Below are 144,179 nucleotides of genomic sequence, written 5' to 3' on the forward strand. Positions count from 1 at the left end.
TTGCTGCCTCCCTGGGGCCAGGGTCAGGGATGTTGCCAGAAAGCTTCCCAACCTGGTTCGCCCCTCTGACTACTACCCTCTTTTGATAGTCCAGGCTGGCAGTGATGATATTGAAGAAAGAAGCCTGAAGGCTATCAAACGGGACTTTAGGGGACTGGGACAGTTAGTGGATGGAGCGGGAGTACAAGGTGGTGTTTTCATCTATCCCTGCAGTGGCAGGGAGGGGTACAGAGAGGACACGGAAAGCCCACCTGATTAACACGTGGCTCAGAGGCTGGTGCCAACACAGAAATTTTGGTTTTTTTGACCATGGGGCGCATGAGGCAATGGCCCGACTGAAGTGCATCTACACTAATGCACGCAGCATGGGTAACAAACAAGAGGAGCTGGAAGCCATCGTGCAGCAGGAAGGCTATGACCTGGTTGCCATCACGGAAACGTGGTGGGACCACTCATGACTGGAGTGCTGCAATGTCTGGTTATAGGCTCTTCAGAAGGGACAGGCAGCACAGAAGGGGTGGTGGTGTGGCTCTCTATATTAGAGAGTGTTTTGATGTTGAGGAACTTGAGGCTGGGAATGATAAGGTTGAGTCTCTTTGGGTTAGGATCAGCGGGAAGGCCAACAAGGCAAGCATCCTGGTGGGGGGGGTCTGTTATAGACCGCTGAACCAGGATGAGGAGACGGATGAGGAGTTCTACAGGCAGCTGGCAGAAGTTGCGAAATTGTCAGCACTCGTTCTTGTGGGGACTTCAACTTCCCAGACATATCCTGGAAGCACAACACAGCCCAGAGGAAGCAGTCTAGGAGGTTTCTGGAGAGCGTGGAAGGTAGCTTCCTGATGCAGCTGGTTAGTGAGCCTACCAGGGGAGGTGCCCCAGTAGACCTTCTGTTCACAAACAGAGAAGGACTGGTGGGAGATGTGGTGGTCGGGAGCTGTCTTTGGCAGAGTGACCACGAAATGGTAGAGTTCTCTACTCTTGGTGAAGTCAGGAGGGGGACCAGTAAAACCACTGTATTGGACTTCTGGAGGGCTGACTTTGAGCTGTTCAGGACACTGGTTGGCAGAGTCCCTTGGGAGGCGGTTCTGAAGGGCAGAGGAGTCCAGGAGGGCTGGGCACTCTTCAAGAAGGAAATCTTAATGGCTCAGGAGTGGTCTGTCCCCACGTGCCCAAAGACAAGCCAGGGCGGAACTAGACCAGCCTGGCTGAACAGAGAGTTGTAGCTCAAGCTTAGGAGAAAAAAAGAGGGTTTATAATCTTTGGAGAAGAGGGCGGGCCACTCAGGAGGACTATAAGGATGTTGCGAGGCTGTGCAGGGACAAAATTAGAAAGGCCAAAGCTCATCTGGAGCTCAATCTGGCTACTGCTGTTAAAGACAACAGAAAATGTTTTTAGAAATACATCAACACAAAAAGGACTAAGGAGAATCTCCATCCTTTACTGGATGCGGGGGGAAACTTAGTGATGAGAGATGAGGAAAAGGCTGAGGTGCTTAATGCCTTCTTTGCCTCAGTCTTTAGCAGCAAGACCAGTTGTTCTCTGGATACCCAGTGCCCTGAGCTGGTGGAAGGGGATGGGGAGCAAGATGTGGCCCTCACTATCCAGGAAGAAATGGTTGGAGACCTGCTACAGCACTTGGATGTGCGCAAGTCGATGGGGCCGGATGGGATCCACCTGAGGGTACTGAGAGAACTGGTGGAAGAGCTGGCCAAGCCACTTTCCATCATTTATCAGCAGTCCTGGCTATCAGGGGAGGTCCCAATCGACTGGCAGCTAGCAAATGTGATGCCCATCTACAAGAAGGGCTGGAGGGTAGACCCGGGGAACTATAGGCCTGTTAGTTTGACCTCAGTGCCAGGGAAGCTCATGGAGCAGATTATATTGAGTGTCATCACGCAGCACTTGCAGGGCAAGCAGGCGATCAGGCCCAGTCAGCATGGGTTTATGAAAGGCAGGTCTTGCTTGACGAACCTGATCTCCTTCTATGACAAAGTGACACGCTTAGTGGATGAGGGAAAAGCTGTGGATGTGGTCTACCTTGACTTCAGTAAGGCTTTGGACACCGTTTCCCACAACATTCTCCTCAAGAAACTGGCTGCTCATGGCTTGGACTGGCGTACGCTTCGTTGGGTTAAAAACTGGCTGGATAGCCAGGCCCGAAGAGTTGTGAATGGAGTTAAATCCAGTTGGAGGCCGGTCGCTAGTGGAGTCCCCCAGGGCTCAGTGCTGGGGCCGGTCCTCTTTAATATCTTTATCGATGATCTGGATGAGGGGATTGAGTGTACCCTCAGTAAGTTTGCAGACGACACCAAGTTAGGTGCGTGTGTCGATCTGCTCGAGGGTAGGAAGGCTCTGCAGGAGGATCTGGATAGGCTGGACTGATGGGCTGAGGCCAACTGTATGAAGTTCAACAAGGCCAAGTGCCAGGTCCTGCACCTGGGGCACAACAACCCCAAGCAGCACTACAGGCTGGGAGATGAGTGGTTGGAAAGCTGCCTGGCAGAGAAGGACCTGGGAGTACTGGTTGATAGGCAGCTGAATATGAGCCAGCAGTGTGCTCAGGTGGCCAAGAAGGCCAACAGCATCCTGGCTTGTATAAGAAACAGTGTGGCCAGCAGGTCTAGGGAAGTGATTGTCCCCCTGTACTTGGCTCTGGTGAGGCCGCACCTCAAGTACTGTGTTCAGTTTTGGGCCCCTTGCTACAAGAAGAACATGGAGGTGCTCGAGAGAGTCCAGAGAAGGGCAACAAAGCTGGTGTGGGGTCTGGAGAACAAGTCTTATGAGGAGCGGCTGAGGGAGCTGGGGTTGTTCAGCCTGGAGAAGAGGAGGCTCAGGGGAGACCTCATCGCTCTCTATAGGTACCTTAAAGGAGGCTGTAGAGAGGTGGGGGTTGGTCTATTCTCCCACGTGCCTGGTGACAGGACGAGGGGGAATGGGCTCAAGTTGCACCAGGGGAGGTTTAGGTTGGATATTAGGAGGAACTTCTTTACTGAAAGGGTTGTTAGGCATTGGAATGCCCAGGGAAGTGGTTGAGTCACCATCCCTGGAGGTCTTTAAGAGACGTTTAGATGTTGAACTTAGTAATATGGTTTAGTGGAGGACTTGTGTTAGGTCAGAGGTTGGACTAGGTGATCTTGGAATTCTCTTCCAACCTAGACGATTCTGTGATTCTATGCCAAGCCTATTCTCCCAGCCAATGTCCTGATATCCCAAGAATGCAACTGACGGCCAGCCCACCTTGCAGTGCACCTGCAAGCCTGGGCTTTTCTTCAGGAAGCTTTTCATCCACACTAGTACTGCCTGGTTTGCTGGAGATGCAGCATACCCAACCACCACCACTCTTCAGTGAGGGAGTGGATGACAAAAGCAGTTAAAAATAATTTTAAAAGACAGTTTTGCCAAAGATTGGGAACACTTGCATGACAAATCAGGATTTAAATAAAAGCTAGTGAAACTGAAAATATTTTCCACGCTTACCCTGACAAATTCCTCCTGTCACAAGCCATACAACATTCTCCTCTCAGTTCTGTAAAAATTTTTCTTTTGGAATAATTTCTGTTCACCCTTTTCCCCCAGAGAGATTTGAACAAGTTTTAATAATAGGGAAGTTACAAAGCTGTTAGCACAGATGTGGGGTGAGATCTTCAGCTGCATTTGAAGTCAGGTTTTACCGTTAAATGGTTCACATCTTTTTCCTGCTCCTATACCCAAATGCCATTCTGCTTCCATTTTTGGGGATGCAATATTTCCACTTCTACTTTTACTACGCTACCTTGACATGTAAGGGTACTGTGGACACCTCAGAAGGTGACTAACTTCTTCAGCTTCCTGTAGTATGTTACTATCCCAGGTGACTGCATCCCTTTGAGATTTATGAATGAAGTGGCTTAATAATTCACAGCAAATGGAGTCTTATGATAGACAGCCATCGTTCTGGAGAACATGAGTACCATACCTGTGTTTTAACATAGGCCGGAGGTTATGAACCAAGCACTTACAAACTAGCAAGTTTCACATCTGTATCTGGCAAAAAATTGTTAGAGTGATCATAAAGAATAGAATATTATGATCTCAATTTTCCACAAAACTGCTGGAAGTGAGAAGATAAATTTTCCTCTTCAGAAATCAAGCCTAATGCCGTCCTTTTTTTTTTTTTTTTTTTGACTGGAAGAGATGGATAAAGTATGAAGCAGAGATATTTGCTCCTGGGAGTTTCTGAGTATATTCAGGACAGGGTAAGAGGTATTTCAGAGGGATCTAAACTATTTAGAGGAATGGGCAATAAGAAGCTTGATTCTGATAACAAAGTAACATGCATTGAAAGAAGAAAAAAACAAGACATGAAGATAGATAGTGGATGGATTATAAATAAGAATTATTTAGCATATATAGACCTGAATCAGTGGTGCAGCTACATTAAAAAAATATGATGGTAACAATTACAGAAAAAAATAGGGATGCCCTGTTGATTTACACTCATTCTCTAAGAGGTTGCTTCCTCTTCTCTCATTGTGCATGCTTTACCATACAACCTTTAAGCAACTGACAATCCACTCAACAATTTAAAGACTGGTAAGAACAACTATCCCCACATTCTGAACAGGTAACTGATACACAGAACAATTAAGTGAATTAAGCTATGCAAAAATCCTGCTGAGGACATGGAATTAAACCATCCTAGTCTCCCAGTTCCAGTCCAGCAATTTGATCTCAAGACTAACTGTGAAGATGGTAACAGCACCCTAAGAATTCCCTGCAAATCCCGATTTCCAAACCCAAAGTTCAGAGATCTAGGCTTTATAAATGGAGTACATTTTGAAATCTAGCTAAACCTTCCCAAGACTAACTCTTTACTTTTGCAAAGAAAAAAAATTACCTCATACCAAAATAAAACTAACATGGAAGAGCTAGCAATCTTAGGGGTGAAAGCACTCATGCAGACCCTCTGTAACAGAAGTATAAACTCAGCCTGAGACACCCCATCTTACAAATGAGACAGCTAACAAACAAAGTCCTGGCAGTTTCATTCCCCCGCAGTCCTGAGGCTGTTCATGCACCCAGTTTTCCCTTCTCTCTCCTCTGGCTCTGGCAGAGCTTGCTGGCAGCTCGTCTCTAAGGTCCGCAATCCTGCTACAGGCAGGCGAGCAGCCAGTTTGCTAATCCAATTACGCAATACAAGACCTGAGGGGTGCACCTTTTGTGAAGGAATAGGCTATTCTCATTATGTAATTACTAGTCAAGTTACCTGCCTGAAGAATATTAAAAAATGCCAACATAATTATGACACTGAGATAGTAGGTCAAGACTAAATCCTTTCTGCAGATCTCCCTGATCTCCCTTTCAAGTGTGATGGAAAGGAATAAGCAGCAGGTTTAAGCCAGGTGGGGACTTTTGGAAAAAAGTGTTGCATCAGCCTAACTCTGAGTCTGCTAAAACCAGTTGAGTTTAGCTGTTGGTTTGATGAAGCCAGCACAGAGCACCTGGGGGAGTTTGCTGTCATCTGGGACAACCCAAAATGACACGTGAACCACTGTTTGGCACTTCTCTCAATATCTCAGGGAGCTCAGCCACTTCATCTAACCTCAGTCCCTCAGAGATTCCTAGCACCCAGCTTGAGATGCAGGCCTGCTCTTCCAGCCCCAAACATCATCTCCATTTGCAGAGAAATTGGGATCTAGGAACTGTAAGAAGCACAACAACCCACCCCTCTCTCTGCAGGGCACAGGGGAGTGGGGGAAGGCTGCCATGCTGGTGGGCCATGAGCCAGATCTAGCTCCCAGGCATTTCCACCAGATATTGCTTTTTCCTCAGAGAAGACAGAAATTGCTGCTTGCAAGGCAAGTACAACCATAGCAGCCAAACACCATGTCTTGTGCTTACAAATGTCTAAGCGCAGCAATCTGCTGCTGTAGCTACCATGACAAGTAGAAAGAAAGCAATGTGAGAATGCTCTTCCAGGCAAAATGTGTTCCCATTTTAGAAATTGTGGATTCCCCCCTCACACCCCACCCCTTCTATCCTTTTGTGGAAAGGTGCAAGTAAGACTCCAATTGTAAACCAAGTGGTTTATTCTCCTGGAGGGCTTGGTGGCAAGGATTTATGTATTATTAAAATTACTGCATATGTTGTCTGCAGCGCTGCTGGCTCAAGCAGTATCTATTTCTCTTTTTTCCCCTCAAACTTTTGCTGCTTTGAGAAAAATTCTCAAATGAAAGTCTTATCTCTGCATATTCGAGCTCGAGAACACAGAGTGAATGAATGCCTAAACGCCAGGTAAAGAAAACACACAAAACCCAACCTACAACAACAAAAAAGAGGGACAAGTTTGAGTTTGCAATATCACCTCATTCCACAAAGGGCCGGGCTCTGTGCCTTTTCCAAGTGGCAGTGCAAAGAGATATTTCCAGGGCAGCATGCCTGTGAATTGACACTTTTCAGTCTCTTGCCATGGCATCATGTGAAGCAAGAAATTTTTCACTTCCACAGTTTGTTTAGGAAACCAACCCACAAGCAAAGCCTCTTGTTCCTCACCAGGGCAGAGTGCTGACCTGTGGCTTTGTGGCAGCTGGGAATTGCAGCCCAACAGAGCACCTTTCTGCAGACAGCTGCACTCTTTACCTAACACGCAACTGACACTGCTGAAGAAGTGTTTGTGTTTTGGAGTAGGCGAGTGGACCTGAGCTGGGAGAAGTTCCAGCATCCAGGACTGGACGGAGTACTCATGTGCAGGAGACATCCTCCCTCTTGCTGGCTGGAAAGCAGCACATTTAATGGGCAGGCTAAGTTAGAGGAAACAAGGATTTCTATCTGCCTTTAGATGCCGCTGGAAGTGCTGCAATAGGACACATACAAGCCTGCCAGTTAGAGAGAGGAATAAGGAGAATTTTTGGTGTTGGTTCATGCTGCAAGACATCAGGAAGGTCATTAAAACAATTGCTGCCAGAAAATAACTTAAAGGACTTTCTGACATCTTTATTTCAGAGATGCTCTTGCAGGTTGCTATCCTAATAGAAGGTGCAATCCACACATCTCTAACTAGAGCTTCAGAGACAGAAGATGTGTAGATGTATTTGTACGCCTATACATTATTGGGGGCAAGTCTAGAAGATGGGGGAGGCTCCAAGCTCTTCTGTCACTGAAGCTTACCAGGTCAGATGGTATCAGCAAGCACATTTGTTTTAGTCAAAAGTGCTAATCAAAAACAGCTTGCCAGGAGCTAATTGAATAAAGGAAAGTCATTTTGCCCATTTCTAAGAAAAAAAGGCCTCCATTTGGGCAGCATTATTTGCAGTCAATTATTCTGCTATTTCCAATTGTGCTCCAGGGAGCTATATTACTTCTCCACAGTGCTTAGCAGCTGTTCAGTAGGTTAGCCTCCCAGTTGTTTCTGCTTGCACAATGTTCACCCTGCAGTACCAGATGAAAGGAATTAAGTGCTATCTGTTGCTTTGTATGGCCCACACAAGATTTTGGAAGCAATCCCAACCAGAGAAAGAGCAGGGAGTTCTTGATTTTTGGATGAGAAGGTAAGATGCCATGGTTTATTTTAACAAAGGAAGGATAGAGAGGAATAACTGGTGTACTGAGAGTGCCACTTCAGGACAAAGTCTGAGTGTGACTGGCACACAAGGACACTATCAAGCAGCAGCATTTAAAACCTGGAAGCTATCACTTCATAGGTAATATTTTGGTATGACCCTGCACCACTCTTTGACATATATTTTTCCTTCATAACGACTCCATGATTTGGTTCCAAGAAAACCACGTCCCTGATTTGAGTGCATTTGGTTTACTAGTAGAAGCATCACAGGTCAATACAGTCTCACATCTGTGCATCTAAACTCACAGAACACTGGCACACTGGGCTTTGACTACCTTCATGTGCTGGGCTCAGCGCCACTCACACAATTTGCCACATCTGACTCCATACCCATCTGCACCTTGCACATATACAAACAGAGCAGATTCACACATGTGAACTTGCAAATACAAAACGCACCAGTATAAACACTCAAAGCACTAAGCTAGAGCACATCTGCACCCCATCTGGCCACCAGTAATGCCACTTCTTGGGAAATTAGTTGATAATAAACTTCATCTCTGAGATCAGTAGAGACAGTGGCTTTCACAGGAATTATCTGGACCACCATACCCATTTTTTTCAGTTTACAGTCATACCTACCTGCATGTTTTAATATGAACTTGAAGGAGAGGCAAAAAGTCACCCTATCACCATCACAGTAAGGAACTTCACTCCAGCTTCAGATTTTCAGGCTCTTCACAGCAAGCCTGCTGAATCTAATGCTCATTTAATCAAACAAATAGTCCTGAAAATGCAGCTTGAACCCTTAAGAGTCAGACGGAGTTTGCTCCCTCTTTAGTCATTACCCCCAGAAGAAGCTTTTACAAAGCAGACAAAACAGACTTCTTTAAGTACCTCATGTGCTAGCAGAGATGCAAATTTAATTCAGCTAGCTCTAAACCACAGCAGAACTCAGCCTGATCCATTACAGCATCATCTGGTTAACTTACTTTAATGCAAGCCAATTAGGATCCTCTTTATCCTAAAGAGGATAATCTTTTACTTTCAGCTCAACAGAGCTTACAGAACATCTCACCATCTAAGAACAATTAACAGGCCTGCACTCAACTTCCTTAAATACTCGTTCAACCCTATCACAGCTGATAATCACAGGTGTGGGGGTTGGGCTGGGATTTAGCTTTGTTTTTCTGCTGTTCTTTCCACCGCAACGCCAGTGTGGTCCTGGTGAACACACTTTGGTCTGTATCTGCTGAAGAGTCTATGTGCTGTTAAAGAAAGCCTATAGAAGATCCTTCTGCTGATAGTTTTGTCTCAAAAGAGTCCACGTTAAGTGTAAGAATTAGAAATGTAAAAGCTAGATTCAAAGTGCTGGGTTGTAACGATACAGTGCTCTGTGATAGCTGTAGTAGTCTTGAATTCTATCCCTAAATAACTTTTTAAAACAGCTTGTGGAGGATTTTCATTCAGTAGCTCCGTACATGCATGGTGGGAGAGGTTACTTCATTCCCAGCATGCTAGGGGATTCAACATTTCCAACCAAGGAGGAGGACACTAACTATGCAGAAGTTCAGGTGGGAAGGGTCCTAGCAGTCCCTTTCTCCTCTGAGTTGAAACTATGCTTAATTATTCTCTAGTGATCAAATAAGTTTATGACTCTCATTTCATTTAATGTTCCCTAAAAGAAAAAGGTGTGCACAGGCCTTGATCCACTGTTTTACAACTTTTCTTGTAGGGACTTGAATCTGTTTTGTCCTCCCCTGCATTGTGTCCTTAGAACAAAGCAGTGGCTACTCTCTTTCTCGAACCTAAACAGTAATTCAGGAAACAGAACTGTGCCTGAAGGAATGAGGGCATGGGCTGAGGACAGTAACAAATCAGGAGAAAAAAAAAAAAAAAAAAGAAAAAGAAAAAGAAAAAAAAAAAGAGAACAGAATGGGAGCTCTCCATTTTTGGGAGTCACTGATCCTTGATATATTGGATCCAAGTACAGCTCGACCTCCTCTCTCTCTCCTGTGGTTTATACAAGGCCAAATGTGGCCCCAAACATGCCTTGAGACTACAGACCCCCTCTGCTCCCTATCTAAAGAGAGTGCAGGCAAACTCCTATTGGCAACACCAATGCCAGTTGGTAGGATTCTGGGAAGCCTCGGCTGTGAGGTTGCTGCCAGGTTGCTCAGCCCCACCAGGACTGAAGTGCTCTTGGGCATGCCACGGGGCAGAACTGTGGGATGAGAGGCTTCACCAAGGCCCAGAAAGCAGTCAAATGGGTGGGCTAATCATCTGTGGTTTTAAGTTGTACATCCAGGGGGCTAGAGCGCCTGACTCCTAAGCCATTCTGTTCACTGAGCATCAAAGTTTCCTTCAGTCACTGGAGTTGCTCTCGCAACCTGCTTGGGTCTGAATGCTCATATTCCCCACAAGGATGTGTTCCTTGGTTGTTAGATTTGGGACTACTGGGACTTGAAAGAAATTGTTTATCACTGTGTAAAAGAAAAGAAGTCTGATGTAAGTGCCTAAAGTAGGGGAAGCTGCACAGCTGAAGACGCCAAACACAAATTAGACACTGAACTCCCTACCGGATTTCTGGGGTTCCTTCCTCAGCTGGCTTCTGAGGTTATCAGATCCCTGTGTTATGGGGAGCCTGGATATCCCCCTGGAGGCTGAAAACTCCAGCAGGGAAGCAGGAAGGTAGCAAGAGAGTGAGCTGTTTTCAGAAAGATTGAGTAGCAAAGCCAAAGGAAATTAAGTATCAGAAGTAGGGCCTCGAGCCTAGGCCCCACTACAGGCCTAGTAATCAAAATCTGGGGATGAGTTTGGTGAATTTTGGGGTCAGCAGCACAAGTGCAGAGCAAAGCTGGAGAGTCCTTGAATGTCTGAGCTAAGCACCAGGCCCTGCCACACCAAATGGATGTCCATCTTTGCTGAGCAGCTCTGTAGGGGTCTACTGCCTCTCAGTCCTAGAAGAGATGCCTGGAACAGAGAGACCTCAAGCAGCACTGCATAGACTGCAAAGCCATCTGGTCGAAATCTGTCAGGCATCAGGATTTCTGGTTAACATTGGTATCATATGTACCAATCTGCTGTAAAACCACTGACACATCTCTCATACCCTATTACTGCTAGCGACAAACAGTGGAGAGCGGTCAGGATTAGCAGAGCTGCAAGGCTTGCAATCCCTGAATATCAATACCTAATTTACAGTATAGGTATTATGGTGTTCCTTTAAGAATATAAATATATAATGAGGATTTCTACTGAGAGGCCATATTTTTATTTATTTAGGAAACAATTAAGTTGAATTCTGCTGGAATCTCTCCATACAATGGATGCTCCGTGAGTCAGTAGTATGCAGACTTCTTGAAAATGCCATATTCAGAGCAAATTAACACGGTCTTAAAAACCAGTTTCATGACAACTCTCTTACAGACAAAAGGCATTGGCTGTGAAACAGAACATCAGGCATTGCATGACATCAGGTAGCACATTTCTGTTTATTTGCCTTTCTTCAAGAACTCTAACTCACTGTTGGGCAAAGGAGTGCATACAAGATGTACAAGAAAAGGTTAAAAGAGACTTCTTTATCACCATATTCTATGGCATGAAGGACCACAGCCTCTTTTTTTTCTTTTCTTTTTAAAAGGATATGGTTCTGTGTTCTGGCTGATGTTTTACAGTTCAGAGAACAACTTGCCCTTCTACAGGAATCTCTTGAGAAAATTAATAGTGAACACAGTAATTTACTAGGCTGTATTACTGAATAAACACTGCCAGTTGCACTAACAGCATTTTAGCAGACACTTGTCAGTTTGTGAATCCGTAAGTTTAGTAAGACAGTAAGAAATCAGACTGCAGTGGTGGGGACATGGAGAAGTGGTTGGGGTTTCTTCCCTGCAGCAGATTCCTGCTTGTTGTAAACTGTTGTGTTTATATACTTCAATACACCTGTGATAACCTACAACAGAGGTTCTGCCCTAGACATATATAGTTTGTCCACAGTCTGGCTCAACGTGTTAGTAGTTTTCATACATAATATTAAAACCCAGGGTCTGTATCCTGATGTCCTTCACATGATGCTCTGTCTGTTCACGTCCACATTGTATGCTGATGAATTGGAACAGCCTCGGCCAAAATCAATAAAAATGCCTTCTGAATCAGAGTCAATTGACTCTAAAATCTGATCCACTATGTTCTCAGGGCTAGAAGAAGGAACTGGAATCAAGGATGGGTCCCTGTCCAACTCAAAAGACCTGTGTGGGTCATCCATCGAGTGGAAGAGTCCTTTCTGTTGCTCAGCTGTGCCGAGCTTGCCAGAGCATTCCACTGACCTGGCACTTGACCTTTCCTGATCTCCTGACAGTGAGTTTTTTGTGGTTGTCATGGAGTTCTTGGAACCATTGTCCATTATGGTGGTGAGGTTGGAGTACCCCTGGAGCTCCAGGCAGGAGGTCATTTCTGAAACGGAGTGCCTTCGGATGCCAGTTCCATTGGCAGCCATGCCCTCAGTTTCATACTCAGCTACCGGTGTCAACAGTGGATTATTGTAACTTTTTGATCGCACCACGGGGTTCTTGGCGAGGATGTCACCCGACTTGGAGCGCCTGAAGAACCTCTTCTCTATAAACAGAGAAAGATACAGAGTAATATCAATAAAGCCTCCTATGTATAATTACAAGTGTTCAAAAGAAAAGTCAAGGCCCGAATATTCATAAGCTTTTCTTCTATGAAAGGACATTTTTAAAAGAATACATTTTGATGGTCTTATAGATCCATATGTTTCAGATTTCCTAGACTTCCTTATCATATTGAAAACTCCAAAGCTATTAAAAAAAAAAAGAAGGGGAAATTCCCTTATATTCACAGAATCACGGAATTGTAGGGGTTGGAAGGGACCTCGGGTCCAATCCCCCTGCCAAAGCAGGTTCCCTAGAGCAGGTTGCCCACGTAGGTGTCCAGACAGGTCTTGAATATCTCCAGAGAAGGAGACTCCACAACTTCCCTGGAAAATTCATACAATTTCAACTGCTGGAGTAAAAACAGTAAATATTGTAGAAGACTTGATGTACATTTGCAAATACTTTCTTAAAGCAATGACAGAAAGTCAAATTTTGTTCTGTCTTTAAAGGTCATAACTAATTTCTAGTAGAAAGCTGACTTTGGCCTTAGGACTGGTGGCACTGATTTCTATTTAACTTTACTTCCACTTGTGCTTTCAAAACCTCATTTCTTCACATGAAACCAAAAGTGCACTGCAGACACAGTGCCACCAATCTGCCTAAGAAAGCAGGGAACCTGCCACCTACCCTGGGAAAATCAGGTCTCCAAATTTGGGGTGCATGGATTACAACATACAGTTGTACTAAATCATTACAGAAAAACTTTGATTCAAAGTGTTGTTTGGAGACCACATAAGGAGAGAGCACCAAGAGAATTTGGAAATGGTAACTGGAGGGCAGTGCCCACAGAAACCTTGCTGGCAAACAAACCCGCACTCGGTCCAGCAGTAATTTTATTAATGCTGTTGTTAACCAAGTGGGTTCTTTCCGAAGAATGAGCAGTAGGTGGCAGCAAATCAGCACGGAGAACCTCCACCAGTGGTTTAGGTCTGGAGCGCTCTCCTGTAGCTAGATCAAAATGATCATCATGTAAATGCTTTGCAGATTTCATTACTCTGCCTCACTTATGCTGAAAATATCAGTGGTGTGACTACTGGGTCTCACTTCTGAAACTCTCTCCCTGCCACTCTCACTTTCCCATCCCCATGGAAGGGCCAGGGCCAGGAAAAGGAATTTAATTATAACCTGGAAGTCAACCACAGCCACTGCAAATAAAAAAAACAAAACACCTCTGAGTTAGGATGAAAGCCCACTTTCCCCTATAAACCATTTGATTCCCTTTTACAAATGCCTTTCTCTTCTCAGATTACTTTTAGGTGCTAACCTGGACACAAATTCTAATCATATGCTGTACTACTACTGCTACTAATAAAAAAAGTTTCTGTACTTAAGATTGCATTTTGAAGATGTTTTTGCCTCAGCAATAAAATCAACTGAACCACGATCACTTCAGGACTTTTTCTATTAGGAATTGGACCTGGCAAACAGATAAGGGGCAGCCCTGCTACAGGAACTCTGGCTTTTTGGTCACACCAAGGTTTGGCTGAAGGGGAAGGCTGTGCAGGCCAGATGGGGAAAAAAAGGGATCAAGGGCTTCATCAGTCCCACAGAAAATGTATCGGAACTTTAAATCATACTGTCAAAATAGCTGGACAGGATTAGACACATTAGTTCAAAAGCAGCAGAGAGACCTCTCAGCTCCCTTGGATCCAGGTTCACTGACTAGAGTAAGAACTATGCAGGGGTATTCCTACAGATCTACACCACAGACCACAGCAAGGCGAAGTGCCCAGTCCAACTAAACCTTCCTATTTTCTGCACTCATGCAACATAACATTTATTTTCTAATAACCCATTTCAATGAAGTTTTATTCTCCTTGAGTGCATTTTTTTCTGTCCTGACATACAAGCTTTTATTCAGAGAACAATTTGGAGCTCCTCTTAAATTCTCGTGGCTTTTAATGGCAAGCACAGAATACAAAGTAGTAATCCTAAACCATTTTCCATAAATAACCGGCCTCTGTTCATTCACATAAAACTGATTTGTTTCTTAAACACCTATGCAATATAACCATTTTTCTATTCAGCTTCAGGGGAAAATTAGCTACCTTATTGACCATTTCTGACAAACAAATAGATGAAATTGGCTGCATAGAAAACACACAAACTTATTTTCTCCTCTGTTTTCTCTATTCAAGCAGCCCATCACAGTATTTACATTAAAATATTTGGGTACTACCATATTTCCTTGTTGACTTACAGTAGCATCCCCCTTGCATTTTCAACAGATTGAATTATTCAGGGAAATTTTCAAAAGACTTTCATCTTGGCCTAATCTTGCCTTCACAGAAGTCACCAAATGCTTCTGAACACAAGGAATCCTAGACAATAATCTGGAAGGGACTTGAGAAAGTCATCCAGTCGACCTCTGCCATCAGGCAGCACCACGTCTAGACACCTTGTTTCTTATGGATGCTGTGTATGTGGCATGTAAATAGCACCTATCATAGTGAAGAATCAACAGCCTCCATAGGCATTTATTCCAGCACCTAACCAATGCAACATTAGAGATTTTCCCTTCCAGGTAATCTATATTTCCCTTGCTATGTGTGCTCCACTCTTCTTATCTCCAGTGGAATGGAGAACAGCTTATTACCTTCCACTTTGCAGGGACATTTGACATATTCAATGGCTTATCGTTTAGTCTTTTCTAAGACAAATTCCTACTCTTTCCTGCTTTAAACAACCTAGTGATCTTTGAGCACTAATTAACAGACACTATTCAGCACTCTTGAAATGGCTTCTTCCTCCCTCCTTTTGCTGTCCATAAAGCATCCTGTGTTAAAACTCCCTCCTTAAAAGGTAGAATGGAAAAGCTAAACCCACTCCAGATTCATAGATTTAAAGCAGTTAAGTGCTGTTATGATGATCTGCTTTCAACTTCTGTCACTGGCAAGTCACTGTGACTTTGTAAATTGCACAACCTTAGGAAAAGAGCACAGCCATGCTGCGCTAGTACTGGCAGTTTCCTCTCACATGGGCCCTGGCCCACTGTGGACCAAGGTTTTGGTGATGCACTCTGTGCTATGTCAAATTGAGCCACTGTTATTCTTACCCAAAATACAGGAAGAGTGTGTGAAGGGTCCATCACTGGAATACAGGCCATATGTGCCTAAATAAGGTGAAACCACTTTCTGGATCAGGGATTCCAGTTTCAAATAATCTTCAGTCACACCTTTTGACTCATGAACCCCCTGAAAGAGAAGAAAAACACCAAACAAGATCAGCGCTGTCTCCTCCAACTTCAAGCTTTCCTTGCTCACAAGAGGAAGCAGGCAGGCAGCAAGCATTTTCATTACATTACATAGCCAAGGTACACTGAGATGTGATACTGGTTTGTTTCTACACCTGATTTGTCTTACTGTAAAGCCAAGAGATGTGAGTCGAACCAGAGACTCACTACACAGCACTATACAGATGCACAGAAGGAGACAGTATCTATTTCCAGGAGTTTAAAAACCAGGCTTTCAGAAAGATATAGAATCATAGAATATCCTGAGTTGGAAGGGACCCACAAGGATCATGGAGTCCAACTCCTGGCTCCACGCAGGACCACACAAAACCCAGACCCTATGTCTGAGAGCATTGTCCAAATGCTTCTTGAACTCTGTCAGGCTCAGTGCCGTGACCACTGCTCTGGGGAACCTGTTCCAGTGCCTGACCATGCTCTCGGTGCAGAACCTTTTCCTAACACCCAGACTGACTGTCCCTGTCCCAGCTCCAGGCTGTTCCTTCAGGTCCCGGTATAACCTGCTTAGTGCAAAGGCACTCCAGGAGGACAAAGGATGAGGTCTGCAAAGATCGATTAAAACCATCCCTAGACTTTTTGTTATTTGCAATTCTGTACTGGCTTCCTGAACAGAAGATGAGCAGCTTCCGCCAAGCACTGCACCAGTGGCTGGTACCACACGGTGTCACTGCCATCTAAGCTATAAAACAAGATTAAGGAAAAGGTGAAACTGACTCAGGATTATTTCTTCCAGGATATTTTAAACAAAAAAGAATTTAGAGCGAAGAGGTTTGCATCTCTCTCCTTGCCCCAGCGCAAGGGAGGCAAAAATCAAAAAATCCAGGCAAAAGTCACATTAAAACTAAGAATGGCAAGATTTACCCAAAGGCAAAAACCTTTTGCCCTTAGCTCCTAACTCTGCACTTCCACCCACAAATGGACTTATACGGCTGTGGAAGTGACAGACAAACCCTGTAGAGCTGTAGGTTCCTTTCCACTTACAGCTGCAGCATATATGCTCCTGTGCTGTCTGAGCAGAGCCCTGTATACTCATAACCAGGATTCCTCTTGCTACCTGAAGTGTATTCACATATGATATAGGTTTGTCATATCTTGTTGCAAAATTAAAATCCTAAACGTCATACTCAATGAGAATTTTGCTTGAATTTAGTTGAATTCCAGATTTTGTAATATAGCCCAGAATTATTGTAAAAAGACCAAGAAACAACATTTTGGGATGAAAGCCTCTAGAGAGCAACACAAAGATCAAATGAGTAAAATTGCAACACTTCCTTCAGTAAATAAAAAGATCCTGATGTTCTGGATACATTTACTGCTCAGTGTGATTCACCAAACAGTGTCTACAATGAGAATCGGCCTGCAATGTGCTTGTGAAAGGCTTGCTTCACCCCTTGGCTGCTGTGCTGCCTGAATCCCAGCTGGCATTCCCCAACAGAAGTTTATGAATAGAAAACAAATCCAACAGAAAACATACAGAATCTAAATTCTGATTCAGCAGGCTTTAAATAATGAGTAACAATTTTTGGAGACATGCGATGTCCTGTAAGACTTTTGGAGATTCACAAATACAAATATGAATACAAGGGCACATGTAGTGAATCTGAAAGCTTGCAAACACTGAAATATCAGCAGAATGAACCAACAACTATCCCAACAATTAAAACTAGATAAAAATAACACAGGAGTAATTCAGAAGGCTGAGTGAAGGTGCATATATTATTTCAAAGTTACTGAGGCCTGCATCAGAGAAAGGGTTTCAAAAAACAGGAGGAAGGCTACTTTTCTCGTGCTGAGATTTGCTCCAGAATTCCCCCTCCCATCTTGCTGGTATTTAGCCAAGATCTTTCCAGACCTCAGAAGAGCAACATGCCTACTGCTCTACTACACATTCATCACCCCATCAAGTTCATAACCCACTGACAAAGATCAGGACATGAGGCCACCCGCTCCAGATGGCCACTCCAATTACCTCAGGAACCAGTTTCCCAAATGTGAAATATAATACTGGTGGCAAAGACAAGTGATATTTAGCATTGCTCATACCCTAAATTTGTAGTAAGGCTTTATTTACTTTTCTACCACTTAAGTAGTTTTGGTACTTGTGAAAGAGGGTAGCTAAACACCAACTGTGGAGAATGAAACCCAGTAGTCCTCTCATACCATGCTGCCCATGAAATAACCATGACAGCTTGAAGAACTGTGATACAAGTGATAAAACTGTCCTTGCTCAGTGGCATCTTAACAGTCTGATTTCCTATCCATCTCACATTGACTGAGAAGGTTTTTTTGTTGTTGTTTTTTCCCCCCTCCTTGCTACCTGGCACAGAAAATGCCCCCTTCTCTTAAAATCCCACCTCCCTAACCACTCGCAGCAGCTTCTTCAGTCCTGCACCCAACTCCACTCCTTATCTTTATGAGCAGTGCATGTCTCCAGCCCCTTTTTCAGTTCATCTTCTTTTAGTTACCACCTGCCGAGTAAAGAGGCCACAAAATATCACTTTTACAATGTAAAATCACCCACTATGAACACAGCCAGGCATTAGTCTTATTCCTCCATTCTGCCATCATCCACAGGATACTTTCTAAAGCATACTGAAAAGTCATAAAACATCTGGTGTCCACTGGAGCTGTGATGACTGCCCTTCAGCTCTGCATCTTGGCACAACCGTGCTATATCCACTTGTAACATCCTTCCTGTGTCAGTTATTGTTACCGGCCTTCCTGAAGGTGCTAGACAGGGCAGTTCCCTTAATCCATTTTTTCTAATGGTTTAGATGCAGTACTGCGGCTGCAGCCCCTGTTAGAGCAGGAGAGTAACAGGCTGCACACCACATACTGATGATGTAAAAACGGCGTTTCTCCTGCATTTCTTTCTGCTGTGTTATTCAATGACAAACTTATTCCTCCAGCCTCTGTTTAACCAAATACAAGTACAAATGGATATTGATTCAGCAAGGACTTCCAAACCCAACCTTTCCACATGACCCGAATGACAGCATCACTTATTTACAAGTTAGAGCGGCCCAGAAGAGCACCTCTAGGCTCAGAGCAAGCTGGGGCCACCTCCACCTGTCCACAGCCTCTGCTCAGAGACAGGGTGGCAAGTGGTGACTTGGTTGGTCACCAGCCTGCCCTTCAGCCAGTTGGTCCCTGCTGTACCATGGACGAGGAGCTTCTCAGGGAAGGGGTGGACACCTCCTCAAGCAGATCTGTTTTAGTACATCAGAGGAAGCTTCTGTTTTGCTTTAGCTGCCAGCCCCAAGAGTTCATTTAAATTCTTCTCCCCACTAGAGTGAGAGAATGAACCCAAGAATTAATTCAAACTCTTTTCTCCAGCGTCCACTGTGCCACATGTGAAATCACTCATTTGTGTCACACCTTCTCATTCAGTGGAAGGACCTTCTGGTGGAAGTTTTAGCATGGAGCAAAGTATGGCTACAAATGCTTCATATAAATATATGCCAATATACCTATATAGGTATCTATATATAGATGTATAGATACCTCTACATATTTCTACATAGATATCTATATATACATGAAGATTTGTGAATTCTTTTATAGGCCTTTTACCAAATGTGTATGCGATTGTGCTTATACAGATAAAATTAGCTTTAGATTAAAGCCAACTTGGGATTGTTATCCAAATCACAATAGTTTCTGAGAAATGGATGGCATGGCTTACAAGTCACCAATTAAAAAAAAAAAAAAAAAGTGTTTTCCTGTTATTTTGGCAACTCATGATTCTTACACTTACTGTATGATGTCCTAGTAGTCTGGTATGTCACTAAGTAGCAATTAAGCAAAAGTCAGATCTAGCAGGCTGGCTGCTTAGCTTGCAGGTAACTACACTGTAATTTGGAGAAAAAAAATTTAGATCATTATCAGTAAAACAGAGGTTCTACCCTTATCTTTAATGCAATATTTGCTCTGCTGACATGCAAAAACTTATTTTAAAAGATAAGTCTGCCCTTTCATGAACTCAATTTCATTTTAGCAGGAGAGTTTCATGCTTCTCTAAAAGTGTTAGATGTATCTATTAAACTTGTTTCAAGGCCTTGCCTGACCTATTTATTTCTCAACTGAAAAATAAAAAAAGGGCCAAAATAGCTCAATATCAAACAGCTGCAGGTACCTTAGTACTTGTGGAAGAGTGTAGCTGCTGGATCACATCCTGATCTTGGTTACACTGTTTTGAAATGCAAGAGACATCTCATTATCTTTGGAAGGACTGTAGTGCAGTGTTATGTCTGCCTTACTCTAAAGGCATGGATAATGGGGATTTGAGTCCTGAATATGTGAATATCATTGCAAACAGAAAAGGTTTGTACTCAGCATCAAGACAGTAGACATGAATTTCTGCATGTAAAACAGTATCCAAATCCCTGACTTCATTAACTTCTAATTAAATCATTTGGTAACAGAGAATGGTATATAGAAGTTTGAAAGCATTAAAGGGACCCTATACATTACTGTTTTTGATACATAGATCTGTGAGCTCTCCCAGAAGGGTCATACACATGGAAGACCACAAGTTATTAAGGCAGCTCTTTTACGAATTTCCTGCCTTCTCATCTGGAACTTGTCCCCTGTCTGCCAGACCACAGTCATCCCTTGTGTTTGGGAATAAACCCCACGAGTCAAAAACATAGTCATTCCAGCAAGGATGGAGGCACTGAACTACTCAGGTTTCCATCCCTATTAATGCAGTAAGCTAACCACAAACTCCTATTGACTTTTTAAAGGACACAAGGGCTTCATTTGATAGCACAGGGGAAAGAATAGGTGATTAATTCATCTTTTGGTATGGCTAATAAATAGACACAGTCAGAAGAATAGTGGGGGTTTTAATAAGCCCACATAAAGCCACAACCTCCTTCTTAAATGCACAGGGCTTCTCTAAGCCTCAAGGTCAAGCTGAAGTGGACTGCAGTCCAGATAGGCATTTAAGAACTTGAGAAGCCTCCTCAAATGCAACCTTAAAACCTGCCTGAGGTTAAAATTTATTGATTTAACCTTTTGCACATGTATTAACAACAATATTATTAAGCCTATTATTAAGCCATTACAAACATTTTATCTAAGTGTAGACTATACAACTTGCAAAGCTGCCAGAAAGATAATCTCTGTTTCAGTAACATTTGCCACTACTTTTCTTACAAAAAAAAAAAAAAGTATCAAATGTCTTCACTTTTTTTTACCATGGCAATGAAACAACCACAATCACAATGAGAATAGAATAGAATTCATTATTTCTGTATCCTATGATATGTATTTTTAATGTCTTGCTCTTTTATTCATAGGCAGCCAAGACTGACACTGGCACAAAGGCTGGTAGATCAGCCCTCCACCTAAGTCACCACGAGTCAGATGCAAGTGTGCTTACAGCCTCTGCCCCCGTGCACTGAGGCAGTTATTGCCGCGTACTCCCTAAGACTGCATCTCTGTCTTTTCGTTCATCATAATAACTGAAATTCTTTCAGTTTCAGTAACAAGGACACTTAAAATATAACCTGATAGCACCAGCACTTCCAAATTTCTCTGAAGAAACATGTAGGGAGGTGACACAGTGATTCAAGCCACGTTACTAGTCCAACGACCATGTGCCCTGTTGCACCATGCTCGGCCCTTTGGGGAGGCACTCAGGCTGTGAGTCACAAAGGATCCCAGAAATTAATCACTTCTCATCTCGATTGGCTACTGGGCTTCCTCAGGCTCTTCTAAAGAACCCAGACGTGAAACAATCTGCAAAGAGTCGCAGCCATGAGAAACTGCAGGCTGCTGATAGTCTGGTACATCTCGTTGGACAGCCTGGCTAAACTTGGACAGAGTTTTAGGCTCCCCATATTCCTGTAAGCAGATGCAAAACATCCTATGGAAAAGACTTGGTTTGTGAAACCCTGACATGCATCTGAAAGGGAGTTGGTTTTGTGTATTGCCTGCTGCTTATGCCTCTCACTTCTCACCCCAAAAACTGGACGCAAAGCTACACAACTCCTTTCCACCTGCATTTAGGGGCAAAGAGGTAGCAAAACTACTGTTTGGTGGCAGAAAATGGTAGCAAATACTTACCGTTGATAACCTGCCCAGGGAGACTAATAAAACAGCTCTATGTGCAGAGACTACTCCTGGGCCATGGAGCAGGCAGCATGAGTTTCTCCACTGCTGATGCATGAATTGCAGCCTGCTTGCACATGCTTGTTAGCACAGCACTAAGTGGAACAGACGAAATCTTCCTCTCAAGTACTTCTGGTGGGCACAGCAACCACAAGCAGAAGAATGTTTTTTTCATCACATCATCCAACTTTCTTGAAATCTTGGGGATTGCTGGGTTACACTGGCTGAAAAATGGCTTACCCTAAAAATCCTTCAGTGCCTCACCCTCTTGATGGCAGGCAAGGGACCAGACCAGAGAACTGAGCACATAAATCACAATAGTAGGAGTCAAAAAGGCTACAGTGAAAGCTGTCACATCCTCTGTGTACCAGGCACACCTGAAGGGGATGTCTCATGCATGCCAAGAGGCTAGGAATAAACCTAGCTGCTGGCTGTTTTTCTTGCCTCCAGCTTCTCCTGGCTGCATTGGTGATGCTTGGCTCATATTGTTCTACGTCAGTGTCTTAGCTGGATTTCCACATGGCCAGCACTCTCTCATACCTGACTCCTCTTGTTTCAACCCTTCACTTCATCCCCTTGCCACCTGCTCTGTCCTAATACCCCACATCCATCCTTAGCTCTGCACAAGCTCCCTGTCATCTGCTGGGCTCTTGTGCTAAGCCCCCCTGCATGCACCTCTACCGCATGCTGCTCAGTTCTGGTCAACTGCAACTTGCCCCACATGACTCCTCACTCTTCTGTGCATGAAAATAATCATAAACAACTATTAAATGCCAAACTGCTTCTAAGTGGCCAACAGTAACAGAGTTTTGCTCAGTATTTATGAAAGGTGCTTCAGTTTCCAGTTCTAATAGCTTCCCCCACTAGTAACAGCCAGAAATGGTGGTCTCAGTCAGTTGCTTTTCATTTCCCTCTTTAGCATAGAGTATTATAGGACCATTTACCTAATAAATTATACGTGAAAAGATATTTCCAGTGTTAAGTGCACCCCAACAACCAGGCATAATGGTGACATAATGGGCTGACTACTACAGCCCAGCCTGCGAGTGCAGACATGCTGAAGTATATGCTGGTCATTGATTAAATGACTGCAGCACTCAGCTTCAGCTTTAATGTTTTAGCTGATCAGCATGTTTACATGAGTAAGTACTGGTATACAAGGCTACCTTCTGCTTCAGCTGTGACAAACTGCTGGGCAGCTTTTAAATAAAATATATATATATATATATATATATATATATACATATGTATCTGTCTTCCCCTGGGTCAGATCAGGCAGAGCAAAGCAAGGAGGCCTCCTGAAGCCCAGCCAGGTGCCCTGCTGGGACAGCAGTGACACAGCACATGAGGGTGGCACAACAGTGTCCATGGTTGATGTGGGTGCAGTTCTACCACAGGTGATGCCAAGCAGGAATGGCCAACCGCCAAATCCTGATTTACCAGTTTCTGGACTCTGAAAATAAAGGAATAGAAGCCAGACTTCTGGATTAAGGCATCATGGCAATCAGTACTCTTGGTGATTTGATGGCCCGGAAGAGTGAAGTCCTCTGCCCATGCAGGATGCAGCTGTACATGGCTCAGCTCAAGCCCAGAAGCACACCCTGAGCCTTAGGCTGCTGAGGCGTCCTCAGCCTGGGTCTGCTGGGGCACCCTTAACCACTGGCCTCTACCCTGGCCTACCAACAAAAAGCAGTCCTGACCTGCTACGTGAAAGGAAACATGCTGCAGGAAGTGTTCACAGGGTCAAGCCCAAATACAAAATGAGGTCCTGTCCTCAGAAACTGCCCTGGCTTAACCACACAGGAAAACAGCTAAGAAACGTAGCTATTCTCTGCCTAAAAGCAGCAGATTCCTTGGAAGAAAGAAAAATACATTGAGAAATGCATTTTTCTCTTTAACTGGCAATGGACTAAATCAGTATGACTGACACACATGCAGTGGTAATAATCTGACAAATATTGGATAATAATAGTTGCCCAACTACTCCCAGGGAAAACTGAAATTAAAAGTCACAAGACATACCACAAGGCAGACAGAATAATATTTATAGTGAAAATACACATTACTCAGCCAGCCCTGCTGGTGGAGAATTGATAAAGGTGTACAGACTGCAGCATACACCCTGGTGACCAGGGCAGCAAGATCTGCTTGTTATTTTAGTCAGAGAGATAGCAGCAGCTTTGCTTGCAAGAGGTGAGGAAAACACTGCCCTCACAAGCCATGACTGCCTCTTCACCCACTTTGGGGTGTGTAACGCTCTTCATGGCTTCCTACCTAGCCTTTTCAAATTTGAGCGATGTAGCAGCAACCCCAACTCAGGGCAGGCATGAAGTCACTGCAGGAGGACACGATGACTGGTGGGCCCCCGGTTCTGGCCACGTGCACCACCAGCAGTGTAGCTCTGTGCTCCCAGTTACATTATGGGTCATACTCTAGGTTTGAGGTCTGCATCCTTCCACCCTCCTTTGAACACACACATAATTAAAACTGTTCCTTTTTTACTTCAGATGTTTCACAGCATCATCTAATTTTTACTGACCTTGCAGTGATCACAGTCAAACCGTTGGCAGTGAAGTTACGCTAAGGTTTACTTGTTTAAAAAGAGGCTTCAGGAGTGGTCCCCATCTGTACAGTTCTCGTTTTCTCTAAAACACTGTAGCATTTTCATTGACCAAGCTCACCCAGTCTCATGCTTTGGAGGATACCACAGTAGCTTCAGGAGCACTGACTGTTGTCCGAAGAGCAAAGGCTGTCCTCCTGTGCACAGTCTGCAAGAGCTGCTGCTCTTACTGCACTACTCAGCACCACCGTGTTTGAGTCTCCTCCTCACATCTTCTCCATCTTCAGCTAACTTGCACAATACTCTGCTGAAAAACTCACAGATCTTGTTCTGATAACCCCTGCAGCAACCGTCTGGGCTCCATAATCAGAATGAGGATGCCCTAAGTATGTGGATACACCATGCCCCCCCACCGTCCACCTTCTTCCCTGGGAATCAGCCCTGCAGAGTGGATCCCTCAGTGTTATACAAGTGGAATTGCATCTGTGGAGCAGCATCTGGCCTCCATTTACACATGGACTAAAGGCAAATTCATGAGTAAACGCATGGGGTATCAACTGTGAAAACTGATTTTTCTCAGCCCTCCCAATCTTGACACCAAGGGCAACACAGTAGATTGAATCAGCCACTCAGTGTTAGACCAGAAGTTCACTAAATTCAACATTTTTTTGCTAACAGTGAGAGCAGGTGAAGTGTGTGGAAGAACAAAAAAGGAAATAGGGTATGCACAATATGGGCTTTCTCATAGAAAATGTTGGCATTTCTGGCAAGTGGTGACATAAAAACCTACTGCATGGCAATTTGCAGTAGCCCTTAAGTGTAAAGAATCTGTGCTAGAAATTATTTAACCACTGAGATGAAGATGGTGAATAACTGATAGGATTACGAGGTCCCAGAAGTAGAGAACTAGCTGATCTAGTGAATCCTCTGAACAAGGACGAGGGTGGGTTTCTTCAGTACTTTTGCTATGTGCTTTGCTTGTGTAGCTGCATCTTTCCTATTGCGAGTGCAATGCTGAATTCTTCTACTGTCCTATGAAGGAAGATTCGACTGTTGGCAACAATTATTCAGCCCAACTCTGAACATTAGTCGCAGTTAGTGAAGCTGGGCTAAATGACATCAGCAGGCAGGGTGACTCAAGCCAACAAAGGGTAGAAACAGGGTGAGAATAGATATGAAATGGAAAGAGGGATAACTTTTTCCATTTATGTTGATGAAATCCTGATGTTCTTCCACCAGCTTAAATGAGGCTCAGCATTTCTGGAGGACTTCCCATTTGAGAGCTTCAAGTCCCATACAGACATTGAGTTCAACTCTGAAGCTCACTTAGAGGGACTATGTGATCAATAGATGTCTTTTGAAAAGACATCTGGGTAAAAAGAAACCCCCTGGTTGAGGACTGGGAGTTTAAACTACCAGGTCCTGCTTGTAGCCCATTCATCCGTGCTGCCAGCCTGAACAGAAAATTTCAGTTATTTTCTCCTGGTTTTCCCCAGTGATTCATGCCACTTTCATCCCAGTCAGCCAACTCACACATTTTAGCCCTTAGGAAGCAGACTCAAAACAGAATGAAAACTGCTTCAAGCATGGACTACATTTTGCTTTGCACAAGTCTGTTTTGACAAAGCTGAACCTGATCCACTTGAACTATGCATGCCCTTTACCCATGGGGGTTTCTCTGTAGCAACCCAAAGACAGAGTGAGAAAACACACCTAGGCTGGGGAAAGTGGAGGGCCCACCTTTGCAGACCAGGACAAGCTGAAAGAAAACTGCTTCCCCTCTCTGAGAAAGCCCTCAGCCCTTGGGAGGGGGCCAATAGTTCACGATGGGCCCACTTTCAGTGAAACTCTAAAACTATGCTAGCATGTGTTCGCAACTAGGTATATTTACCGGTGGAAACATGAAAAGCAGGACTTAGGCATCAAATACTCAGTTGCTTTGAATCAGAATAACCCCAGTTATGTTAATGATTTTATACTGTTTTATAACCACTAAAGGTCATGCCCTATGCATTACAAGTCCAATTCTAGAAACCAGTAACTTTTTTGCATGTGTTGGAGAGATGTAGCCACATAAGTCATGGTTGTTTTGTTATGAGCCCCTAGCAGCATTTCCTCACATCATTTTTTCCTCGTTTTGTTTTATCCTATACCACTGGCACACTGGTAAAGTCTTAAATATTTGAAGGGTTAAACCATGTCTAGTCTCATTTCTGCCATGAGCAACAGTGCTCATGGGAGGGAGAGGCAGAGAGGTTTGCCAATGCAGTATTGACAGAAGTCAGCACTTCAGATCCCTGTGACTGCCTCAGAAATAAAAATCTTGTCATATTCACTTTAATCTCCAGCAAGTGCCAAGTTCTGTCAATGTCAGCGTGAGAAGCAGTGCTGTCTCTTTCTTTCATTGGTGGCACCAAGACACAGTCAAAAGGCTGGTGAGGCTCAGCTGCACGGATAGCAATAGGATTCTTCTTACCAGAAAGGATCAAGCACAAAGAAGAAGCTACTCTTCCTCTGACCCACAGAAATCCAATGTATTATTTTTCCTGAAACTGCTATTAAACACTTTATATGAGGTTGCAAAAGACAAAGCAGAAGATGAAGACTGAAGGTAAGTAAATGATACAAAATGACTAGAAGTAAGGAGGTTACTTTGAGACTTTAAATACAGTAGTTAGGATCTTGCAGAAGCTGAGCAGCCAGTTTGCTAACAAAGACCCACCACCAATAATGATATGTATTTCTACTTTCATAGTTTTAGGGCCAGAGGTTGTCAGATTCGCAGCTAAGAGACTCCCCTGGGCACAGATGAGAACTGCAATCACTCCAGTCAAATAAGCTAATGTGACTTTGAAACAACCCACCAAATGAATCTATGCATAGGTGAGTGTCTCTGAAGAGCTGTTTAAGGAATAAACTTGAGCTGGAGTTAGTTTGTCTGCATTTCCAGATGCTGTGGCACTGCCACATTACACTCACAGGCAAACGTGTGCACAGAAAAGCGAGTGCAGCCCCTTGCAGAGATTACCCTGTCAGTCACCGAATATTTAGATGTGATGTTTAATGTCTAAGGGCATAAAGCCTCTCATTTCTTTCAGGCTCCCTCCTGAAGTTCTGGCTGATCTATACACATTAAGCTTATCTAACCTTGCCGGGGAAATTATGACTTTTAACTCTGAGCATTTAAGTCTTTTCCGTAGTCTTGGCTCTGATTTTTTTCTCATTGAGCAATTATTAAAAGAAAATCCATTGTGCATTTATTTTCAGGTGAGGACTCAAAACAGAAAAAAGGATGGCAGAGCCCTCCCTCAGTGCATCTAGGCTTTTCTGAAGAGACATCCAAGAAATGCTTTTGAAGATCTGCAAACATTAACTTGACTGCTGTTAGCTACTTGTGAGAGTTTCCGATACTGCCTTTCATAGCCACGCACCCCTTTTAAATCATTAACGAACATTCATCCCTCAGCATCCTCCTTGCTGCTTCAACTTTTTTCTTCTTTTCTGAAGCACTTGAATAGACTGAGCAGACACAGCAGCTATGTGTTCTGGATTTTTTTATTTTTTATTTTTAACAATTTCACTGACACAATTTCCATCCCCAACAACTCATCCATGTGAGCCACGAAGAAGCATCTTCCAGATCACCTACCAGTCCTGGCTGAAGAAGTTTTCTGCCAGTGCAAAATACCTGGAAAGTAACTGCCTGGATCTAGGGCAGGCACCCTCTCTCAGCAATCCAGTATGTGGAGGCTAAAAAGGAAACAAAGAAACACAAGCACACAACACCTGAATTTAGAGCCAGAGCAGTGAGCTGCGTACTCCTTGGGCAAAAACAGTACAAGGGTTAAGGATGTGACCACCAGAAGTGGTTCTAAAAGGATGGCCATCCCTTCTTCACCTTGGTCACCTGTCACACTGACAACTCCACGCTGCAGCAAGAGCCAGCCACGCAGCAGCTCTTGCAAGAGCTGTGGTAGATCAGTGTGGAGTACAAAACCGCACAGTTGAAATCAACAGATGCTCTGACGTACAGCTTGAAGATACGACCCTGCTACTGAAATGAAAGTTACTTGTTTTCAAAGCTCACTGATGCTTTCTGTTAATTTGCTTAACAGCACACAGCTACCTCCCGAAGGAAACCTTCTACTTGCTTTGCTTTTAAATGTTAAAACCACTGCAAAATACATAACCATATTCTGTAACTTTTCAGACCAAACTACTGCCCAGTCCCTCCTCTGGTACACAGGGGCTTTAGCGGAGCTGCATTAGCATCACACTGTGTAAACACCTGTCTTCAGATGATTCAGACATTTTGAGAAACTGTGGAAATACCCCGCTGCCTCTTCAAAGGTTTTGTACTCTTCAGCTAAACAATGAAACCACAAGAAAGGCTCATGAGTGATACAGGAGGAATGAGGGATTTATCTTTTTATTATCTTTCTATTGTCATAAAATTAGTTCTAGTATGTTTATCTTCTTGTTTTGTTGTGTTGCCCATTTGCCCATCCATTTATATCTACTGTCTCTTATCAGGCTGCACAATCTTTATGGCAGAGACCATATTTTGATTGTGTTTACGCAGTGCCCAGCACAAGAAGGCTCTTATCTATCCGTGCTGGCAAGAAGGGAGGCTTGGAGATACACAGAGGCCAGTAACAGAAGCAGCTGACAGCTCTGAGCTGCTCAAATAGAAATTATATTTGCTTTATGTGAGAGCCACTCCCAGTGCAACATCTGTACTTTGCAAAATACCTTTCTGACAGGTCTTATCCATGGCAAGCTACGGCTCTCCTCTTGCCAGCATCTGCGTAATTGCAGTATACTTGCTTTTTCCAAAACTGCATTTGGACTAAGGAGCACTAAAGAACAAACCCTTGCCTAATAACTTCAAAACAGACGATGCATTTTTAAAAGCACCAGATCCGGGCGCTTTGGGCTCTGGCAGCACTCACACAGCAGTGCTGGAGGGAGAGGCAGGCAAGGCAGCATCCCCTCCCCACAGCTCCCATTCTGTTTCTGATCAATGGTCGGTTCTCAGCAAAACCACACTGCGCTGGCTGGCCACCTCGCTCGCAGCATGGCTGTCGGGTACAGGGGATGCTCTGCAATGCCCAGGTGCCTGCCCCCAGGCAGGACAGGACAATCCCACGGGTGCCACCTCGCACCACGGGGTTCGCTGCAAGGAGCTGGTAACTTACTGGAAACAACAGCAGGCTGGTAAGAGAGAATGATTTTAATCAAAGAACATAATCTGAAGCCTGCAGAGTCACCTGATTAACTGTTTATCTTTTAATTGCCTGTAATTACTGGGTAGTGGCAAGTTAATGAATTTCACAGTACGCAAATTGCTGTGCCATACAGTTGTTACTTCCACAGCCACAACAGAGCTAAGGGTAAGGCTGTGAAATTACTGAGAGAAGACATTTCACCCTCTCCACTCACCACGGGAGAAGGGACGACTCCAAGAGCCTCACTCAACCACTCCCCTGTCTTCTGCAGTTTGCAAGCACAGCCTTTTATTTTGGAAGAAGTGCACCACAAAGCAATTAGTCTTCGCGTAAGCCTTCATGCCACCAGCCTGCTACACACTGTCCCCATGGGCTGCCCACTCTAGCAGCCACAGAAAGGGCAAGGAAAGGCTTGGGGACAGAGCTTGGGTGGCATTTCAGAGCAGGACCTTCCGTATCTTTCACAACTCTTTGCCTTCCCAATGCACCTTCTAAGGAGATGTCAGAGGCTAGGAAATTCTAAACAATTTGATTTAATCACCCTGGTGGCTTAAATGGAAACACAGCTTCCCATAATAATAAAATTCTATAGCATAGTTTGAGAAACGGGCAAACAACAAAACCCCAGGAGAAACTACTCCTGAAGGAAAGCAAACAGCTGTCAGAGTTGCTTCCAAATAATTCATGCAGGAAACAATTTGTTTCGCTCCTCTGTAACTATGTGGGACTTCTCCACAACGTTGCCAATCACATCAGTGCAGGCAAACTGCTCCCATCCCACAGCAGCGCTGGCCACGCCTGCCTGTCCCCACACCATTTGGCTGCCTGCTTCACAGTGCCTGCATTCCCACTGGCTGCAGCCTGGCTCCGTATGATTTCCCCGGTCTCTGCAGCCTCCAGGAGGACCCAGTGGTCTGGGCATCACCAAGAGATGCTCATCCACTGTGACTGCCTAATGGGCCCTGCTGTGTGTCCTGCCACGCTGCAACAGGCTGCTGGGGCTGTGATTCCCAGGTGGGGGACACTCAGGAGGATGAAATAATATTCACTAAATTAAGAACTGGAAGCAGTTTGGGTAAGTTGTGCGTAGGCCTCTAAAGTAGAATTAAAGTGTCATTAATTTAACTTGCCCCTCTTCCTAGACTTTTAATTCTCAGAATGCGTGTCTATACAGAGTTCTAATGAGGTTTAATTAATCTTCTTGAAAAGGTAGCTTAGATTAACTTTCTTATGTTCCCCCTGTAGACAAGCTGTGAATTACAGTATTAAAGCACCCTGCCTCAAAGGATTCTTGAACTGTGGGAACAGTCCCTGCTCAGAGTTTTTCAATGGTCAAAATTTCTATACCATCTTTTATGCCAGTTTTAGTCTGCTGGCCAAAATGGGTCCACAAAAGACATTTGTAGGAACTAATGCAATTAGTTAAAACCTCCTCCTTCCTACCCAATATAGAGTCTGCAGGGACATTCTAATTCAAGTTAAAAATGAGTTTTACCAATTTAGCTCTATTTTATCAGATCGGGATTAGCCTACCAATGAACCTGAACTGATTTTAATAGGCCAGCTCCACTAATGGAGGCAAACTCCAGGGCAGATACATATTTTAGTAAGGACTACTCGGTTTAGCTCAGGTTAAACACGTACCTAACTGGCTTGAGCTGAAACAACGCACTCCTAGGATAAGGTTGCACAAGTAAATCATCATGGCCTACGGTAGTCTCAGGTGCTGTATGCAGCAGCTACACTGTAACTCCATGCACATCCCAAAGGCAAACATTGGGCAACACAAAGGGGGACAGGTCCGTGCTTCTCCCTTACCACAGAGCGGGACGGCACATGGGGCAGTTACGGCAGAGCACCCGATGGATGGGAACAGCCTAGCTCGGGGCAGCCCAGAAAGGTGCCGCAGCGTTCGGCCAGCTCCGTCAGAAGCCATGCCTTTCATTAACCGGCTACTGTTCTTCACCCAAGGGACATTTTATGGAAAGCAAGGTACTCTCAACACCTGAAGGGAGTTTGAACAAAGCAATATGCCTTGTAAAACAATTGTGTTTAATTAGTACAGACAAGGCTGTGGTCATGCTCCTTTGAACTAGCATACAGTGACTTTCTATTCAGAGGACGGACAAGACGCACATCCGAGTACTATGCCATGGTGTTCATGAGACAGGTTCATATATAGCAAAACCAAAACAAACAGAACATTTTATATTGCTCTCCAGTTTTTCCAGTGCTTAAGGTTAGAGAAGTGGCAACACATAGTGCTGTCAAACATGTTGAGAGCTAGTTTTAGCAAATACTCAAGTTCAAAACGCAATCTGTTCCTTTCATTATGGCCACGGACTTCTGCTGGCCATGGTCATAAAGAGGATCCACATGAACACACATTTTTCAAAGTCTGCTGTGTGGAAGCAGCGGCTGAGTTGCAGTTACTACTGTAAAAGCCTACTGTCAGTCAAGCTCACAGTGCTTAATAGCATCCACACTCACCCCTCTGCCTCTGCACCTAGAGAAAACACTGTGGCAAGCTTTGAAATAAGTGCCAGGTGGAAATCGAACTAAAAACATTACAGGGGAAAAATGGTTCTGTTGTGGTTTTCCTCCTTAACTTCAAACCTACAGCTTGCAAATGGAAAATGGACAGCCACCAACTGTCGCTGACTCACATCCTTACCACTTACACCACTGTCCCCATCTGTGGCAGGGGAATCGCTCAAGACTGACATGCAAGCAAGCAAAAGCTGTACTTTGGCTTATTTAGCATTCCTGCCTGGCACCACTGGGCCAACAGAAGTGTCAGCACGGCTTTAATATACATTTAGACCTTCCTGGTTCCCCTGTGTCACACTCAGGCTGCTGCTGCTGACACTTTTCTGAATTCTCCCATCAATTCCCAGCTTCTTGTCTACATCAGTAACATAGCACATCCCAACCTGCATTAACTGCTTGATGTAATACCCCAAGATGTGGATGAAATAATTCCAGCATTTTCACTGCTTCTGTACAGAAATGATTCCCAGTACCAGCAAACTAGCACAATAATAAAAAGTCATAAAAAGAAAAGCAATACCAAATATGAAAAGTACTCCTCATTAGTGAAAACTTCAAGATTTCCTTTCAAAAGGATTTTTTTCCTAAAAAAAAAAGAGTAGGTATGCCTTGTTAAAAATCATGGCCATACAAATTCATTCCAGGATAACAAACTCCAGTCAATTGAATTACTGCAAGCTGCAATTACACATAGAGACAATAAGCATGACAGAATAAGACAGAGGACATTGCTGAGAAGCAAACATTACTTCTACAAAATACTCTGAAGTGTAAAACTTCAGGGCCAAATTCATAGTTTCCTTTATATCAATATAAAACAAAGGAGTAATTTTCACTGTGTGTCAGGCACTGTCCTGGCAGTAAGATTTCTTACCTGGCCCCTTACTTGCCCATGGGGCTGATGCATACAACACAGACAAGGCATTACAACACAGATAAGGCATTTTTTGCACCACCCAGGGGAAGTACAGGTTTTCTATATGGTGATTTATATTTACACAGGGTCTGCAATATATTTATCTATACATTTCCTTTTTTTTTCTTTTTGTATTAGAAAACAGGAATTACAAAAAAAAAAAAAAGAAAAAAGTAGAGAAGAGAGAAGAGTAGAGTTGGGAGAAATTAAAAGTATGCTGAAACCTCACGCCCACACCACTTTGTTCAACCTATGCTTCAGGTCTAAGAGACTTAGTAAGACAAATTCTCAAAAGCAGCCACCAAATTCAAAATCCTATGGCCAGACATTGCAGTGTTCTGTTTTTCCACAGAAAGACCCCTGCAGTTTTCCGATAGCAAAGGGTATTTTGTTTTTAACCACTCTGCTGTTTAGTTTGCTATGTGGCTGCTGAGATGGAAAAACAGCACTCTCTGTACCTACTTTCAGCTCTTGCAATGTGCTTTTCCACCCCTTTTAAGTGTGAGGAGTTGCACATACATTTAGGAACATTCTAGAGATAACAAACACGTCCCACTGGGTAATTTTAGGTATCTATTTCGTCTCCCTTTACTGTGAGATGCAATATGCAAAGGATTTCAAATGAAGCTCAGAGAAGCCAAAAAGGAAACCACAGGTTTTATTTTTTTGTTCAGAGTTTATGTTTAGTGAGGCCTCATATCTCTCAGCATGAGTTTTTTTGTTGTGCTTTTCTATCGTTTTATCGTTCTACCTTGGGTCACCTGGAGACATTCCGTGAACTCAGATAATCCTGATGTCAACCACAAGATGCAGATAAACACTCTAATTTTCCATTTCCAACTTTCTCAGACCCCAAGAGAGATACCTGGAGATAAGATGTTCCAGTTTCAGTGGCAAAGGTCTTCTTTGACAATACATGTTTTGGGAAATAAGGCAGATTGTTTACCCTCTAGTGGTAGTTTTACTCTCTTTGATTCACACAATATAAGGGAGAAAATTCCTTTCTAATATCTTGTTCTGTTTATGCCTCTTCCTCTGGCTTCCTAATTCCACCTGACGAGAAAGGTCATCAAGGTGAGATTGACAACACGCTGTATTGATGTGAACTTCTGTGCATCTCTCTGTGCTCAAAAGCAGGTTTTAGTTCTTTTCCTTTCCTCAGTTACAACTCTGCTCTTGAAGGCTCTGCAAGATAAACAGGAGCATCCTGGAGGCACCTTAGCTTACGCTGCCTGTAAGTGGCCACAAAGGATTGATATCTCAGTTTGTGCTCTGTAACTGGGTCAGGCTATGCTGGCAACAGAAAGTTTGAGTGGTACGAGGCCCTTCTTCCAAGCAGCAGTAAAACTCCCACCAACCTCAACAGCACTGGAATTTCACTCCTTCCGTCTGTTTTGGGGCAGGGCTTCTTTCCTGATAGATTACTTACTGGTAATTAAACCAGGCTGTAGCACTGATGAGATGCAGATGTGGCTCCACTGGACTGGAGATCACAAGTCTAAGAATTAATCTGAGGATTAATTTTTGATCCTAAAAATCCTTACAACAAAGCTTCAGATATGATCTGCTATTACAATAGTTGTAACAGCTTTATTCCAGAAATGGAGGTAGTTCTTTTCTTCAAAGAGGGATTGCATACAGAAATAATATTTTTCTGCCATTTTTTTAATCTTTGGTGTCTGAAAGACAAGGAAATAGAGGTATCTGTCTCTGCGGGCAAATTGTGAGGTTCTGGTCCAAGCGTACAACCTCCATCACATCACTGTATGCCAGAGAACTGGTGTGGGTGCTATAGCACATACAAGCATATTGCATGCATAGTAGGTAGGCGTACTTCCAGCAAATATTTTACTCTGACAGGACAAAAGATTCGATGTAAAGAATGCAAAACAATCATACAACCAATGAAGTAAGGGAACCAACTTCTGCTCAGGCCCTTTCACCCAGGAGATCTTTGGCCAGGGCTCCCTTTATTCTCCTTGCTAGAGCATGGCCAGCTGAGCAAGCAAGGAATGTGTGTAACTTGCAATAGGTCAGTAACCACACAGAGGTCAATGAAACTGCTCACATGCTGAAGTCAATGAAGCTAACCCATGCTCAGGTAAAATGTGTGCTTACTGTGCTTTGCTGGGTCAGCACCTGTCTCGTGACTAAAGTCCAAGAATTGCTGCAGCTTCCATTTCCTCTTTAAAAAGCTTCCCTTCCCCTCCATGAAGAGCGTGTCTTCTCCTGATGGACTGGCAGAGCTCTGCCTTTACACTATGACAAGCTAATGCATGAGCAATATCAGATGCACCCTGTACGAGTTACCAAATCTTTGCTTCTTTAATCCAGTCTAGCAGGACAGACTGGTACATGTCAGCATGTGCCTTTGTCAAACTGTGACCTTCAGTTGACATTACAGCTGCTGTCTTGAAGAGTATGACCTATTCTTTAATTACATGAGGTAGCTGCAGAAAGCTATCAAGCACAGAATAGGGACAGTTCATGCCCGGTTCAACACTGTCTAGAGTCGACACCACTAGACTCAGCCTCCAAACATGGAATTCTGCTGCAGTGTCACTGAGTTTCTTATGGAAGTGATATCCACAGTAGACAGAAATAGGGATTAAACAATGTCCACACCAACACATCTTCTCTCAGACTGTGAAATCCACACATAATATTACCATGTGCCTTTTGGGCAGCTGAACTGTTATTTCTCTTCCAGCCCTATTTACATATTGAGTTAACCTATCTCAAGTAAATGCCATTATTATGCCACAAACGTATAAAATTGCTTTTGTTTAATATGACATTTGAGTTTGGGAAAAAGTCTTTGCTCTGAAATCCAATTATTGATTAACACTGCTAAGCATGTAAATAGCTCATTCCCAGATCCTCTTCTGACCTTTTCCTGTAATTGCCATTAGATTTTAAACCACAAGTTTGGCAGAGCTGTTGCTGAGAAAGGACTTTTACCATCCCCACCACACAACTGTATGTAACATATGCAAAAATAAACACCCAAGGGTAAATTCTCTCTCACTTCATTATTGACTTTCATCAACAGCTTTGCAATGAGAATGTATTTGTCCTTTTACCCTAAACACACATCCACCTTGTTAACACTTCTGGTTGTTGAAGAAAGCAGGTTCGTCAACAATCTGTTTCTTGTACCACTGATCCTGGCAAACGACTTCACATCACCTCCTATGAACTTTCTGAATTAGGATGTTGTTCAGTTTCCAGCTCACTATGAAATTCATTTGAAGTTCATACCTAAGATCCTCTGAAGAAGAAACCACAACAAAGCTAGCAGATCTGTCAGCAATGACACTTCTGAAGCCTGGCTTCCAATGGGCAGTTTACCTCACATCTAAGGAAGGAAGCCTGATAGAAAACTTTCCTGTGATTAAGATTTTCATAATGGTAATCTCTCATGTGGAGTCTCTGGTGTCTATTAACACAGTTGGGTTCACAGTTCAATTACGTGAATTCTTTGATGTCTCATTATGCAGTTAAGCCCATGGTCCCTGAGGCTCTCCTCCTCTCTCCAGACACTAATTTCCATGGAACTCATAGGAATCTTAATATCTCTGATAGTGCTGTTATTATGCCACCATCAGCCAGTAGTTTCAAGAAGCATTTGGCAAGAGGGAGGCTAGGGAGATAGGTAGTAAGGGACAAGCAGTCAGTTCTATTGCCTAAGTATCTTTTTCTGAGAATACAAGGTTAAACACACTATTATACACCCCAACAAATGGGCACTGCGATAGTCTGGGTGAAACTCCATTTCTTGGCTAAGCAGACGTCATCTTACTTCTTCCTCCATTTTCACCACCGGCCTTCAGATTACCCAGCCCTTTAAAACAACTCCAGACTCAGTACTAATTCATATGGTCGTGAAAATCAAAGAATAACTTTAAGTGTGAGAAACTATATCCTTTGCCTGCCATAAATCTTTTTTTAAAAAAACAAACATACATACATACAAAAAAGACAAACAACAACAACAAAAAAAAACACCACTAGCCAAGAAAATCTCAACTTCCCCAGCCCCCTAGGAAATCCACTCCTGACTCTCTCCCTCTCTCTGCCTCATTCCCTTTCTCCCCAACACAAGCTCATGCATTTCTTTAATTAAAAAAACAATTTCTTAAACTTGCCCTTTGCCTGGAATTCCTCTTTTTGTTTCTCTTCACTACTAATAAAAAAATTTAATACTGAAGGCAAATATCAGCGGCCAGTCTTAATGTTTTTGTATCAACAGTTTTGACAGAATTTGGTTCCAGTGACCAAATATGACTATGATTCAACCATAAATTACATATTCACTTTGTTGCCTACTCCAGATGTGAATCTTCATGTCCAGAGCTGCTAATGAAGCAACATTCAGCATTTCATGGAAGTCATGTCATTACCACATACATTGGCCTGCCTGCAAAAATTCTTACTTTAATCCTCACTGTTTCAAAACCAGCCTTTATTCTTGGACCCCCTAGATCTTAAGGCATGCAATCAGAGCCTCTACATCCCTGTTTCTAGATATGATCAGGACCACGTTTAATTGCACAGAAGCTCTAGCAGTCTGCAGCACTTTTCAGTGAAGGATTAAAATCAGAGGCCGCTAAAGCAGACTTGAGCAATACAGTAGAAAAAGAGAGATAAAGAAAACAATCTGAGAAAAGTAACCAGTGTACCTGGAGTATTAATAGCATCTGAATAATAGACGGTGGAATTCTTGCTCTGGAACGTGATAATGCATCTTCCAATTTAATATTGAGGGTAATTATATTCCTAAAGTGTAGAAGAGCCAGCTGCCGAACCGAGGGCTCCTTCCCCTTAGAACAGAAACAAAGCAAAATGTATTACAAGCAGTGTGAAAATAAGCTTCCAAATCCTCAGTGAAAATTCTTTCCTTCACTTCTGAGGGATTACAACAATGGTAAACCTGAGTGAAAAGCTGAGAAAATATAACAAAGGACACAGAATAGCCCACAGTTCCGCAGAGTGAATTTGGTTTAGCAGTTCTGTATGCTGCAGACTATGACTGAGTACAACTGTGCATGAAGATGATGAGAGATGGGGGGGTGGGGGGGGGTGGGGGGAGGGCAGGCAGAAATCTTACCTGAGTGCAAGATATATAACAAAATTTTTTATTCTTACAGCAAGGAAATATATAATATGTTTAAAAAGTTGAAAAAGAAGGGTTGAATTTTCATTATTTCCCAAGATTTTGAGCACTGGCTGGGTACTCTCCTCAAATTATGGTGTGAAACCTGACTCAGCCTACCTGTGGATCCCATTGTTCTGTACAGCTTGAGAGACTTCTATATAAGAGAAGAGCAGAGCTGAAGTTTCATGCTGCATTTTCACAAACAACTTTTTGCTGTACAAGAATCACACCTCATATAAAAAAAAAATCTTTTCTGAAGAATGTGATGCTAGCTCTGCCTGCAGAGATTAACAGCACTTTCCTTATGCCTGATAAGGAGTTGTAAAACTCCTCCAAATGCTGGGATCAGGGCTTTTTTGTCAGATATATGTGGCTGTACATACATATCCTTTCCTACAGTTCTGAGTGCTGCCAGCCAAACAACCCTTCTGAAAAGTCTAGTATTCAACTAATACTGACTTATCTTAGTTTGGAAATAAAGACACCTGACCTCTCCCCATGCTTATTCCTTTTCACTTTGTATAATTATTTATACCAAAGTAAAGGCATCCCCCAGATCTGCTTAATTTGCTAACGAATAGATTTTCCAAGAGCACATAAGCACCAGCCGTGTTTTTGGAAGTAACCTTAGAACATCAGACACTTAGATCTACTAGAAACTACCTGAGACTTGGGGCTCTTACCCCCTTCAGGCTCCTTTGAAAATTCAAACAATTATTTCCACTTGAAAAATGAGGAGACTCGAATTGCTATATTACTTTGAAATGTCTCATGAATACAACAGTGGAAAGAGGTACTTGGTGCAATTTTCAAAAACATCTAAACGAGTTCTAATTTAGTTAAGCACTTTTGAAAATCATGTTGAAAGCTTACCTATATCCCTAGGTTCCTAAACACTTTGGATTTAGATTATGTGGCACTTCGAAAAATCTCACATGGTGTTACAATAGGTTTTTAATACAGTCTTCTTTTTACCATTTTAAACTTTCTACTGGCCAGACATAAGTCAATGGGTGATCTAGCCCTGCATGTTTTCAGAGCTCTTCTCTTTCAGAATCAAAATCTGGGGGAAGTTAGAGCTTTTCCACTGAATTCAGATTTGATGCCTGCAATTAACTATAGATAACAATGGTAGTATCAATAATATCTGGACAATCATTTTACGCATAAAGTCCACTTGGATAAATGAGAGAAAGTTTTCGACACTTCTCCAAATACGTTCAGGCAACAAAATCCCACTGAAATCTGTAGGCATCTAGGAGCAACTCCTGGAGGTCACTTATACCTATCTGGGACAGATTTCCTTGTGACTTCGGTGATAACACTTTTGTGACCATCAAGTTAGAAGTTTGAGCCTTCATCCAAATCGGATCAAGTGCCTATCTGTTGTGGATTTAAAACTACTGGAGTCAAATTCTGTGCTCATGTCAACTGGTCTAATTCTACTGACTACTGGTGTCTACTCTGAGTAGTACGGAACTTGACCTCAGAAATACAACTCCACAAAAATGAAGATACTTCACAGACATTCATATGGCTGAGGAGGAAATACGTACATAGAAGTCAACACAGCTCCACTTACTTCACTGTGCGCATATTTCAGTTTATTTTTCATAACCTTTGTGGACTTCTAGTGTGAGCTGACATAAGGACCAACCATCTTTCCTGCACTCTGCTCTTGTCTTCAAAGTTCCCCTTCATCTTTTTCACTCAAACACTTCAAACCCTTGTTTGCCTAAGTAACTTATTTGCATGACTATACAGAACAGCTGTAATGGGAGGTTGTCCCAAGGAGACAGAGAGTTAAGGATTGCATCAATCTGGTGATGAACCAGTAAGGTTGCTTTTTCTAGTTTTTCAAGATTCTACAGTAACAGAGTAATTTTTCACCTGCACAGGATAGAAAATAGCCTGGAGCATTGGCAGGACATCACTGAAGAAAAAATCCCAGGTTTCAGCTAAGGTATCCAGTAGTTTCTGCCCTGCAAAAACACGAAACAAACTAGTGAACTGTTTTGGTTGTAATCATCTAACTGCAAAGACTTAAAAAGCACAGGAAATGATATGAATCTGCTAGCTCTACACAAAGATGAATCATTTACCAGATACTTTTAGTAGCATGGAATTAGTATTCCTTTCAGCGTATCAAATCATTCAGTATTCGTGTCTTTTCAGATGACACATCTAATGTTCTCAGTAAACTCAGAGACTGATGTTAAAGCTTACTCAGAAAAACCCTGTGAGGAACAAAGGATATCCCAGGTTACCATCTCCTCTTCTTGCAGTAGTATCTACTGGACAAGACTGCAGGGAACAGCAGTAGAAGGAGGACACAGCAGATTCAGTGTGAAAGCATTCTTGTAGAAAAATCTCCCCCACCATGTTCCCCTCTGCCCTCCAAGCCACAAGGCAGCAAAGCAAGCCTCCCTCTGTGGAGATACCTCTACAAAGCACCACCTCAGATTAATCCCTTGGCTTCCCTGGATCTCCACTTACATAAACAATCGCATCCAAGACCTATGGAAAACAGAAAGTGGTACTGGCAGGCTCTCCTTTTTCCTATAGCTTTCAAAGGATGTAGTCAAAACCTGCCATGACGTGAGCTCCCTGCAGCCTTCTCCAATCCCTTTGCAGCTGCAGCTATGTGGAAGACTCCACAGCAGAGATCAGAGAAGCTCCGGATAGTTTGCACAACCAGGCTGGACACTGAGTTCCTCACAGAAAATTTTACAAAACACGGAGGCAAAAGCAGGAGCTGAGAGCTATGGGAGAGGAAGTCTGGCTCAACAGTTGAATGCTGGATTCAAATCTCTGTTCCCCCAAGTGGCCTGCGTGACCTTGGGCAAGCTCTTTAGCATCCCTGTGCCCCTCATCTGTGAAACAGGGACAGTTGTATATCCACCAACAAGTGTTAAGGAGATAAATATCTGAATACCTCACAGTCATACATGTAAGATAGTATGACTTATCAGGAAATAAATTCGATAGCAATCCATCAATAATTGGTGTCAGAATCACATACCATTAATACTTATATTATAGCATTACTTAAGGCTTCAGCCATGCAACATCCTGCCCAGAATTGTGCACACATCCCAAAGTTTGCATGAAAACATCTACACTCAAAGTTAGCCAAGTGCCAATCTTTATTATCGGTCACTTCATCTCACTGCATTTTTAAGTGCATGACAAACAGCACCAGCTCTGGTCATCTGCAACTCCTGAATTATTCCTGGGTTGATGACTTGAAGTTCTTTCAGTGACAAATCTGGATCGCCATGCTATACTGCAGCTGCTGGCTTTGAACCCTTCCAAGGCCTTCATTTTTGCAGCATCAGACAGGGATTCCCTTTGTCCTACACCATGCTCATGCACAAGACTGAAAAGGTTGTTCTCATTTTCAATGAATTTGTCTTTTTCCTAGCAGTTGTAGCAGTGGTGATAACAACACAAACCATTGCATAATAGCTTCCATATACTGTAAATATTTTAAAGAAAGAAAACCTTGTCACAAAGGAGAACTCCAGCTACTCCTTAAGAGCAGATTTTTAAAAATAGTAAAATAAATTAGTTGTCTTTAAGTTAAGGCTGAATGAAAACTAAGCCCTTAAAAATTTGGTTCCAAATGTGGGTGCTGAAGATTTAGACTTTCAGCCCTTTTCAAATTTTGCTCCTAGAATTGCATCGAATGAAAATATCCTGTTGTGATAAACATGCCCTTGGTGTAGCACATTCCTTTCATCTTGTTGGCAGTTTGTTTTGTAAAGTGATAGTGCAGCAGCTCAGAAAGGCTGCAGTTAACTGTCTTTCCCCAAGCAGGCCTTTAACTGTGGACTGTGGAAGAACTCCTGCAGTGTGTTGACAATTAGCATCTTTCACACCAAGGAATGTGACTTCCCTGTCCTTTCAAGAATCTGCTTGTTTTACTGTCAGGCAAAGATCCCTACACTTACTTATTTGCTATATTCAAGGAAGCTATGCTACTCTCAGTGCTCATTTAAATGAAACATGATATTGTCAGTTTTCTATGACGTGCAAATGCACATAGTACTTTTCACAGTTCTTCTGAAAGTTAATTGAAACTTCTTAAGGAAATATAAGAATAAAACATAATTGATTGTTTCATAACAAAAGCTAAACTCATCAAAACTTCCTGCAGAACAAAAACACTCTATAGTGTGGCCTGAAATTATCTTTGTTCTCCTCAAAAACACCAAATGGATAGGGAAACCCAAACCATTAGATGCAGGACAACCTGACATTTGAGAGCAGGACCCCTGCTGCTGCAGACCCAGGAGAGGAGACCTGCTCAGAACGGGAGTTCCCATAACTTCCAGGCTCCCAGCTTTGTGGCAGGGGTTTTGGGAGACATGGGGCCACCACCCAGAGGATGGACTCTATGGTGTTGCTGCCTGGAAATCCAGATTCCAGCCCTGGAAACTCACATCCATGAAACGGATTCATAAACTACAGCTACCTTCCCATAACTTGGAGTTTTATTGAGTTAACATTTCCATGTTTTTTCCAAGTGTTCAACTGATCAATTTAATCCTCACCTTACCAGCATTTCTTGACCATATTTTAAAGAGAAATCATGAAATGATACACCAATTCAAAATGACAAAATAACCAAACAAACAAACAAACAAAACCAACCACCTAACCAAAAAGAAACAAAACAAAACTTCACAGCTTGCTGAAATTTTGTATTTGATAAACATGCTCCTATATTTGAAAGCCACTTAGTGGTCTTACATTTCAGTATTTTTTCTCAGCTTTAATCTCAAACATCAGTTATACTATTTTTAATTTTCAAGCTAGTAAAACCAGAAGAACAAGGGATTGGACTTTGGTAGTTCTCTGCATTTAATTTTTCAATTTGATACTTAAAAAACCAACTTTCATTGTGATTTACAAAGCAGCTATGAAGGCCTTGAAAGCCTTACAGCTCCACTTGTGCTCTCCAAGCTGTTATTTCATATAATTGAGGAACTCTGTGTTCCACTTAGAAGATTTTGGGTACTTTAACATGAAGTTTGTTGTCCTTTTGCTGTGTTCAGAACTGTTCTTTTCATCAGAAAAGCTGGGTCCTGTAGCACCATCAACTGTGCTGCCAGTAATGAAAGGTCACATTTAAGATTTACAGATAGCCGAAACTAATGGAAACTGTTGTCTTCAGGCTACTGCTAAAACAGTATACTTAGTCAAAGTGGTATGACTGCAGCTCTGCCCAAGGAAAGCCACATTTCTTTAAAAAGACTCCCCAAAGATCTTCGGACAATTTACATATTCAATAATCCTTGGAAATATTCTGAAATCATGTCACTTTCTGATGGTGTATGTCCACGTCTAGGACAAAATAGCATATTTAATAGCACATCTAAATGCTGCACAGTAGCATAGGATGTTAAGTGATGGGTGATCATCAAAGGAAACTGGTTGGAGGTTGACCATGCAGAACACATTAGCCCCTGCTACAATCCCACCCAGGCACTGGCCCTAGCACTTTGGGAAGGTACTTTTGTTTCTGCTTTCACATAGACTCATTCAAAAACTGCTCCGGCTTAGTTTTTTTTGCAGTGCTTACACTGACAGGGAGGGGAATGAATGGACCCACAAACGTATATTCAGTGATTAATGATATAATTTTATCGGCTTGGAGTAATTCTACTCTTTTCTCCAGATTTGCATAGATGGAAATGAGAAAGAAGTAGAAATTGGTTCACACAACTTCATTTCCTGCCTCTGCATTTCTTTATTTTAAATGTGAACTTCACTGTTTCAAGCATAAAAGAAATTTCCTTGTTTACTTCCATAAGGAGACACCTACGGAAGGTGAAGACAGACAAATGGAGCCTAGACGCTAAAAAAAAGAGACAGTGTCTGACCTCATTTATGTAAGCATGAATCCAGAACACCTCTTAAAACAACCTACAACATTTTTCTGCACTTAGCCAGACGCTTCAACTCTGATCTCAGTACTTAGATTTTTGTTTATTAAGACACCTCACTCTATTTTTCTACTTTTCCTTAATATTGACCAGACTGTAATGGAAGAAGGAAGTGCCCATGCTGGAGGTATTTATTCCTTTACTGCTCTAGTCAATCACTTCTCCCTAATGAAAGCAAATAGGAACACCAAGGCATGACAGAACAACGGACTGCAGGAATGAACTGATACCAGCTAACCCATAGTCAAGGGAAGTTTGCAGGAAAAATTGCGCTGCCTTCAGAACGCATTTGCTAAAACTCCTGTGACAGACATACATAGCCATACTAAAATCCAAGTTACCTTCATAAAACCGGATCTTGTCCCTTAGGATCACCATGCCTTTTGTGAGCAGCTGATTCTGAAAATAAAAATAGACTACCTTTACTTGATTCTATACTTCCCTCTAGCCATCATATTTCACATTTTGTTCTTTCCTAACTTTTGACAGTAGAAGAGGTTTCATTTTAATGATCAATCACTGAAGGACTTATCCTGCCTTATGTCCAACTTGCTTAAATCACTTGGGACACTTTTCAAATGATGCTGTAATCACGTACTGTTTTCAGGATGCAGCACCTACTCTGCGCAGTGCAAAGTGCTTCTCAGACTTCAAATGGTGACCCACACAGCCTGTACTCTGTCTTCGAGAAGAATACTGCCTCAATAGACAGTGCGTACTTACAACTAAATGTCTTTCCTAGGAACCATACTACAATGAAATTAGTTGGTTTACTCAGGAACTTTAAGTGATAAGTGAATGTCTGAAGTCCACTGGAAGACAGCAATATCATACAAAAATACACTGACTACACAAGTCTATTTCATAAGCTAGGGCTTCATTATCCAACTACATGTATATAAAATCCAAATCTCATTATCCCATAAATGACAGAACATAGAGAATTCAATGAAAATCTCTGAATGGTTTCAAGGGGCTCCAGATCAGCATTTAGAGTTGAAGATTTTGCTCAGTAACACTTAAAAATATACTCTTATCTTAAATGAAAGAAAACACACGCCTACCTGTAAATATTCAGTGAAAAAGGATCCCAGTTCTGTTTTCAATAATTGCCTGTATCAAAAAGAATAAGAAAAGGACCTCTGTAATCAACAAATTGTAACAGCTGTGCTAAAAGGGGAAGTTACTAATAGCAAAATATTTTCACATGAGCACACAGCCTGTCAATAATGCCTAATTAAAAATAAAACAAACGGGGCCAACAATACTAAGACTCTCAACCAGCATTTCTATGTGGTGAAAAACACATGCTGTGCTTCTAGATGGTTCATTGCATGAATACATATGAAAAGAAATAGAGATTTGACAAAGAGGATGCATTCGATCCTACATTTAACTCTTTTAAAAATGCTCGAGCTGTTCTCCTTCTGTGCCAGGGTTTGACTAGTGTCTGGCATTGCAAATGTGTGAGAAGTCTTGGCACTCTGTGTCTATCAGTGTGGCTGAGCCAACAAACAGGCATGTGATTTGGCTGAGGTGTGTTCATAGCCAAACCATCTCTGTTCTGTGTAACTCTCAAAAAAGAGCCGTGACAAAACGTTTTAGGGAGAAACCTTAGACAGGTTTATACTCTGGGTTTTGTTTCAGGCATGAAACTTGGCCTGTTTTCATTGAAAGAGGCCATGATCTTACAAGTCAGGACCCACAACAGATGAAGTTTTGTGTGGTTTCAGTGAAAAAGCAGGTATAAATTCAATAGTTCAGCTCTGCATTTCATGATGCCTCTACACTAAAACCTACAAACTCATTTCACAGAGCAATTCAAACTCACATCCAAAAAAAATTTCCCATGAACAATCCTCAAATTCAGAGACTGCATTCATCCAGACCCATAAACCCAAGGTTTGTATCCAGACTAAAGTTACTACACTGCTTGAGAGCTGTATGTTGTTTAAGTCTCACATATCGCATGCTAGATGTTTAGTATTTCTTTGAACTCAGGTCACTATTTAAATGCATAAGTGAGAGCTCAGACCATATAAAAATCTTGCTCCAACTGGACTTTCTAAACTCTTGTCAATCTGGCCTTGACATCTTATGGAAACCTGTCCCTTTGTGATCACCTCAGGTACCATAAGAAATGAGGTAAAATTATTCTTAAAATCTAAAGACCTGCTTCAGTTAGAGAACTCAATGTTTTGATCACTTGTGTAGTTATGTAAATTACTATTTGGTAGCTTGTTATCATCCATCCTTTTGGGTTATGTCTTTAACAAACAAATAACTAATTAAATAAAGTATTTTAACTAGTAACCAAATACACAGCTGGTTTAAAAATTCCAGCATATCCCTGTGCTCCACGAAAAAATCTGCAGGAGTTGGAGTCTGCTGTTTGTAACACCACAGGATTCAACACAGTCTCTTGAGTTCTTCTGAAAGTTCAGGGAAAGGAAGAGCAGGTCAACCTTAGGGGGCCAAAATACAATATTTATTTATCCTTAAGAACACGTCCACAAAGACCTCATAGCACCCTGTGGAAACACTCTAGGCATAAATGAAATAGAAAGTAAACAGAAGGAAAGTTCAGAAGCTCCTAAGCATCAAAAACCTCTTCAGCTACAAGCCTGATTGAGACAAACAGTCGACGGACAAACATTATCAAAGCCAGCTCAAGGCTTTAGCCATAGGTCTTTCATTGGTGGGCCATTATACGGCTAGACCCCACAGCATGCTGTTAAAACATATGGGAGAGGACAACCCTTGCAGTGTCCTGAGACTTCATCCTCAACTATACCCCTTGACAATCCCTTGGCAGGGTTTAACCCCCCTCCACAAAAATTGTCTTAAAACATTAAGAGCGTTCATGAGCCCTTACTTCAAAGAGAAAAAAGGATGCTATAGCCAAATCATGCCATGCTTACTCAAAATAGTAATTTACTGTTGAAGTCATGTGATTTTTTTTCTGGATCACAAGCGATGGAAGTTTTTTCTTGCTTTGAACATGGAACATGTTGCTTTAACTATTTTTTGGTTAAAGTAACTAAAGTTGCGATTTTGAATTTTTCTATGCTAGAGACAATTTATTCCCAGATATCTCTTTGTGCTGCTGTTTAAAAAAAAAACAACACAACAACAAACACACACAACAAAAACAGATATTTCATGCTGACAGGTTTTGCTTAATTTTCTGCCCTCTCCTTAAGCTAGTGGCTCTTAGAAGTCTAGTCCTGGATTCCTCATAGTCTTTAAAGGTGATTTGCAAATACCTTCATTTTCTGTATCTTAGGTTCTACTGACAATTCTGGCATTTAGGGCAGGAAATACAAAATGATGTTCTACTTATCTGATAACTAGCCCTCTGATAAAACAAAATCCCACCACATATTTCCATTTGTCAGCTCTGAATGAACCAAACAACCAGCTCGTATTTAATTATATACACTGGACTGAATCACACCAAGCAGCAGCATAGACACATTAGCATCTCTGTTTACAGGGTGGAAGAAGGACTTACAGCACAATTAATGCATCTTGCTCTTTGAATCCCTAATAATACAGATGCTTCATGCTGCCTAATTAATTTCTAGTGAAATAGTGAGGCCCTCAGGCCACATCAGAGCACTGATGTATCATATTCATTTAAAAGAGTTCCACAACAAAACTGGATCCAAAACATTCCTTTTTTTTTTTTTTTTTTTTGGAATCTAGGTAAAAATCTGATTAAACCTAAAAGAGAACCCTGATCAAATAGAAGATCTAATTTTAAGTGCATCTGATTTTGCTGACAGTCATTTTGCAGCCTTATGACACTTGTGTATCATTGATATTAGGTCTTTATTGCCTATTTAATGACTTCATAAACTACTATGACAGTAAAAATGTACATAAAATACACTAAAATAGCTCCGGTCTTTTTTTGTATCTTCCCGTTGCTGCTACTTCAGTTTATTTTGAAATTAGCTCTTGAAATGTTAATCAGAATGGAAAGTCTAACACAGCATATACTACCTGATTTTAACTTTAATAGCTATTAGATTACGAAGCAAAAGGACAGAAGTGATTTTACTGAGCTTGACCTCTTGCTACAAAAGAGGAAATGCCAGTAAAATGTGTTTTGTTTGCATCAAACCAGTATCCTGAAACTCAGAAAGAAAAAAGGCAACTATAAATATGTATTAGCCTTAATACAGGACATCCTGCTTCCTCTGTTTCCCCTACCTTCTTTTTCTTCCTTGACTTACAAGTGGTGTAAATAAATACTTCGAAATGACATGGTGCATGAAATAAAGGAAAACACACAGTCATCCCCAATATATATTCACACACATACACTAAGAGAAGTACTAAGCAGGACGTATATACATAGAGATTTTTATTTTCTAACCTTTGAATCAATTCCCTATTAAATTACCTAGTAAGGGTTCACAAGAAGTAACGTACAGGACATACACTGATGAGACTGCATTTTCCACAGTGTTTTTTCTGGTATTTGGAGTATGGAGTATCTTCGTTAGCTTTAGCAGAGTTATTCAGGTATTACTATTATTTCACAGAATCACGGAATCATCTAGGTTGGAAGAGACCTCCAAGATCACCTAGTCCAACCTCTGTCCTAACACTAACAAGACCTCCACTAAACCATATCACTAAGGGCTACATCTAAACGTCTTTTAAAGACCTCCAGGGATGGTGACTCAACCACTTCCCTGGGCAGTCCATTCCAATGCCTAACAACCCTTTCGGTAAAGAAGTTCTTCCTAATATCCAACCTAAACCTCCCCTGGCGCAACTTTAGCCCATTCCCCCTCGTCCTGTCACCAGGCACATGGGAGAATAGACCAACCCCCACCTCTCTACAGCCTCCTTTAAGGTACCTATAGAGAGCGATGAGGTCGCCCCTGAGCCTCCTCTTCTCCAGGCTGAACAACCCCAGCTCCCTCAGCCGCTCCTCGTAAGACTTGTTCTCCAGACCCCTCACCAGTTTCTGAAAGAGACTGAAATCACATGCCAATTCTTCTGGTAACAGGGCTCCTGAGCTGTACATAACTCCATATTCAAAGCCACTTCCTAATGCCAGAGCAAGTATGCAAGAATGGTGTCAAAAGGCATTGGTGTAAATGAATAAAGTAAATGGCAGAGCAGAAGTAAACGGTACAGATTTGCATCCACTGACATTTTCTTAAATGATCAGTGCATAAATAATCAGCATACAAAGCCTCTAGATGCATATTCAGAGGAGAAAGCCATATATGAGTATGTTTGCCCATGTGTATGCCATACAGTTGTTGAATGTATGTGCCATTTCTGAAGCAAAATAAAGGTGTGCAAACATCGCAGGTGTAAAGTAATCGTTCAAATATTAACATTTAGCTTGTGAGTCAACTTAGACATCCAAGGTTTAATTACGAAAGTATCCCCAAGTCTGCTCTAATTAAAGTGCTAAAACAAAGTAACTTCTTTTACCATTCTGTAAATGTCGAAAAAAGCTACTGATGCTAGCCATTTACCTGAACACTTCCATATGCAAATTCTGCATTCAATGGCTATTTGTTCCTTTTTATTTCTGTACTTGTAGGGAGAGTGCATCTAGAACAATATTAAGGCAAATATAGACTTGTCCCAGTTCTAACGTCATATTTATGAATCAGATATTTTTGCATTAAATAATAATATTAACCCAAAGAAAGTATTTTGAATGAAATATCAATAGTAGTAACCCAGATATTTTTGGTATGTGTGAAATCAGTAATTTCTTAGCTATGGTTTGAGCTGAATTTATGCGAGGAGAAAGGACTTCAGTTGCAAGTAGTCAGGAGGCCCCACAAAGTTAATGACTGTGGTCAGCAGTAAAATGAAGCACACAGCAGGAGTGCAGCTTTTGGAACGAGGCCATGGCTGGACGTGTGCACAAACAGGCTGAAAAAATATCGCTGCCATGCTTTCCTCTAGACAGAGCTTTCTGCCCTCTTAGCCCATTTGCAGTTTTCTCATCTTTTTTTTTTTTTTTTTTTTTTTTTTTGTATGAATGAACTGCACACCGAGAAGCTTCACAAAAAGTCCAACTAGTCACTGAGAGGAAGGATGGATTTTGGCAATTACTTAGAAGTACGCTCAGGCCAAGTAGGAGGTAGGAGGGAACAACCTCTAGACTGGGGTTCCTTTGAGTCACCCCTTCTGCTCTTCCCTCCCAAACCATAAGGGCAGATTTATACATTTCCTGGACCTGAAACTCCCATGGGCCAGGCTTTGCTGTGCTCACAGGAACAAATAACAAATTGCAAGGACACAGCAACGAGAACCAGCCTCAAAAGCCACGCTGCATCCCACCACGTGCTCGCGCACACCGTGAGTTATGCTGCTGATGCCTTATGTATGACAGCAGCTTGGTCTAGATTTCACAATATTTTGTTCATCCGCTCAGGTGTGAGCCACCAGGCATTATTCACTCCAAAGCAAAGTAAAACCAAATGATCAGTGGAGATGACAATACAGAAGCATTACTTTTACACCAACAAGAAGAAATGGGCCTATCATGAGGCAGCAAAACCCATCAAAAAATGGGGGGAAAAACAACAACAACAACAAAACAGTTTGTAGGTAGCTTGCCTGTTCTGCTGCTTCAGATGTTGCAATAAATTCAATGCAGCTATATTAGCAAGCATCATCATTGTGCATTGCTTACACCCAGGTGAATGAAAGCAAAATCTGGACACAATTCACCAAACATCTATCTAACTTCTGTTTATTGGTCCATACAAGATTGTATTTCTCTCTGTCACATCAGCATATAATTTCTTTTTCTGTTCCTCACCAGCAGACAACCATCCTGAGGCAAGTGCGTTGGTCCAGGAAATCTCAGCCCAGAACTACCATTCTTTGTCATTCAGATAAAGCTAGAGAATCCTAACTGCACTTACAGTAATAATGATCAACCATTACTCCAATAACTAACTCAAAATGATTGATGTATCATGCTAACTGACAGACATCCTAGAAAAGCTATTCTTTGTATGTCATTTTCACCCCAGAGATATAAGAAATAACTGGAGAGTAAATTTATTTTAATTTCAAAAAGACAGAGAGGGAAAAAGAGAGAGATCACTGGCCAAATGTAATTTGTCTAGACTTCTCTGAAGATATTCCCACAACTAATGGAACCAGACTGGACAAGCATTTTCTGGATATTCTGTGGATGTTGTCACTCTCTGGTGCCCAGATAGAGCAGGAATAAGTATTAAGGGAAGGGGAATTGCTGAGGATTTATCTGAAGACAGCCAGGGAATACAATAAGCTGTCTGTCTTTTATAAATGCAGCTTGTTTTCCATCATCTATTCTTGAAAGCATTGGGACAAGTTTCTAGAAGGAGCTCTGCTACCTTGCCCCTGTCAGTGAGACAGGGTACAGTAAGTAATAATCAATACTACAACAAGTAGTTCTCTGGATACCCGGTACCCTGAGCTGGTGGAAGGGGATGGGGAACAGGATGTGGCCCTCACTATCCAGGAAGAAATGGTTGGAGACCTGCTACAGCACTTGGATGTACGCAAGTCGATGGGGCCGGATGGGATCCACCCGAGGGTACTGAGAGAACTGGCGGAAGAGCTGGCCAAGCCGCTTTCCATCATTTATCACCAGTCCTGGCTATCAGGAGAGGTCCCAATCGACCGGCAGCTAGCAAATGTGATGCCCATCTACAAGAAGGGCCGGAGGGTAGACCCGGGGAACTATAGGCCTGTTAGTTTGACCTCGGTGCCAGGGAAGCTCATGGAGCAGATTATATTGAGTATCATCACGCGGCACTTGCAGGGCAAGCAGGCGATCAGGCCCAGTCAGCATGGGTTTATGAAAGGCAGGTCTTGCTTGACGAACCTGATCTCCTTCTATGACCAAGTGACGCGCTTGGTGGATGAGGGGAAGGCTGTGGATGTGATCTACCTTGACTTCAGTAAGGCTTTGGACACCGTTTCCCACAACATTCTCCTCAAGAAACTGGCTGCTCATGGCTTGGACTGGCGTACGCTTCGTTGGGTTAAAAACTGGCTGGATAGCCAGGCCCAAAGAGTTGTGGTGAATGGAGCCAAATCCAGTTGGAGGCCGGTTACTAGTGGAGTCCCCCAGGGCTCAGTACTGGGGCCAGTCCTCTTCAATATCTTTATCAATGATCTGGATGAGGGGATCGAGTGCACCCTCAATAAGTTTGCAGATGACGCCAAGTTAGGTGCGTGTGTCGATCTGCTCGAGGGTAGGAAGGCTCTGCAGGAGGATCTGGATAGGCTGGACCGATGGGCTGAGGTCAACTGTATGAAGTTCAACAAGGCCAAATGCCGGGTCCTGCACCTGGGGCACAACAACCCCAAGCAGCGCTACAGGCTGGGAGATGAGTGGTTGGAAAACTGACAGGTAGAGAAGGACCTGGGAGTACTGGTTGATAGGCAGCTGAATATGAGCCAGCAGTGTGCTCAGGTGGCCAAGAAGGCCTACAGCATCCTGGCTTGTATAAGAAACAGTGTGGCCAGCAGGACTAGGGAAGTGATTGTCCCCCTGTACTTGGCTCTGGTGAGGCCGCACCTCGAGTACTGTGTTCAGTTTTGGGCCCCTTGCTACAAGAAGAACATGGAGGTGCCCGAGAGAGTCCAGAGAAGGGCAACGAAGCTGGTGTGGGGTCTGGAGAACAAGTCTTATGAGGAGCGGCTGAGAGAGCTGGGGTTGTTTAGCCTGGAGAAGAGGAGGCTCAGGGGAGACCTCATCGGTCTCTATAGGTACCTTAAAGGAGGCTGTAGAGAGGTGGGGGTTGGTCTATTCTCCCACGTGCCTGGTGACAGGACGAGGGGGAATGGGCTAAAGTTGCACCAGGGGAGGTTTAGGCTGGATATTAGGAAAAACTTCTTTACTGAAAGGGTTGTTAGGCATTGGAATGGACTGCCCAGGGAAGTGGTTGAGTCAGCATCCCTGGAGGTCTTTAAAAGACGTTTAGATGTAGCCCTTAGTGATATGGTTTAGTGGAGGTCTTGTTAGTGTTAGGACAGAGGTTGGACTAGATGATCTTGGAGGTCTCTTCCAACCTAGACGATTCTGTGAAGTAATAGTAACCTGATATGTGGATTTACAGCGCTTAGGTCTTGGTAAACTTGTCTTTGTAACTAAAACTTAAGTGACTCAAATGATACAATTTCCACCTTTATTTTTCTTTAAAAAAATCCTGTTATATACCTCACTAGTCTATATTTAGTCTGTTGCAAACAGTATCAGCACAGCATGAGAAAGAAATAGGAACCTTAAACTGCATTACTCAGGACATTGCGCTAACAAGACAGCTTTATAACATCTAGAGCATATTCAGTCTGCATGGAGAACTTAGACGTAAAGGACTACCAGGCATGATGTCTTTCCTTGCCCTGTCATAATGAGTGCTTGGAAGCTTTACATCCTTCATGCACACAAGGGAAGCAGCTCAGAGATAGGCTTAGCACCAATGCAAAGGACAGCATAATTGTAGTGGTACAGACCTGCATTACTTCAGGTTCAGGACAGGGTCCACCTTTTCCTTTCTCTAGTTTCAACCCAGCACATCAAGAAAGACTCTGAAATAATCCACCCTCCTCATAATCCAATCTCTCTTCTGTAGATGAAGGAACCCATCTCACTCTACTGAGCAAGGTGTTGACACAGCAGCAACATCTATTCACCAAGCCCCAACTGACTGTACTGGTTGAAACCACTACTGGGACCCCCCCCTCCCTCCCCCCAATATTGCTGTAGAAGGTTTCAAGCGCATGTGCTAGCAAACTGTACTGTGCGTGCCAGCTAATAACACCTCCTGGAGAGCCGAGTCTCTTACCTGACTCCTTCATTGAGGTTGTAAAGTTCATGGTCCGGGAGACCCTTACGCTGGAACACGGCAATTACTCCATTGTGGATACTGAAAGAGGACAGGAGGAGTCATTAGCACTAGATCACATTTTAGAAGAGTATCAATTCCACAGTAAGGTAAATACATATTCCCAGACACTGCAGAACATTTCTGAAAGTAGCAGATGATTGCTGGTGCTCAGTCTCAGATGCCTTAAAGGGAATTGTTCTCTAGAAAATAGATTACATCGTTGAAAATAATTTTTTTTATCTATTTTTTCCAACTTCAAAAGTTATACCTCTGAAATCAGTAATTTCAGAAAAATTAGGTTCATATATTTTAGGTAATTAAGTATAACTTTTAGCACATTAAGTATAAGTATAGTATATAAGTATATACTATATATAGTATATATATAGTATATAAGTATATATATTTAGTACATTAAGTATATTTTTGTCTCTGTGAGCTCACCACAGAGACAATCAACACCTTCACTGTGAGATCTGTGATGATCTTTCTGGCATTGTTGGCATCTGTTTGTCTGAGTTATGGTTACCTGATTTCTTTATCAGCAAATCAGCATTTGTCAAGTCTGGACACTGCACCTGAACTTTAATCCACAAATAATATATCCCTTTACTAGAACAGGGTTACTGGAATCTCAAAAATGGTTAGTTCTTTGAAAAAATATAAAAGGCAGAAACACTAGACAATTATGAATTTCAAGCAATTTAATCACTCTCTTATTCATTTTCAAAAATGAAGCAATAAATAGAAAAGGGCTATAATTTACAGCATTATTAGCTACAAAGACTGCTTCGTATTACCTTTTATTTATTTCTCAAAAATGTATGATGTTGCTTCAGCTAAAGAAAAATCAAGGCTGCACTGAAAGAACATAAGTCTAGAGTTTCTAAGGCAGACAGCCTTACGAAGCAATGTGCTAGGCACAGGCCAACCATCTGTCCTACAGAAATGCTCCCTTTTCATTTTCAATGCTATTTGTAACTGTTCTGTAAGCAGATGTTGCTTAGTGGTGGGTGATTTCTCCTTCAATCAGCCACAACTGAAGACAGGATTGAGGGCAACAAAGTCCTCTAGCTCAACAGAAAGTCACATACCCAACACCATCTATCCATGGGGCGGATGTCCACCAGCTTCACAAATTCTAAGATATGAATGGCAAAAACCTGCAAAGTGTTGTATGTTTTATAGGGCAACCCACATGCTTGGAGGGGGGGATGTTTGCTAATCCCATGAATTTAACAAAACCACACCACAAAGGGTTACTGAAATGAGTAAGTGCTTCAAGATGAAGCTCTGAAACTCCTGAAACACACATGACACGATTAACGTAATGACACATCAGCCTAAACTGAGTTTAGGTCTGAGGACAAAGGTAAAGAAATGCCAACAAAAGGTGAGACCAAATCTGTTCTAGCATTAGCAGAAGGGAGGTAGAAGTCTCCTTCCTTTCTCCAACCCAATGCTATCTTTTACAGCTTCTCAGCAGATTTCATCTTGGATTCCAAAGGAAAAGGAGACTCATGCAGTCTTTCTGTCCGTCAGCTAACTCTCACTCCCCCGCTCTTGGAGCAGCTTGGCAATTTCTACCACATTTAACCATGGAGCTAAAGTCCTCAAACACTACAGTCTTCCAGGTTTCAGCTAGGGAAGAAGGACCATCTTCTAGTGACTCCGCCAAGAACATACTGAAGGGTAAGTTCAGCCTTTACTTGACAGGGAAGGACACAGATGCTTTACCTTCCTGATGCTAGCACAGAGGAAAGCAGCCTTTATTAACTCTGCTGCTCATAGTACTGCCACGTGGTTTCTAATACAACTGTTTTATCGAAATAACCATCATGCTCCCTGACAGTAATTTTAAGTTACTTCATTTCTGTCTGCCTCAGTTAGCCTATGTGTGAAATAAAGATGACAATCACTGAAGGGTGTTTTAAGATATAGTTATGAAATGCGTAATAAAAGCAAGTAGTAGTAGTGTGATTATCAATAGCAATATTACATGCCGTCACTGTGGTTAATGAATAGCTTCTTCACATTTTCACTGTTTTTTCTTCTTCCCTCACAATCCTGCTGACCACAAAAGGAAAATACAGATTTTGGGGTGTGGCTCTTCCTACTCTATTTTGCACCTGAGAAAAGGAGATTACGCCTTAGGGCTTACTCAGAAAAAATACAGGGAGAAGTCTTCTCGCTCCGCACCATCCATATCCTTGTGCAGCTCTCATTCTGCATTCACCTCCCAGCCTGTACTCAGCAGGAGCGAGCAATAGCAGCAACCAGGGGTGCTCAGGAAGCACGTCTGGGGGCCACAAACTTGAATCTCACCCCTAGGATATCCAATGAAAAGATCTTCCTGCAATCAAAAGCTACACTGTACACACCCTTCATGAGCTTTGGTTTTACCCACGACTCTGCAACAGTATTTTTTGGAACTTTGCAGCTGATCTTCCCCTGCCCATGCTGTGCTGGAATCTGATGCAGTGGAGCAACAACCAGCTTCTGAGCCCTGGAAGGCAAAGCAGGACCAGATTTGCCTGGAGGTACCAGGATTTGGGGTTGGCCTGTCTTGTGAAGAAGAGCTAAAGGTGAGTTCATAAGGTCTCTCCTTCCTGCTGGTAAGAGAGCTCTGTAGGCCTTCCAGATGGATTCAACGGCATCCTGCAAGTCCAAGAGATCACTGCAGCATCACAGCAAGGCTTGATATTTGCCCACTTAGAGGGGCATGTGGAGGGTGCGTGGAGATTGCAGGCACTCATGTTAAACCTTCTCGGGTCCACAATTAGACAACCCTTTGTAATGCTTGCTGGGAGCAGAGGAGGGGGCTGGCAGGTAAAACTATGCTATTCGCTGACAGATTAGAACTGCAGACCCAACAACACTCAACAGCAAAGAGAAGCACTGCCAGAAAAGCTCATCTGCATCCATCTGTGGAAAAACAAAATTAAAAGTGGCAGGTGAAGGATATGACCCACTGTGGAGAAATGCACAAGCACATCAAAATAGGAATCCTTATCCTCTTCTCTCTTCTGCTCTTTGACAAGGTGTTAAGCACTCTCCTGCACATAGTGGTCCTACTTTCCCTCAGGTACTTACATGCACAGACACACACTGATTGTCTAACCCAGCTTATTTTGGCTGGCTTAAACAGCCACATTTCTTTTTGGTTATTTGAAAATCGGCAGCTAAATGTCTCTGGTATATAGTGAAGTGACTTGGGTATTTTAACATTATGAGTCATATGCGAAGTACGATTAACGTAGTGAATAAAATAAGCAGTCTTTACACACTCTTCTGATTGGGAAATGAACTTTGCAATGTTCCCCACCATCCTTCTGCAGAGAAGAATGACTAAATCTTTCCTAGAAGCCAGTGTGCTCTCTCGCTTTCTCTCTGGCACTCCTTTCTAAACAACGGTGAGGTTTTCTCTTTCCAGATTAGCAGGTCCACTATTACTCCTCAAAGAAATAACGCAGAGCAGGATTTTTTTAATGAGAACTACAGGGGACAGGCTGCAAGCATCTAAGTTATTGCCTGTGTAGTAGAACTGCTCCTACGTAAAACATCCTAGTGGTGATATTTTCATCTGCCTGGGATGTTCCTTGTAGTGAGGGAAGGCTGCCTTGTCCACAAAACAAGTCTTGGCCCTGCTGCATTGACCACCTGCCATTCCTTCCCATGTCAGACAGCAGTGCTTTCGTGCAAGGATGAATGTCCCAGCCTGCAGGCAGTGTGGGCATGCCACTGTGATCTCAACACTTGCTTGGGAGGCAGCAAAGAGGAGTCAGAATAAAAGGTATGCTATCAGCAGTGTAAGTTGGTGTCAGTATAATAAAAAGCTAGCTTCAATCCTCTTAGTAAACTTAAGCTAATGAAAAGAAACAAAAACCCAAACAACCCTTGCTTAAATCAAAGTAATGCTATGGTTTCTCTAATGAGTGATTGTTTAAAAGGGTTTAGTAGGAACACTACAACCTTTTGGTGCAAAGAAAGTCTGAGATGCTGCTTACACACAAAAGTCATGCAAGATGCTTGAGGTGGGTGGATCACTTGTGACTGCAACCAGCATCCACTGAGGCTTAATTAAATGTAATTAAACTTACATTTTAATAGTTAAGTTAAATTGGAAATGCTTTGCAAACTCCCTTCTGTTACTCTTTTACAACACGCAAGTTAATAATGGGTGCACTCACGCGCTGATATGAACACCTTCCCCGCAGTTACTGTGCGTATAAATGCGTGCTCAACATCATGCACAAGAATAAAGCAGAAGAGAGAAGACAAAAAAAAAAGAGTCCAAAAGAGACTAAAAAAAAGTCTCTTCCCAGACCGCCTATATTCAGTACTGAATAAGGTTGCAATCTTCAGTCAAGACCAGACACCATACAATTTTATGTCCAGGGTTATGAATGTTTCTGGTATGCTGTATTGTACCAAGAGACACATTTTCCACATAAATGCCAATGTGATCTCCTACTCCTGCAGCACCACACTTTCTCTTGTTTAAGGAAATGACCAATTTCTCAAGGACCCCCATCAGTACCTTCTGGTGGAGAAGGGGACTAGGAAGCTCTGTGCACCTGAGCAGTGCACATTTGAAACAAAATGCACCACTCATAGAATCGTAAAGGTTGGAAAAGACCTCCAATGGCACTTCTTGAAAGCACAGAATCAAAGCATATGCCAGTTCCTCAACTGGTACGTGTCCGTGCACTAAGACACATTGTGTGGGCACCTCTTCATACAAATGTATGTCATGGGCCATTCTTGGTCTAAAGACGATGGCTGGTATCCGCAAGAAGAAAACATTTTGAGAAACTAGCAGAGGAACAGGAGGAAGCCTGGGAGGAGGCACAGACATGGGTATTCAGGGAAGAGAGATGAATACCCAAAGTAGGCTGAGTCTAGGACTGGAAATCCAGATCAGGAAACTGCTGAGACCAGTTTTAAGTAGAAAATGAAAGTCTACAAAAACTTCAGACCTTGGCAGAGTTGTGTCAATTCTGCCAGTGTTTCAATCCTGAAGTGAGAGAAGAAGAAAAAAAATAGGACCAAAAATATTTTGATAAGGGCTTTTTTTTTTTTTTGCCCTGTAGAATTAAGACAGAACAGCAGGTGGCTCCAGCAATATATTGCACTTTATCTATCCCTTGGTTGCCACAGATTGCAGCTGACAGCCAAAACGGAACTAAGGATAGTTGAGCAAGTTCTCACAGCAGCAAAAATCAACCCAGCAGACTAAGAAATTTCGGCTTGTTGCAGAGACTACTCATTCTGGGTTTGCCCAGTTCTCCAGAGAAGGTGGCAGGTCCAGAGCTCTGGTTCTGCCACCCAAAACATGGGGAGCGACAGCTACAGCACACACAGCTCATGCTTCCCCACAATTTGCTTTAGCAGAAAGGGATCTGGAAGGTGTAAATCCACAAAGCACAGAGTTTGACACTCACTGTTGACACTCCCAACCAGTGTAATAGCATGAGTGCCAAGACCAGGAGGGTGTGGTTTATTATTCTGATTTTTACCTGACAGAAAGCCACTGCCTGTACAGCTCGATATCATCAATGCATACATTTTGCTTGAGTCACTAGCTGACCACCAGACACCAGTGCCTTTTGTGAGTGGGAGGCTGGCTCCCTCCAGCCCTTAAATACCACCCTTGTTCTTCCACTGATGCTCCTAAGAAGGAAAAACTATAGTGATCAAAGCACTGTTTTCTGCTGGGTCAGAAACGGTTTGTCTGCACGGCTGAGGACCAACTGCAAAACTGGGCTGGACCAGGTCACAGTACCCCCAGTTCAGTATTGCATGGCAAAGCAGGTGGTGTGGCCCAAGCTTTTACTTGTGCACAGCAGGTAGGTAATTTTTGTTCTCTAAAGCAGTCACTATGTTTGTATGCAAGCAGCATGTGTAAAAATACCGCTGCATTTTTTATTCAATGTTTGTAAATTCTCCTTTTTTAAATGCTCCAGGTGAAGTTGGTGAGACAAAAAAAACAACAATACTGCATGAATAATCACTCTCTGTTAGTCATGGAGAGTTAAAGGGCAATGTTTTTGAAAGAGACTAAATAACAGGGCTCATCTTCCTTTGGACAGCATCTGGAATAGCTAATTCACAGTAACTAACCTGATAAACCCCCTTGAGGACACCCTTGCTCCAGAATAAACACTCATTTTTCTGAATTAGCTTAATCCAACCTGGGAAATCCTACTTTCAGAACAGTTTCAGTCCAACTGGACTTCCACAGGCTTTGTCCCTTTCAAAAATACGATTGCAGCTGCTAGTTCACTTATGTTTTGGAAATTTCTACCCAAGGTAAAGCAATCTGCAAAGACTGATAGGCTACAATTATGCACTAGATCATTTAACTGAAAATAAGCTGGTCTGCAAATTTTCTCTTCAAAAAGTTTTGGAGACATTAGTTCATTAACTTCACCAGCAATATACACTATTTTTAGTTATGAAGAAGTTGAGACAGACAGGTGAAGGCACTTCCCTGAGGTGCTACCAATAGTTAATATTTCTACAGAGTGTAAGACTACAGACATTTTGGCTTCCAATCATACCTGCCTTCAAACAAGTATAGACATATCTGGAGGGCTACAGGGAGCAATAATTCTTTCCCCACATACCACTTTCTGTTACTGTAATCAAGGCTAGGCATACTGCACAGCACGGTGGTGGCTTGGCAAAGTGGGAAGTCCCCTGTTCCCCTTCCCCACCCCACAGCTTGTCTCTGGCTGCACCCCGTGCACACAGAGAGGAGAGGAGAATGCTCCCAAGAGGTCTCCATCTGAAGGTTCACGAAAAAAGAAGCTTGTCCTCCTCATACAGGCAGGCATATTTCAAAATATTTCTAAATAAACACTAAATATTGGAAGAAAGAAAATTTCCCAGTAGAAGCAGTAGATAAATATGCTGGTCTGGATCTTTTTCTCCACTACAAAAGCCTCACTGTGATCTGAGAAAAACATTCACATTTAATTAGGAAATGAAATATGTTTCCTGTGACTGTCATATTACAGCAAGTTATAGTGCATATTACAAGCCTGTAAAATTACCCCAAAACCATTAAACTCCTTCTGATTCTGCATGTCTCCTTGGCTTTACTGCTGGTCTCACTACTGTAACAGGCGTCTCATCTTTGAGCTCTTCGCATTTTCATCACTACCTCATACTTCTTCAACGTTTCCGTCAACATTCCCCGTTTTCATGCAGCAAAGAGGACAGAAGTGCCTTTCACTAGAGCCACAGCAGAGCTCAGGCAGCACCAACCCCAATTAGGCAGTCTGCGCTAACTCAGTCAGAATGAAAACCTCTCGATGGATTTTATTTGCCCTGAGAGGAGCCACCCCTGGGCAGCAAGCTCAGGATTACAAACCCCATGTTTTTCAGTCCAATTGATTTAGTCAGCATTGAGCATTCATTTTTTGCCTGAAGCAGAAGGGGCGGGGTGGAAGGAACTGAAGACAATGCTAGTGAAAAAATCTAAGCTATTTTAATCCAATGCAAATTCTGTGAGCTGTAATGAAACTGTATTGTTCCACTATGTTGCTGAGGGTTGCTAGTTAACATGCAACCGGTGAGCTGCTTAACTGATCTTTTGGGGTTCATGGGAAAGCAAACTCGGAAGAGGCGGTGATATAAAGTCTGATTTGCATAGTAGTAAAGAGCAGATCAGCACCGACCTCCCTTTGATCTAGCAATGTCAAGAAGTTTTACAGCACTTTAGCTGGGAGGTGAAGGAAAAATATCAGGGAGGAAGAAACCATCCTCGCTAGCAATGAGCACTACATGCCTCCTGCAAACCCAGCCCGGTCATTAGGTTCCCTGGGTCTCTGAAAGCAACAGGCATCCTCTGCGGTGAACAGTCTCCGGGCAGAGACTGCTCTGTGCAAAGCAGAGGTGGTGGAGGGGACGGCACCAGGCAGCCAGGCTGCGATGACACAACATCTGATTTCAGAAGAGCAGCTGCATCTGTCCTTGGCAGAGACAGCCCACATTGACGTTGCAAATATCTGCGGAAGATCTTACCAGCATGGCTCCACCAGCTTGGCCATGTTCCTGTGCCTAGCCAACATCCTTGCTCCACCTCAAAGGGCTGACCTTCAGCACCACATCATCAGTCTCACATGGGGCAGGGCCTGCCAGGGGATTGCACTCTCCCACTCCCCACATCAGTTTTGGTGTACTGGGTTGAAAGCCTCTTTCAAAAGCAGATACTTGCACCCCACGCCCAGGCACAGCTGCTAACATTAAGCAAGAAACTGGCAGCATATTTAAATATAGCACAGCCAAGCTTGGTGAGAGGGAAGAGCTCTTCTGGTGTGTCTCAACTTCCTTGATCAGCGAGATCTCGTGCTCAGTACTGCACAGAATCGAACAGCACAGGCAATTCATTCACATGGAAGGACAAATATTTCCACAAGCCAATGCATGGCATGCTGGCTCTTTGTTGGGGCATTTTAATTTTGCAGAGGAAAAAGCATCCTTCCACAGCCCAATATTTTCAAACCCCACACGAGATTTCAGTGAGTCAGGGGCTCAATCTGATGAACACCAGCCCTGTCCAGGCCAGGCCCTGTTACACATGCCATGCACGCGGGCGACACAGGGAAGCTACCGTAGACAACTTCCTAACATGACTAATCCCACATCATTTCAGCCATGACTTTCCTGAGGATAAGTTCCAATTCCTCAGCCTGCAGAATACCTGACCTACAGACCAAGGCAGGCTACCAGCCTGGGTTTGTAGCTACCAGCGACACGACTACTCGCGGGCACCTGTTCCAGTAACAGCTGCAATGTGGCAGCTCTTTGGCCATTTTGATGTGACAAATACAAGTCCAGCTCACTGACTGACTGACACTTTTGTCAAGCGCTATGGCTGTCCTGCCCAAATTAGAGCTCTCCTTTTGCCCTGTCTCACTTAGTAAAACCCTTCAGTTTGGATTTCTTAGCAAATACTGGTGAGAACAAGAACATTTCCCGCTTCCAAGGAGGACTTCCAGCTGGTCCCTCAGCGCACCCCACTCTCCACTCCAACCTGCCTCCACGGTGTGCTTCCCACCAGACCTGGCAATGTTCGTCCCTGTCAGCACACCACCATGAACAAGCTTTGAGGATCCTACTCAGGCACCTCGGTTTACACCAAGCAGCAGCTTCCCTCCCTGCTGACTCCTGTGGGGCTACAGAGCAAGCAAAGCCCTAGCTGGCATGAGCCAAGGTGGCCAAATCCTGCCCTAAATATCACTGTCATCCAGACAGTGGGAGCACCTCTGGGACATTTAAATAGCACCATTTTCTGAGCAGAAATGTCGTCTCTTTCATGACTGGCACGGTTTCACTGCTTATTGTGCTGCTGGTGGTAAGCAACTAATTCATAATACAGATATGAATACACAAATCAAGGGGTGAGAGGGAAGGAAGATGTGGTATTTTAAAATTCTTTTTTTTTTTTCCACAAAACTGAAATACCTTTAAAAATGTGTCTGTAGTTCCCTAATATTTTTCTTCCTATGATTCCTCCATGTAATTATAAAACATGAATGACACTTTCCATGCTGTGACCCAGGAAATGACATTTCATTTTCAAAATAGGCAAAAGAATATAATCCCTAAAGACTTACTCATCTTTAAGAGTGTCCTTAAACGGTTGTTAAGATGCTTTCTGAATTTCTGTACTCATTCACAAGAAAAAGTTTGCGTGTTTTTTATCAAACAGTAATAAAATTCAAATGTATAAGCACAGCAAAGAAAACAATCAAGGACTAGTCTTCCCTGTCCAAAGTGCATGTGCTTACACACACACACGGACACACACAGCTTTTTGCATTCAAGTGAATAAATTGAGTACTTTATTGTATCTGTATCAATAACCAGCAATATATATAGTTATGTAGATAAAAATATATACAAATCTTAATTTTTATTAAAAAGTCAAATAAACCAAATCCCCTTTAAATGAGGATATCGAGACAGTTGCAAAGACTTATTTGTAGCTGGATCCTTTGAAATGAGCCCTTGCCCACCACAAGGAAGAGCAGGCTGAGCTATCTGCAGGCAGCACTGCTTGCTATCAGCCCTGAGAGAAAGGCTAACAGCACGGCAATAAAAGCTACCCTGGCCTTTTCCTCAAGCACACATGCCACGTAACTTACCGAGGCAGGAGCCTTGGTGTGCTGTAATCCACCCCAGCTGGGAGCGAGCTGCCCTGGGGTGCCAGCCAGCCAGAGGCTACCCGTACCTTCACTGCAGCAGTGGTGCGGGAGCGAAGGGCGACTCGGGGGGGCAGGACACTGTGCAAGACCTTACCTGTTCCAGGTAGCGTTGGAGCAGGCCCGTCGCTGCTGGGTCCCCCGCTCATCCAAGGCTGCCTGCTCTCTCTTGCCCAGATCACTGAGGCTGGGCGAACTCATGAACTTCAACCTGCGAAGAGTCCTCATGGTCAAACGTGTGTTTGCGCGTGGCGGCTACAGATACACCATCCTGTTTACACACACACACACGCAGCTGGAGCAGCAGCAGCAGCAATGCCAGCAGTTCCCTCCGTTTGCTGTTCAAAAAAGAAACTTAAAAAAAAAAGAAGAGAGAACCAGTCTCTACAGAGCACACCTCTGCCAGCAAGAAAACAAACCTTTAATCAGATCAACTCTGACGTCATAAACTGTGGTTAATAATTTCTCCAGGCCTTTTAAAAAACAAAAGTTGAACTCCCGGCTGCAGCTCAGGCACTCTGAAGGGGCCCCTTCCAACCAGCAGCTGCCCAAAGCACGAGGGCTGACCCCACCCCGTCCCTGTCCCCAGGGTCAGGGATCTGCACTCGTGCCATGGGGTGCTCCACCTGCCCTTGGACCTGCGCTTCCCCTCGGGTGTCTCTGGGGGCTCTGCCAGCACTCCTCAGCCTTGCTCTCTCTCTGCACTCATGAATGGAAATGAAACTGGAGGGCAACTGACAAAAAACACAAAACAACAAAACAAAAACTAAACCAACAACAACCACCCAAGCAACCAATACTGATGCACTGAGACTTTATTGGAAAGTTTCATAACTGCCTGTGCCCTGCCACGTTACGACACTGCACACAGGCGCTCTCACTGCCTCGCTCATACACAGACATGCACACACTCCTGTGCTCTGCTCAGGCACAGGCGTACTGTTTCTACAAAAACCTCAGGTGTCTTATCTTCAAAGGAAAATCTCTCTGACTGCAGCGCTGGAGCTGAAAGCTATGCTGCTATAAGCCCCTCGCCCATGTTAAGCTCGCTGTCACTCACTCCAGGTTCCGCTCTACATCCAGGAATGCCTTGCTCATTGGCTGCGAAGTAACATGACAAAACTGCGATCAGCTTCCTCAAAAAACAAATGGCTTGTAACAGACCAAACCAGAGCACGAGAACCGCTCTTCTATTGTTGTGGCGTTTGTCTGCAAATAGTCTGGTGGTGAAAGCTGTGAGGGCTCCTCGCAGAGTCAACTTGCAGAGAAGGGGGCTGGAATACAGCAGGACTTATTTCTTTTTCTGCTCACTTTCTATTTCCATCTGTGATAATCTGTCACCTAGATCCAGGCTGTACTTGGATTTGTTTGCATTCCAATACTATCTCAAAGCTTTCATTACTGAAGAACTGATTTTTTCACAGCGAGATCTGCCCTCTGTGCATCAGTTCTTGAAATGCTTTAATAAAAACTGATTCTTCTCACTACTCGCCAAAGCTCAGCTATGCTATGCTTATCATACATAAATATTTACTTCCCTGATTTATATTTGGTATTACCTTCATGAGAACCAGTAGCAGAACCACTTGGGAAAAAAACATCATGTTTACCTTGCACTAGTTATAGTAATAGTAGCTTTATCCAAATGCTTGGATTAGTATTAATATTGAATGTACTTCCCAACCCAAAATCTGAACTATACAAATGCATAACACAATAGAGGGTATATTCCAAAGCATTTCACTTTGGAAGGGACCTACAGCTCCAAATCTAACTTATGGACATAAGCATTGCTATCCCTGGTCTCCTCCAGATGTTTAAATCCTTCAAAAAAACAAACAACAATGCACTATGTACACAGCAACAGAAGGAAAACAAACACAACAATATATCACTGTATTCCACCGAATGAGATGGCTTCTATGGCATACAAATCAGTGACCAAAATAGATACAGCAGAACACTGCTTTGTTCAAACAGGATGAAGGGCGCTCAATTTTTGTGGATAATACAGCCAGGGAGAGCCGGGGAACACAACACAATCCAAGTTTTGCAGATAAATGTGCATCTATGCTGCTACGGGAAACAACTAGTTAGATAAACCTGTGGCAATATAATTCCATCTGATTTCATTTTCCACCCAGCTTGGTTGCTTTTCTGCTGCTCACTTGCTGTGAATTTGATAGGCCTTGCAAATGGTATTATACTGGATTAAACCTCTGGAATTTTTAACTCTTTGATTCTTTGGCAGCACCGGAGGCTTTATAAACTGCACCCTGATGATGCCGGTATGCCAGCAGCTACATAACAATGTTTCATCTGCTTTTTAAATTTTATTATTCCTCAAAATTCCCAACTTGCTAAAACGCCCAAACCCAAGGAGCTGCTGTGTCAACCTTGGATATGCAAGACAATGCTGCAAAAAGCAGTACTTGGCTTTCCCATAAAACACTGAATCCCAAGAGAAAGAAAAAAAAAATCTCTTTCTCTCTGTACGTTGAAATACTACACCTATAGAAGTCAGACTATTTTTATGCCTCCCCATCAATCTCCTTAACCAGTACTAGACACAGTGTCTACGCAAGCACAGAGCACATGGGAGAAGCAGCATTCCTGTTTCCTAAAAGATTTCTGATGGAGGTAACAGAGGGCAGGCTTTGTCTACGCTTCCTACAATTCCACCTGATCAAATGTTGACTTATGATAAAAATCAATCAGTCTCAACAAGGGTTACCTCCACCCGCAATTACAGAGCAATACTTCACACTTACATTGTGCTGTGCATCCACAGGCATCCTTGACTTCACGGCATTCATTAATTCAGACTGAACAGCTCTGGAGTACGAAGGTAAAACGCACGTCCCACACTCCAGCATTCACAGTGAAGAAGAGAAAGGTGACGTGACCTGCCTGGGCTACCTGGTGAGCGGGTGGCAGGGATGCCAAGAGAACCCAGGACCTCAAGCCACCATTCCAGCACGCTTCAGAGGGGACAATGCGGGGCCGGGGCAGCCGGAGGGCAGTGACGAAGGCTGAGCTCCTCACCAGGGCTTGCAGTACAGCCGCTCCTCCGAAGACACTTCTGAAGAGAGTTGCCGCAATCCAGTACTGCTTCGAGACCAGGGAGCTATCTGGCAGGGGCTGCTCGCTATTGGCCACCAAGAGGGGTAAGAGCACTGACCGGGCTAATTGGGAGGGAGGGGAGGGCAAGCGGGGACCCTCCATGGGCTCAGTAGCAAATACTACAAGCTTCTTAAATAGAACAACTGTGCTCAGCACATTTGCAGAGCTGAGACTGTAAAGTACTGTTACATTAACTCGTTTAACCCCACCACGCAGTACGCTGTGCTAACACTGTTTTACTCTCAAGGAATCTGCGGCTCAAAGGTTAAGTGATTTAATCAAAGCCCCACAACAATCTCAGTGTGGCAGGAAAATCCAGCCCTAGAGCCTGCTCCCTCCCTTCCCCTCCAACATCTCTCCTCATAAAAGCAGGCCTAGTCTCTACTAGAAACTGCTCTTTCATCTCTGGGCCGCACATCCCGCAGGTGACTGCAAGGTAAGTCCCTCTGCCTCCATGGTGCCGGAGATGAAGGGGGAATCCTGTATACGGGTACAGCATTCTGCTCGCCTGGAGATGCCTGCTGCCTTGAAGCCTAAAACAATGCACAAGGACATGAATACATGCTGACAATCCAAGAGGTTTTACACTATTATTACAAGGCAGTGCTAGCATACAGACCCAGGACCTTGGAGCATGCACAGCTTATGAAATAATTGCCAGGGGTAACTCTGCAGCTACCTACTGGTATGCCTGTAACGCCTGCACCGTTCCCACTGGAAGCTGGGATTGAAAGTCTGTGCTGCTGCCCCCTGCAAATGTTAAAAAATAAAATAAAATCCGGACAGAGCTCCCAAACACTCTCTTGCTTTCAAAAGAATGTGATGTGCCAAAAAAAAAAAAAAAAACCTACACTGTTTTTACTTAACATATTAATCTTCACAGTACAATTTTGCTGTCTTCTTACAAGTTTCCTGTTGACTGTGGTGAGAGGGGAAAGGAAGCAAAAAGTAATGTTCATGAGCAGGAACATGAAGATATTCACAGTTATGTGAAATTCATAATAAAGCTGCCAGTGCTGTGACTACTACAGGTCAACGTGTCTCTGGCTGTACTCTTCTGCTACTGCAAGGACAGGTTAACACTGCAGCGCAAATCGTGTAAGTGTGGGGATGCAATCAGGAAGAGAATTTGCTAGGTCAGCTTTATCCACCATAGCCTTGGCATTTAAAAAAACAACTCAATAAATATAAATTTTAACTGGGAAAAAAAAAAAAAAAAAAAAGCTAATTCACTTTGTCTTCCCCTAGTGAGAAGAAGGGAGATAGCAGAAACCCCTATGGAAATGCCGAACAGTGCATGCTCTCCAAGAGGCAATGCGCACCTATGGCAGAAAGGAGTTAAAAGCCTCCCTAGCCAAATGCACTGTAGTTTTTCATAAAACACACCACAAAATTCAGGGCATGCCTCAACATATGCCAAATCTCAGGAATTAGTCTTCTGAAAAAAAAACACACTTCTTAAAGGTGCAGCACGTCCTGCTGCCCTAGCGGGGGGGGGGGGGGGGGGGGGGGGGGGCGGGGCGCGACTGAAGGGGAGAGGGAGATGTGACCACCAGGAAAAATGTGTAAAGAGTGGAGGGGGAAATGAAGTCGCAAACCTTATGACTCACCAATTCCTTTGCTACAATAGCCACATAAAGCTCTTTTATCATCAGAAAACAAAGGATAAAGAGAATAAAGGAAGTATGAAACCACACAGGGTCTATTTGCACCCTTCCCCCTCCATCCCACTCACACTGCAACCTCTGGAGATACAGAAAATCTCAAGGACAATTTCTGCCTGGCATTTATTGAGGCTGGTTATAGGATAGCCTTGGTTTTGCTAGCTATTTATTTTGGCCCTAACCACAGCCCCACACTGATTTATAGGAGGGCACCTATAAGGTGGCCTTACTGGGCTGCCTCCCCAACCTTCACCAACGGAGCCCCTCTTAAGACAGAGCTAGGACTTCTGCTCTTCAGCTGCCCACAAGACACACACAGGGTTTCTTTGTATTTTACCTTGTTAGAAAGAAGAAGTGCTAGAAGACAGTATCTCTCCTACCTAAACAAGCAGGAGAAGGCAACCCCTCAGAACAGCCCTTTGACTATTGCTAGAAAGGGATGTCCTGCCTCCCTTGCCATTTTTGCAGCAACACCCACAAGCGCAGTCCATCCTACAAAATTTCAGACCCAACTCGCAGGCAGCCACAGCTGCTGCAGTTCCACTGCCTGCCTTGGAGATAGACCAATTTCCATCAACTAAGGACACCATAATCATTACAACCTGTGGAGGATCAGGGCACATTTCCTAGGTATTCCCATAACAGTTTTGTTCAGCATGTGGCAGAGCAGCATGAACATGCCTAAGAGACTTCCTCAGCAGACATAGAGACCTGCATGTGAGTAAAGGACTACAGCAACCACCACCGTCCGTTTTCTTCTCAAAGACTGGCCAAAAGTCTGCTGGACATTTCTCATCTGCTTACTGACTGTTTGATCCTCTCAGTGTCCTCACCTTGATCCCTTCCTGCTCTTGTTCCTCTTGTTCTTGTGCTCCCTCTTCCTTTTTTTTTTTTTTTTGGCTTTCTTGGTTAGCTAACTCCTCAGGAGAAGGCATGGGAAAAGAAAAAGGAGACCAAAACACTGTGGTACTAAGACAGTGTTGCAAACCACTCTTCAGCTGGCTCCAAGAGAACCAAGTCTTTGACAGGTCATGAATCTAGCAATACCTAGCAATATATCTAGCAATCTATCTAGCAATCTAGCAATATACAGACCATCCACACAGCATCCATGAAACCTCTTTGCCAGCAGAAGTTTTCAGTTTACAGAGCACAACATAAGCAGTTCTTAAAATACAGTAGATAGCTAAATCTTTTATCCTTGTCCTTCATGAAATAGAAAATAGGAGACAATTAGGATAGGAATAGGCCCATTATACCCCCTTCCAAAAATATCAGGTTTTACATCAAAAGGCAATTCCCTCAGCTCACATGGTTCCTCATTACCTCCATACAGGCTCTGGGAATCAAAGATAGCACAGTGATCCAAATGAGTACAATGGTTACACTGGAGGAGGTGAGAATCAACGCTCTGGGTTACAGGACCTGTGCCAGTATTGCCTTCCATTCACAGCACCACCAGGGAAGGAGGTGGGCTTCCAAGAATCAGGCATGCCCCGTGCCAGGTTTCACTGTTGCCCACTCACCAAATTCACAACCCATTGCAAACAACTCAGTTTGCACATCATACAAACTCCAAGGCAAGCACACGGCTTGGCTTTTAAATGAAGACAGGCCTGCAACTGCGATTTAGAAACTGAGGTCTCAGAGTTCTGATCAATAAGCAAATCAAGTGTTTAAAATACTTTGTGTTTTTATTACAAGATCACGAGATAGTGAAAAACTAATCTTACAAAATAACCGAGCTCATAACGCACATGACTTTTTTCTTCCTGAGCTCTATGCAAATTCTTTCCTCAATTGCCTATCTTGCATCATTTTTAATTGGATCCCAGAACACCATGACCTTGATGCAGCAGCTACAGTATCTCAGTGCTGTCTTCTACAGTTCTATATGGTACAGTGCCTTCCAAATCTTTGAACCCTGGGAGATCAGAACTGTGTGCTGTGCAGTGCTATTTTTCTTATATCCAAACATTTTTGATTCAAGGTCTTCCAAGAAGGCTCTGATTGCCTTGGAAGGTCACCAAGATAAAGAACCCACTTTGGTAACTAGCTGAGTTTCTAATCAACTGCACTGGTGGCCAGCTGTTAGTTACAAGTGATATCCTGGCTTTACTATTAGTGTATAAGAATATGAGCATGGCTGGAAACATGAAGCATGCCTTGAGATTACTGCCACCTCCTGTGCATAAGTCAGGGAGGTCACTTCAGCACTGAGCAAAGCAAGAGACAACTCTGCAAATTCAAGGGATCTTTGACTCTGGTGGTACTACACTGCTGTTACTTGAATGGTCCTATAGCTCTCTGGAACAAATCTCATAGCCCTGTAAAAGTCACAAAAGCCTAGCCTTCAATACAAAGGGATTCTTTGAAAAAAAAAATTATCTTTCTCCCTTAGCATCATGAGAATATATTTTCTTGAGCGGAAAAACTGCCAGAGAGGTTTTTGAGATAATCCAAAACTGTAACATCTCACTGTGTAGTCGGACTCTGTACTGTTTAGCTTGGTGGACCTTTCACAAGGAACTGAAAAATGGTGACCTTCTGCAACCTTTTCATATACACATGCTGAAACAGTCCCTGCAGACTAAGATACTGGGCAATGGAAACAGAAAGCATACAAAAGGCCTTCATGACACCAATGATTTTACACTTGTACATTTAGCAGGCCCAGCAGTATGAACTCCCTGTATATACTGTGTCAATGTTTTCTCAGCATGTTCTGGGAAATCATTTACCTCAAAGGGCAGAGCGCTGGAAATTTTTAGAATCACAAGGTCTGGCACAACTCCTTTCACTCTCACCCCAGCCCATTGGCCTGCCTAAATCTTCAGTCACGCACCAACATGACATCACCGTTTGAGTTATCATCTGGAAGGAATGCCTCATTACCCAGAAGCTAAGGGAAATTCCATTACATTTCCTTCCAGAAAACATTTTCTTTTCCCACAAGGTATCAACAACTAGATATGGAGTTGAGGTACTCCTCCCTACCTGGAGAACATGAACATCAGCAACTTCAAGCTATATTGTGGGATGCAGTGAAGAACAGAGGTGTCCTTCACAAGTTTTGTGCATGTTCAGAAGTTTTGTCATGTCTTTCTTGATAAGTTCTGCTGCTCAAGTTTTCTTACTCGCCAGGTTTTCTTCAGTCATTTCAAAAGATATCTTCTCCAACCTCAGACTACAAAAACTTCTTCACAGCAGAGCAGTTTAAGTTCTCTAAATATATGTATGAAAGACTAAAATTCCTGTTTTTTGCAGAAAACTGTTGGGAACCACAATGGTTTTCAGCTTCAAGGCACTGGGACGTGTGAGTCATCCAAGGTCTTTCAGACTTGCTGCTAGTGCCAGCAGTTTGAAAGCCCACATATACTGAGCTCTCCACTCCCAAGCAGAAAGCTGTAAGGATTTATCTCAGGAATGGGTTACAGATGCCTTCCTGGACAGCTGGGATCCTGGTACGGAAAGCCCTGGGTCAGGTTCCTAGGATGCATGGCTCCTTTGTACAGAAAGCCCCAGGCCAGGTAGTCCTGGGCTTGTAGCCAGCATTTCCTTGCATCTCTTTATTTGAAGCATACTTTATTTTGGGAAACTGGAAAAAAGAATGAACTGAAGACAAATTTGAAGACAAATGGGGCTGTAGTCAATTCCATGCTCAAATCAGTGTCTCGGTTCCTTTTGATACTTTGGCCTTTGGAAACTAGCTGGCACCAAACGTCACCAAGCTGGTGTTTCCAAGGCAAGGCATGTCAGTAGCTGAGGAGGGCACTGAAGGAGGATGGACAGAACTATGCTTCACTGAGAAACCATGTCCTTGGTCCACTCTTACTCTTAAAAACCAACAAACACTTATGTTAGCCTTTTTTTTTTTTAACCCCTTCCCTGCTTTGAGTGCCCCAACTCAGTGGGCCCAGGTACAGATGTACACACCTACAGCCTGTCACCCTGCACGGGGCAAACAGCACCACAAAATGGCAGCCAGGGCCCTGGCCACTGAGACCCTCACGGCAAGGCTGGAGGTGCAGCCTGCTGGGAGGTGGCCCACGGCCTCCTGACTGGAACAGCATCACCCCTTGCAAACATTTATAGTTGACTGAAGGCAACCTGTGCTTTGCTGTGCCCCTGGAAAGGGGTAGCAGGGCAAAAGCAAGGGAGCTGGGATGGTGGCTGCGCTCACTGCTCCCTCAGGTCGCCCTAGCTTTTGGTGGACAAAGAAATCGCAGACCCCTCTTTGTCCCAGACACTCCTTCATCTGTGCCTGGCCAGTGAATAAACCCTCCTTTCTCTACACCCTGCTTTTGCTCTGTTCTCCACAGACAGTTGAATCTGGGGGTAGAACAGCATGATGCTTTCAAGCACTGCTTTTCCTATTCCTCCTGCTAGGGGCCTGCTGTTTGCAGCGAGAGGCACTGGTCCCGTTCCCCACCATGGCAGTGGCCTTCGACCCGCCACAGCAGCCCCAACACCGCACAGGCTCCTCCATTGCCTTTGCCAAAGCTTCCAGCAAAAGGCCTGCAGGAGCAGGCTCCCTGTCAGCAAGTCTTCACTTTTTGCCCTTCATCTGCTTTTTGCCACAACGCACATCCATAAAGATTTAGTTTCAACTGCGGTACTTTGGCACTTGCCAACTACAGGCTACCAGAAAGAAGAAAAAGGGAAGCAACCTTTCCCCACAAACTTTTTTTTTTCTTCTTCTTATTATTATTCTCTGAGACTCCAAAAGGTCAGTTTGGGATTTAATTTTGTCCTGCGTAATGTTTTGGCTTGCTTTGTATTTATTCCAAGTGAGTTCACCCATTTCTTCTGCAGAAACAAAAGGTCATGAAACCAGTGAATTTTGTCTCTCCTAAAAGGGGCACTCGTTTCTAGGCAGTGAATTACCAATGAAGTGTACTGAAAGAGAAGAAAATGTAAAAATATATTCTGTTGCTGCTGGGCAGGTGGAACTGTAATCAGAGCTGAGTGTAATTAGAAAATGTGTAAGGATGCACTTTGGATGCTGCTTCCTTGCACCAATTCTTAAGTAATCAGTTTAATCTGATTGATGATCACAGGGAAAAAAATGAACCAGAACTTTGTTTTTTTCTAAAAAAAATAATAATTGCTGTTTTCCTTTCTGCAATATTTGTCTATGCAGCACTAGGTGCCAGCACAAAGATTTGGAGACTGGGAGAAGGGAGGACAGATAAGGGAGAGTTGCATCACTTTATACATAAAATAAATCTAAGCCAATCCGCATTAGCTCTCAGCTAATACTCCATGTGTTAAGAAGGACATGTGTGTGTATATATATGTGTGTCATGATGTTAGCTTTATTAATGATCTGCTTTAGATATTGGCTCCAACAAATTTTTGGATCCAGATTTGAAAACTCAGAGGGATGAGAGCATCCACAATTGAACTTTTGATTCAGACTGGCATAAACAGTGTTTCAAATCCAGGATTTTGGTTCATTGACTCCATTTTAGTTCCCTTGGTTTATTAGTTCAAGAATTTAGTGTGTTGTTTGAAATGTAAATGCATCTAAACTTATTTTGCTGTAATAAAAGAGAAATTTTCTGAGTTCATTGCTTCCTACCTATGCTTTCAAATAAAAATCTTCTGGGTTCAAGCATTTTAAAGAATATTTGGCAAGACAAAATGTTTTCCAACATTACTGTAGGTACTCAATAGTCTTTAAAAAAAAGGTTTAAGGTCTTTAATTTTTAAAGGCTGAATCCATAACATTGTATAACTATTTTTCCCTGTGAGAGGACCTAAACTTTTGTAACTATGAGGAAATGCATTCAAAATTGTCAGCTACTTTGTTAAGTCCTAGTTAAGAGGTTTAATGAAAATATGCCCAGGACCCACTAACATTTATCTGTGTACTTTTCTTATTATTTTATCAAGAAATGCTATCTAGTCAAAGTCTAGTGTTGAAAAAGTTAGAAAAAAAAACACAATTTATCTTAAAACCAGAATACAAATTTTAAAGAAATCCCCAAGAATAATAATTTTCAAGCTCACATGATTATTTATACCCGATTCATGACATTTGAAAGCCTTATTTTGGTAATCCTCATTATTTAACTTTTGGAAGATTATTCAAACCTCAATGAGGCGACTTGTGTCTTCCTTTGCTTAGCCCTATGGAAGTTGAGTTGCATTTGCATGGAGTTGGGGAAAAAAGAAAAATGAAAGATACTTTTTTCATTCTTTCACTTAAATCAGCTACATAGGTGATATTGTTATTTCAGATACAATAAGCTAGGTAAATCAACAGATGATAGAATATTTATGCTTTTATCTACTTTTCTACTGTCCGTATTTTACTGAGAAGGTAAATAAAGAAAAGGAAGAAAACTGGGAATACCATTTTAAATCATTCCTTCCTCTTGATTTAATTGTCCACAAGAGCTGAGGAAAAGAGAGAGGACGCTCATGACTGCAGTGACAGCAGCGTAGTAACCTGGAGGTCATAACTGAAAAGTGAAATTAAGGTTGAGATAAAGGTCAGTTGCTGCAGCTTGGTCTTTGCATTTTTTTAAGTTAATTCAACACCAGCTACCAGGAAATGAAGTAATGGACATTGGGACTGGGACATGCATGTGTCTGACAAGTAGAGACATACAGGGAAACTTAGACCTCATTTTATAGGTGCTGAGGAAAAAAACAGGCACAGCTATGCTACACTTCATCACGTACTGTAAAGATATTTAAAGCTGCTTAGGTAGGACATGCTCTGGAAGTGTCTCTTCTCACTACTGACTGCAAAGAGAATGTAACGTGAATAGTTCAGTTATGGATACAGTATTCTCAGCTGTAAATGTACCAAACTAGAGGAGATTAATCTCATTCCCAGTCTCTTACCGCCTCATTGATTATGAAACAAGTATAAATAATTTGGCATCCTACTAATGAATGTTTCACTTCCCTGAGTATATGCTCCAACCCTAGATGAAGAAACCTTTGGGAGTTATCTTGTGGTTCCAGGCTCAGCTGGTATTTCAATTAAATTAGGAGTATTTCTAGGAGAGTCTGCCATTGGGACTGACCAAAGGCATGACAGGATTCAGAGAAAAGATTCAGAGAAAAGGGCCAAGGTAACAGCCTTCAATGGAACATCCCAAACAGAAAGGTCAACTGGATGTGCTGGTAAAGAGCATCTTCTAGCTAGGGAATCGGCTGAGATTTTTAAGGAAGAGTTGAGCTGAGACTAACATCCACTCCAGCAGTGGACAAGAATTAAAAAATGAATGAAGATACTGCCAGGTTCTCTTGTTTTTATTGGAGGAGAAGGAGAAAAAAGGGAGCAAACAAAGAAACAGTTTTGCTAGGAACTTCTCATAGTACTATTAATTATGAAAAGATTGTGTGCTTATTAGCTGTGACATAGTAAGCATTGCTAACCTCCTTCATCCTTCAAAATTTTCACCAACTTATTTCTCCTTGAGAGTACAGCAACCACATCACTTTGCTGTTTCTGATTAGGCCCCTGTCATGCCAAGACTTCCATGAGCTGGATTTGAAGCCTGGGATATTTCCACTGACTCATATGGGACCCTACACATCCAGAAAGTTAAATGAATGCACTAACACTTAAAGGCCATGGCCTGCAGATGTAAACTGATGGGGGCCTGAAACCTTCAACATGTGTTTTCTATGGTCCTCGTTACCACAGGACTGCAATCCTGACTAAGACATTTAAATTATATCACACCACAATGAAAAACAAATAATAAATATAACTGTGAAAATATTCACGCTGTAGGAATATCGAATTTGAATACAATGCTGCGCTTAAAGCCACAAGCATCACTTAAAGTCTACTGTATCGCCAGCAAGTGAAAAGTTATGGTTTTTGCAATGCAAAAAAATAAGCATTTATAAAATGTTAGCTTTGCAGCATGCAGGCAGTGTTTCTCCATGAGACAGTGGTATTTCTAGTCAGCCAACACTTTTGAGGTGCTGGTGAGTTGTTCAAGCCTTAACTTCTACTAATGCCTCACATGGTGGGAATTCCAGTCAGCCTGTCCATCACAGTAAGGTTACAGATTACACAGTACTCCATAAACAGTTTACAGTGGAATAGTTTGCAAATGCTCTGCTTGGAACAGAAGGCATGCGCATGTCCAATTGTTTACTCTGAGATACAATCATTTACAATAGCAAGAAGAAAAAGTTTAGCAACGAACAGGCCAAAGATGGAGTGTTTGCAGCAAACTTTTCAAAATATGTCAGTGATGCATTAAATCGGTGTTTACTTCTGCTTGCAATGGCTGAATCCTCCTAGCAGCAATATTTGGAGATGCTGCCAGCAGAACTCATGCTTAATAACAGATTAGTTGGTAGATTACTAACTTAGCAAACAGCAGACGGGTGTTTGTTTTAGAGAAAGCTGATGCAAAGTTCAGAAGCAGAAATTTTCTTGGCGTGCTTGAAATAACGTGGACACAGGTATCAGGAATTTCCTGACCAAGTTATACCCAGATTCTTACCTCAGCTTTTCCACAGGAGTTGAGAGCAATACCCACACCCATATTTTTCATCATCTGAGACCCATCACGGTACACACAGCTGTCAAGTACCCTCTCTGCTACTCATGCCACTAACTCACTTCTTAGGGAATAGGTAAAAACACCCTTGAAATCCTTGCAAAAAGGTGCAGCAGAATGGAAAATTATTTCTCTCACTTTTAAACAATTGCATGCAGTTTAAAGATGAAGCTAAATACTTTATGGGTCGTACTGCATATGGTGCAAGACCCTAGTGGAGCTGCAGGATGTATCATGCCTACCTACCCATGCAGTCTGGGATGAGACAAAATAACCACTGTGGCAAAATCCAGCTATCACTGTCATGAGGTAGCATGGAGTAGGCATTTCCATCATTTACATCTTGACAAAAATTTGGACGAAAGCATGCATTACCACCAAATAAATCAAAACAAAGGTTTCAAAGGCTGAACCCTTTAGAAAAAACCTCTTCACTTAAATATTACAGAAAAAAAACTGAAGCCATAGGAGAGTTTAGCTCATGCAGCTTAGTGAAGAGATAAAGTAATTCTTATAGAGAAAATATCTTCATATATTGAGAAAGAAAATTCTTTTTTAGGAAGAAACTAGCAATTGTTTTCTAAGAAAATGTATAAGTTACTTTGAAAAAATAAGAGCTACCACATGTGATGATAATATCAAAAGAAAAACAGAACATCAAGGACAGATTAAGAACGTCAACTTTTCCATCACATAAATACACATACACACACACCCATACACACTCTCCATTAATGACTCCCTTCCTCCATAAAAAACCTTGAATCTCAAATGCTAACCCAATTCTAGCACTGAATAATAATGAACTTGAGATGGTTGTGCCCAAGCACCTCTGCAGAAATAGCTGCAGCTGTTTAAGATACTACTACCACTCAGCTGTTTGATGCTGCTTCTCACCCCGATATAGGTAATTTGAGAATTCTTCATACGCTTCAGTGCACAGTCCGCCAGTGCAGCTTAATCTGCTTCTGCAGTGGTTTTCTGACTATGATCTTGGTGAACAGTATCTGAAACATCTCATTCAGCTTGAGGTCACCGTGGTGGGTAACACCAGAGCTTTAGCAGCACCACGGTGACTCTCTACTTCAAGGCTTTTTTTCCCCAAGGACATGGAGTTATTTAGAGGCTTCTCTCAGAGAGAAGAAATTCAAGCTATTTTCTGTATTGCTTGCTCACAGATCTGATTCAGCTCTAAGTAGATTCACAACTCTGAAAGTTCGCACATACCACTTTTTAAGCTACACTAAAGCTAGAGGGATATAGACTAACATGAGCTGATGTTAAAAATCACTAAGTATTGCATTGTTACTCAGATATCTTTTTGTGGCAGGAAATACAATAGGATCTGTGGGAAATACTGGAAGAGAAGTGCTAACCCTAGCCTGTCCAACAAAAGGAACTCTCCAGGTGTCTGAAATTGGAAACGTTTTCCCATTGCAGATAGTGCTGCAGAAACATTTGCTTACCTGCTGAAAGGAGAAGAAAACAGGACTGAATAGCAGATAGTGAAGACTCTGCAGCAGGTTTCCAAGAATCACATGAAAATTCTTGACAGGTGATACGATTTGGTTAAAAAAATCATCCCCTTGCAAAAAAGGCAGCTCTGCAAGAAAAGATGAACCAAAAGGTAGTATTGCATATATTGCCATTTGAGGAACAGTTTTTCAAGTGTGCTAGTACTAGTAAGTTGATACACAATACACACACAAGTGAAACAACTGCAATACTCAGTGCTGTTCCACATGCCATCACTGATATAACTAAACATTTTTTCTTGTATGTTTCCCTTCCTTGCTTTTTCTTCTTTAAGCAGGAACCAACTCATTGACAACAGTGCTAAGAGCTGCGCTTGTCGCTAAAGAGGACAAGAGTTTGCATTAGCGTGCAGTCTGCAAGTACTTCTGTGTCCCAACACTAAAGATGTGGTAGAAAAAACACTTTGAAATGAGTTTCAGGGTTTGCAATGACCGCCTTTGGAGAGCAGCTGTCCTATAAGACCCAGAAAAATCTTAAAAGCACCATTTAAAAATAGCAGAAATTCTTTCATTAGGGCTTCAAATAATGGTTGCTGTATCATCATGTGTCCTGAGATGGTCTTGAAGTGCCTCTCTGAGATGCCAGCTAATGCAATAAACAACCCGAAGTGGGTATCTTGCTGCAGCACAGAATTTATTCTTATGCAACTTCTAACCCCAGTACAAGCATCTTCATAATATTAAATTTATTTTTTTAAATCATTGGTCAGTATATAGCATATAATACTTAAAATGTATATATATATATAAATCTATGTATACACAGACACACAACACACACACCAGTGTACATGTTCTGACTATGGCTCTTCAATGCCATGCACTTTGCATAGTCATTTGTACCAGCCCCACCACACTGCTAAATCTAGCTAGGAGTAATATACAGACAGCCAAAAGACTCAGTTTATCCTGAATACAAAATGCTCTTGTTTTAGTTTTGTAGCATTTCATAACCACTTTGCAAGGATGTAAATAACTTTACCCGTTCAAAAAAATGTATTTTAGGATTAATCTTTCATGCATTTGAGAGCACTAAATAATCACCTTATACTCCTGCCTTTTGTCTGCTCTATGAGTGTGAACTTCATTCTTTTACCACTTGTTTTAGTCAAAGGCAGAGGTATTAGTTTAAATAACAGTGTTGTGAGAAGTCAGTGGGTTTTGACTGCAACACATTAAGGAGCACACACATACAAGCAACTTGGTAGATAGCATGCAGAATGGGAGACATGATCTACAGCTTGTAGGCTGCAGAGAGACACAAAGTGACATTTTGAATACCTGGGGGCAAGGTAAGGAAACCAACCTTCTCAGCAACACACACACATCTGAAAGAAGACACATGAACATATTCAGGTGAGGTACTTGTAGCAAATGCTTAAACATTGTGCACTGGATGCGAACATCCTATACCAACAAAAACTCTTGTGGACACAAATAGGTGTCCTAATATATGAAAAACTGCTCTAAGCAAAGCAAGCTGCATGAGGGTAGAGCTTTCTTGACACAGCTGAGTTTTTATTAAAAGCACCTGCCAAAACTGCTAGAGTGGTCAGGACAATATAGGTCTTGCAAAAGCCATGAACAACTCAGCTCTGCTGGAAGTGGATACTATCAAAGCACATACCTAAAATAATAGGCTTTGTCATGAATTTTGGCTTTTTTTCATCCCTGCTTAAAAGACAAATTAAAGAAGACTCTTCATCTTCTCTCAAATTTAAAGGATATGAGAATTCCCACTGAGTTTGGACAGAAAGTGTAATAACAGCTATTTGGTTCTTAAAAGATTAGATGCTTATGGGTCTGAAAATACTGTTTTGCCTGGAGATTCTGCTTTGACGTTTCAGTGCCAGCAGATAAAAAAAAGTTCCTCCCTTCTTCTGGTAACCTGTGATAACTTGATTAGCTGGAATAATAAACCAACATCATAACGCTATTTTTTCAGGATGGTGCATGTGTGTTATTTCAGAACAAAACTCCACTGCCTTTTTTTAAATTTTATTTGACCTAACTTTGATGATTAAAGCTCAGCTACTCCTTCAATGTATGGAGCATACATTTAAAAAAAAAAACTTGTGAATTACGTTTATCTTGCTTTCATCTAATATCCTGTACATCTCGAACTATTTATAGGTGCAGGGGAAAGACAAAGAGAGAATGCATTAAAAAAACACCACATATGATGCTGTTGTACAAAAGTTGTAGGAGCTTGTAATTAATTAAGCATATTCTTTGCACCAGCTGAGCAATCGGTATGTTATGTTGGCAGGTAGAGCCAATCAAGAATTCATAAAGCTTTTTGTTAGCAAGGGTTGAGAACATAACTGAAAGCAGAAGCAGTATTTTAGAACCATTCCAGTTTTCACAAGCACAGCACTACTTACTGATCCCTCCACCTTGCTATAGGGAAAGCAGCAATAAAAATCCCAACCCAAAATACTTTGGCAGACACAGCCACAATGTTATAGTTTTAGGGCCCAAGACCCCCAGACCAGCATTGATGGAAACATGAGTACAGAGGTGTTGGGACCCCAGATCTGCCACAAATCCAGCTGAAGCCCTCCTGCTCTGAGCAAGAGGGCAGTCCAATTTCCAGGTATGCTCTGTACCTGATGCAGAGGAGGAAAACGTATGCATGCTGGTGGAGTTCAAAATGCTTCTTCTGGCAGAGAGGGTAGGTGCCGAAATACTACTAGCTATTCAAAATTGTGTCGTAAAACACAGGATCATGCCTCAGAGGTGCAGCATAAGCAATGGATTAATATCCATTTTCTAAATGAAAAAGTCTTTTCTAAATGACTAACTTATTCGTGACTGTGGGTGAAACTCATTGTTTTCATACAGCAGGAACTTGCTCAGCTAAGGGAATGTCAGCTCCTACTCAGGACTGAAAACAGAGCTGCTGTAAATTCGTATTTCAGTTGAACTGACACAGTTGCCCACTGACACCTACTGCTTAGCCAGATGTGGCCAGAGGAATCAGTCACACAGACTAATTTGTGCTATTACTGTGCATGTCTTTCCAGTCAGCCTGGAGTGACCGGCAAATAAGCTCCATCTTCAGTGACTGCAGTCAACAAAGATGCAAGCCAAGAATGCTAGATGGAAACAGCGATTGTAACTAAATTACAGTCAGCCTGACATGATCGAGGTCTGCTGTGTGAAAGCCCACAGCAGCAGCGTTACAGACCTTCTACCAGACCACATTAATTTGGGGACAAAATGACCAGTAGGAACGTCAGTGGCTGGAAATTGTGAAGGCTGGGTCACTACTTCATGGTTTTGCAAGCTCAGCTAAATCAACCAGAAGCGTGCAAAGAAGCGCATGGAAGAATGAATCAACAATGCATCAATATAAAAAACACCATCCGTATGCTCTGTGTTACACCTCGAATTACAGACATGTAGATTTTCCTCAGTGGTGACTACGCCTCATTTCAGTCTATGAAGGGAGTGGCTTTTTGTGCTCATGGCCTTCCCCTCTTTGGCCATTTAACAAACCAGCATACAACTGTTCCCAGCAATCAAAACCATGTGGTTCAGAATAGGCTATAGCTGGCTTCCCAGTTGCCCTCATTCATTCATTTTTTCAGACTTACGGAAGATTTGAAGGTATAAGATGATGTATGCATGTTTAATTTTGCCAAAGATAAAAGATGTCTATTTCCTCTGGGCTGCATTTTAATGATCTTAGTTTTTGCTCTCTCTCTCTTTTTTTTTTTTTTAAAGTGTCACTTTAATTGAAACTCATACCATAAATTCAAATTATAATAGGAGGATGAATTCTGATGAATTCCTGGCTGCAGAAATCAATAGGAAAAGTCCTGTTGCCTTTCCCTAGGGCAACACTGTACCTCAGACAAATAACATGACTGTTCTTAATACTGACTTCTTCTAGCTTAATTTTTTGCTGACAATTCATTGCCGTTCCACATACCTCTGAGTTTTTCTGCTGTAGTAATGACACTTAATCTGCCAAGAATAACAAAACTTTAACAGGATCAGCTTAGTCCAAAAGCACCAAAAGATCTCCTCACTTATCTTTGATTATGACTTTCTCCACCCTCAAAACTTCTATTTATACCTCTCTCATCCTTCATTTCCCATACACAGAGTCTTAATTATAAAGACTAGCTGATTGCATGGACCAAACTGCAGCTTCACCACTGCCAATGTTTTCGTACTGCAAGCAGGCTGAGAATTGCATCGTGGAGGTAAAACAGTATTAGATTTTTCAAGGGGTGACTGCCACATGGCAAAACAAATAAATAAAGTAACCAACAGCAGTGCTCCTTGAGTTCTTAAATGTGTTTGGAGACTGATTTTTAAAATCTTTCTGCACTGCTCTGGCTCTGCTTTTAATGAAAATTATAGCAAAATATTCAACAAATGTCAGCAGGAAAAGACTGGTAAACCCTAATAATGTGCATCATTTTAGCTATATTCAGATTTGATACATTAGTACCTGGGCTTATACCAGCAGCCCATTTACTGATTTGCCATTGAAGTCAACGTCCCACCGTGATTTCAATGAAACACTACAGCTTTAGGTAGCTCTGGAAGAGGAGCTCTTGGGTGGATGAGTGGAGCCTAACTAAACACTACAAGCTCCCTTTGAGCTTTCCATGAGCTGTTCCGGGACGATACAGAAAGGTCTTTCCTCTGCTTCCATTAAAGCACTCAAACTCATTCTTGAATTTTTGACACAGCATTTGAATGGTTTTACTGGAAAGTGATGCAGCTGAGTGTAAGCAAGAGGGCATTTGGGAAGAATTTCACTTGAGCACCTGCTGGGTCTCCTTTGCCTGAAGTGACTGAGACAGCAATCTCACTGACAGGGATTGTCAACTGATTTACCCTTGTATTTGAAAACTGAGCAAATTCAGACAGGGTTTTGCACAGCAGTTTGGCTCTCTCTCTCCAGCAACATTTCTCCAAAAAACGAGGCTTTCCGCTTCAGCTGTCTCTCTTTTTTAATAAATGAGAAACCATTCCTCATTCACCTCCATCCTCATTCCCAAAGACTGCTTTGCGGTGGAAGAACAAAGGGGAACATTTCCATTTCTCCTCCTATTTACAAGCCATTCCTGCCCACAGCCCTCCTTGCCCTGGCACCTCTGCAAGCCCTGTGCTCAGCCTCCATCTGCAGAGGTGCCAGCCCACATTTAACACAGCTGCTTCTGAAGCACGTGCAAAAAACATCCACAGTGAACAGTAGTTTCCTATGAAGAAAAACAGCAGCCCTCTATGGAGGGATTAAAAGACCGATGGATCTTGGGCACCTGACACTCCTGACCAGATTAGAGTAACAAATCACTGCCTTCATGTCCAGCCCATCACTCCTGGCATGGCCAGCAGTAAGCAAGGCTTGGAAGAAGCAAAAGAAGAGGCAGAGGGAGGCATCTGACAACAGCATGGATCCAAAAGTGATTTCCAGTGCAATACAAATATTGAATCTGCATGGAAAAAAAGAATGACATGGGCATGACCCACAGCCACCTCTGACAACTTTATTTCTCTCTTTTCACAAATCTGTAGACTCTGTTGAACATGCTCTAATGACCACCAACATTAACATGAACTCCCCCATTCAAACCACCAGGCTTCTGGCTCAACACCTTTTTGGACTGGACAAAAGGCATGTGAAACATTGAAATTTTTCATTTCCAGGCTCACCATGACCACAGGGAAAAAAAAAGTCATATCCTTGCATGGATAGTGCCCCACAATCACGTATCCTGAAAGCTGAAGTTATTGCCACTCACATTTAATAATGCAAGAGAAAAAGAAAAACAAACCCTCAACAGAACAACAAACAGGCAGTTCATCCTACACTCATTAAAAAGCTTTTCCAAGTCTGCAAAGAGAAATTACAACACTACCAGCACTTCTGTCCCTTCCCTTGCTCTACCAAAGCAAAGCTAGCAGAGGGGATGTGTGGCACTGTATCTGTTTCTGTGCAAAACCCCACTGTTTCAGGTCTTCTGCCAAGGAAGGTGAGGTTTTGGTGAAGCTGCCAGATGCAACACAGAGATGCTTTCTGCTCCACCAGCCTCATGCATTTTGAAGATAGGTAGCAAATAGCTAGAGGCAGTGACTTCTTAAATTTCCTCTGACGTTTCTACTACAGGATCAGAGCTGGCTTCTAACTACGCACAAGAAGTAGTGCTTAGCTTTTTGCTTAGTCAAAAGCTTCGTCAGCAAATCCAGTCACAGGAGAATACAGCTCCACAGCCTGCACCTACTGCCGTTCCCAAAGCACGCACTGCTGCCTGTACCCCTGAAAAGCCTTTGAGAACAGAAGAAGAAAACGATATAAAAAGTTTTTGACTCATCTCTAGTGAGGACCGTATGCCTGGATAGCAGAGTATAAAATAGTGTTGGGAGAAGACAAACGGGATCTCTAATGGCTCTATACTTCCCCCATCGCTAAAACTAGCCAGAGGCTAGGTATAGCGCATCAATGTCAGGACTGGGTGCGCTGGATGCAGAATGGAGAGAAGGGTTTTGCAGGAAATAAAATGACTTCAAAAAGAAGAGGTAAATACAAGTAGCAGCAGTTACAGGACTATCATAAAAAAAAAAAAAACACCTGGATTCAACTCAGATGTAATTTTGTGCTTCTGCCATCAATAATTTAAAGCCTTACAGCACAAACATTAAGGAGCTGTAATGTCTCCCCATCGTCACCTCCCTGCATAGTTAAGGAAAAGGTGCACAGAGCCTCTAGACATTATATTTTTCGGGATGACTACAGCGCTGTCCTGGTTTCAGTTAGGACAGAGTTAATTTTCCTCCTAGTAGCTGGCAGGGTGCTATGCTTTGGATTAGAATGAGAAGAGCGCTGATAACATGCTGATGTTTTAATTGTTGTAGAGCAGTGCTTACACCAAGCCAAGGACTTTTCAGCCTCTCTCTGTCCTGCTAGCGAGCAGGCTAGGGATGCAGCAGGAGCTGGGAGGGGACAGACCCAGGACAGCTGACCCAAACTGGCCAAAGGGGTATTCCATACCATCTGACGTCATGCTGAACAATATATAGGGGTGGCTAGCCGGGGTGGAGGGGGGGGCCAGCTGCTCGGGGATAGGCTGGGCATCGGTCAACGGGTGGTGCGCAATTGCATTGTGCATCACTTATTTCGTACACATTATTACTATTAATACTATTATTATTATTATTATTGTTGCTATTCTTTTCCCTGTCTTAATAAACTGTCTTTATCTCAACTCACAGACTTCACTTTCCCATTTCTCTCCCCCATCCCAGAGAGGGAGGGGGGAGGGTGAGCGAACGGCTGTGTGGTGTTTGACTGCCAGCCGGGCTAAACCACAACAAGCGCAGAGCTATTCTTGGGGATTGACAACTGCCTGAATGGCCCTCAGGCTCAAGAAGGGACACTTGCCAGTGACTAATTTCTCGAAAATCTCAATGATCATTAGTAACATCATGAGAGGAAAACCAAAAATAGTGCTGTGATTATTTTTTAATACAAATTCCTATTGCTGTCAACAGATACTGGATTGGGAGCCAGGTTATTTTGAGACCCCCCTGAAGAGTCTGTGGCTCCAAAAAGGAGAGAGAGACTCCCCACCTCTGAGATGTCAAGACATATCTAAAGCCATTCACAAAAGCACAAATACCTCCAAGGTATTTTTTTTTAGTTTCTAGTATTTGCTACCTTGGAGGCCATGTCTGCTTTTTTTCCCAGTCTCCACAGCAATAGATGCAAAATACATCTTCTTCACAAATAAAAGGAAGGTTTCTTCCACATGCCCAGGAGCTGGGACTGTCCAAAACTGTGCAGCCCCACTCAGCAGATGGAGGCCTGGAGCTAATGAAGCATTTAAGCACATGCTTAACTAATTTTGGGGACAGAAGTTGTCTCACCGTGGGTACAACTGGCTACTCCCCTGTGCTTTTAGATAACTCCTTGATGTCCCAAAACTGATCATGGTGTACTCAGAAGTACAGGACTTGATCCAGAAAAAGCATCTGTACTGAATGATTTTTGGCTGCCAAATTCTGGGCAAATCTTGAACGCAGTGAAGGGAGAAAAGAGGGAGGGGAGGCAGAGGATATTGAAAGTTTCAAAGCAGCTAGAGGCTCTTCCTCCAGACGCAGTTTATTCTGGCCAGGCTATTTATCAGTATTAATCTTCAGAGCCTTGGGTTTACTACACAACTCATTTGCCTGTCTCCTCTGGGTGGGGAGAGCACAACCTGTCAGCGGCAGAGCAGCTGCGCAACTCCAAGCGCACAGATGGCGTGGATGCAGCTTGAATCTTTCCTCTCCTGCTTTCTCTCCTATGATTTTCTTCCCCTTTCAGTGGGGGGAAGGGAGAGCTGCTTGGATCTCAACGTGCTCAAAGAGCAAATGAGATTCGCCTTATAACGACTTCCTGATTCTCTGTGCGAGCAATCTGTTCTCACCCAGACAGATGGCAACTGCTGCTGCACAGCTGCTCTGGCGCAGGTAAGACCAGCGGAAGAGTGGCAGGCAGGTGTGACGCTCTTTTGGCTCACCAACCCCACAAAAGTCCAGGATGAAAACCCAGCCTGTCTGCCGAGGAGAACACAATCTGGAAGCTATTCCTGCAGAACAGCTGGTGGTTTATCAGAGACAAATTTAATGCATGCTTGTTCATTAAGGCTTAGCCTATAGCAGTCAACACTGGGCAGCCATCAGACGACCGAGGGAGGCTGCAGCATCCTTGCTGGCACTACCTGTGAGGTAGTCTCCTCTCTAAGGAGTCCTCACCAGACCTCTTATTTTCTATTAACTTTGAGTGTACGTACAGATAAATGTGTAGTTTATACATACTTTTGAAGTGCCTATTTTCATATACTTAGGTAAAGCCTAATACAATGTAGTCCTGCTCATAAATTGCTTAGGCACTATCACCAACAGGTAACTGCAACAACAGCCGTATTACCAACTCTCCCTCCTGTCACCCCATAGCCAGGATACTACAATGTCACTTTGTCAACCACCGTGGCACTGCTTTGTCCCAGACTGCCACTGTTGTGAGCAAATGAATGTAACAGCCTCAAGATGGTCTTGAGTGTCAAACTGGTGTCAACTGGACTGGAAAGAAACATTCATATTATAAAAACATGAAGAGAGAAAAAAAAAAAAAGAACCTTGATTCACCAATAAATATCAAAAAATAAGAATTCTTCCACATTCTTCTCTTCTCCATAAAAGCAATGAGCTATCCCAACTACCCAACTGGTTCCCAAAACGGCTAAAGCTTTTCACAATTTTAAAATGGGGAAAGAGAAAGACACCTCCACCCAGATTTTTTTTTAATTAAATAAATCTGTAATTTTTCACATGTTCCTGAGAGACTTGATCCTTGATTGTCATGTTGCATTCCTACCAAAATTTCCATGACTGTTAACATTTTTACACATGAATGGATGGATGAGTTTGTTTCCAAAGAAAGAGGTACTTCCTACCTGCACAGAGCTCTGTGAGCATTGGGAACACGTACCAAAACACGTGGTAAAAAACCTGTACTAAATGAAGCCTCCAAGTATTAGCCTCTCACCAAGAGGAGAGAAAAAGAGATGCTAGAAAACCAAAACCTTTAGGCATTTCAAAGATGAACGTTTTGCCAACACGTTCATCAGGCTCACAGCAACACTCCAGTTCAGCCCAAACACAGTTGCTGCACTGGTGTGAAATGGATTTACTGGAAAACATCCAAGCTTCTGCTACAACACCATCACACAGTGCAAGCATAACCTCTGGCAGATGCAGGTGGAAGTGCAAAGAAGTCACCAGCTGCAGCAATCCTCATGCCCAGGGCAGAGGGAAGAGCACCCACACAAGTACTGTGGCAGCCATCCTCACTTCAGCAGCTTCCATTCACAGCTTAACCTGGTTCTTCTGATTTTGCCTGAGGTGGTTAGGGTGGGCCCATGTGGTCTGTTGGGCAGAGCAGACACGTGAGACTAACTCCTGGCAGGGGACCCTATCAAATGGGTGAAGAAAAGGGGGTCTCAAAATTGTAACTGGCATCAGTAGGCAGCGATATGGGTGGCATCACAGCATCTCTGCTGTGCCTAATTTGAGTCATCCAGCAGAGGCCTCCTTGCACGAGCTGAGAATTTCATCAAGAACACAAACCTACACACCTGAAAGCGACGCTGAGTGCTTACACCTTTCCACAACTCTTTCATAAGCAGGAAAAAACCCCATGTAAACAGCAGGAGTCACTTAATCCTGAACAAATGCTTCTGCAGCAAAAGGTGACACAGCTGGACACCCATGTCGGTTAGTTATTCTCTAGATTCCACAAAAATAAGGGAAACGCTGGAGACCCAGAATCACAATCAGCTGAACAGCAACACAATTCAGATTCAGATCCCACAGCACAACCCAACCATAAGATCTTACAGCACATGAAACCAAACTTTGAGAGATCTTATGAAAACCCAGCATTACTATAGCAGAAGTTAGGTGATAACCAAAGAAAAGGAAGTCTGGATATCAGGCATACTGGAGCTTGTCAAAAACTGTGTTGGTGGTCAATGTTAGTGGGTAAGTGCTTTAATGATGAATTTAAGCAGAGTCTTTTTTCTCACTGCTCTGCATTTTACGGAGATATAATCATCTGCCTGGTGTTTATCATAAAGGGAGGGTCACAGTATTTACACTGGAGCATCAGTTATTCCACCTGTGTAACAAAGAGAAAAAAGCCAAAAAAATGTGAATCAGAAGGGAGCTCCTGAACAGCGACAGCCAGTGTTGGCAGCAGTTACCTTTGCCAAGCAAGGAAGAGGTGCATTTGCCAGGGAGGATCCGTGATCTGAAGCTGCCCTCAGCTGCAGTCACTAACCTTTACCAGCGCTATCGCTCAATCTCTGCTGACTTAGCAACAAGAGCACTGCTCTACTTTTTCACAGAGAACAATGCTGGAAAGCTGCCAGGGGTTAATGAGCAACAAGAATGATGGGGAAAAACCCCAAAGAATGCAAACCCCAAACCCGAAAGCTGTTCAAGAGACTGCACGAACCTAAGCGTCCCTTCTCAGACCTTGTTCGGGGAAAAAAACCTCTGAGCATCAAGGGCAATTGCACCTCAATAAAAATTAACTACTAGTTAAACATTTTTTCCTCCAAGTTTTATCAAGCAGGCTCCTAAGCATCTACAGAACAGTATAAAAGTAGTTGTATTTAAGAATTTTGAATCATTATTATTTTGCATTATTCTTAAACTGTGGGGCCCCAGTTATGAATCAAAAGCTCACTGAGTTAGGTGTTGTGGAAAGGCAGCATAGAAAGGATTATTTAACACAGGCAAAACCAGAAGCATATGTTCTCTCAGGATATATTCTAGGCACAACCATCCATGGGTAACTAACGAGCAGCAAAAAGTTTCCACATAATCTCATAGCAGCAAGCCAGACGACTCCCTATTTCCCTTCATTTTCAAATGATGAGGGAGAAGAAAGGCTTTGCCAGATGCCACAAAAGACCAGTGTATCCCATTTGTTTCACACTGAGTCAGCCTCACACTCTGAATGCTGAATACCTCACCAAGACAACGGCAGCGCAGCCCCCCTGAAGAAGGGCAGCCCAGGCCGGTGGTGCTCCATTCCCCATGGGGAATAAATGCAGCACATTCACCCCTCAGCACTTGACAACTTAAAAATGACTGCCCTGCCTCCAAATTAACTCTGAAACCCAGCAAGTTGAACGACTACAACTATTATTATATTGCTGCTATAAAATCCTATTTTTTCCTTCTGCCTGTTTACTACATATATATATATATATATATATACACGTATATACACACACACACCAAGAATGTCCCAGTTTTGCTGGAATATTCCTGGGATGACGTTTGGTGGCTCTAATCACTTAATTAAAGGGCAGGGGAAGAAAAATACCTTCTCTCTAAAATGTTAGAGTTGACACTATAATGATGCTCAAGAAAGTGAAAAAATACACAAACAAAAATAGCCCTCTAAGGTGAAAAAGAAAATTAAAGACAAGGGAATGCTCCCCCCTACAGCTCCCCCCAAATCCATGATTTTTTAATGACTGCCTGCAGCAATCTGCAGGCAGGGCTTCAAGAGATGAAACAATCTGCTGCCTAAAATAAGGCAGTGGGATTTGGCCAGAAGTCTACAGGTTTTGCTGAAGAAAGAAATTCAAGAGCCCTTCTTGCCTTGCCTGATTTACTGTGGTCACAGAGACTTGCAGGTTGGACGGGATCTGACTTTCTATTACAAAAAAAAAATAATAAAATCAAACATTGAAAGCAGGGCATAAGCCCTTTTACTCTTCTTTCACAGTAATTTCTAAGTCTTGAAAATCTGGGTCAGGATTGCTTATACATATTTGTTCTGCATTTTTTACCAAATTTGACTTTCACCTTGGGAAAAGATCTCCTAAAAAAGGAGGAGGCCAGAGGTTCGAGGAGAACCCTGAATCACCCAGTATAATGCGAGATGAACGCAGATACCTTCACGTTCACAGAAAACACAAAATCAAATGTGATGGCAGAGGGCACTGCCTCACTGGAGGGAGAACTGGGAGGTAACTTCCCTTCTGTGCTGTCCCTGCAACTGTCCCCTGTACCAAAGCCTTGCTGGGAGGAGGCGCGAGGTTGCAGCTGCATCGAGCAATGCTGTGCCAAATGAGCATCTTCTACCTGGGCACCAGAAAGCTGCACTGCATTTCACTTAAGGCCACTGAGGTGCAGCAGGGCTGCTGAATCTGTATCCTACCCCAAAGTTATTTCATACACAAAGGCTTCAGGAAATATTTCTCTTACATTTCTTCAAGTTTGCCACATTTGCTCTTCCACTTAGTAGAAAATGCCCCCTATGTGGCCCAGTATTCTAATGTGCGAAGTCTCATCTTTTATGCCATTCCATTCAGTAAAATCAGCCACAGACAAACATATCTCCTGAGACTCACAGGTGTACTGTGGTAATTTACAGCTCTTAAATAGAAGAAATGGAAAAGTCATTGGAGAGGGTGGGGAAGAATGGATGGAAAATAGGACAGTACTCAACTTCGATAGTACTCAACTTCGATAGTACTCAACTATCAGTGCTGCAGGTATGAGCTACAGTACGATACAGTGGTTTTTGCATGGAAATGCCCCAAGAAAAAGGCACACAGTGCTTCCTATGGACACTATTTATACCTGAAAAGCAGTGCGAAATATATCAGTACCTTTAGCTACTGTAATACATGGGCGTTACTCAGCTCCTCAGCACTTGTTCAGACAGATTCTCCACTTAGGTTTCTGACTCGAGTGCTTTCAGACTTCACCCAGCCCCATAGCACAACAGCGCAAGCCCTGGCTCATCACACCCTGCTCAGCAGCTACAGAGGAAGCCGCCAGCACTGAGACTTGCTTGCAGCAGCGCAGGACTCACCATTCACAGACACTGCCTGCCAGCATCCAAAGCACCACAATCCGTTTGGATTCCTCTTCTGCAGTAAAGTCATCAGTTAGTGACTAAACCAAGTGCTGGTCAGAGAGGGACCTGCATTGCCAGCATGCTCAAGCTATTTTACTTTGCTTCCATGGTAGGAAGATAGGGGCTTTGCTGCAGAACCAGCAAAGCAATGAGGTGTTTTTAAAGCATAAGCAAAGTGATTCTCCCTTAAATAACTTTAAATGTCCCCTATGACTTTGGCCACCCTGGCACCATCCAGACCTTTATTCTAGCACACTACACACTATTCCTCAGAGGTCACAACTGTCTTCTAATTCCACTAAATCCACCGTTATTTCCTGTTCTTTAACCTACCAGCTTAATAAATGTGCTCCATTATTGCCTCATTTGCAGAGGCAGGCAGGATACCGTGCAGCACAGCAGATGCAGGAGATTTTATTAAAAACAAAAAGAAAAAAGGGGGAGGGAGGGGAAACTGGGATCTCTGAACATGTACGCAGAGCTGCTAGAGCCAGCCAAAAGAGCAGCAATAGTTGCCTAAGGTTCTCTAAGGGACAGCTCCAGAAGCTCTCCTCACCACTGTGGTCATCCCAAACCACAACACACCTATAGCCATTATACGGGATCATACAGCGGTAGAGTTGGGTCATAGCCAAAGATCAAACCACAGGTAATCCTGCCCCGGGTTATGGAAATACTGCTTAGTAGCAGACTTGGATAAAAGCCATTTTGAGCTATTCAGGGCTCTCTCAGATGTAACTAACCATTCTTTGGAAAGCTCAGGTTGGAAGAGTAGGAATCCCAATAAACGTGTCACCTGTTTCATTGCTCTTCACAACAATGCACCAATCCCCACCTTCCCTAAGAGAGCACAAAGCAAGAAGCATTGAAGGGTATGTCCCTTTATGTACACCACACCCAAGCCACATCCATCCTTCCTAGCACCTGCTGGTGATGAGATTGCCAGAACAGAAGATGTCCATGGTCTGGCTGGACACGCCTCTATGAACAGGAAGAATTGCCAGCCCATACATTTTTTCCATCAGCTGCACCAATACAGCAAAGGCATCATCTAGATATCAGGCTTATCTTTGTGGATTTACATTCCATGCCCATGGTTGCATGGGGCCCTGGGGAGGACACACTACAAAACGTGCAGAGGCATGGTGGCCTCTGCTTTAAGAGCAGCGGGTCAACCTTCATGCTTAGCCTGTTACAGACCACACATCTGTGTGTACATCTACACATGTATGTGTACAGAACAGTCCATACTGAAAACCAAAGGAAAAACAAGCAAAAGAATTTAGAAAAGAACCCAGGCTCAGCTAGCTGCTCTCTGACACCCCTAAGCTCTGCCTCAAACTCAAACACCTAGAAAATCATGCCCCCCGACTCAAGTCTTCAAAGGGTACAGAGTGCTCCACTCTACAAAGCCATGATTTCTAATTTCAATAGGCTTTTATTATTCTTGCCATTACAGACGTTAGGGCCAACAAGAAACATCCCTAGTTTGAACATTTGTGTGGGAAACAGAACATCCTTTTTCACAGGACTACGTGGTAATAGAATATCCTTATTTTTAGCAGTGATTTTCTTCTCCTGTTGTTTAACACTGAACAGAGAAACTGTTGCAACAAGCAAGCAAACAAGAACGAGGATAGGAGGGACATACTTTGCCTAAGCATTCATCATCCCTTTTGCTTGAATGAGAGGAAAAGCACTGCATTTCTGCCTAAGCACACTGATGAAATATAGACTTTATAAACCCTAATTCTCTGCAGCATTCAACATCCATAGGGCACAAGGCTTGTTTTTGCAACAGTGGTGCTCAGTTTTAAATCGTTCCCCCAAAGCTGGATATTTACTCTCTAGGATATCTAAATACTGCTAAAATGTCAGCTGAGAATTGGTTTTGTGTTTGTATCCTGACTAATACAGGGTGGTCCTAGGTACTGAACCCAAGGGTTTAAAGGCACAATAATAATAATAAAACCGAATAAACAGTAGCTACAAAAGCAGATAAACAGCGGTCTGGAACTACTTGTTAAATAAGCATGACTAAGACTTTCAGAATTAGCACCTACAGGACTCCCTGTATGCTACAAAATAATTATGAGGGACAGGATTAAAATGTGAATGACCACACAGGTCAATTCACAGGAATTCAAGGAGGACCCCAATGTATTCTGGGGGAGATAGCAGCTCTGCAATTCAGTTGCATCTCTCATTAAACATTGTTAGAAACTCCATGAGAGGGAAATGAAGTTAACTGCATTTAAATCAGATAATAGATATTCTTTTGGATACTCTTCTCCCAGCAAAAAGAGTAAAAAGGAACAATGCCAGTAGCCAGTGTTAAAAACTTGACCCTAAAAAGAGCAAAAGAAAGGTATTTTCTACATATGATTACACTAGCATAAACCTTGCATCTTCTTCTTGGCTGGCGCCAGTCTTCAAATTGTATCTTCCGGTAAACTTTGAGAAATCCGTGATGACTGTAACAAGGTGTATGTAGTGCTGTAGATGGGAAAAAATATCTTATGACCTCCTTTAATACTTTCTGGTCTCTCTGTATAACCGCAGACAATTCTGGTAGTCATACAAGCACACACTTGAGCTCGAGTGTCCCCAGGAAATTGCTTAATAGTGACAAATAAACAAAAGTCATGCAGAATAAAAAATAATAATAATAAAAACTGATGCTGGAATTGCATGTTATAGAATTAATTTGAGAAGCATGCTGTAATGCCAAATTTGATCCATGCAAGCTAATCTCACACACTTGAGCCAACCTCTGGCTTCTTATCTGAACTTTCCAAACATTTCAGTTATACAAAACTGTCTTGGACATTTATGAGAACATACTTACTCTCAAAGTTTCCAACATTTCCTATCTTCAGGGATGTCAGAATTACCACAAGAATGTCTTTTTCCTGGCACTTTGCATAGGACAGATTCAAGACTCACTGATAGGACACAGCGAAGGATAATTTCTACCAGGAATGATGCTTTATTTAGGAGTACAGGTTTTGTTATACCAAGCCAACCTAGTCATCCATTTAGTCTGATAATCCACTGCCAGTGGCCTCTGCTGAGTCCTACACAGGAAACTTAAAAAAAAAAGTCACAGTGGTCTTTGACAAATGCTGAATTCTGATAATGCTGCCACTCCTGCACAACCACAAAACCATGCTAACAACAAGTGGTAGCAGCCAAAAGCGAATCGAGACTCTCCACATGTAATCATTAAAGCCTGTACTTTAATAACAAATAAAACCAAGGCGCATCTATAAAGCAATGCAGACAGCAGTGGGTGTTCCTCTTCCAATTGCATATTAAATTAATTTATTTACTGGAATCAGTGAAAATCACCACACTCAACCAGATGCTGGTATTTCTCTAGATCAGGGTACAAGGAGTTAATCAAATAAAGAGAAGTCACCTCCTATGTTTTCTGGAGGGAGCCTCAAAAGGATATGAATACAGTGGTAAAGAAAACAACCAGCAGTACTGGCTTATGGGGGGTTGGATGAGCACATTCAAGCTGGATTAATGCATTTTCTAGAAGAATGTTTAATTTTGCTAAGCCTCCTGATTTCCTTTGAAACCAAGACAACAAATTTCATAGTTTTGTTTCTTCTTACTTTCTACTTTAAACAGACAATGCAGGAAGCAAAAACCTGGTTCTAAGTCACTCGATGAGGAAATTTTGGGGCTCAAGTTTTACTTAATTAAAGGAGGGTCATCTGTAAGCCAGTGTTGTAAACGTTTGCCATTTTTTTCCCCTGCCGGCACTCCAATAAACCATTCATGCTAAAGAAAGGCAAACAATCACCAATTATTAAAGCAGCCACTATGAATCAGAATAAAAATATTGCTTCCTATCTAGCAGCAACATACCATCTTGGAGCATTTATTACTCCGCCTGTTCAGCAGTAAGAGCATATCTAATTTATATAAAGCCTGGTCTATTCCAGGATATGCCAAGAAATTCATAGGAGGAAAGATTACATGTTAAGACATCAAACCACCCGAGAGAGGCACATTATCACCCCAGTTGGTCGTTCAGTTGTCCCTTTAATTAGACTTTTCATGAACAGACCCACCTTGTATCTGAAAAGAGGAACGGGAAAATAACTACTGCTATACAGCAATGCCACTAAACTGATTAGCTTTATGTTCAAAATCACAACCCCTTCATATTCTTGGAACCATGTTCTAAACAATACTTCAATCCCAAATAAACTGATTAAATTCAAACCAGCAAACGTACAATCTTGGACTGAAAAAATCCTGGCATTCATCCAAAGCAGCCATCCCTCCCCTGGCTGCAGTGTATTTCGGATCATGGCCCTCAGCCCTTCTAATCCATTTGTGCATTGCCCAAGATTTCAGAATAGCTGCACACTCCTTTGAAGTTACTTTGCACATTTCAGCAAGCGCGCAATGTTGTGTCTATTAACAGGACTCAGCAAAGGAAGAGGTAACTATATTCCCATAATATGCTTTTTTTTTTTTTTTTGTAGCTAATGGTTGGAACTTAGAGCAGGAAAATGCCCGAAGTCCATTACTTTCCAGATTTTCCTCAAGGTAATATAACATGGATCCGAGAACACAAAATAGCAGAGTCAATGTAAACCAAGGAATATTTCTAGTCCGAGCTGCTGTGCTCACCACAGGAAAGTGTCTTCCATCACTTCCCTCCTCCCTTGCTGTGTGACCAAAAAGGCATAGCATATGTTATAGCATTTGTTTTACAGAATAATGGCATGCATTTCAGCTGCCAACAAGACACATGTTCATGTATTTCCTGGACCACAGGCTCCTATAAGCTGGATGGAATGAGATCTATTAATTCACCCAACCCATCTCCTTCCCTACAGGCACTAACCCAAGCTCGCAGAGGGTGACCCTGTCCCTTTTGGTAGGCAACTCTGGGGAGTTCAGAAGTTGACTCCAAGCAGTGGAGCTGGTCTGTTAACTAAGAAACCGTGTTTCTGAAGTCCCCATCCCAATCCCCAGGAACAGCTCAGCCAGGGCAGATGTGATACGGAGCTGCTAGCCCTGCAGGAAATCTTCCAGGGTTCTCCAGGAGTTGTTAAAAAACAACCAACAGTGCTACCAGCATTTTCCATGAAAGATTATTTAGCATCACTCCAACATGAAGCTTTTCTGATGCTCAAGTTCCATTTTCATCTGCAGCCCTTCAAGTCTAGTTACACACCCCTGCAAAAGCTTAAGTGATTCTCTCTCAAGTAGTTACACCTAAAATTGTCGCTATCATTGCTTCAACTCAGTCATCTCTTTGACAATCTACACACACTAAGCATTTCCTCATAATCAGCCCCTTCGATCACCTAATTAGCTCCTTCCCTCCCCTCTCAAACTTTCAAAAGGCCCAGGGAGCCGTCTGAATTATTACTTAACCCAGGGAGCCAGACGCAGCCACGGCGCACACATGAAGTCTATTGCTCTTCCATTTGCAACCAGGACATCGCGGACAACGGCACTGCCTTATCTCACTTCTAACAGCCACGTCTGGTTACAGACCCTCGATTCGTTTCAGCCCTGTCACTTTCAGTGTGTCCTTTCACACCCACTGCTCACACTAGCCTACCGTTCATCTGACTGTCCTACTTCCACCCTGCAGTCCCTTCAGATGGTTCTGCACTGCTGGTAAGCCCACAACGCAGGAAGGTTCATTGCCACTAACTGCAGACACCGAAATTTTACACGTGAAAAGGTAACACACTGAGCTCTTCTGATGTCTTTCATGTTCTTTCCTTGGTTGTCATCAACGTGGTATCTGCATCACACCAGAAGAGAGCATAAATATATTTTATTCTCACACATCAAGTTTCCCAAAAGAGCTGCTGCTTTGTCTGCTTGCACAAGCAGCATAAAGGGGATGTGTGACAATACCCATAATCTCTTTGTTCAACGCTGCACCCCAAACTGCTCCTCAGCCTCTGAAGCAGATTGAATTTCAGCCTGAGCAACACAAAGGCGTATATTGTGGCTAGCTGATGGGCAGGAAGGGATTTTGGTTTTACAGTTCCTGTGAGCCTTCCAGTAGTCACAGGGTAACATGACAGAACGTAAACATCTTTGAAGTGAAAATAGCTTGGAATAAAATGGATGTCTCTTTTTTTCCCCCCACACCTTTGTTTCAGATCTGTAATAACTACAAGTAACAGTCTTAAACTCAATTGTCTAAGCAAGGGAATTCCCAGAATCATTATATGGCATTTCCTGATTTAGCTGTCACGTTTCATTTAGCATTCTGCACTGGTCCTACAGTTTGGCTTGCCTGAAAATCTTAAATACAAATGTATTTGCAGGGTGGCGTGAAAGAACACCATCAGAATTTTACCTCACACCACAGCTCCTCACTCAGCTCCCTTCTCCCCTCTCCCATATACATGGATCTTGCAGCTACTGAAAAAAACACTTGAACAGAAAAATCTTTACCTATTTTTTCCCCCCTATTAAAAGACTTTCACTGACCTTTCTGCTGAAACAGATCTAAACCACTGTTTAAACAATGCTTTAAAATTGCCAACAACTTGAAACATAGAAATCTTGAACAGGCAAGCGATGTCTATAACAGCAATGAATAACAATGCTTAATTCAAATAATCCTTATATAGTACTTCCCATCTTCAAAGGGCTAGATACACACTAGATAATTAATCACTTTTTTCCCCACCCAAATTCGCCATTCTTGTCCTAAGAAACCATAGGGAAAGCAAGCAGCACCAAGAAGACATGCTTCTGGACAAGCATTTGTCATTTCCTCTCATTAGATGATCAGAACCAGACCGAATCGCTCTCCTTCTGGAGCAGGGATGCTCCTTCCCACAAACAGGACCAACCTAGGCAAAAGCTGAATGCAGCTCAGCTGTCTGCGCAGAGGTATGTGAGATCAGAACATGCTCCAGAAATTATAATGACACTATTGTGCTGCAAAAAAGCTCTGATTTTCCCTTTGGCAAACAGCTTTTCGCTTTGCGTTTATGGTTTATTAACAAATGCACATGCAAGAATGATGTTTTACAGGAAAACAAAGAAATAGGCCAAAGTGTCAGCTGGCACAAATTGTTAGAGCTGCCAACTCTGGACCAATCTACCTTGTTTCAGCTAATACCCACTACAACGTTTAACTCTGTTGTTGAAACAGGAAATGTTATTTTTAGCCATTACCTATTATTTTTGTGCAAAGAGTAATTGCCACTTACAGTTCTGTTAGAGATCTTGCATTTTATCATGTGTGTTTATGGAGTTGTTCATTAATCCTACTGGCTTTTACACACACAAAAAAATTGCTGGCTTACTTTATTGTGGCTACATCTTACAACTAATTCTATCTGCCATAAAAATTGAAAGACAATGCCTCTAGAACAGAAGTTGGGGAAGGAGGGAAGTGACTGTAACTGTAAGGATCAGGTTTTCTTTGAACTGCTCAGGGCTTGATTTTCTGAAATGCTGAAGACTCAGAACTTGACCTGCACTACTAGCTTACACAGAAAGGTTTCCATCAAGGTCTCCCACAGAACTTTGGATACGAAAGTTTGAGAACTAAAAAGAAAGTACTGAAAATCCAGCAGTTTTCTCTGGAGCCTAAACACAAACCTAAGATGTTAAAAATCCAGCTGTCTTGGGCAATGAGTTCTTTTGGAAATTCCTCTTACACTGTCTGCTTTGTAGTATCTGTTTATTGCATATCCACTGAGAAGACGTCTTAATTCCCTATTCCTTCCAGAGTTTTCCCCTAATTAGGTTATTAATAAGAAAGATGAAGCACTAACTCATTCTACCAATGGTGTGTATTATAAATATAAAATCCCTGTCAACGTATGTTTCACTGTAACATATTAATAGACTACCATAGGAAAGAAAAAAAAAACAACCACCAACAACTGGGGTTGTTCAAACAAAGCATTCACTTGACTCCCTGAACTAAGTTTCAGATGGATTATTCTTTGGCTATGGTAGAAGTTATGAACAAGGAATAGTTTTGCAAGGCAGCACCACAGTCCTAAATCCACTTATCTGCTAGATGTCAAGCGTGTCTTATTCTATAGCTGGCCTATACTGTACTACTTCTCTTATTCAAACTGTAAGGAAGCTGCCTCATCATCACCTAACACTCCTCTCTTCCCTTAAGAAACTCATCTGTGCATGAGACTTAGCGAGACAGAAAAATGAAAGCCATTTATTTCAAAGGAAGCATCGAAATTTAGTTTTAGACTTATGTTTTGATAATTAATCACCATGCTGATAGATGCAGAAACTGATTATTTCCTGTGATTTAAAATGAAATGCTTAAAAGCACACTGGCTGGAAATCAGAAGCAGTAGAAAAGCTAAATCATTTCCTCACTCCTTTTTCTCAGGCTGCCTGCTCTTGTTGCCTCCACAGTATTAAAAGGCTGGTGTGCATCCAACTTAATGCATTCCTGGGGAAAATGAAGACACTGGACCTTTAACGATGCTCGCCCGATCAGCAGTTACCGCGCACGACACACACACATGGCTGCTGAGATGCAGCAGTGACCAAAGATCATCACCCACTACACGATGGAAACACGCACAACTGTTCTGCAATTGACAAATAAAAGAATAAATAATTCTGCAATAAATAAATGGGTAAGTAAGTAAATCCTATATGAGCACATGGAGCTTACTTGCATGAATAAGGCTTCCAGCAGCCGACCCGCAGGATCCCGGTGCCCCCAGCAGATATTCCAGACCCTACAAGAAAGGGGATGAGCGCCCACACGCCGACCACACCGCGACGCCTACCCAGCCCCAGCACCCCCCGCTGCCCCTCTCGCCCCAAGCGGCTCCGAACAAAGCCGGGAGCACCCCGGCCGGCCGCCCCTCACCTCCCAGCGCCGAGGGGAGCTCCCACGCTCGACCCCGGCCCTCGGCTACCCCCCCACTCCCAGCGCGGAGGGGCCGTGCCGCACAATGCGCGGCCGCGGGGGCGGAGCGGGGCGGGGAGAGGCGCGGCGGCAGCTGGGTGAAGGGGGTTGGCGAATAAAATAAAATAATAAAATAAAATAAAATAAAATAAAAATATAAACTGTAAAGTAAAATGTAAAGTAAAATAGCGCAGCCCCCTGTCCCTGAGCCCTGCTGTGCCCGCGCAGGCCCTCCCAGGCGCCCCATAGCCTCGCGGGTGGGGCCCTGCAGCCCGGCCCGCTGAGGGGCCGCAGGGCCCTGGGCCAAAAGGTGCGGCTTCACAGGGGGGAGTTTTGATGAGTTAATGGAGCCAGAGCTTAAATGCGCAGGGATTTAAACCAAGGCAGGTTTTATACAGGTCAGTTCCACCGCATCTCTTTTGCAGCTCCTTGGGCTGTTTCCCACCTGCTTCGGCAGAGTTGGGCAACGGAGCAGCCGTGCCAAGGAGTGGGCACATGTCTGGGTATTTCTGCTCACAGCATCCAACCACTGTCCCACTGGCACCAAAACCCGTGGTCTTCTGGTCTCTGGAGGGGCTGCTTACTATTTTTCTGCCCAGTTTGGTGGCAGCTGGGCAGCAGTGAGGGAGCATGTGGAATGGATCCAGTGTTTGTTCAGAGTACACTTTGTACAGTAACAGGGTATGAGGGAAACTAAGCATTAAAACACAGAAGGGCTCCTCGATTTGCAATGTTCAGGTCAAATTATGCACTTGAAGCAATTAATAAATTACACAGTTGCCTGTTTCTTGTCTTCTCTGCAGTCAACAGGAGCACATGGGTTGTCACTGGGTATTTATACCTTCAGAAATCATGTTTCACTGCTCAATCACAAGACTCACAAGTCTATGACAAAGTAGCGCAAGAATCACAAAACATACACAATGATATTCCTGTGGTTTCTCATCAGCTTAACTGACCACATAAACCTGGAGAAGATAACATTGTCCATCTAAACCTGAGGCAAAAGAATGAATGGAGTGTCCCTGACTGGAAAGAAGAGTTAATCTGAGGATCATGGGGCAGTTTTCTCCCCAGATCACGCACATTTTCTTCAATACCATGGACTTTTTTTCATACAGTAGGGTCTCTAGGGCAAAATAAAACCCTTGGAAGAGATGTTTTCATATGTGCTTTTTAAGTTCTCTCAATTTTAGAAATCTAAACAAAATGATTAAAAAAAAAACAAAGCAATTAATGAACACGCAAAGGAACCTGAGCCGGGTCTTTGACCCAGAAGTTTTCACAGAATCACAATTAACCAACTCTGGTTTTCTTGGTAGAAACTGGTATCCGAAATTGTTCTCAGAAGTCTCAAATACATTTGCTTGTTTTGCAAAGCAAAAATGTGCAAGTTGCATTATCTCTAGAAAGTTTAGCTAAAAAAAAAAGTGTATGTCCTATCAAGTATGAGAAGGAGAGAATTGGTGCTTAGAGCTGACTTTGGTGATGGCTAGGCCCCAGGATCGTACCCAAATCTAAACAGAACAACCTGTCTGCACCCCTCCACAGCCCAACTGACTTCCATCAATACTGCACAGGCACAAAAACTCTTCTGTTAGGAACCTCTTGCAGGATCAGAGCCTTATTTTGTAGTATTAGTTTTTATTGACTCCTGGCTAGGTGGAATATCATCCATTGGAAATGGTCAAACAAAGCATGCCCAGGAAAGCAGAAGAAGCTAACTCAACAGACAGCTAAGCTTATCCCTGCTCCCCATGTGCCACATCCTCCTTTCCCAGAGCCAGCCTCATGTTCCCACCTGAAAACACGCTTCCAGCAAGACAGGAGTCTGGGATTTTCTCTGCCTGAGGGATTTTGCTGCTCAGTGCAGATCATCTGCCAGACAAGGTAAACATTCCTCACAAGGAGGTGCTAGGTCTTGGGAGCTATCCCACTGATAGCGCCTAGTCTGACTTCCATCCCTTTCCATTTTCCTGCAGCAGGTGATCAAAGGGAGCAGAGGCATAACAAGCAAAACAGCTGAGACATGGAGAAAAACAGCAGCAGCTTTTACCCTGGATCATCAGCTCCATGATCTGCCTTTCTGTCCCTTGGGTGCAGCTGCCGAGGAGACTTAAGTGGCAAAACTCAGCTGGAGTATCTACAAGGATCAGGGCTGCTTTCGCCCACAACGTTACTCACCAGGCCAGCTCAAGTGGCAGCAGTGAAGGCAGCAGGAGCCACGCTTGCAGCCTGCATCAGCTGTGCTCAGGCAGGTTCCAAGACGGCACTGCAAGAAACATGGTCATCCGCATGCTATAGGAGACTGCTTGTGCTCACGTCCTCAGGCTGCCAAAGAGACAGGAGATTAGTGAAGTTAATTTTAAGCCAACATTTCCTGGTGCCTCATATGCTGAAGTGGCACTTTTTTTTAGATGTCTCAGCTATGGCAGCAGAAAGAGTATGTAGGGCTTTTGGAAATGTAGAGTGTTAGCTGTTAGCATTCTTTTTGTGCCCTCAGTGGTTCACAATCATCAAAACAAGGGCAGAACTATTGCCTTCCAAAGTAAAAGCTGCACGACAAAAGTTGTGGATGGAAGGAAATTTGCACTAGAACAAGCACAGGAAACCACAGAGCTGCAGAAAGGATGAGTTAATGGAAAAAGGTTGATGTCCTGATACTGGGTAAGAGCTATGGAAAACTACCAGCTCAGATTGTCAAGGAATATAACTGCCAGCATGTGTCCTCAGTTAAGCTGTAGCATGCCTGCTCCAGGCAGCTTCATTCCACAGGTATTACTGGAGGCAGAAATTTCTTTCATCTGCAAGAACAATAATACCTCTCCAATCAGGCATTTTTTTTAACAGTTAAGTGAGAGCACATAGGAAAGGTTAGTTTTCACCAGCTGGTTAAAAAGCAAGGTCAGAATTACTTTACTTCCCAGAGTTAGAGGTTTTGTGTGTACACTTGTTTTACAGGTCCCTACTGCTGAATCTCCTCAGATTACAAGTGATCATTGTAGATCTGAGGATGGGAAGCTCAGCAGAAGTGAAGATGAACCATAAACACAATGCTTGAAATGTGGCTTGTAGCAAAAAGATGCAGGGCAGACAGTGGAAAAAGCAACCAAGGCTTGAGTAGATGATTAAATAACTTTCGCAGCTATGGGGCAACCGGGGTAAAGACCTTTAACTTCTGATCCTTGATTTAGCCACAGAAATTTGGCTTCCTTCTCCACTTAAGTGGCTCAGAAGTAGGATGCCTGTATCACAGGCATGCCTTCTTCCTACACCCCCTGTCTCGCTGCAAAGTAATTACCCTCCTAACTAACTAAGCAAAAGAAGCCTTTTCTTTGTTTCTTGGCTAGAGAAATTGCTCATTGTAGACGTCTTTTTCATCTGAAGAGGAAAGATCTTCTGATTAAGAATGCCCCCAGGCAACTGTATCTTACCTTTTTTATGAGCTTGTTAGTTTTTGCTATCAGCCTAGGATGAAGTGAGTATTCAGGAATGGAGTGGAATCTGATTTATAACATAAGGGATAACAATTTGTTTTTCTGTAGCCTTTTATCCAAGAATACCAAATACTTCACTAACATTAATTACCACTCTCAAAGCATTCTGTTGAGACACTGATAGCTATTTCTTAAATTTCTATTTTATAAGCAGGTATGAGTTGCTGAAGGGCACATAACAAATCAGCAACGTACACTGACATGCATCTTAGACATCCTGCATCCCTTCTCACATTGCGTCTCGGTGGTCCAGGAACTTTCCAACCTCAACTGATGCCTCAAGTGATAAGTTAAAATGTAAGCACTGCAGTGACTCTTTACATGAAGATGGCTGCTATCAAGCATTCAGCAAACAGAAAAAAGATTTGAACACTAGAACCATTTTTTATTTTGGAGTTGTTTGGCCAGTACTGTGGGATACATGACATAAAACAGATGTTTCGACTTAGTTTACAGAGAAGGGAACTGCTGTTTAGCCAACACTACAAAAACCAGCATCTTTAATGATGCAGTTCAGTGTTACGTCACCCCTAAGCGCAATTATTGGTAACAGTACTGTAGTACCATGCAGAGATGCCAGCTGGGATCACTGCTCTTTTCATGCTTCGCATTGCTCAAACCCACAGGTGAAGTTTAGCCAGAGCCTACCATACTGAACCTACCATCCCACAGACAAGATGGCTACAACCACAGAGGGGACCATCCTCCTACCTGTTTTTATCTCATCCTGTAAACCAGCCAGGACTGGGTATGGCAGGAATTCTCAAATGAAGCTTTCATTAGGAAAAGACACTCAGAGCTAGACAAACTTCTGACCTACCCTGGTCAACAGATCCTGGGAGTTTCTCAGCCATGCTGAGTGTCTCATGACTTCCTCAAAGCAGAACAGCTCTAACAGGGGAGACTAAGAAAAGCTTTGAATCTTAAGAAACATTGCAGGAAATAAATACTATTTCTGCACTGATTTGCTCTGGGTACTGCAGGGACTGTTGCAGGTGTTTCCTTGATGTAATGCTCCTGCCCTTCTGAGTCAATAGCACACTTTGGTCCAGGGAGCTGGGTTACAGCACTTCTCTGGCCATCCTTTTCAAGGTCCTAGGGGACCACTGAATTGGGACCACTGTTCATTTCACCACTAGATCTGTTTCAACAGATCCTTCCATTCCTCCCACACCCAAGATACCATATGGCATGGCTGACTTGCTACTAAGCGGTTGCCAGACTCCGTGGCAGCACTGACTGCATTTCCCCCACTGCAAAAGTTATTCTCATACCTTATGAGGTCATTAAAGCTTGTCAAGTGCTGAGGGTCTTTCTCAAAGAAGAGATGGAGCATAATTACGATTAATTTTCTCAGAACAATGAGATTCTGAAGTGTGTAATAACAGACTTTGTAAGGAAAATGGCTAAAAACCCACATGTATCACTCAGCAATTGGAGGTTCTTATGAAAATATGTTCATTTCAATATGTCTCATTTCGTATTTTTTTTAGTTTATATTGCACTGCTGAGGCTTTTCTTTAAGAGAGGCTGTTTTCTTCTTGAAGAACTGTTTTTAATACCCTGAAGAACAAACTCACAGTAGTCCGATGTAACAGATTTTAAATATTAATACTGGCAGACTAGTAATGCTGTAGGGAGTAATAAGATCTCTCCTTTAAAATCTATATAACAAAATGACTTTATACGTAACATTACAAATCTGATGCTCAAGTAATAAAATAATAATTTATACATATTTTCTCCCTTATACACAATGTTGCAACAGTTCTTTCAAAGGTTACTACTATCATGAAAAGATTTGAAGTTTCTGTAATATACAGTATAACCTATCTGTCTTTGTACAGCCACTGCTGGTTCCAAATAAATGTTTGATTTCTTTAATGTATCCAGGTGCATTGCTTGCATAATGACTGAATGCCCTGGACAGTTTAAATCAGCTCCATTTCATTTATCATTTCTCTAACACTTGTTTGCAGTAGGACTCGTGGCTGACCTTTCTCGACAAATACAAGTGAACTCAAATCTCACATGCAGGGGTTACAAATTTCTTGAGTTTAAACTGCTGGCCTCTACTGGCTACATAAGGAAATGGGATGTCATTGCAGACACCATACAGCTCTCTTTGGAAAAGAGGAGCAACAGAGGCAGACAAAATTCTAGTTATTCATGAGTCTAATTTTCTTTGGGAATGACTGAAGACTGTGGGAATCATAAATTATGATTATATTTATAGTATATTACATATTTGGTATGATCATATTATATCATATAACGTCATATCAAAGTGACAATAGGTAGTTTGCTACTCAGCAAGATCCAAGGCCTCAAAGTTCTGTATTTTCGAAACATCAAGTGGCATATCCATGTGGATATATAGGTGCGAAGTTAGGTAAGCAGCAATCCTGCTTAAGGACGTATTTTCTATCACAAGCAAGTCTGGTTCCTGTTCACAAGATCCTGGTATTTCTTAAGAATGGCTTTGTGGGAGAGGAAAAAAAAAAAATCTACCAAGCAATATCCTTGATCATGGAGCAACTCATGGTCATTTAGGAGTTTCTCATTGATACCTTGAAGAGGGACAATTCAAGGAAGTTTGAGAGAGAAAAGCACTTATCAACATGGAAAAATTAATGACCTATGCAAATAATTGAAAGAAAAGCTTGTGTACCACCAGAATGATAAACACTGCCTGTGTAATTCGTCTCCTTTGGAGAACATCTGCTCTGATAGGGTTATTATCAGGTGGCCAAAACAGACAGGTACATGTATAACACTTTCTGCTTCTGCCTAATCTGAGGTTTTCAGTCTTTCTAGCTGCCAAACACAAGCCCACTTGGCAATACAGTGCCTTTTTCATTTGCACATTTTGGTGGATCCAAAAAAGTCAAAGACATCAAGGAGTCCACAAATCAGTGTGGAAAATCATTGATTTAAAAGTTTGTCTCAGGAGCAGACAAAGTCCATTGTATGGAATATTAAGCTTTCAGAAGAAAAAGTGTAGAAGAGCATACTAGGAGCAAGTCATGGATGAGCAAGGTGTGTGGAAACAGTAGTAGGGTATTTGTTGGCTCCTACCTGCTTAGACAGTGGAAAATTTCTGTGTACTCCTAAGGAATACATCATTCCTACCACAGAAAAAGCATTAAGTGCCATTCACAAAAAGGCAAGATGTGTTCCAAAAAATGTTAGATGTTATCTATGCCACATGCTGCAGTTTCTGCTCTAATAAATACCTTTGTTTAATGAATAATATGTAGGGGAAGATTCCATGATATAAAAGACTGGTTAGACCAGCCACAAAGCCACTGAAGAGTTTCAGAGTGGTATTGCATAACATCTTCTGAGTTCAGCTGCACAATGATGATGCATTTCTTTTTTTTTTTTTTTTTTTTTTTTTTTCTGTAGAAGTTACCTATTTTCCTTTTACCATGCATCTTTCTCACATTGGCAGTATGGACTTTATATACACTACCGGATACTGGACAGAAAAGGGCTTCCTTGTTCTCTCAAAGCAATTTTCCTCTGCCTTTGCAAAAGCTTAAGACCAGTGTCTCAACCCAGAGAGACAGATGGGAGGCCTGGAGCACGAGTGACTTAGGGAGTATCTTGTTGATGTTGGGCCAGATGTTCTGCAGAGGTGAAGTCTCATAGATCTAATGACTTTCAAAGAAGCAGGGGAGGACGTGCCTCTGCCTGGGCTCACGGCAGTTTCAGCCCATACAGCGCTGAGGAGAAGGGAAGTAAGAACAGAGCTACTGAACCAACATTAGGAGAGGTTTGGTGAATGTGATCCTGCCTCACAGGGTTTAGAGTCACTTGTGAGTGTCAGAGCGGAAACATAGCCAATGCCTCTGCCCAGGGCATGATGACAGCAGTGCACCTGATGACCAAAGTCAGAGAAAAGAAGTGCCCATCTCTCCTCTTCAGATCATCTTCCAGCAGCCTCAACCCAGAACAAGACCACCAATGTGCAGTGTATGGTATACGGTACAAGACAGTTACTGCCCTAAAGGCTGACAGCTGAACAGAGACAGGCAAAAAGAGACATACAGGGAGGTATTATTTTTTCTATCACACACTGTTCATCTGACCACTAATCCAAGTGTCCCCTTCTACCTAGGGCACATGAAAGCATAAACTATCCTCAGAGCGTTGCAAAATTTGGAGATGCTTTTTGGGGCGGCACATATTCAATATTACAAATGTACAGTGCTGTGAACAAGAGCTTGAGAAGTGGATCCACATGAGCCTAAGGAGCAAGGTGCTGCACTTGGGTCGGAGCAATCCCAGACATGAGCACAGACTGGGAGAAAAACTCATTGAGAGCAGCCCTGCGGAGAGGACTTGAGGGTTCTGGTGGACCAAAAGCTCGGCATGAGCCACCAGTGAGCGCTTGCAGCCCAGAAGACCAACTGCATCCTGGGCTGCATCAACAGAGGTATGGCCAGCAGCAGGTCAACGAAGGGGATTGCCCCCCTCTGCTCTGCCTTGTGAGGCCCCACTTGGAGTGCCACAGCCAGCTCTGGGGCCCCCAGCACTGGTAAGATGTGGGGCTGTTGGAGCAGGTCCAGAGCAGGGCCACAAGGATGATCAGAGGGCTGGAGCACCTCTTCTACGAAGGAAGGCTGAGAGAGCTTGAGCTGTTCAGCCTGAAGAGAAGGTTCTGGAGTGACCTCATTGCAGCTCTTCAATACTTAAAGGGGGCTTATAAAAGGGATGGAGAGCATAATTTTGCTCAGGCAGACAATGACAGGACAAGGGGGGATGTAAAAACTAAAAGAGGAGAGATTTAGATTAGAGGCTAGGAGGGAATTCTTCACTTGGTGGCAAGGCACTGGAACAGGTTGCCCAGAGAAGCTGTGGATGCCCCATCCCTGGAGGTGTTCAAGAACAGGTTGGACAAGGCCACAGGCAACCTGATCTAGTGGGTGGCATCCCTGCCCATGGCAGAGGTGTTGGAACCTGATGATCTTTAAGGTCCCTTCCAACCCAAGCCATTCTATGATTTTATAAGACAACTGATGTGCCCGCTGCTCTGTGGAGTAGAAGACAATCTACCTAGTCAGAGGCAGCCCAACTGCCTCCATGCACCTCAGAATATTTGCAGAGAACAGGCACAGGCTAAGAAGACGTTTCATGATGATCTGATGATTCATTCTCAGAACTTTTTGAAGTCTAGTAACAAAAGAAAGTGTCTTTTTTTTTTTTTAAACTATGATGATTCAATCCAGGTCAATTTGCTAACTCATTTTAAGAAAGCCATCAGATTATGTGATAGGATCCCAGGTTGGCCAAAGCTTTGATTATGAATCTGTCAAGACCTTTTCCTTCATAGGGAGCTCCTCAAAGAGGACCAAGGTGTTCTAATGTAGAAAAAAAAAAGTCTGCAAAAAAAGAAAGAAGAAAAAGGAGGACCAAAGAAAACATAGGTCTGCTACTTGATGGAGAAGGTCACCTCACAGACAATGACATAGGCAAAGCAGAGACGTTTAACGCCGCCTTTGCCTCAGTCTTCAACACTGATGACGGGCATCAGGACCCAGGGTGCCCTGAGCTGGAGGACCATGACAGTGGGAATGATAAACTCCCAACCGACCCTGAACGTGTTCAAGATTTGCTGCTCCACCTGGATCCATGGGTCTGGATGGGATTCATCCCAGGGTGCTTAAGGAGCCGGCTGGCGTCATCGTGGGACCTCTCTCAATTATTTTTCAACGATCTTGGGAATCTGGAGAGGTTCCATTGGACTGGAAGCTGGCAAATGTTGTGCCAATTTTCAAGAAGGGCAAGAAAGAAGACCCTAGCAATTACAGGCCTGTCAGTCTCACGTCAGTGCCTGGTAAAATTATGGAGAAGATGATCCTTGAAGTTATTGAAGTGTACCTGGGGGACAATGCAGTCATTGGTCCCAGACAACATGGGTTCATGAGGGGTAGGTCCTGCCTAACAAATTTGATTTCCTTTTACGATAAGATCACCCATCTAGTCAACCAAGGGAAACCATCTGATGTGATCTTTTTGGACTTCAGCAAAGCTTTTGACACGGTTTCCCATAGGATCCTACTGGACAAAATGTCCAGCATACAGCTAAACAAAAACATCATGCGGTGGGTGAGCAATTGGCTGACGGGTAGGGCTCAAAGGGTTGTGGTAAATGGGGCCACATCTGGCTGGCAGATGGTCACCAGTGGGGTCCCCCAAGGCTCCATTTTAGGGCCAGTCCTCTTCAATGTTTTTATAAATGATTTGGATGTAGGACTAGAAGGTGTTTTGAGCAAATTTGCTGATGACGCTAAACTTGGAGGAGTTGTGGACTCTGTTGAGGGTGGAAAGGCCTTGCAGAGAGATCTGGACAGATTGGAGAGCTGGGCAATCACCAACCGCATGAAGTTTAACAAGAGCAAGTGCCAGGTCGTGCACCTGGGACGGGGCAAGCCTGGCTATACATACAGACTGGGCGACGAGACGCTGGAGAGCAGCCCCGCAGAGAGGGATCTGGGGGTTGTGGTTGACAGCAAGTTGAATATGAGCCAGCAGTGTGCCCTGGCAGCCAGGAGGGCCAACCGCATCCTGGGATGCATCAAGCACGGCATTGCTAGTCAGTCGAGGGAAGGGATTGTCCCGCTCTACTCTGCACTGGTATGGCCTCACCTTGAGTACTGTGTGCAGTTCTGGGCACCACAGTACAAAACTGTTGGAGAGCCTCCAGAGGAGGGCTATGAAGATGGTGAAGGGCCTAGAGGGGAAGACGCATGAGGAGCAGCTGAGGTCACTGGGCCTGTTAAGCCTGGAGAAGAGGAGGCTGAGGGGAGACCTCAATGTGGTCTGCAGCTTCCTCACGAGAGGGAGTGGAGGGGAAGGTGCCAACCTATTCTCCTTAGTCACCAGTGATAGGACCCACAGGAATGGTGTCAAGCTGAGGCAGGGGAGGTTTAGGCTAGTCATGAGGAAGAGGTTCTTCACTGAGAGGGTTGTCACACACTGGAACAGGCTCCTGTCCTGGTTCCAGGTAGGACAGAGTTAATTTTCCTCCTAGTAGCTGGCAGGGTGCTATGTTTTGGATTAGAATGAGAAGAGCGCTGATAACATGCTGATGTTTTAATTGTTGTAGAGCAGTGCTTACACCAAGCCAAGGACTTTTCAGCTTCTCACTCTGTCCTGCTAGCGAGCAGGCTAGGGATGCAGCAGGAGCTGGGAGGGGACAGACCCAGGACAGCTGACCCACACTGGCCAAAGGGGTATTCCATACCATCTGACGTCATGCTGAACAATATATAGGGGTGGCTAGCCGGGGTGGAGGGGGGGCCGGCTGCTCGGGGATAGGCTGGGCATCGGTCAACGGGTGGTGAGCAATTGCATTGTGCATCACTTATTTCATACACATTATTACTATTAATACTATTATTATTATTATTATTGTTATTATTTTCCCTGTCTTAATAAACTGTCTTTATCTCAACTCACAGACTTCACTTTCCCGTTTCTCTCCCCCATCCCAGAGAGGGAGGGGGGAGGGTGAGCGAACGGCTGTGTGGTGTTTGGCTGCCAGCCAGGCTAAACCACAACAGTCCATTTGGCGCCCAACGTGGGGCACAAAGGGTTGAGATATCGACAGATTTGACCAGAGTGTGTTAAACTAAAATTGGTATAAGTATTCGACCTGCTTAATAGTTGCTAGTCACAATGTTGATTGCCTTAATCTCAAGTCTGCTGTGCCTGTTTCCCAAATTGAGTTTTATAGCACGTTACTTTCTGTATGTGCTCCCTGTCCTTTCTGGGCCCTGGTTTAAGATTGTTATGGTACTGTGTGGTGTAACGATGGCTTATGAAATGATGAGATATCTGGTCATGACTCTAACCTGATATTTGTACTCAGCACTGTCGTCGACTCTATACTTCAGAAACCATATCTCAGAAACTATTAGCAATTACACCTATTGCCTTTTTACATCAGGGAGTCAATCTGTGGAGGGGACAGGGGAAGATATTTTTTCCTACCTGTTCACTCTCCCTTCCTCCTTCACCACCCTCTTATCCCCCGAGCTAGTTACGGTAGCTCTCCAAGATGTTGAATATCCTTGGGATATCATCAGAGGAGGAGGTGGTCCGTGCTGAAGAAGCCCCACTGTACAACAAGCTACCAGAAAATGAGAAGAAATATGCCCTGTTCACTGATGGGTCCTGTCGTATTGTGGGAAAGCATCAGAGATGGAAAGCTGCTGTATGGAGTCCTACACGACGAGTTGCAGAAGCTGCTGAGGGAGAAGGTGAATTGAGTCAGTTTGCAGAAGTGAAAGCCATTCAGCTGGCCTTAGATATTGCTGAACGAGAAAAGTGGCCAGTTCTCTATCTCTATACTGATTCATGGATGGTAGCAAATGCCCTGTGGGGGTGGTTACAGCAATGGAAGCAGAACAACTGGGAACGCAGGGGCAAACCCATCTGGGCTGCTGCATTGTGGCAAGATGTTGCTGCCCGGGTAGAGAACGTGGTTGTAAAGGTACGCCATGTAGATGCTCATGTGCCCAAGAATCGGGCTACTGAAGAACATCAAAACAACCAGCAGGTGGATCAGGCTGCTAAGATTGAAGTGGCTCAGGTGGACCTGGACTGGCAACATAAAGGTGAATTATTTATAGCCCGATGGGCCCATGACACCTCAGGCCATCAAGGTAGAGATGCAACATACAGATGGGCTCGTGACCGAGGGGTGGACCTGACCATGGACACTAGAGCACAGGTTATTCATGATTGTGAAACATGTGCTGCAATTAAACAAGCCAAATGGTCAAAGCCTCTCTGGTGTGGAGGACGATGGCTGAAATACAAATATGGAGAGGCCTGGCAGATTGATTACATCACACTCCCCCAAACCCGCAACGGCAAGCGCCACGTACTTACAATGGTGGAAGCAACCACCGGATGGCTGGAAACATATCCTGTGCCCCATGCCACCGCCCGGAACACTCTCCTGGGCCTTGAAAAGCAAGTCCTATGGCGACATGGCACCCCAGAAAGAATTGAGTCAGACAATGGGACTCATTTCCGAAACAACCTTATAGACACTTGGGCCAAAGAACATGGTATTGAGTGGGTGTATCACATCCCTTATCATGCACCAGCCTCCGGGAAAGTTGAACGATACAATGGACTGTTAAAGACTACACTGAAAGCAATGGGTGCTGGGACATTCAAAAATTGGGATACACATTTGGCAAAGGCCACCTGGTTAGTCAATACTAGAGGATCTGCCAACCGAGCTGGACCTGCCCAATCAAACCTGTTACGCACTGTAGAAGGGGATAAAGTTCCTGTAGTGCACGTAAGACAGTCTGGGCTACTCCTGCCTCAGGAAAAGGCAAACCCATTCGTAGGATTGCTTTTGCCCAGGGACCTGGATGCACTTGGTGGGTGATGCAAAAGAATGGGGAGGTCCGGTGTGTACCTCAAGGGGACCTAATATTGGGTGAGAATAGCCCATGGGTTGAATTATAGTATGTTAATTATCATATAACACTGTATGTCATCGCTACCATGGTTGCTATATATCATAGATGAAAATGGTGATTAATTAGAAGGTATTGGAAAGAGTGTAACCTGAGCATGACATAAATGGTATGGAATAAGGGGTGGATATCTGTCCTGGTTTCAGTTAGGACAGAGTTAATTTTCCTCCTAGTAGCCGGCAGGGTGCTATGTTTTGGATTAGGATGAGAAGAGCGCTGATAACATGCTGATGTTTTAATTGTTGTAGAGCAGTGCTTACACCAAGCCAAGGACTTTTCAGCTTCTCACTCTGTCCTGCTAGCGAGCAGGCTAGGGATGCAGCAGGAGCTGGGAGGGGACAGACCCAGGACAGCTGACCCACACTGGCCAAAGGGGTATTCCATACCATCTGACGTCATGCTGAACAATATATAGGGGTGGCTAGCCAGGGTGGAGGGGGGGGGCCGGCTGCTCGGGGATAGGCTGGGCATCGGTCAGCGGGTGGTGAGCAATTGCATTGTGCATCACTTATTTCGTACACATTATTACTATTAATACTATTATTATTATTATTGTTGTTATTCTTTTCCCTGTCTTAATAAACTGTCTTTATCTCAACTCACAGACTTCACTTTCCCATTTCTCTCCCCCATCCCAGAGAGGGAGGGGGGAGGGTGAGTGAACAGCTGTGTGGTGTTTGACTGCCAGCCAGGCTAAACCACAACAGCTCCCCAGGGAAGTAGTCATGGCACCAAGCCTGTTGGAGTTTAAGAAGCGTTTGGACTGTGCACTTAGTCACATGGTCTAAAATTTTGGGTAGACCTGTGTGGTGCCATGAGTTGGACTAGATGATCCTTATGGGTCCCTTCCAACTCAGAATATTCTATGATTTTATGAAAGGCCAAGAGAAAGGCTGGCCATGGCTCTCAGTCTACATTCTTAACATATTTCTTAATTTCTTTTGTGGTTGCAGCTATCTGCAGAGTCCTCTCAGCTCTCAAGGAAATTATGTCAGCACAGGGGTCTGGCCTGAAGCATGCTCATTGCTTCTCAACAAGCTTTTGCTTGTTGTAGTGATGCAGGTACTCTTGCGCAAGTTCCCGCTCCCAGGACTGGCACTGAAGGACTTGCTTTCCAGCCTCATTGGTACGCACAGGCAGACTAGAGGGTGCGTGTGGTGAGGAATCAGCTGCCAGGTCTTCAGGGCAGGAATAGCCAATATGCTGTAGATGAATATAAAGAGAGAAGATGTCATTAGATCCACCCACAAGCTAGACTTGAGTGAAACTGAACAGGAACTTTCAGTATGCAAAACTTGGAAAGAGGACATTTCTAAAGAAAGCCACTTGCTCTGTCAGTATTTTGGAGGTGGTGGGTGTGATATTCACAGTGTTGAGACACTGAATTTGTCAAAAGATTGAGAGGATGCTTTAGCCAAGAAACCCCAACAAGTATCTGTTTTGAACAGAATCCTTGTCAGATCTGATTGAAGCTATCAAAGGAGTCAACTTTAAAATGGTATTGCCATATATGCTGCCAGTGATGTAAAAGCAAAAGATATGTTCCTTTACTTTTAAATAAAAGAGTTACTCTTACAATGAGTTTTTCCCTGTCATGCTGTGCATTAGAGAAGGCTGCAGAATCAAATACCAGCACAATCCTCATCACTATCTCCCACCCAGCCCCCCAAGGTCACAAATTTGTGTGAAAGTGTGTTATGCATGCCAAAATAATTGTCAACAAAAGTCTGATGACACAGGCTTTCCTTGTTCTGCCAACAGTTCAAGATGTCAGTACTATGAAGTCTATTTTTGCCCAATGGTTTCATTTTTAAGCTATTCTGTACTTGGGCACAAGGAAATAAGTCCCAGCTAAAAGCCACATCTTCCCCAAGATTTAACTACACTATGAGGATCTGTAGAGCACCACAATGTAACTGCAAAGGGAGTACAAGCTGTTCCATGAACACTGCTGTGTTACACTGAAAACAAGACTGAACAGAGCTGTCAGGAATTCTCCTGTCTGCTTTCTTATCCTTTGTTGCCCCCAGAAAACACCCCTGTCCACCACTTAACCCTGCTCATCCAGAGTCTGTGTTGCTCAAGGGAAGATGTTCTTGCTCAGCCCCTGCAGTGAGACTTCTGCATGGAGTCCTGCAAGCCAGGTCTGAAAGCCCTGGTTTAAGGAATATGAAGATGAGTACCTTTGTTGGCTTGTCAGCATGCAAAAGTTGCATAATATCCCATAATTACATAAGGTCCTATAATATCTGTGTCCACTTAAGCTAACTGAACAGGCTCCTTCTGCAACCCACGTGGAGACAGCATTAGAGCTGTGCTGTAGGCTAGGCAAGGTCAAAGGCCTGAAGATCATATGAAACCACCAGACTAAGGGTGTCAAGATATAGGGCATGGATTGGTGACAAATGGCTGCTGCAGCGTATCATAGAATCATTAAAGTTGGAAAAAAGACCTCCAGGATCATCTGGTCCAACCATCCCCCTACCACCAATATCACCCACTAAAGCACATCCCTAAGCACCACAGTAATGCCTCCACATGGAATCAGTTCTCAAAAGTTACTTCTCCTGCACTAACATATTATTAACGCAGGCAACAAACTCACAGTTCTGACAAAGTATTGTGACCCTCCTCTTGCCTCTGCTTATGCCTGTTTCTTCCATTTTGTCTCCTGTGGTTGCATTGCTTTCCAACAGGAGAGCTTATGGTAGTAAATTTAAGGATGCATGCAATTGTCCACAGGCCTGGAGTGAAAAAACCCTATGACTAAATGAAAGCCATCTACACCAGAAACTGGGCACACCCAAGACTCAGGGAGGCTGAGGACTTTCCTAAGTTCCACCCATCACGCTCTTCCAGCATTTCTGCCCAACAACACCAAATTAATTATGAAAGTCTCAAAAAAAATAAATCAGCAGTGCACAACTTCTCTGCAGAAAGTTATTCCTCGCTCAGCAAAAAAGAAAGGAAAGTGATTAAAACAATGTGAACAATTCGTATCATTCTACTTAAAAAGCCTTTCAAAAGACAGTGTGTGGGCACACCACAATTATTCATTTCTAAGCTGTATCTCACTACTGTTATGAAGTGGATTCTTCAAACTGGCTGTTTGAAGTACTGTGCAACTAAACTCACTGGATCATGACATCCCCTCTAGCCCCATGTTTAAGAGAGGGAGCTAGTTTTCTCCAAAGAGCCTGTCAGAGGTTAAACTCAGTGTCTCCTCACTATACCATCATTTTCAAAACAGAAATTATTTCTATTCCATCTAGCTGAAACAGATTGTGGGCACTGTCTGCAGAAATGCTGGCCACAGCTCTTGCCATTCAAATTTAGCTTTGTCATTTCTATATATAAATATAAAAGGTGACCGCAAGAGATGGGAATACAAGGTGAAGCTCCTACTTTCAGAACTTCCTCAGCCAACCATACACCTAAGACATGGATCACACCACGGAAGAATAAACAAAGGACCATGGCCTTGAAAAGATCTAAAAAAAATCCTGCATCTTTGATATGGTATCGCACAAGTATAATTAAACACATGTGCAAGACTCTGAAAACCAGAGGGTTCAGTTCTCAGTAAAACCCACATTGAATATATACACCTTTTTGAACCCTTTTTCAGTTCTGGATCAGTGTTTAATAGTCCCAGTGTAATTAAGATTTTCTTTTTCCTGAACCATTTGGGCAGTAGGTCACTACACATGTTACGTGAAGGGTGCTGAATATTTCCTTTTACTATATAGTCTTGGATATCACTCATGGGTCTTTGCTTCATAATCTGGACTTTCTGTAAGCACCTAATGAGTCCCTCTGCTAACATAATGCAATTTTCAAGCTTTCATGAAAGAACTGATCAGAATCTTACATTTATGCTTGAGCTTTAATTGATGTTTAGCTTAATTAGAACATTCGTTCTTTTTTTTTCCTCAAAAATGTCAAAGCTGGTTGCTTCAAAGGATCATTTCAATCACCCCTGCAGAAAGAGATAAAATTGCTCAGAAAGATTAAAGAGTGCAAGAGAGGGAGGTACAGACAGAGACAGAGCGCAGAACAAAATATCTAATGAAAGCCTGATCCTACTCCCACTACTGTGAATCTGCAGAGAAAGCAGAGAGATCAAATATAATTTTTGCATCTAAGACACATTCATGACAATATACCAGAATAGTAAATGCAGCTTGTGACATTTGTGAGAGAATTTTGCTCAAGTTCCTCTTCTTCAAGAGGAAGAAATCATTGCAGTTCTGTGCTCCAGGCATCAGATTGCTGATACGCATTCCAGCTCACAAAAGCAGCTTCAGAAAAGCCAATTTTAACTCTGCATTCTCAGTTCCTTTCTCCTCTCACCCAACAATTCACATTCAATGTGATAGGCCTTAAATCACAATACCTTCCTCCCCCCAACTACACACCTCAGATGTTAAACCTTGGTGATAGAAATGTGTTTGACATATTTCTACACTATTTTCATTCTCTGAAATCATTTCACTGCATATGCTACAGGTCATGCCAACAAAGAAATATATAGACGTAGAAGAACTCAGAAGCATGAGGTTTAGCTATGTTATGGATGTCTAAAATATTAACCTCATTTCAGCCTAAGCCACAGTGACATTATCTATATGTTTTAACATCAAAAGCTGAGGAAACAGTGCTTCAGTCTGTAAATACAGAAGAACTGACTTCAGTGGAAATAATACCTTTACACAGCATTGCACCGTGCCACGCAGATGTATCCAGAGGGCAAAAAGCCACATCAGCTCCTTCAGGCACTTAGCTTGAGCATTATTCAGAATACAACAAGAGCTTATGCTGCCTACGTAGTCAATGAATAATGGAGGCTACTTCTCCTGGTGGAGAAAATGAACGATTAAAGGTACTGAGGTATAACGCCAGAAGCAGTTGATTTGATTAGCCATTCTCAAATATATTCAACTGAAGTTCTGTGAAGAAACAGGATCTTTCTAGATAATAAACAGAGAAAACAGACATCTCAGTTTTTGGAGGAAGACCTTACCCAATTTTAAAGATGTTCTTAAAAAACTTATCTGCATTATATCACAAAGACAAGTAAAGCTAAGAACCATGGAGATTTCTAGCCCAAGTCTGATATTATCTATGTAGATAAACCATATAAAAGACATTCAACAGCAAAAACGAAAAGGTTCAAAGATCTTTCCCTTTCCTAGTCACAAGGCAAGCAGATTACCTGCTAGTATTCATACTTAAAAAGTTTTAAAAAGTATAAGGATGAGATGGATGTCTTGAGGATTGGAAAGCCTGCTTTCATTCCATCACATAAGATAAACATGTACAAAGAACTGATAATGAGCTCTTAAGAAGCTCCATACAGAAAAGACTTCGATATTAGGTGGAAAATTAAACTACCAGCAGAGTACTACAAAATGCATTGATTTGAAGTTTGAAAAGTCAGAGCCAGATGAAAGTCACCTGTCTTTTGATGTATTACCTCAAACATATAACACCATTGAAATAGCAACCAATAGAGGAAATACTGCACTGATGTCACCTGCCATATCCCCACTCCACGATGACCTAAACACTCCATCTCCAAACAAATGATAAAGATGTTACTTTTCTGGCCTACATTGATCCAAAAAGTTGATTGTATTAAGTGTCTGCAAATATGTGCATCTAGTCATGTACACAGAAGTGTTACATGAATGTCACAGATCTTGACTATTTGGCCAAGGAATATATAGTCTAGACAAAGTAATTAACCCAGTAAATATCCTTGGCTCAAGTTCCCTGCTAACTCATGTGTTCTTCAGTTTGGACACCAGGTCCCCTGGATAGCCAGGGTCCTCCTACTCAGTTGCTTGTGAGCCTTGATTATTCTTTTGTTTTACCTGCATATTCCTGGTCTTTCAGCAATATCACAGGAAAAGTGTCTCAACGCAGGGAATTTTTATTTTATTCAGTTTATTGCCAATCAACATCAACTTCTGTTCAGTAATTTGCATAATTAATGTGCAAATACTTTACTAAAGAATCCTGCCACCTCTAAGCTCAACTTAAACCAAACACCTCTTCTGTTCCTTGTACCAGCTTCCCTAATTCTCACATGAAGTCATACTCTGTCCCTCCCAGTTCCTCTGGTGAGGTGTTGGACAGCTCTGGAGGTTGGAGTTGCATGCTTAACACTTCCTTCCTGCCACACTCATCTCCTTTAATCATCTTCCTCTGCTCCAGCATGGGCCATCCATGGTCACTTCATGGGCATCCCTTCCCTCTATCCTGGGGTCCTCTGCCTGGAGAGGTCCCTGCTACTATAAATTAATTTTAAACTCTGTTAAGATTGTGGTATTGTATTTTCTTTATAAACTCCACTGCTCACCCCAGGGACCAGACTATAGGAATTAACATATCCAACTGCCTGAATTTCCTACATATCCCAAATTCTTCCCCTTGCCCCTGCAAACCTGATTGTTGGGGTTTCCATCAACCCAAACCCAGTTTATACCCATTGAAATTCCACTCCTTGCCTCTGCAGGTGCATATAGGAAAAATCTGAACACATACCTTTTGCACACACCACCCCTTGCTCCTGACAGCATGATCATGGGGGTTCTCATGATACAAATACCTAGTACAAACTTCACATCTCATCTCCGCAAAGCATTCAGCCAAGAACATCAATACTAGTTTAAGCTGTGCACTTTTTATGTTAAAACATAGTGAAAAATTATTAGAAATAAATATTAATACCACTGTTGGTGTTCAATGAGTTTCTAAGTTCAGCATGACCCCAAATGGTTGGTGAACACTTGACTTGAGCATAAGCCTTTCACCAGCTGGAGAGTAAAATGATTCATCAAGGGGCACAGCTCTCGTGGAGCTTGCTGAGTCCTGCAACATTAACTGAGCTCTGATCCTTCCACAGTGCTTGCAGTCCCTTAATTCTCACCTCAAACTCTCCCACTTGATCATGCAGTACCCCTCTTCCTTCAGCAACTTACAGAAGTCCCCACATGTGAATTAAAAAAAAATCAAAATTGTCAAATATTTGCTTGTATTTACGATTCAAAGCAGAGGAGAGGTTTAACAGAGAAGCTATGGCATTCTATTTTATTTCTAATTATGCACTATTGATCTGAATGTGCTACAGACATGCTTGCTTTACATATCCTAGGCTCTATCTCATTTAACATGCTTTCAGCAAGACATGTGCATGCCTAGTTATCGTTTGGTTTAACCCAAATGGGATGATGCAGACAAAGCTTTATAGAAGGCTACACAGGCAAAGCAATTAAATCTAATTAGGCTTACAGCAGGGGAAAGAAAATCTATGTATGCACCACAAACACACAAAAATAAAATAATGGTGAGGGGAAAAAATATCAGGGAAAAAAAACAAGTTCAAAAAAAAAAATGAATGGGAAAACCAGGGAGGGAAGGGGTTACCAGGGCAGGCTTTGAGTCTTTCCTAGCAGAACAGTACAGGGAGGACAGCCTCGGAGATATTCTGGGGGCAAATGAGAGCCTACCATTACCCAGAAACAGTACCTTTAGCTCAACAGTGAATTTTGGACACAGGTTAAAGGCAGACTTGTGTCTGGGATTCATAACATGACTGATCTTCATTTCTTTTTTGCCTCAAAGCATTGCATTGAACATACAGAATAGTTTTGCTAGATTTCCACCCCCCTTTGCAAGTCTGAGGATAGAATACATTTCACAAACCAACTAAAATTGCACAGGAGAAGTGGCTGTATATTACTTAAGCAGTAGCTGTGAGCTTCTTAAAAGTGAGGCCTTTTTTGATCTACTCTCTTGCTGCAAACTTTAAGCTATTTTTGTGGCCACAAGACCTGAAACCATCTATAGTCAGAGTGGAAAGTCAAATATTTAAGTGACCTAATCCTTATTTGCTCTGTAGTTACCTGAATTTGTTTCTGTTAAGAGAAGAGACAAGTAGTCAGTGGGGGCAAATGTCCTCAAAGTTTTTCTTAAACAATGTACAAAGCTGAAAACATAATTAAATAGAAAAGATTCCAAGAAAGGAATTGCTCCTAAAAACCATGGCTAATAGGGCAGAAACACTTTGCTGTACTTCTCTACTAGGCATGCACATATGGTAAATGAAAATCCCAAGTCTCTGCTACATTTTCCAGTTCTTTACATGTACCAGATTTCTGCTTTTTTCTTTGTTTAGAGGCTCTAAGGCAGCCTTTTCTGACATGCCTCTTATAAAGACTTACAGATGTGATATATGTGATATATTTTAGGATTACCTACATTACTTCATACAGGGCTTCTCCAAACTCTCACCACTCAATTCATTTTCATCTGAGCTGATTTTCTTTGGATTAACTAAAAGTTAGTTTTAAAAAATTAGTTTTAAAATTAAAAAATAAAAAATAAATTAGTTTAAAAAAATTATTTGGATTAACTAAAAACAAACCCAGAAAAGCAATGAATACAATCACAATTGGGATAGACTTGGACTTCAGATTGCTTTCTGGAAGCCACCATTACAATTATATGAATTACAGTAGTCACTTGTTATTAACTATTTCTCCTTTTCTTGGTCTCCTATTCAAGGATTTAAGAGCAGCTCCACAGTTACCTTTAAATCTATGAATTTTAATAATATGACTAGGACTTAGTGGTGTAGTTTATTATTACAAAGCTTGTCCAACTGCAGGTACTTCGTTCTTCCTCCTCCCTTGACTAGACTCATCCACTAATTACATCAGATACAGATATTTTCCAGCCATGGGTTGAACCTGATCACTTTGTTGAAAAAAAACACGATTTATTATAGATGAGCAAGGTGATCTCCTGCCAGCAACCACCATATCAGACCAATAGAGACCACCATATCAAAGGTGAAGAGGCTGATGGGGACCAGACTGCTTTTCTCCTCACTACTTCAAAGTCAGTCTGGGTATGATCATGTCCCTGGATATCCAAGGAAGGAATGGCAATTGTTGTGTGACCCAAGTACCACTTCTCTTTCATTCCTGCAAGAGAATAGTATTTTTAACTGGAATTTACATTCAATGTAAGCAGCCAATAAAAAGAACTGTAAGCTGGAGAAGATACTTGGTGAGTAGTTATGAATCAGAGCCACTGCTCTAAACTGAAATCATCGTCAAACATGTGGAAACCAGTAGAAAAAACAAACCCAAGAAGGATTATTTTGGAATGCAATGGATTAACTATGGCTGTCAATCTGTTTTCAATTATAGACTCCTTAGGGCATCTAGTATGTCTTCTCTTATTTACAAGAGGGTAGTGATCATGCTATTAGCTTTCAACAATAGCAAAATGATGAGCATGAAATTAGAGCTAGACTGGAATAATTATAATCACAAAGAAATAAAATAATTGCAGGTAAACTGTAAGGGCACATATTTGTCATGTAAAATGCTAACATTTAAAAAGGGGGTAGCCATAACACTATATGAAGTTGTAATGATGCAAAAGCAAAAATATTATTGTACAATAAAATAGGAATTTAACTGTGAGGAACAGTAACACTCTTGCAGTATGCCAAACAAAGTTATAGGAACTGGGGCCTTGGATTTAGCAGGGGCCATAGTGAATAGGTATACCTTTATGCATATACTGCCAATATACATATTATGAAGTTTTGTTAAATTGCAACCTGTATTCAGTAGGCTGCCAGTCTGATCTACAGTGCACCAGCAAACACCAATGAAGACCATGACTTTCATAAATAACCATGAAATACCCTTTTTCAGGTCACGAATCATGGTTATAACCAATTCATATTGATAATTAATTTTTTCATTCATTAAATAATTGAAAATAGACTTGTCTAGTGCATTTCACAAGAGATGCATTCAAAATTAATTGCTACATCTATTTTATGAGTGATTAACACATAATATATGCAGTTTATTTTTTTTACGAAAAGAACACATTTCAAGAAATGCTTTTTCCTCTTCAGACTAACAGTTCCTTATTACCATATGAGGACAGTCTGGAAATTTCTATATAAGCACAGAGACACCTAAACAGACATATCCACCTGACAAACACCATTTAATTAACTAGTCTGACTTGTATTAATTCACTTTTACTAGAGCATTGATTTATTTGCTCTGAAAGATTCTCAGCTTCACAAAATTAGAGTGAAGAACAAGGCAAAGGCTGAAATTCAGATGTTTTTTGTTTTTTGAACAGGTGGACTGCCTACATCCCACAGAATGACAATACTAAAATACAAGGAAAGTATTCTTGGGAGATGGTAAGATTTGAATAGCAATTCAGTAGAGCTGTGATTGAATCAACTACATCAGATTATCACTGGCAGATCTTTCCCATGTCTGTACCCATACAGAAGAGTTTTGTGACTACCAGCGCTGCCAGAACCTCCCTGGCAATGTGACAATCTACGGAATACATACAAATTCATCTGAGGGCAAATATAATACATTGCATTTTGACAAGCAATAGTTACCTCACAGAACCCAGATTCTAATTTTTACCTCAAGCATTTTCCAGTTCCTGGGTGCTCTGTGAAGATGATTAGGCTGTAGATAAGAGTTTTAGAATGGTATGGTGGGACACAGCTCTCTGTTGAAGCCATGAGTGTTGCTTCATACTACGTAAAGGAACAGCGGGCCAAAATGCATTTAATCCTCCTGTTCACAAAGAACAAAGACATTGGAAAGAGCTGAAAGTTTTGGGACAGGCCTCACTAAGCCCCCTAAAACAGAAGCCAAGTGAAATGCAATGCTGATCATGAATAAGCAACTAGCACTAGGCATGATTCAACTCAGGGGAGAAAGTGAAGAAAGAAAAATTTCGTCTGTAGCTCTGTAAGGTCCCAAACAGAATCCCACAACAAAGCAGAAGTCTCATCAAATACAGTGGTTTCACCTCACCCTTGTGCTCATTTCGGCACAGCACTGAGGTCACCTCCTTTAACACTCCCTTTATTCATGTATTTACCACAAATAACCAAGCATTCCCAGCACTTGGCTGGATGGAGATTTCTGCCTTCCTGAGGATGTCTCTGACAGTCATTGGCACTTCTTTCAAAAAATGTCTAGAACAAGCATTTGGCTAAACATCAAATTCCGTATGTGTTGACATGAAGTTCCAAAACGTCTATCTCTAAGGTACCTTTTTCTCTGAAAATCTGCAAACTGGTTGCTATTGGGCTTGGTGTATAGGAACACCTGGACCATGCTCACGATGGCCACATTCCAGTTCTAGCACAATTCTGCTTTGGGAGGACCAGCAGTCCCTTCTTCTCATGGGCTGGTACTGTTTCAGATTCAGGAGGACCCTCTTCATCTGCTGTACTCCAGGCTGGCCATGGGTTCAGTATTTCCCTTTTCCCGTGAATGATTTTTTTACTCAAAAGTGTTCATTTTGACCAGAAACCTCTCACCACAAAGCTGCTAGTACTGGAAAACAGGACTGTAGATGAAGGAGCACACAGTTTTGCAGCATGGTTTTACACCCCCCTCAGCTGAATGTGACACCAACCCCAAATCTAACCATCCTGAACACTGTTACGGGTAAGAGCTTAACGCTACTGCTGTGGTTTACCTGGGGGGCTTGTTTTTCCCCAGGCTCATCTACTTATCCTGAGACCCATGCCCTGTGGCTGTATGGAACAGAGGTGCTGTAGCCTCCTCCTCACTCTGCTACCTCCTGTTGTGCTTCTACAGAAGACAGACTGAAATTATGCTTGCAGGGCATTGGTGCTGTTAGTAGGAATTAATGCCATTAATTAATTACAATTGACGTGTAGATTATTGGCTAAAGACATTTTAAGAAAAGAGTGTATTTTCCATTTTTCCTCTCAAATTTCTGCCTTTTCTGTTGTGGGAGAACATGAAGTGTGATGTTCTATGTTATCCTCTCCTTCCTTTTAAAACACTTCAACTGCAGCATTTAAATGTTTCTCCCCTTATTTCTTTTCTTTGCTCCAGCAGCATGGAATGGATATATGGGGAGAGAAAAATTTTGTAAAAGATGAAATATTAGAAGGAAGACAAAAGAACATTTTGTATGAAAATGTTTGCAAACCATGCCAGATATGTTAAATGACTTCCTTTCAAAACCTGTAGACTAAAAATGACTTAAAATTAGCTAGTGTTTTTTCATTTTGAATTTTTCTACCAATTCTGTTATCAATGTTTCCAGAGACACGTTTGTGTAATAACCAATTTTCAGATGACAAAAACTTGAAAAAGGCAGCTTAGCCTGAATCAGAACACTTCCAGGAACACAACCAAGCAAGGCAGGTAATGTTTTCTTTGTGCTCAGGTTCTTATGTACCCAGCTGTCACTTTTAATAAACATGTTTCAGATCAAGTCTCAGAGGGTATGAGATATAGGAGTAATAAAAGAAATCACCACTTGTGTACCTTTGAATATAACCAATAAACATGAAATATTACATTGCAAACAAGCAGAAGGGGGATAAAATCAAGCCAGTTAATTTTTAAATGGAATCGTATTAGGGTACATGAAAGCAGTATAAATTACATTTTTGTAAATGCAGAGCTAAACAACGAATCCCAAATATATATTTCTTTTCCTTGCATCAAGGTATGCTCAAAGAGTCTCTGTCGTATGAAGCTTGTTTAAATGGGCCATAGACACAAGCAGCAGAAATAGAATTGTTTCCTTGTAATTAATGGAGCTATATCAGATTTTACCATTGAATACATGACCTCATTTTTTTTTTATGATCTGGCAACAGGAAATCACATTTAAAATGCGAATAAGTCCAAACAAACAAAAATATGCCCATGACCCTTGTTCTCATGTATTAAAATGGGCTTATAAAATTGGGTTTCATTTTTTAAACCACAGTGTGTCCTTCTGGTTTTGATACTGGAGGCATTAAGACATTATGGCCCGAATCCCCATATCTCTCCAGGGATTCTGGCAGTGGTGGAGCTGACAGGATGCAGCATCAGTAGAAGTGGAGACTGAACTTCAGCTTGTCTTCCAGCTGCCAACAGAGAGAGGAGGGCGTAAGGGATCTAGTGTCTCTGTGTCTTTTCTGCTCCACGCCTAGATACTACAGAATGTGCTCTCACACTAGTTTTCTTTGAAGCCCTGAAGGCTTGTGTTGCAGACTCCAAAAATATTGCCACAGTTCTCAAGTAAGAAAGGAAATCTAGCACCTGTGTCCAATGCAAAAATAATCAGAAAATGATACAAAAATTGAAGAAAACTGAACAGCTGTTGAGGAGGCCCAAAAACAGAGAAGGAGAAAAAGTGTTTATTACTGTGCTGCTAAACTCTGATGCATATGCATTTGCCATGGCAGCAGGCAGAGGCCCTCATAACTGAATAAACTAAAGTTTTCACTCTGCATGCAATATTACGTTATTATACTCCTGCCTGAATAAGAGCTACATTGCAGTTCAGAAGATCCAGGCTTTCTGAAGAGATATGAAATAAACTTACTGTGGCTATTGTTCCCTGAAGGGTTCCTCAGGACATTTATTAGGATGCGAACCAAACCATTGTGGCCACAATCACCTTGCACTGAATGTCTTCCTCAATCTAAACTTTATTGTTAAACATATACCTGATTACATTCATTAAAGTCACACTACTACAAAATGTATCATAGAATCATAGAATCGTTAAGGCTGGAAAAGACCTCCAAGATCATCTGGTCCAACCATCCCCCTAATACCAAGCTAAAGGGGGTAGCAGAACTAGTAAGTAAACTTTTAGCAACTTTGTACCAAAAGGAATTCCCACTTTTTGTCTCACTGGAGTTCTAATTCAAAGTTTTGTTGAATTCCAATTGCTTTTTTTAAACCAAAATTTCAGAGAAGTTTAACAGTCATTCAAATGTTGAATTTATTGTTCGTGTAGAAGAAGAAAGCCAGAAATACCAGACAAATGCCTACTAGTGATGAAAACAACTCAAATGCAGAGCAGTCAAAGATACTCGGCTGTGACAAAACCCAATGCATATCATTAAACATATCTGGATTAGATCTGTTTTTCCCAGCTGATGGCATGCAGTCAAGGACTCCCCTATTCTTTTTCCCGTAGCAGCTCTGTACTGATTCAATAGATTTGATTTGTGTGATGTGGCATTTGCCAAGTTTGGCTCCAACATCTTAGCTACAGCTCCAGGCCCCAAAGGGTTCTGAGCTCTACCACTGAAGATCCAGGTGCATTTATCTTCAGCCTCCAGGTGTGATTCTGGTGGATGCAATCAGTACAGTCAAGTTTGACCTCTAATTTTGTTCCCTGGTTCTGACTTTGTCATACTGCGCTAACATATTTCTTCTATCCAGTACTTTGAGGAGCTACAATCTCACTAACCTTAGCTGCTGAGAGCTAGGTATAATCCTTATTGTACTGGGCTTCTCAGATGGTTCTCCTTCTGGGGACAGCTAGTGGATGGGATGAGTCAGCCTGTCCCTTCAGGACAAGTAAAATATTATTGAAAGTAAGAAAAGTACATACTTGAAAAAGACATCATGGTTCAATTGTGAGTTATGCTGGTGGGTTCTTTCCCAGATTTTTGTATTGTCTGTATTTGATCAAAACAGTCACAGCTATCCTTTAAGTGAAAACAGGCCATCGAAGTAAGAAAGAAATTCTTTGGTCCAGACTGAACTGTTTTGGCAAGCTGGGGAAAAGCAGATGAACGCGAAAGCCAGTGGAGATAGGGTTTTACTCCTGGGAACACTACACGTACTTGAAAAAGCAAGACATAAAGAACAAGTCCTAGAGCTCACAGTGTTTACCAAAAAAATTCAGCAAACCCATCACTGAATGTACCACTTTGCTAAAACACCTAATAGAGTTGTACTGGGAATAAAGATGATTTCCATGGAGAGATGGGTAATCTTTTCATAAGTTCAGAAATGTTTTTGGTCCAGAAGTGAAAACATTAAAAGAAAGACTTAGGAAGCAAGAGTCATTATAGACTACAAAAGACACACAGGAATGTTAAATTCTTTCTGGAATCACCATAGGTCCTAAACAATTGCATGAGTATTATTTTGAATGTGGCAATGTTATTAATTTATTCTCACTCAATACCAAACGGAAAGGAACAGAAAGCTGAACATAAAATGTATGGAACAGTTTGGCTCTTGCCGTGGCTTTTTTTGTCATCTTATATGATGGGTTATAGGGTTCAGGAATAAGTGAGATCCCAGGTAATCATCAGATGGGGTTCTCTTTCCAATCCTGTGAAGACTATTGACTCAGTCTGACATAGGTCAAGTCTTGTCATCAATCTGCGCCTCTGCCTGCATTCTCCTTTTCTGGATGCATTTTTGGTAAAAACAGACATATGTTAGCTGTATCTGGCTTGGGATAACTCACCTGCACAAGCTATTACAATGAAAATATAATAAAACCAAGTGTTAGTATTGATATAAATATGAGCTATTGTCATTACAATTTTACAGAGCTCCATTCTGCCACAGCCTAGACCCATTTTTGACCTCATAATGTGTAAAGGACAAGTTCATATTGCAAGTAGGGGAAAGGCTTACAGCTTTCTGGCATGAGGTCTTAGACATTTTGCAATCCTTCCAGTGCTAGAAATAAACAGGCAGCTGCTGGGCATGAGAACTAATGCTACAGAAGAAAAAAATAAGGGACTGTAGAGTAGTACCGGAGAGTTACCAGACAGTGTGCTTGCTGCAGAGGAAAGGAAATGTGCATGACATTCACAGGTTGTCATAGCCGTGTGAATGAAAGCCTGTCTGAGAGTTAATAAAAGGAATTGCTCACTATCAGACACCAACAAAGAAAGCAAAAATGAAACAAACCCGGAACATTTTCTCCAGGAATAGAAGTGTAACCTTCCATATCCTGTGGACCACCACCAGACTTTAAACAAAAATTAATTTAAATCGATCCATTTTCTGCAAGAATCTGGTGTTGCTGAAATAAGCCAAGGGCTTATGCTGTTTTTCTAACTCCATGAACAGGATTTTTTTATCTCTAAGGTATGCCAGCGTCCTATCCACTTTTTATTTTTCATCTCTAAGGCGATGTAAGGTCTCACATAAGATCTCACATATGTTGCTACCCCAAAGTGAAAGCCATCATGAACACATGTGATTGTGGTTCTCGAGGCTCTCCTCATAGATCTACTGGGCATCCACTCTTAGATAACAGTGCTCTGCCCATTTAAGCCCTTGCCCTTGGCTTTGGATCCCCTGCCCTTGGCCCAAGATGCCTGTGAGAAGTCCAGAACTGCCAAGGTCTGGTGTTTGAAATACTCCCAGCCATGACCCCAACAAGACCACCTGTCCTCATATTACCACCATATAACACCTGTCCTCACCTGGCCTTGGGGCCACACCAAGCCTGAGACCTCAGGTTTGAGTCCTGATGGTTACCTGATGGGAGGTGAATGTATCTCCTTAGCACACAACTGGATTACTTCCAAGTCCCTTTTGGGCTATGCGGTGAGGCACTGGCACAGGTTGCCCAGAAGCTGTGGATGTCCCATCCCTGGAAGTGTTCAAGGCCAGGCTGCATGGGGCTTTGGGCAACCTCGTCTAGTGGGAGGTGTCCCGGCCCATGGCAGGGGGGTTGGGTTGTAAAGTATTTAAGGTACCTTCCAACCCAAGACATTCTATGATTCTATGTCCTCCCACAACAACAAAGAATGGAAGACTTTGCCCTATAGCAGAGTGTGGGCAGGCAGCAATGCAAAAGCACAGGGAATTCATCAGGGACCCACCTCAGTGGAACTGCCTGGTTTGCTGCAGCCACATGCAGAATGGGTGCAAATGTTTGGAGGAAGGGGAGAGAGCATGACAGCATGATTACTTTCTCAAGGTTAGGTATAAAGTAGACCAAGTGGTAAACATTGAATATTTAGCCTGATGCAGATATTGATGGCTCCCTTGAATATAGTACAGCACTCTGCTTTACACAGATCAGTCTGGGCAAAGACCCGGCAGCTCCAGTTTCTCTTTCTCAGTCCCACTGGGGTGGTATGAGAGGGTCATGTCTTGGATGATGCCTTGGGACACATGGGCTTGGTGAAAATCAGTGGTGTGTCCTAGCTCATGGACACCAAGGCAACAAATGCTGAGGGAATGTTTCTTCCCTCCCCTGATGTCCAATTCCAGTGTGAAGCACTGTATTACTCCCGGCCATTTCATTTTCAGACCAGGTGACATATAATTAAGAGAATCAACCTCAACACAAATTGGCCTAGCGTCATTCTTTTCAGGGTTGTTTTATTTGCTGAACATTGGAAGTAAATTTATTTTTGTGCTATTCAGACTGGAAACAAATATTAAAAAGATGTAAAAAAAGTTATATAAGCTCTAATGGGAAAAATTTTACCACTGTCACTTGAGACAAAGCCAAAATACTCTTTTTGAAGAGGCTGCTCCTATCTGTCTACAGAGAGCCTCATCCATTCAGTCCTCCTAGTCAGGTGGCCTGCAGCAGACCCCCACCACAATGTCACCTGTCCCTGCCATCCCTGTAATCTTGACCCACAATCTCTCTGTCAGCTACTAACCCATCCCCAGGCAGAGCTCCACGCACTCCAGCTGCTCACTGACATATGGAGAGGCGATGACCCCTTCTCACCTCCCCGTCTGTCCTTCCTAAAGAGCCAGTATCCTCCCATTCCAACAGTGCAGTCACGGAAGCCATCCCACCAGGTCTCCGTGATGCCAACAAGATCATGGTCCTTTTGTTTATTCCCTGTGTTATGTGCATTTGCATAGACAAGTTAATGGCACGTAATTTTTGTTCATGCATAGCAGGTAGAAGGAAAAAGTTCATTTTGGTTCTGTCCAGCTACACCTGCTACAATTCAGAAAAACGGCAGAGTAGCACTTAGATAAAATTTGCAAATTGCACTAGATTAGGAAGAACTGGGAAAATACCAAAGTTAAGGAGATAACAGGAAAAGAATCCTAGGGGCTTGTAAGGAACAGGATGGATTGCCAATAGTGGGTGAGATTGGAGGTAGGATGATGGTTGGACCAGATGATCTTGAAGATCTTTTCCAACTGATTTTTAAAGTTTTTGACTGACATAGATAAAACATTTCTAGAATTTGCCTCTAAGTTTATACATAGGCTACAAAATAAGGGGTATAATTTTCATAAATTAATTCAATTGGTGTACAGAGTACTTGGTCCACTGAAGAGCAAGCACTAACTTAGGTTTGTATGTTGAATCGCTATAGCTTTTTATTTTGGCCTTCAAATATTAGATTCTGATTTGCCCAGATTTGAAAAAAAACATATTGCTGCTAAATCAAGTAGGATTTGGTGTTCCAATTCATTATTCCCAGCCCCAACCAGCTGAAATGGCCATTGCTGTGTACAGAAGAATGGTGCATGCTAAAAGCTGAGGAGACAGGGATCAGATGGAAAAGCTAGTGACAGATTAGTAGTGTTGGAATAAAATGTTTCAGAACAGTTTTATGGAGAAGGATGCACAGAGGAAAATTGTCTGATCTGGGATGGAAACTAGTTGCCAGAATTTAGATGAAAACAAGACAAATAGGAAAAAAAGATTAGAAAAAAGTCCAAAAAAAGATTTGGGTGACATGGCTGTCTCCATTCCACAGGGGACGCTCTATGAGCCGTCTCTTATTTCCTGCCTGAGAGTTATTCCCAGACATTCTTCTGCACATTTTTAAGGTCCGTGATACAGGTCTTGGGGATGTTAGCCATATGGAGAGTTTTAGCATGTGGCTTATAGAATCAAGGACACTGATTGCTCCACTGAACATACCTCTCCGTCCTTCCATCCCTCTTCCTGCTTCCCCCCTCCACAAGATACCTCAGAAGAAAAGAAAAAAAAAGTAAAGAAAAAGTAAAGTACAGTCACACAAACAGTCTGATTGTTCTTTGGGAAGTAATGTTTTCTCAAGCTAGACAGCTGTATCTCATTACAGTTTTCCACATTTCCAGTACTTGTGGCCAAATTAGTCAAATTAGGAGAAACAAAGAATGCCGTCCTGAAAATGGTCATTATGGTTCTCTGCCTCCTGAGGTCTACAAAATCTCTTTTTTGATGAATCTGACTAGAATATTTTCTGTACTTCTAGCTTGATGTGGGACTGCATGTTGTAAAAAAGGAATATGTTTTTAATATTGAAAAAAACCTCCCTGTTCAGAAAAAATATAAAAATTTAAAAAATCCAAGTCTTGTCGAGGGGTGTTTTTCCACAGACAGTACTGGGCATTCGAGCAGCTCTTTGACTCTTTTACTGAGTTCCACATTAATTCTGAATGAAATACATTGAAATAGAACTGCATTTCCCTACAGGCTTACTGTGAATTGATTAACTTTTGCTGCTTGGATCCAGGATCAGAGAATTAAGAGAAGGCACTGAAGCAATGCAAAGACCTCATAATTGCAAACCCCCAAATCTAGTTATGTCTAATATTACAGGTGAGCTGACAAAATATTTTCTCCCGAATAGGTTATATATTCATAAATAAGAGCCTGAAATAGTTCCTTTCTAAAATCAGTTACAAACTGATTACTAATACTTTCTAAATATTAAACACTTAGAATTTATCTTAGAATTTGCAAACTTTCACAATGTCTTGAATTTGGATCACACACATGAAGTAGTTCCTTTAGTTGAGTGTACCTGAAAACTTGAAGTGTTTTGAAAATTCTCCATGTTATCTCAACTCTTGTTTCACTGAAATCCCTAACTATAATGATTAATTCACCTCAACAGGACAAGATGGTTCACAACCGAAAATTCCTTTTTCTTCTTACATTGCTTAGAAACAGAAAATGCAAGCTCACTTCTGGAGATAAGTGGGTTTGAAAACAACAGGCTGGAAGGTTTTGAGTAGTGTAACCCAGCAAATTGGAGCGTGCATGCAGAATGGTTTTCTTGATGGAGCAATGTCTAAGTATAGCTGACTGTGACTTCTGTGAAATTTTCTTCCCACTACATAGGGAGAAGAATGCTTTCTATTCTACTGTTTATAGAAAGGTATTCATGGCAATGTAATTGAAAGTCAAATCCAAACAACTAAACTACAGAAAAAAAATGAAGCAAATCACAGGAACCCACAGTTCATGAGATCAGAAAAGGCACCCGGCTTTTGTAAACAAATGAGATTTATTACTCTTCCTTGGCACCAAACAATCCATCAAAGTTAATATCGCAAAATACTCTGTAATTGTAACCTCCTGTTTTCACTTCCCCCAAAATGTCTGCAAAGGATCAATTTCACATCAAAGGTTTTTAAAGTTTAAGGAATATTTTTATCACTTACATCTAAACTTGTAGTCTGGTAAATTATACCTTTAAACAATGCTAATTTCCAATGCTAAATAATAGTGATTGCCAAACCATGCTAAGACAGCAACTAGTGACTGAGCGAATGAACCCTCGGATGTGTTAAACATTAAAAATAAATGTCTTCTGCAGCTGGCCTTAACATTAGAAAAAAGGCAGAAGGACTTTCACACCCCATACCCCTTAGCCAAATCGCAGAGTTGAACACTGCTTAGAGAGAAAAACTGTAACTACATGAAGCATATGAACGGAGTTATTCAAAAATAGTTGTAAATGACAGAGATGGCAAAGATGTTTGTCTCCTCTGTCAAGTCTGCTGGAAACATGGATGAAACAAAGAAACAGCACACAAGCAAGCAGGATGCTGAAAGCCCAAATGCAGTCACACCAAGCTACAGATTACCCCAGCACCATGCAAAAGAAGAAAACAAAATCTATCCGGGTGAAACCAACCTAAAATGATGAGATTGCATGCACCCAGTATTCCAACAATGGTTTAAATTCTTAGCAGACTAACTGGAAAAAAGGCCTAGATTTCACACAGTGCTTACAACACGGAAGTCAGTGATGACAACTAAAATAATTCTTTAACTTAGTGACACTAAACTTGGCACAAATGAGTCACAGAGTGAATGTACAAGTGAAACCAAAACATAAACCCACAACAGACAATGCCCTGTCACATCTTTGCGAGAGTCGCTAGAAGATTATCATGATGTTTTTGCCTGAAGAAGATAGTTTCCAAATATGTTTCAACTGGGATAAAATGATTCAGATGGTAAAACAGATGCTGCTGAAAATAACAATTGCATGCAAAACAGTAATGGGAGTAATAAAGCCAATGCAAAAATTAGAAATCTTTCCTAAAGTCCTATGGCCCCTGTTAACAGCATGTGAGATACTGAAGAGTCAGGCAGGTTCATCTCTGCAAAGATCAAGCAACTCTGTTCCCCAAAAAGAGCTCTCTCCCAGAAGATCATGGTCAGACAAGTACTATGTAACTTGGCCTAACCCAGAATATTGTCAGGACTTCATGCCAAAGAGTTACTGGAGCAAAAATACAGTTATTATCATCAGAATTGGACACTGCTCAGTAGATACAGATGGCCGAGAGTGTTGTTTAGAGATTGAATTGACAGCAGACTATCAGACTTGCCAGGAAAATATGTTAATAGGTCTCACAGGGATCAGCATCATGGTTTATCACATTCTTATGTAAAAACAGGGAAAAGAAGAAACAGAAGCTACAGAAGATCACAATCATAGTACTATTTCTCCCACAAAAAAGCCTGGGGAACTAATTAAAAGCTAAAGAAATAGGAGGTAAAATTGCAATCAAATGTGCAAAAAAGGAATTCTGATTTGCTTTTACAGGTAACATTTTAGCCCCCTCCCCCACAAATTTAAAAACTGCAGCACAGATGGCTGAACATAGCGATATTAAATTAGTTTAGAGACGATTAGAGTTTGTAAATTATCTGACATTTCTCCAGTCTTTTAGATGTGTGTCATGACTGAAGCAGCCCCTAGATGAAGGTGCTCTGATATAATTAGTTTAAATAAATGCAATCGCCTGCTAATAGCAATGAACTGGTGGCAAGATCGTTTCATCAGAAACCAAAGGAGACTGCAGTGAGGTGGGACATCTCTCACATAGAAGGACAGATTACACAAAATCACTGCTGTCCGAAGAGACAGTCAAAAATTGAAAAGGGCTTGTTATAAAAAAGTTGCATACCTAAGACCTAACTAGTATGTCCAAAGATATGATTTGAGGAAAGGTAAAGCTATTGTAAATCACCACGGGGATTTTATAAAAGCCATCTCCCACCTGTCCTGCCATCTCCCACCACTCCTGCCTTTGATACTTACTCCTGAACTGTCAGTGCTCCACTTATGAGCATTGCCACATTCTTACCAGCACCTACGTGCACCACACAAATAAGGCATTTGCACAGGCATAAGGTAAATTTACAATACCATTAAATAGACCAGTTAAATGACATTTTCTAAAGGAGGGATCAGAATGAATCATTTAAAATGATCATTTTTTCATGCATTTGTGTCCAGGATGGCATCACACTAGGACAAAATGCCTAATTGTCTTTCAAGTGTACTTGAACTGTTTGAGACAAATAGAGAAAACAAGACAAAAGTCTGTGAAAGACAGACCACTGATAACTCCTGACACACTAGAACATATCTAGAACTGAAGACTATCTCGATCAGCAAATTGTGATTCAAGGTCCCAGCAACAGAACCAAGCAGGGAAGTGCAGGCCAACTGTGTCTCCAGCTAACCTTTACACAAAGCAGAGGTGGTGTTTTCCACTGAAAACTCTCCATGTGATTTCATTACTCTACATTGCTGTTCAGATGGCTGCGAACCAGGAGATGGAGCCTCTATGACTACTACAGTGCTCACTCGTGGACAAAGCAATGACACATCCTAGCGGATGTAATGGCTAAGCAGTATAGATTTGCAAGATGAACAGACAGTTTTTTCGTAGTGTTTACTTGGAAGTAGGAGCTAAGTCATATCCTTTCATCCTTAAGCCATTGTCATTCAAAAGGCTACAACAATAGTTTTAAAAGATAGTTTTAATGATCTTATTTTAGAAAGCTGGTGGCTAGTGTATCACGGAAGAGCAGCACCGTGCTCCATACAGTATGCTAATGGATGCGTGAATCTCTCCAGAATATGTAATCTTCAGTTACATACACATGCAGAAATGCAAATATTGTAATGCCTGAAATACTCCCTCAGTTTACTCTGATCACTTACTCTAATCCTTGAAATACATGCTCAGCTGCCTCTGATCACTAGAAAGCAATGAAGAGAAAATGAAGAATGAAGAAAGAAGAATCAGATATTCTGAAGAACTGCAAAGCTGTGAACACCTATGATGGCTGTGGCATAGAAGACTACCCATACCTGTCACTATAGATCACACAAGTATGTAGTTTCCATTTCAGCCTTCCATCACACCATGAAGAACTGCCCAGAGACAAAGTCAAGGCAAAATTCTTTCTGACTTGTAACATGGCCCAGAGCACTGGGCTGGGCTACTGTACATGTCCATCATCTTCCCAGCTCTTCTACTGATGTTCTAGACCCTGGCAAGTTCCCCATTTCTAGCACAGGGAGTTATACCGGTCTCAAACATAAAATGCTCAGAAATCTGCTGATGAAGACTCTAAGGGTTACGTGTTACAATTCTGAGTTAAGACAGTACAAAAATAAATAAATAAATAAAATGCTCTGCTTGCATTACTTTGAATATCCACAAAAATGAAAGATGTAAAGTCTGTATAAACTTATTTTTAAGAAGTATGTCAATTGATGGTTTTGATAATTTTAAACAAAAAACACCCAGAACTCTTTTTTTCCAGAGCCCAGCTAAGCCTTGCCTGTACTGTAAACTCTGTGTACACTTTTTTTATTTTTTATTTTTTTCCAGCTTGTGGCTACAGCTGGAACAGTTCCCCCAAGACAAAAGAGGAGGTCAGAAACTGCAATGCTTTATGGTTCAGCACTGACACTACCATGGCTCCATTGTTCACACCATGTATTTCTTCCTCTTCTTTTTTGTTATTCCTCTGGCATGAAGAAATCTCTTCATCTTTGCCGAATGCTCAACACCATTCACAACTCAGGAGCCGGTCTTCTCTTCGAAGCTGCATTAGTGCTGTGGAGGCAGATATTTCTTAGAAAATGTCACAAAAGGTGCACACATCTGTCCTTCTCAGTAACAGCCTGTAGCATTGGTAGGTTTTCCTTCCTGCAGAAACTTCAACTGCATGTTTCTGTTTTCTCCTTAGAAGTACCGCCTTGTGCCCCTTCTCTGTCTCCATGACTTCACCCCAGCGTGACCACTTTGCTCCTGTGCAAGCCCAGTCCTGCTCCTCAATCACATGGCTTGCCACTGCATGCAGCACCTTGCAGATACTGAAGACAATTTCACACTGGCAGACCTCTGGCTGAAAGTAGACTCATCACAGCACCATGGCATTCAGATGAGGACACTGCCTCAGCATGGTTTACAGAGGAAGAGGAAGGGATAAGAAGAAGTCACCAACAGCCTGAGAAAACAATAAGCTTAATGAGAATCCCTGAACCTATCCTTCCCTAGCCAAGTCTCTCCTTTCTCCTGTAAATTTCTCCCAGTTAGAATAAATGCAAAGCCAGTTGTTGCTTCAGAAATCTCACTGTTTATGATAGAAATAATTTGCTTCATATGAACAAAGAGATCCAGGAACATAGAGAAGAGAAAAGAATACTAAAGAAAATGTATGTGTAAATTAGTGGTTAGAAATCTGAGTCCCAGCGGCACAACCAATATAATATACTCCGCACAGGTAGCCTAGGTAAACAATCAGTTAATATAGCTCTTCTTATGAGAGCTGTTAGAAAACAGACAAAAAATTGAGTCTCTGCTAAAGGATTCAATACGTTTCCTCCTGTTCTTTTTAAAATTTAGCATTTCCAAAGAAAATATGAGTTCATATTTAAATTTCAATGATAGTACTTCTCTGAAATGTAGGAAGAATCAATAGTAAAAAAAAAAAAAAAAAAAAAAGACAACAAAAAAACACAATCAGGCTGTTGAAAACAAAAACTAAACAAACAACAAAAAAAAAGATGCAGTTTTTTCCTTTCTAAGTTTAGCCAAATATGCTCAAATGTTGTAAATTAACACTTATCTGTATGGTCTTTCCTCACAGAATCTCAATGGGCTTTCACAAACAGTAAGAAATAGTATGTCTCGGTATCTTAATGAAATTCATAAGGAACAGATAAAAATCTTCTCACATCCTGTAGAGCTAAACGCAGCCATTTCTTGGATGGAATACAGTATGCTTTCAACACATAATACTACAGTCCATCTAGTGAAAAGGCTGAATACCATGTCATATTAAATATATAAAAGGAATGCTATATAGGAAGATTGCATTTACCCTTGCTATTATTGTGTGTTTAGATAGCTAATGTTAATGTTCTTATTAGCAATGACTACAAGATCTCAGTTCTAGTTTCATTCTGGAAGACTAACCCTTGGCACTACAAATAAATGCCATTCGGGATATCTGTATCCCTGTTCAGAATCTGCAGCGCTGTTGAGTGCTTCCTGCAGCACAGATACGGTCCCAGGACCTCACCTGTCCCATCCCAACCTGCTGTGCATGTTCAGGACTGCAGCTCAAGCTACCAGATCACACATCTTGCCAGATCCTCCATCAGAAAACCTGGGTCTAATTGGGATACTGTATCTTTACTCCAACCTCCTGTGATTGCTTTCATCGCATGATTTGACTACTCCCCACTCCAGAATTCAGACTTACATTCCTTTGATCATCTTTACTGGGTGAAAGAGGACTAAATACATAATAATCAGGCTGGAAAAAGCCTGGATCAGCTGTCTTTGGGGACTGCAGATAAATTTTCCAACTGTAGGCATATAAAAGTGGAAGCTCTTCTGACAGGTACAATCTGTTGATCTCCTTTCCATCTTTAGGAGAAAATGTGCAACTTAGCTGTCCAAGCTGGGTGTGAAACAGAGATAATCGGGCATGCCTCATTGCAAGGGGGCAGTCTTTCTGCAGTAGGACAACAAAAAGGGATTGGGGTACAGTGGTGCTTTGTTCTGGTCATGTTTGAAGACTGGAAGAATAAACTTTGGCTTTGGAGAGGTTGCTGACTTCATCCAGAATTGCAGAGGCTTCACAAAAGCCTCGTCCATGCACTCTCTCTTGGCACACATCTCATCTGGGGATGATGTGTAAGGTATGAGACTAAGAACACACCTCACTGGGAACATAGATATAGTACCACATCTTGTTCATTGCTCTTGTCAACCTCACAGTCCGCAAAAAGACGGGATTGTATTTCTTGCCCCTATCTTGCCACTCCAGTGTATGAGATGATTTCTGTTTACAGGTTAGAGGAAGCATAGCTCCACGTAGTCACAGAGGCCATGCCGGGAAGTACACATACATTTAATATGCTCGCTCTGTTTAGTAGTATGTTATTTTTACATTGAGTTAGAATTAAATCTGTCCTAAAAATCACTAATGTGCAGTTGTTGTTGCAAATGTGGTAGTATGCTGACACCACCCTTCAAAATGTCCCTGAAAAGAAAATGGATGTAGGAGGAAAGGGTGAGTTATAAGGATATAAAAGGCACAGGTGGTACAAGAATGCACTGAGAGCCTTCATATGTACTGCAGCATAATTTCCTTCACTGTAATGAAGAAGAAAATTGCAGTGTGTGACCTGCTGTGTCCTGAGATCTCAGGATGCAATTATGGCTGATATTAAAACTTCTATTGACCTCAGCTGGTTGAAGACTTTACCCCAAGCCAGATGTACACAAGACAGATGTATCTTGAGCAAATAGAAGTAAAGACAACAGAAAATGGCATATCCCTGGCATTAAGCAGCTAGAAGGGATTCACAGCCACCTCAGAAGAACCAAGGAATATCTATCTCCCCTTTTACATCAATGCATATACATTAAATGTGTCTTAATTGGAAGTGATGGCAAGAAGAAAACTCTCTGGGAAAAATATATTCCACAAGGCAACAAGAGACATAAAATTTTTCAATGAAAATCTTTTGAATATTTTCTTCTTTCTGATTTCAGAATCCCATAAGTATAGTCTGCTAAACTTCTATAAATCATTTTGTACAGTGATAAAAACTTGGTTTGCTTTTCTCTTGTGTATATATTCCTATTTAATTTAGTTTGGTGTAAATTTACGATGAGAAAACACAAATTATTTTCAGCTTGAATATACAGAATAGGGAAAGTTATCACAGCAGCCTTTCTAAAAAAGAGAAACGAAAAAGAAAAACAGGGAGAGAAAACCATTGGATAGTATTGGTAATAATGAAAACTGAGAAGGCATTTGCTTCCCTTAAAATAGAAATTATTTCAAAAAAAATTAATTATTAAAAGAAAAACAGAAATGTGCTCAGTTTCACTTTGGTTTTTTTGACCTGTTCTAATATCAGGAATGAAATACTGCACTCTCCAAACAGCACCGAATATTTAACACTGTACTGTTTGTTACACTTTCTGTATTTTCCTCACACAAACAACCCAGAAGCAACAGAGAAAATAAAATAAGGCAATACAAGCAAAAGTACCATCTCATCTAATTGAAATATGAGACATAAGGGAAAGAAAATTTGCTAAGATTCAATATAAATGAGAGGTCGCGTGACACAATCTGAATGCCTACTGAAGTCTTTGTCTTGCTTCTGTTGTTCTCTCTGCTTTTTATTCCTTGTTTGATATGGGCTTCTCAGTTTCATGAGTTGATTCATTATTCCTCGCTAACAGGAGACTGACAACTATAGGGCTCTCCTCTAGTGCCTGTTCCTGCCTACCTGCAAGCCCTCATCCACAGCACACAGGGGGAAGAAAGTTCATCATTCTTACCTTTCCAGAGATAAGCTAAGATATTTAATACTAACATGAAAATTACAGCCAACTTATCTTTCATATTCTGCCCATAAGAAAGCACATCAGGATGCTAAGAAGTTTTTTAATGTGGATCCAAAATGTAGCACTTAGCAGGTTTTAGGAAGAAAGAGCTAACCTATACACCTTTGTCTGGGCTGTTGCAAGACCTAAGAAATATATTTTTTTAAAACCTTACAAAGTGTTTCCTGTTATGACCTGTTAAAAAAAAAAAAAAAAAAAAAAAAAAAACAGTATGTTTTCTGTGGAAGTTATAGTGAAATTCAGCAATTTTTCACAAAAAATTATATGGTGCCTTACTTTAAAAAAAATAATAAAATCATAGAGTTATTAACCCTGTTCTCTGACTGCAGTAACTCACTCTAGAACTTTTTCATGTTGATTATATTTTTCCACCAAAGTTCATCATCCTTACCCTTCCAGATATAAGCTAAGCTATTTAATACTAACATTAAAGTTACAGCCAACATGAAGTATGATTGATAGTAAATGATCAGTACTGTAAAAAATAGGAAGCATGACATTTTATATCCACTGAGTGGTTAGAATTTTTTATTAAAAAAAAAAGTTTCACTATAAGCCGTCATTTATGTAATGACCTAGTCAACCATTTTATTTTTTTTTTCTACTTGCTTAGCTACAACAAACTGTTTGCTTTATGAGTCCCCATCACCTCAGTAATACTGCTGCAAGCTTCCTATTCCTTTTATGTTCCCAACAGGAATCTTCTGAACTACTTTCTAAATGCAAGCACTGCCTAAAACGTAAAAGAAGTCGACTAGTGTCCTGGTTTCAGCTAAGATAGAGTTAATTTTCCTCCTAGTAGCTGGTATGGTGCTGTGTTTTGGATTTAGGATGAGAATAATGTTGATAACACACTGGTGTGTTAATTGTTGCAGGGCAGTGCTTACACTAAGCCAAGGACTTTTCACCTTCTCGCTCTGTCCTGCCAGCGGGCAGGCTGGGGGTGCAGCAGGGGCTGGGAGGGGACAGATCCAGGACAGCTCACCCAAACCGGCTAAAGGGGTATTCCATACCATCTGACGTCATGCTAAACAATATATAGGGGCGGCTAGCCGGGGTGGGGGGACTGGCTGCTTGGGGATAGGCTGGGCATCGGTCAGTGGGTGGTGAGCAATTGCATTGTGCATCACTTGTTTCGTACACATTATTATTGGTATTACTATTATCATTATTATTTATTTATTTTTCTGTCTTAATAAACTGTCTCTATCTCAACCCACAGGCTTCATTTTCCTGTTTCTCTCCCCCATCCCAAAGAGGGAGGGGGGAGGGTGAGCGAACGGCTGTGTGGTGCTTAGCTGCCAGCCGGGTTAAACCACAACAACTAGTTAGTCTACTAACCCCAGTCCTGCTCATAAGTTAAATAAACATTGCTTTGGAACTCCAGGGTGAAAAATCAGCGTGTCTTAACCAATGCATGGTGAATTTTGCATGTTAACCTGTTTGGGGACATCAAACACCTCTGTTTTCTGTAATACTACACGATATTGGGAAGACTAAGGAATTAGGTGGCACAAAAATGGTGAGGAAGTAGTTAATGATTTCTATTTTGTTTTGTATACATTTAGAAAGACAAAGGGGGGAGAATGTGAACAGATAAGTTCATAAATAATTATTTTGCCATGGAAAATACCGTTTTGTCTTGAAGACATCAATTTTCTCTGCTATTCAACCATTCTGCAACAAACAGAAAACAGACCTTTAGGGAAAAGGGATGCGATTGTGTGAACTTTTTTAGGGAGGGGGCAAATATGGTAATGTTTTGATAGAAGTGTTGTAACTTATCCCATATATCAATCTTTCTCTGTCATAATACTAAGAAAACTGTATTTCTTCCAAGCTTTGTAGATTTTTAAACAAGAATGTTTTTATATTTAAAAATGTCACTTACACTAGCTATCAGTTCATAAATAAAGATAACACCTTAGATTCAACCATTCCCACACAAATAGGAGAGAAAAATAACTGGTAGCAATTGCTAAATATAGCCAACCCAAAGGATTGAAACCATAGAAGGCCTCATGAAGGTCATGTGAGTATAAAATAGAGTTGAACAGGTTTCTATTTAAGGTCATAATTTTGAGCTTTTCAAGATTAGCAACTCCTTCTCTATACCCGTGTAAATAAGAAAAAAATGTT

At 42.3% G+C, this 144,179-nt stretch overlaps 1 protein-coding gene across 11 annotated transcripts; it reads right to left on the reverse strand.

Annotated features, from left to right (window-relative positions):
- Nucleotides 1-11,017: 11,017 nt before the first annotated feature.
- Nucleotides 11,018-101,364, reverse strand: PRR5 (proline rich 5). 11 transcript variants are annotated; one of them, XM_040564964.1, is made up of 12 exons: nt 101,220-101,271; nt 101,019-101,085; nt 78,838-78,974; nt 75,190-75,285; nt 64,139-64,252; nt 53,786-53,866; nt 45,011-45,059; nt 44,288-44,345; nt 39,886-39,977; nt 37,520-37,660; nt 15,272-15,410; nt 11,018-12,157 (listed from the first exon to the last, which is right to left on the reverse strand). In XM_040564964.1, the coding sequence occupies exons 5-12, from the start codon at nt 64,240-64,242 to the stop codon at nt 11,607-11,609; spliced, it is 1,215 nt and encodes a 404-aa protein (XP_040420898.1). In that variant the 5' UTR covers nt 64,243-64,252; nt 75,190-75,285; nt 78,838-78,974; nt 101,019-101,085; nt 101,220-101,271; the 3' UTR covers nt 11,018-11,606. The 11 variants fall into 11 exon arrangements, with proteins under 11 accessions (XP_040420898.1, XP_040420875.1, XP_040420849.1 ...); XM_040564941.1 differs by lacking the exon at nt 75,190-75,285 and having other exon boundaries at nt 101,220-101,270; XM_040564915.1 differs by lacking the exons at nt 75,190-75,285; nt 78,838-78,974 and having other exon boundaries at nt 101,220-101,364.
- Nucleotides 101,365-144,179: the final 42,815 nt, after the last annotated feature.

Source organism: Cygnus olor, chromosome 1 (genome assembly GCF_009769625.2).
Source record: "Cygnus olor isolate bCygOlo1 chromosome 1, bCygOlo1.pri.v2, whole genome shotgun sequence".
NCBI classification, from domain to species: Eukaryota; Metazoa; Chordata; class Aves; order Anseriformes; family Anatidae; genus Cygnus; species Cygnus olor.

Coding starts and splice junctions, on each gene's coding strand:
- PRR5 (XM_040564934.1), bottom strand. CDS start 64,269: ATGAGGACTCTTCGCAGGTTGAAGTTCATGAGTTCGCCCAGCCTCAGT. Junction 53,867..64,138: donor TCCAACGCTACCTGGAACAG/GTAAGGTCTTGC, acceptor GTCCTCTTTCAG/TATCCACAATGGAGTAATTG. Junction 44,346..45,010: donor TTTTCACTGAATATTTACAG/GTAGGCGTGTGT, acceptor TTTTATTTTCAG/AATCAGCTGCTCACAAAAGG.